The sequence below is a fragment of the Vigna umbellata genome, chromosome 2 (assembly GCF_029865625.1).
Source record: "Vigna umbellata cultivar VRB3 chromosome 2, Vumbellata_1.0, whole genome shotgun sequence".
NCBI lineage: Eukaryota > Viridiplantae > Streptophyta > Magnoliopsida > Fabales > Fabaceae > Vigna > Vigna umbellata.
The window spans coordinates 11,200,880-11,345,058 of NC_142166.1; the positions used below are offsets into that span (position 1 = coordinate 11,200,880).

Sequence of the window (144,179 nt, forward strand, 5' to 3'; positions counted from 1 at the left end):
AGTTTATTTTAAACAATTTAGATCTTCAACTTGTTTGGTCAATATAAGGGAAATTAAGAAAAATAGAACACATTGAATTTCAAATTGGAATTTAAACTTAATAAATTTGTTACCATTACACTCATAGTTTAACTTTTACTTTTTTTTTTCATTTCTATGAGTTTATCAAAATTATAAACATGATATTGTCATTCTGATTTATCATTTGTCGCATAAGGGAAATTAAGAAAAAACAAAACGTACTAATTTCATATTGGAATTTAAACTTAATAAATTTATTACTAATCACACTCATAGTTTAACTTCTACTCCTTTGATTTCTATGATGGGTTGATGCTAACGTTTTTTTGTGAGGGGTTTCTTGTTTTTTGTTTTTGTTTTTGTTTTGAAATTATTGTAGACTTTAGTTTTTTACAAATTTAATTACAATCAAAAGGGAAAAGATATAACAAAAATAAACGAACAGAGCAAGAGCAACAAATTGAGTTTTTTTTTAGTTTTGAGAATGAAAATTATTTAAATACCCTTACCTTAAAACTTAGAATCCCTAATATATGAAAATATTTTTATCTATTAAAATCCGGTACACATTGTTAGAATGTAGCAACTAAAAAAACACCTTACGCATGTTAGCAAACCCATATATATATATATATATATATATATATATATATATATATATATATATATATATATATATATAACTTTTCTAAATTAGTTATATAAATTCAACTTATCTAATTTCACATAATTTATAATATATATAAACGAAGGAAATATAAAAGACAAAATTTGTCACATGTCTTACAACAAGAAAAATCTAAAAAAAATAATAATAATTAAAATAATTTTGCCAAAAGAAGAAAAAAAAAGATGCGACTCTTTCTTAGCACGACACAGTATGTGGTGCTTTTTACAGTTAAAGTATAAGTGAACTAGTAGATAAAGTGTCACTAAATTTTAAATACATGGCTTCTCCTATTCATTTCTTTCTCATTTTCTAGCATATATTTTGTATTCCATTTTCATAGACAAACATTCTCTCTCTCACACGCATATACTTTCACACACAAACAATATTAACTTTATTATGTTTTAGTTTATTAAATTTGGTATTTTAATTTGAAAATTAGAGTCATCATAACTAGTTTTAAACATATTATACTATTTAAAAAATATAAATATTAAAATCAACTACAATTATCAATTATTTTTCAACTTCACATTTTTATCTTTGAATGTGTTTCAGAAGATTAATAAAGAAAAATGAATTTAGATTTTCGTTAATCAACTCTTAAATTATGTAAGATTATTTTTCATATTGAAACAAATCTTTAAGAAAGAAAGATGTAAGAATAATGATATATTTGGTATTTGAAACCATTTTTTCATTCCCAATGATGATATCGATATTCAACCTCAATTTGGTTCTAATGATATTGCTAGTCACATATGAGGCATTTGTTGGGAATTCAAGTGTAAGTTTAAGTCCCACATTGGATAGCTAGAAATGAGAAAGTAGAACACTATATAAAGATGAAAAGCTCATTAACTCATTGTCTTAAACTTTTGGGTAGAGAGTGGTGTCAATCCCTTATATAGTTGGACTCATATCTTATTGGTGTTTGTGTTTCTCTTGTGAACCTCCTTCTCTAGACCCAACAATATTTTTGTTTTAGAGTTTTGTCATGATTTAAAAAGGTGTATTAGATGATTAAAAAGAAAAATGTATTTAAATTGTTCTTGACCTCAACTTGTGAGAGAGGTAAGATTATTGAGTTTATCGAAACTTGTCCTCTTTTAATATCAAAAAGTGATTCAAATGATTAACATCTACCCTCAATTGATAGTTTGTCTCTATGTGCTCAATAGTTCTACATCTTTTAGAAATAGAGACCAAAACAATTTTGTTTCTACATGATCAGTCAACACTCTTAACTCCTTAAAGGCTTGATCTTTTGGTCACTTTTGTCTCCAATTTGTCCATTCTCAAATGTATTCCAATTGCCTTGAACCGCTCGAGTGATACTTGAAAAAGACACTCTAATACTTAAGTTAGTAGGTGTCTGAGCGCAAAGATATTAAATTCAATAATCAATCCCAACTATACTTTACTTGGACCTCCTAATTATATTATCTATAATGAATTTTTACTTATCATCAACCTAATTATGATCAAATTGTGTCTTAACACGATTACTTGACTGATTTATATTAAACTGCTTTTGAATTGGTTAATCACTTAAGATGTCAATCAATCCGTCGTGCTCGATGCCAACAATCAAACTCATCAATTGATCTGTAGATTTATTTTCTTATCTTGATTGTTTGAGCCGTCAGTACATATTATACAAATTTAAGTACATATTTTCTTTTGTAAATCCTCTTTAAGATAGTCTTTTCAAGATAAAAATTAATACTATAAACTTCAAATGTGATGATTCATGATTCATCCATGATATTTAGAATGTTAAATAATGTAAAACATTTTATGTATTAAACTATTATTTATCATGAGTTATTTGTATGCCGATGTAGTTGGTTTATCCACCAACGGGAGCTTCTAAATGGAAAGCTACCTTGTCCCCGATGCATGTCATCAATGATTTTTACATTTCATGGAAACAAAAAATCCATATTATAATGACGTATCCAAGCACAAACATTAATCAAAGTTAAATAATTTAGACAAAAATCATTAAAAAAAATTAAAATAGTTAAAATTTGTTTGTAGAAAAGTGCTTCATATTTTTTATAAAAATAAGACGAGAGCATCGTTTTCATTACTTTTTCATATTTAGAATTTTCGTTCCTCCTATTACAACTGCTTTATTGACTAAGCTGTGGCTTGTTTAATTAGGTGAAAGGCTAAAATTAAACATTTCAATTATTGTATAGTAATTTAACTCACTGTTGGAACTCCTCGTGACCTAGTTTTCCTTTTTGCTCATACACAAACCAGTGTGGTAAACATGAAAAACAAATGGTAGAAATTAAGCAGATTTGCAAAGTGCTCACTCACACATGCATGCTGCAGAAACTAAACGTGGCCAATGTTTTCTTGATTCAAATCTTAAAACATGACAAAAATCTAGTAACGAAACATAGTAATTTGTCAGAAAAAAAGGAAAAACTGAAACCTATGAAAATAACCTAAAAAACCTTCAAATAAATCTATTATTCCTCACATTAAGTATACTGTTCATCTTAACTTTTTGCTACCATTCCTAAACTGCAGGAGCCTTACCTTTACTACTGATCAAAACCATCTTTTTATGATTCTTTTCGGCCCTTTTTTCAACTACTTGATGATTTCCCTTTGCTTTGTGATCTGAGGAATACTTGTTCTTCACTTCCTCCTTCTGCTGAAACTGTGTGATTCCATCACAGCCACCTCCCAATGGATTACTCACTCCATATTGACTCGGACCAGAAGAAGCATCAGAAGCCATAGAATCATCACTTTCAACATCTGCATCAGCTTCTGCTTCTTCATAATCATAATCCAAGCTAAAACCTTTCTCCTCTTTATCATCACCATGTGCATCCTCATCTCTCGGAGACCCAATATACATGGTCCATCCAGATTCATTGCTGTGACATTCCTCTTCACCTCCCATCCTCAAATGGGGTGGCTCCATCCTTACAAACCCCAGAAGAAAAGAAGGAAAGGGTAGGTTTTTCAGTTAGTTTCAGCAGGATAAACAAACCAAAGCATAGAAACTACAGAAAAATTGAAGAAAGCTTAGTATATAACCCTCACACACACATACACATATACATATATACATATATATAGTATAATATAGTCTTGAAAAGAAGTGATGGAGTTTTTACCAGACACCTGAAAACTCTTATCCCACCATGTTTCTGACCACAGATCAGTTTTCCCTAAAGACAGAAAAGATAGAGAGCCAGATTGCAGCCCCAAAAGCCCATAGAAAATATGATCATATTAATGGCATGGAAGAGCCTCAACTCAACACCACAACACCTGGAAAATCTCTGCATAACTCATTAATTGTTATCTGACTTACCTTGCAGCAGAAAAGAGAGAGAAAGAGAGCTAGAAGCTGTCAATGAAAGTGAAACAAAAAGCATAAATATACATAGCACAGTTCCTTGAATTTGAAAGGACAAGGGTTGTTGTTCACTTTGGTCATTGGTGTTTCATAAGAGGAGATGCTATCATCATCATTATTTCTCTGCATCGGTCATTAAATAAGAAGACAGCTTTAAATGCAGAGGTGCAGATTGCTACAGGCTGCAAAACCGGAGAGAATATATATATATATATATAAGATCCATTGTTTAAATAGGACGGAAGAGCACCTCTGCATTACCTCATTTAGCTTTTAACTCCTTCAAAATTTTTTGTCGCTTCATGTGAAACAAACAGGCCCTTTCTTCCTTCTTCACTTCTGAAAAACTGCTAATTTTAACTTCAGTTTTTAAGATTTTTACACTAAGTTTTCACTGTCAAAGCAAGGGAAAAAAATTCTTACTGTAAGATTTCAACCAGTCTTCTCTCCTTCCTTCTTTCTGATATGCTTTACCTACCTACATAGCCTTTCTAGTTTGCTAGCTTTTTGACTATAGATACATATACAAGCAGAAAATGATAATTTCTCCACGGTTTTGATGTTATTCACTAGAAATATAGATATGTTATTCATCATTTTACATCTATTTTATTTTTTTATTTGATTATATCATATATTTATAAATTTATAAATTTATATTTTTTTATCATAAGCATTATAATTTTTTTTTAATTATCTTGATCATTTGAACTCTTAAATTAGTATTTTGAATTTTACAAATCAGAATATCAGTAGTGTATGACCAGTAATTTCATGGTTGAACAAAGTAAATAATATCATCAAAGAGTACATCATTCCATTACAATTTGAATCAACTATAGTATATCTTGAGGTTGTACTATATGACATCGTTGTTGCATGACAATGATTATGTGCTAGAGGGTTTCCTCATTCTTCTGGAAAAGATTTTCATGCGTCTTTTGAAGCATTGAAAAATGATGAATTAATCGCAAGTTTATGTCAAAACATGTCAAAATACAACAAGGGATAATTGAATTATGCTGATTTTTTTTTTTACAATGAACCATATGAGGATACACAGTCAAACTGTAGTTAGGAAATAATGTTTCTTGTATCACTTATGTTGTGGTTGGTAATGTCCTTTTATTTCTGTGTTGTTGGATTGATTCTAGTTAGTTTTCTCTTGGTGTGATCCAGTAGTAGGACATGCAACATTCCTACTTTTTAAATAACTAGATTTATTGCTTTAAAAATAAGATTTAGAAAATCTTGTATTTTTACTAATTTTTCGTATTTTATCTAGATTATTTTGAACATTTAAAAAAATAATAAATCAAGTAATAAGAATTATTATAACTAAGTAAAATGAAAAAAAAACTAATAAAATAGATATATATATATATATATATATATATATCAATAAAAAATATTAAGTAAAGATATATATTATTTAAAATATTATTAAATATGTGTGTGTGAATTAAAAAATAAATTGAAGAATGTTCTAAAGAGACAAGAAGATAAGAAAATAAGAAAAAAAAAAAAAAGAAGATAAAGATAAGCATTATCTCTCCATTAATGGAAGTAATAATGACTTGGTCATCCATGTGGCTTATAAATACATGGATGAAAGGGATGATGAAGGAGAGTTATTGGAGAAAGAGAAGAAAGAGAGAGAGAGAGAGAGTTTGAAGCAAAAGATTGGAAAAGATGTTAGTATTGCTAGTGGGTTCTTCAATCAATAAGACACTGATGAATAACGTTAAACCCTTTCCATGCAAATCTTAATAAACTCATGTGTGTTTTATTAAAATTTTACTTATTTTGAATTATATATTGTTTTATTTACTTTCTTTTAAATTAATTCTAAATATTATACTCTTTATTTTTATTTATTCATTTCCTGTTTATTCTTTTTAAATTTTATTTTTAGTTACCCACAAGTCTTGCTTAATTATTTTTTTTAATTTAACTTTAGTTACACACTTATTTTATTTATTTATTTCATTTAATTTATCTTATGCATTAGTCCTACATATTTTTTTATTTTTTATTTATTTTTAGTTATGTATTGATCTTTTATATTAATTTATATATATTTTTGTTATGTTTGTTTATAAACATTCCAATTAATATATAATTATTTATTTAATTAAAATTCTATTTTGATTCTTATTTTATAATATTTTTATAATTTAATATATATATATATATATATATATATATATATTAAATATTACTTATTGAGTGAATTTGGATAAAAAAAAATACGTTTCATTGTTATTGTATATCTTTGTGTATTTTAGATGTTATATTATTGTAATCCTTATAATATTTTGTGAAGATTTTCAAGGATATGTTTGTTCGGAAAGAATCCTAGGTTTACCTATGGAAGCGTTTGTATTTGGAAAGTTATAGTTTGGTGCATTACGAGATAGAAGACAAGGATAATGGTAGAATTTAAGAAAGTTTGATCAAGTAGGTGAATATTTGAATACTCAAAAATAATGACTTAGCTAGATTAGGATATTTATAAACCAAACTTAAGATTGTCTAATACCTGGTTAACATTTCCAAGGTTAGGTAATGAATATACACCTCTTATGTGAGCTGATAAATGACTAATATTATTGAGAAAAAATTATTATAATTATACCATGTTTTTATGATAAATATTAAACTATTTAATTACATTTAAAAATAACTTTTTATGTTCATAGTAGATCATCAAAAGTAAAATATAGATCCTTATATCTCATATAAAATGATACTAAGACTTATGGTTGTAGGTCCAATTCTAACCCTATAATATTTGTATTATGTGTGGAGTTTATTAAGATTGATATTTAAGGCTCACTCATTTCATATTTTTCTTTCATATGTATTTATTGTATGGTAGAAAAAAACCTCCTCAATAAGAGTTGTTTTAAAAATTGTTGGGAGAGCTTCTAAAGATTAACTCGTAAATAATTTATATTAATAACCTTAGAAGATATTAAATATATAAATAATCTTCATTTTGTGTAAAACTCTTAATATTGTACAAAACATATATTTTTATAATATTTTATGAACAATTATGTGACACCCAGACACTAACGAGGGCGGAGAGTGATTGTCGATGCAAGAGGCACGAAGTGCAAGGGACACTGACAAGGAGCGGCTCCTGGCAGGCTTCCAATGAAAGGGGCACATGGACGAATTGAACATACACTGGAATGAGAGGGATCTAGAGACTGTATAGGTATGAGACTATACAGTTGAAGGATAGCTTAAAGGGATTGATTTGGCTACTCATATCACCAAAATGCATTTGCTTTTCGGTAGCCTAACCCATAAGATCTTGAAAAATTCTATCTAAATGTCTATGCTAAATATGTTTTCTAAGGAGATTGAAATCATACCCCTTATTCTACGAAGAAAGATTTTGTATCTGAAAAGACAATGAGATTATTTGTAAAATTTGTAGATTGCAAAGTTTAAAATATTATCATGACTAACGATATGAAGGAAACAACAAAGCTTGACGGAAGGCAAAACATATCATTATTACAAAAGTTCTCAAGATAAAATTGAAAGAAATGTATAGAAATAAAGATAGTCTTGTTCACCCATTCTCTTAGTTTAACTTAGCCTTACCTTCTTCAATAGATGGGAGCATGTCTCATACTCATTGCATAAGAGTCTCATTATAAGAAAAATGTGATAAGAAGTCACTAGAAGAAAAATGTCATTTATATACAGATTATTATGTACAGATTCTGATCCGTAGATAAATGTCTCATTATATACGAATTTTATATACGGATGAGTTAGATACGAATTTTTCCGTATATAATAGGAAAAAGTATATATACAAATTTTCTATATGTAAAATCGGTATATAATAGTGGCACCTTTTGGTGGGGGCTTTGCCAAAGATAAATCTGCATATAAAATTTGTATGTAAGTGGATTCTTTATGCACATGTTATATACAGATTTTACAATAAATAAAAAATAAATTAAAAAGTTAAACCTCATAGAAAACCTAAGAGACAGAATCAGTACCCCAAATTTCTCCTCGACTCTTTCTTCCCTCTCATCGAGCCATCAAGCCCCTCTTCTTCCCTCACGAGCTCTTGTTCTTCCCTCTCGAGCTCTTGTTCTTCGCTCTCATCAAGCCATTTTTATCCAACCCTTCTTCTCTAGCCACCATTGAAACCCTAACCTCTACTGCAAACGCCTCTTTCGTGTTACCCTAGCCTCCACCCTGTGCTCCATTACAATCTCGTGCTCACTGACTAAAGCTTTCTGACTCACACTCGCTCACGGTCATTGGTAGAGAAGAAGAATGTCTCACACTAACCGTTCTTCTCGCTCACGCTCACTCAAAGAGAAGAAGTTCGTCCATTCTTCTCGCGTTCACTCGCCTTGTTGGACATCAGGCTCACTTGGGAGTGTTATTCGTTCAAACCTTCTTCTTTGCTCGTCCCCTAAATCCTTAAATTCCTAAATATTTGCGCTAATTCACTACAAATTTTCGTGCTCCTTTGTACCCTTGAACCATAAGAGTTGCATCACTCACTCACATTGAAAAATCTATCTGGAACTAAAAAATGAGTCGCACCTGCTTCTTCCTTCTTCCTTCTCCATGACAAAGAAAGATTGTTGATTCATTTTCCCGAGCTCCATACGAGGCGAAAACCCTAGCGGAGGTCCACCACTCGTGCTTCAACCGCTCACGGCTCGATAGCTCATGCCTCCAAACGAGGTGAAAACCCTAGCCAAAGTTATTGAGGGTTAGAACAACTCTTGCTCTATCGTCCAATGCAGGCAATGTCGAGTGTTGGAAGGACAAAGAGGATTGGAGAGACACAACGATTTTTTGCCTCTTCGTGGCATAAATGGAAAAGTTCACCAAAACTAGGTATACATAACTTCACTTTCTATTTTCCCCTTTCAAAAAAGTTTCCAAATTTTCGATAGTGAAGCTTGAAGGGTTTATTTCTTGGTCCTTATTCTTTTCATGGTATTCTCAGAACGAGTTTTCATCTAAGAAATTTTTGGGTTCCCTGCTCGGTTTTAAGTGCGGCTACTTCAAGGGTGTTATTGACCCTTCTTATCAAATGATAGTATTCGGATATATCTTAAGACTGTTTGACAAATTTGGTTTGAATTAAAAAGTCTAAGTGAAGCAAACTTTTACTATTGAATTACCCATGGACAGTTATCACATCATAGGAAGATATCAATTGTTTCATTTGCATCGTAAATATGTAAAAGGTTGCTTAATTATTTGATCATACGAAATCATGCAGAAAGAACCGTAGGGATGCTATTTTGATCTATCTGTGCTACTCTATTCCGAGAGTTAATGGTGATTACTAGTTAATACCCTCAATAACTACCATGGTCTAACCTTTTTGTTCAAATTTTCATACTGGATTGAACTTCATTAAACTTTTCTTTGTCATTGCAGGTTGGAAAAGCTTTAACAAAAGATGATAAAGCTCAAACATAATTGTTCTGGTTGTGATTACAAGTTGTTAAATTAGTATTGAACTTTTGAGTTTTTGGTTGTGATATGGTTACCATGTGTTTCTTTGAAGGGATTATGTGTGTTTGTTGTTTTGTTGTAGGGGAAGAAAAAGGAAGGAAATGTTGCGGTTTGTTGTTTTGTTTTGTTGTTTTGATGATGAGGAAGAAACTGATTGGTTAGATGATGTGGAAGAAACTGATTGGGAAGATGATGAAGACCTGAGTTTCAAAATTCATAAGAGATGAGTATTCTTGAAGACCGGTTGACATATTTGTATTGAAGTTTCTTGGATAACATCTTTCGTTACATGTGGCTTAAATGTATTAGCTTTGATACTGATCATGTTCATAAGTATGCATTTGTAACATCCTTCATTTTAGGAAAGCATAATAATCCTGAGTTATGCAATTGGGATGTTATGCCTTAGCTATGTGATTCTTTCATCGTCAATATTAAAAGTAGTTGACCAAATACACTGGTTGTAATTCTCAAGTTTTCTTTACGGTTGAGACATTTTTTATCCATTTATATAATTGACAATTATATTCATGTAAATAATATTTATATATTAATGTAAAGTGTTTGTTTGTGGTTTAATTCATTTTGTTCAAATATGTCACTGGTATAAGCAATTAATGATTGATATACTGTCAGGTTGATTACATACGGATTTTTCTGTATGTAACTTATATACGGATTTTTTCGTATGTAACTTACAGACAGATTTTTACATACGGATTTTTTCATATGTAATTTATATACGAATTTTTTCGTATGTAACTTATATACGGATATATCCGTATATAATCTATCTACGCCTCTTTTATATACGGATTTTTGTCCATATGTAATTCGTATATAACACTAATTTATATACAGATTTTGGAGGTTATATACAGATTATGACCGTATGTAATTGCGGTTTTTCTTGTAGTGAGTTCAAACACAATTCACCCATTTTGTTAAGAAGTTCATTACTTTCATTTTTTTTTTCATTTTTGCATGTGTTATTACTTCCACTACACATATCCCCTCCAAATCTAAGGTGTACCTCAAAGGTCAAAATATGGTAGAAGTATTATCCACACTTCCAGGTTACAAACTAAAATTAAGGAATGTGAGTCAAGTATAGGTTGATATAAACATTCAGACAAAACTGAAGCACACATGAAGGTCTTGTCATCTTAATGTACCCTATATTCCTATTCATCAGTTATAGGTCTCAAAGACTTTACTTGGAAAATACTTACGACAACATTCTTATAAATGAATCCATTTCATATATGTACTTTAATTCTATCAATATTTCATACAAGGAAAGTAGCTTTATATTGAGTTTCTTTTGATAATGCATGGCATAAAATAAAGAAAGTTGAGGGGATAAAGTTATGTTTTGATCATTCAAGTTTTCTTCAAATAAGAAGAAAGCAAAGTTTGAGATTTTTTTGATTTAATCTTGTCAGTTTTCTTTCAATTAAAGTTTTAATTCTTGAATTACAAAATCAAGAAGCAAGAAACTACTACAATGATAAGATGTAAAGGAAAGCAATGTTTCTTTTTAACATAGGTCAAAACTCTCCACATGATTTCTCGATCAATTTTAAGACTCTATTAGTGAAGTTGGGAAGTCTTCAACCCCATAGTGTGCAAACCCTCACTTTAGCATGCAAATTGAAAACATCATTCACTTTAATCCTCACTTTACAAAACCCCTTTCAATGTCTAATTTCGTGGATGTTGTAGCTTGCAAGTGTCTTTCCTATTTCTACTCCTTTTTCTCTAACACTTTCATTGGCACAAGGACTAAAGTGAATAACGGTTTCCAACATTTTACAAATTTCAAGACTTAGTTTCATAAAGTTAGGAACTATACTCGATAACACTTGAGTTTGTGTCCTTTTCAACTAAATTCCATCCAAGTGAGATATAAGCTGTTAAGTTTTTCATTACTAATAATCATTGAGAAGAGAAAAAGTGATGTTTGATCAATATCTCAAACAAATAGAAATCTTATAGGAGTTTTTTTAATCTACTTCAAAATGCTCATATCTCATGCTTCTCATATGGTGCTTCACTTGAAATATTTGTAACATTTGATATTTTTTGTATTATATGGAATATATTATCAGAACGGTTTAATGTAATGATTAGTGTGAACAAATAAACTAAGAGGGGGTGAATTGATTTTCTTTCACAGATGTATATGTGTGTATGCTTTTATCATTAAATGTTAGTTTTCTTGTTGCCGATCTTATTAGTACGTTTGTGTCAACACTCAATTTTGTCCGGGTTGTAAAAAATTCTATTTTTATTGGTTATTTATTATTTTCCTTTTATTTTATTTTACCTTTTTGTTTTATTCTATTTTTATGCTTTTAATTCAATTTCTATTTTATTTCTTATTTTCAATTTGTTTTAATAGAGTTAATTAATCAAAATAATTAAAAAAAATTAAAAAAATTGAAAAATAATATTAAAAATAATTGAAAAATAAAATAAAATTGAGATAAAAAATAAAAAAAATAGAAAACGTGGAAAAGGGGATATGTGGGACGTGTCTGAAGGAGGGAGACAAGGTGGTTAAGGGAGGATTTTCTAAGATTTTTTGAAAGAAAAAAGGGGAGGAGACCAGGTGGTTAGCAAGGGATTTTTCCAAGATTTTGGGCAGAGAGGGGAGGTTGGATCAGAGAGAGAAAAAGAGGAAAAGGGGGGCACACGAGGGACGTTCATCTTGAGCGATCATCCAGTCACAGAAGGGTATCCACCATTGGCACCGGAAAAGAAAGACAAAGGCCAGAGGAGGAAGGAGAGGAAGTCACCGGATACTCGCAGCTAGCAGCAGCCTTAGAGCTCCGAGAGGTAAGCCTCTTGCTCCCCTGTGTGATCATGTATGTTTACTGTATAACTGCCTTTTATGTTTATGCCATTTTGCTTATGCTATGGTGAGTCTGCCACATTCCCCATTTTAGAATCTTATAGCATTCGTTTATCCTCTTCCTCTAAGCATCCATCTTCATCCTTTCTTGACACTGAACCTCCAACTCCTTTCATCCATATTCACCCACTGCCACAAGACATATTAACACCCACGGCCACTACTAACACCTCACGGTCACCACCTATCTTCACTGACTACACCATTAACTAAAAAAAATCAAAATCTGTCTTCATTGCTCTGGCAACAAACAACACCAAAACAGATTCAAATCACCAAATGAGAAAACCTAAACACAAAGATAAGAGAAAATGGTAGAACAATCATCTGCCACGCCGGCAACGGTGGCTGGGAGTTCCGCCGGCGTGAGTTAGGGTCGAGCAAAGGGGGGTGCCGGTGGCGGCGTTTCTATCCCAGGCGTAAAAGGGAGACCCGTGAGGATACCTGCGAGCAGCGAAGGCGTTTCCAACATTAGCGTTTGCCGCTGGTGATGTCTCTGGTCCAGCTATAGGGCGCGGCGGTGTGGCATCGGAGGCAGCGGTGGCCGCGAACGGAGTGTAGCGTCGGTGTGTAACGCGGAGGAAGACCCTCCCTGAGAATCGCTGTTTTTTTGAAAAGAGAAAGGTGGAGACGGTGGCGTCGTGGCTGGTGGTGGTTCTGGTGGCGCGAGTTGCCGCCGGCGAGGCCAAGGCGTGTTCTGGTTGAGGTGACGGTGGCCGGTTATGGCAGAGGCGACGGTGAGTTCGTGGTGCAGAGTAGAAGACCTTGGGTCTCTATAGAAGGCGCGAGCTGGAGAGTGAGGAATGGGGATGAACCTCCTGAACCCCTAGGAAATTCTAGGTTAGAAATCATTCCACTGGGCCAGGCCCAGAAATGAGCGCACGTCCGGGAACCTTAGGCCCTTTTGGAACGCTCGTTATTTAGTCTCGTATTCAAACGTCCGTTCGGACATTTCTTGGACGGACTATTTGTTAGCCATCTCCCCAACGAACGTCCGTTCGTCATTTTCGATAACGAACGTTCGTCATTAGGCTACACTGTTTAAACGTTCATTCATTAACGAACGTTCGTTCTTAAGCTTACATTTTTGAACGTCCGTTCGTCATTTCAATAACGAACGTTCGTCCTTAAGCTTACATTTCTGAACGTCCGTTCGTCGTGTCAATAACGAACGTTCGTCCTTAAGCTTACATTTTTGAACGTCCGTTCGTCGTGTCAATAACGAACGTTCGTCCTTTAGCTTACATTTTGAACGTCCGTTCGTCGTGTCAATAACGAGCGTTCGTCCGTAAGCTTACATTTTTGAACGTCCGTTCGTCGTGTCAATAACGAACGTTCGTCCTTTTAGCTTACATTTTTGAACGTCCGTTCGTCGTGTCAATAACTAACGTTCGTCCTTAAGCTTCCATTTTTGAACGTCCGTTCGTTATTTCAATAACGAACGTTCGTCATTAAGTCACTGTTCAAACGTCCGTTCAATAACGAGCGTTCGTCATTTAGCTTCCTGACTAAACGTCCGTTAATCATCTCCCCAATGAACGCTCGTCTCTCAGCCTCAATTTCTCAACGTCCGTTCAATAACGAGCGTTCGTCATTTAGCTTCCTGACTAAACGTCCGTTAATCATCTCCCCAATGAACGCTCGTCTCTCAGCCTCAATTTCTCAACGTCCGTTCAATAACGAGCGTTCGTCATTTAGCTTCGTGACTAAACGTCCGTTAATCATCTCCCCAATGAACGCTCGTCTCTCAGCCTCAATTTCTCAACGTCCGTTCAATAATGAGCGTTCGTCATTAGGCTTCCATTTATGAATGTCCATTCGTCATCTCCCCAATGAACGCTCGTCTCTCCGCCTCAATTTCTCAACGTCTGTTCGTCATGTCTTCAACGAACGTTCGTCATTTAGCTTCCTGACTAAACATCCGTTAATCATCTCCCCAACGAACGCTCGTCTCTCAGCCTCAATTTCTCAATGTCATGTCTTCAATAAGCGTTCGTCATTCAGCCTTCGTTCCCAACGTCCGTTCGTTATCTCTCGACGAACGCTCGTCATTCATCTCACATTTTTAAACGTCCGTCCGTTATATCCCCCTATGAACGTTCGTTATTCTTAACGTCCGTTCAGCCATTTTCATTTCTTTTGTTTATTTATTTTATTTTTATTTTTTATTTATTTATTTATCTTTTTCTCTTATCTTATTTTGTTCTATTTATTTATTTTAAACATCTACTTATCCTAAATATATATATTTAATAATACAATATTCATAGTTTAAATAAAAGAATTTACAAGATTATTTTTTAAAGGTTTAAGCACACGTGTGACCGCTCGCGTCGTCCTTGTGCTAAAAACCTCTTCTTCTTCTTTCTTATAAAAATTATTACAAAAATATTTAAAGGTTTAAGCACACGTGTGACCGCTCGCGTCGTCCTTGTGCTAAAAACCTCTTCTTCTTCTTTCTTATAAAAATTATTACAAAAATATTTAAAGGTTTAAGCACACGTGTGACCGCTCGCGTCGTCCTTGTGCTAAAAACCTCTTCTTCTTCTTTCTTATAAAAATTATTACAAAAATATTTAAAGGTTTAAGCGCACGTGTGACCGCTCGCGTCGTCCTTGTGCTAAAAACTTCTTCTTCTTCTTTCTTATAAAAATTATTACAAAAATATTTAAAGGTTTAAGCGCACGTGTGACCGCTCGCGTCGTCCTTGTGCTAAAAACCTTTTTCTTCTTTTCTTAAATAAAATTTCAAAAATACGTTTAAAGGTTGAACACTCGTGTGATCGTTCGCATCGTCCTAGTGTTCAATACTTTTCTTTCTTATTTACGTAATATTAAACGAGGGTATGAGTGCTCGTGCGATCGTCCGCATCAGCCTAGCACTCAATACTCTCAAGTTTTCCTAAATAAGTAAATAACGGTATGAGTGCTCGTGTGATCGTCCGCATCGTCCTAGTGCTTAATATCGTTATTTCTCTTTTTTAAAAAATAATTAAACATATTAAAATATCGTTTTAAAGGTATGAGTACTCGTGCGACCGTTTGCGTTGGCCTAGTACTCATTACCTTCTTTTTCTCGAAAATATTAAAAACATAAAATCTCCAAAAATTAAAAACATCTGCTTTTCCAAACAACAAACAATCTCTTAACTAGAACTACGTAACCCTGATTTCTCATTTTGAATGAGAATACGTAGGAGCAAGGTCAATCCTTGTCGGGCCCAAAAAACGAAAAAATATGTTTTGTTTATTTAGAATTTTATTTTAGGGGATAATTAAACATTTTGAAAACTACATCATATTCGTGCATTTAGTTAAAGGTACTGCCTTAGGGCAGGCGTTGTGGGGTGCTAACACCTTCCCCACGCGTAACCGACTCCCGAACCCAATCTTTGGTTTTCGTGGACCGTGCTTTATCGTTTTGAGGTTTTTCCGTAGTTTTCCATAATAAACTATGGTGGCGACTCTAATTCTCTTTTCGAAACCCGTTTCTTATTTGGATCGTCGTCCCGTCGCGATTCCGGTTGCGACAGTTTGCCAATGAGTTAACACTTATTGGTAAGCTGCGTGTGAGAGTTACAAACTCGATTCCTAATGTTGATATTATTAGTGGTTGTACAATTGATATGATAATATGTTTTCTTTTTACAGTTGTGTGTAAGACAACATGTTCACTACTACAAAAAAGTGCATAGATAACGTTTTTTTTATCATAGATAGCGCTTAAAAAAGCGCTATCTATTCATGCACTATCTATTAATAGATAACACTTCTCTATTGTGGCTGACAATAGATAGGGCTTCTTTAAAAAAGAACTATATGCTGTCAACCACCAATAGATAACACTTTTTTAAAGAAGCGTTATCTATTGGTTCAAATTTTTTTAAAAAATAATTAATTTTAAAATAAAATATAAATTATTGGTTCTATTATGTACAAACTCACACTATATATTTGTTCTATTATATACAAAAAAAATATGAAATATTGAGAAAAATATGATAAATGTCTCAAAAAGAATGTTCATTAATATATATAAAAATTATTCGTACAATAATATTTCAAAATTTAATCACTAAGTCGTCTAGTATGTATCATGACATGACATTACTTTATAAGATAATCTATACAACCATAACATATATATCCTATCAGTACTTATAAACATGTACATCACCATAACTTAACCTATATGCATGTACTAATTACATGTAAACACCAATTTTCTCTAACTTCAATGATTTGACCTTCATGATATTGTTGACATCTGCAACTAGAAAAATACTGCAAGAAAGAAAAATAATGTAGAATTAGTTAATTAAATTTTACTACAAATTAATTATAACAATAAAAAGATAACTTACATCAATTGGAATTGTTCCTCCTTCACAATATGTAATAATTTTCTTCATACATTGACACACATAATACCCACAATCATTGCTGTTGGGTTGTCTTGGACGCTACAATTCCAAAATTAAAAAACATTTTTATAATATGAACATAATAAAGAACCAAAACTCTAGTATACCCCAAACAGATTCAGTGCATGATAACGAATAACTATATACCATATATAAGTTTAAACTCTTAATAATAAGTCATGCTTTCATAACAACCATATACTCCTCCAACCAGTTTCACAATAATACAAGTTATTTAACTAACCAATACCATGTAACAAGGAAACAAGTCTTCAACCATTCAAGAATACAAGTTATTCACCTAACCAGTACAATACAAGCAATCATAATGTGAACTAAAGGTCACATAAGGTCATTCATCAATTTAATTATGACAATCAAGACTATACTATACAAAACATAATAGAGTAATGTACCTTGATGGTTGTCCACTTAATATTATTTGACTTAGACTTTGAAACCATGTTTCCTGTTTGAGCTCGATAGGTTTGTATAACCCTAGTAAATAAATAAAATTAAAGCATGTATAAGTAAAAATAATACAACTAAAAAGTATACATATATGTCAACTAAAAGTATACAACACATATATTCTTACATGTCAAACATTTTCTTCAAATTTTGTCTCATATTAATGTCTACCGCCACTTGATCAAGATAATGAATTATCTCCAGTTTAAGATTGATTCCCAACAAGACCCAATGTTGACTACAATTTGAAATGAATCAACAAAATTATAATTTGTACATCTAACTTTGAAAATAATACATAGTTGATAAAGTTGTAAAGTAAGGTATTACCTGGTATTAATAGGTGCAAGAACAAGCTTATCAATCACCCCATTATCAAGAAAAAGAGTAATTATTTTTTGCATTATGTCTTTCATTAGTAGCTCATGTGTTGTGATTTGGGGTGATAAAAAAAAAGAATGCCTTATCATTTGGCTGAACAAAATTTTGATATAAGTACCTTATAAAAGAAAAATATAAGAATGTATTAGCAATATCATAAGGTGTCAATCTAATAATGAAGTTAATGATAAAAAGTACTATACGTTATACCCGATATATATAGAAATTGTAGTTGCACTTAGCCATGCATAGTTAGTAATTTCTTCAATAATTTCTACATTAACGATTTCTTTATGATTATCTATTCCAAATATGTTTTTGTGCATTTCTATTGGATGAAGTAACTCTGATGGCTTTAGTTTCATGTATGAAGAGAGACAATTGCACCATTCAGAAAGATTGAGATGAAATAATTTATGATGAGTATGTTGAATGGCCATTTTCCCTTGACATTTCTTTTTAGGTGCGACACATTCATTTGTATTGTTCATATTTTTCTTTTAAGATTGAGTAGAATCCTAAAACATCATCAATTAAACAAGTTAAGTAATATATAAAATATGTTCATAAATATGAATTGTATAAACATACCTCATCACCAATCTGTATGAAATTCATTGGTCATGCCACAAATGTACCTATTGTTTGTCCTATTGTCATCATGTCATCATCAACAATTGGTATAGGCAAGGATAGATTTGGCTCCAAAGCAATATCTATACTAACTTTGACATGTCCCTTAGGTAGAGGTCTACCATGTAGTGTATCACTTTTAAAATTATGCAATTTTCCATGGGCAACCAAGCAAAGTGATGGTGATAATGAAAACAATTTACAACTTGAGACCCCCTACATTATAAAACATAACTATAAGACAATCTCCAATGTGACTAAGTATGAAGACCTATGAAAGTTTAAAGTAAGCAAATTAAAGTAATAATGAAAGTAATGTAGATAAGTTAGTTACCTTGGGAAAACTATTTGATGACAATGTGCGACTCCCTTGGCCACTATTAATATTAGCTTCTTCAGTAATATTTGGTGTGTCAATTTTTCGAAGCGAAATCATCTCATTTTCTATTCGTGTCATTCTTTCCGACATGTCTTTCACTTGAGCAGTTAATTTATCATGCTCATGGTGGGTATGGTGCTTTTTGGGCGGAAAATAATCTCTATGACCGACTCCAAATCTCATTCCCCTAACACGACCTAGATACTCTCGGAGATATAAAGCTTGACTCAGAATGTCGGAGTGATCATTACTCATCTCCACTGACACTCGAAAACCACTTCTAAAACCTCAAAAGTGTTCGTCTCACAATTTTTGTCGTTCCACCGTTCTCTCACTCGCATTATACCCTAAAACATCAAGGGAAGAAGAGAAAACAATGAATGCATCGCAAGCCCTCTACCCCCAACTCTACTTGATTTAAACAGAGACAAACACACAACAATCAACCACTAATCACAACCAGTCAAGTATAATACCCATAATCAACACACAAGAAATATCTAGCCACTGCGAGCGACTTGTTCCACCAACGCAACACCGCCTTGCTCCACCGTAGGTTTGGAATGAACGCGTCGCGTGAAACTTGGAGAAAATCTGAGGTGAAATTAGGGCGAATGGAAGTCAAACTTGGGTGAAAATGGGAAGTGAATCGGGGAAGTGAAATTGGGCGAAAATCTTAAATTTAGGGGAAAGGGGAAATTTTGTTTCAGAGTGAAAAGAAGTTCCACGAAAACGCAAGAAGCTCTCGAAGGAAAACGCAACAGAAGCTCTCAAAGGAAAACGCAACAGAAGCTGTAGAGGGAAAAAAGGACTCAGACTCAAATCTTTTTCTTTAAATTTTTTTAAACACCCAACAGAAGCTCCTTTTAAAAAACGCTAACTATTTTAATACAATAGATTGCACTTTCTTAGAAAAGGACTATCTATTGCGCTTGAATAGATAACTAGATAACACATTTATTAGTCTATTTAAAATTATAAATTAAAAAATTAATATTAATTATTTATAGATAGCACTTATTTAAAAGTGTTATTTATTTCCATGACAATAAAAAAGAAACGCTATATATTGTTCCACACGTTAATAAATAACATCTTTTTTAAAATGTTATCTATTTAGTGTTATCTCTGACCAATTTTGTAGTAATGATAACACTTGAGTTTGTGTCCTTTTCAACTAGATTCCATCCAAGTGAGATTTAAGCTGTTAAGTTTTCATTAATAATCACGGAGGAGAGAAAAGTGATGTTTGATCAATATCTTAAACAAATAGAAATCTTATAGTTTTTAATCTACTTCAAAATGCTCATATCTCATGCTTCTCATATGGTGTCTTACTTGAAATATTTGTAACATTTGATATTTTTCGTATTATATGGAATATATTATTAGAATGGTGCAGTGTAATGATTAGCGTGAACAAATAAATTAAGAGGGGGTGAATTGATTTTCTTTCACAAATGTATATGTGTGTGTGTGCCTTTATCATTAAATGTTAGTTTTCTTGTTGTCGATCTTATTGGTACACTTGCCAATGAGTTAACACTTATTGGTAAGTTGCATGTGAGAGTTACAAACCTGATTCTTAACGTTGATATCACTAGTGGTTGTACAATTGGTATGATAATATGTTTTCTTTTCACAGTTGTGTGTAAGACAACATGGTTTCCTATAGATTTGTATGATGTGTTGTTTGATTATATGATTTTTACTGAAAAGTTATACATATGTATGTATGTATTAAAATGTCTTGGATTTTAAACAATGAATTAGTTTTTTTTCAAAAATGAGATTTTTTTTTATTTTATATTAACTAACCTTTCATTTTAGTGATTGTGATTTCTACTTGTGATTATCATATTTTTATATGAAAAAGAATGATAATAAAGTGCAAAGGAAAATACATAACACTAGAGAGAGTAGTCAATATCAAAAGATGTTTGGGATAATAGTTTTATGTTTTTTCTTTTCAATATTCTAAAAGAAAAGAGTTTTTAGTAGAATACTTTTAGCTTCGAGGATGATCTATGGAATCCTTAGTTCCCATTTAGTTGCTTAGACATGATATTAGTTTTAGATATTTATATTATTTGATTAATACAAACATCATGTGTTAACTATCTCGAGATTTTTTCGGTCTTTCTTAATAATACTTCTTGATCATTCTGAATATTTTTCAGTTAACTGATAACTAGCTATAGGATTCTAGATAGTCTTAATTTCAAAGTGTTCGATTAAACCTCTCTTTTTTTAATTGTATTATTGTATGAACACCAATACCCAAAAGTCGTGATTATTGTTTATTTTGTCGGTCTGGTACCTTATTGGTTGTGGTCTCAATCCTTACACTTAATAATTATAGTCAAAAGATTGAAATTACATTACTTAATTGTTGTACAATTGGCAGAACATTTTCTTATGTCTTTTGAGAAGTGAGAGTATTTATATTTTATACGTTACACCAAACTTTGAGATTCCAAGATCGGTTTTAAAAACCCCATAAACGCGGAAAAGTAGGACTTTACATATAAATTAATAAAATTAATAATAGATAGAGAAATCATAATTTCACACACACAAATATTTTACATCATTCAATATTTTTTCTTTTCATTTTTCTTAAAAAAAACTACAAATACTTATTCTTTTATAACTATTTTACTCTATAAGTCATCGTATTATAGCTGTATATTATATATAAATTAATCGGAATGATGTAGAAATAGTCACCGGTAGGGCAATTATTCTTCTATGCATAGTCAAACAAATTAACAACACCAATGGAACTAGATCAAATTTATTTCACCCTACAAAAATACAACGACGAATAATGAAATCAACCTATACGTATATCCGACACTGAAGTGTGTGAAATCAAACACGGAAATCGAAAGCAGCAGGCATAATGAAATGGACTATAACACAAACAATGCAGAAGAAAAGCTTAGAAGAACAATGAGTTGACTACAAGGGTTGTGAAAACAAGAGAGAAAGTTGCGACTACGGAGGTGGCTGAGCCCGGTGATGGTGGTGGAGTTGAACCTGGCTCGGCGGGGGGTGATTGAGGTGTTGGTGCTTCTTCGCCGGAAGGTGGGGTTGGAGTGGTTCCAGAAGCAGGTGGTGATGAGGGTGAAGATGAAGAGGCTGTGACGTTGACGCTCAGCTTTTGGCCACTGCTGCAATGGCCTGTAATGGTGCATGCAAAATAGAACTCCCCAGTACGAGTGAGGGTGATTTTAGCTGGTGAACTGGTCAACACTTCCTTATTTTGATCCACGCTGCAGCTATCAAAGCTTGCCTTGTCGTTAAGTTCTGCCACGGTGTGGCCTGAGCTGAATCTGAACTCTGCAATAACCAAACATCATAATCAAACAAAGATTATTGTAACCCAGAACCTTAAAAACAACGAGTAGGCAGTTCTTATTACGATGATGGTTTTTCTCACCTAGGATGTCGCCCTCTCTGAATGTGATAGTGGAAGCCCAGTCGGAGTAGAAAGAAGCGCCACCGGTGGGAGCACTTATCCAACCAGTGCTGTTACCTACTGTGTATTCTGCAGCTTCTGTGCCTGTTAGAATCGTTGCAGAAACTGCAATTGCTACAAGAATCACCATGTTAAGTAACTGAGCCATGGAGCTTTTGTGTTTATCAGATCGCCCCTGATTGATTGATTGATTGATTGATGAATCTGTTGCTGTTTCTGAGAATTAAGAATGGTTTGAAAGTGGCTTGTATCTGCGTTTGAATATATAGAAGATAGAGAGGGTAGCCACGAATTATTAATGGAACAGTTTGCTGGGTTTTCATTTTTTTAATAATCTAACAACTTGTTGGGTAACATACCAGATCAAGTCAATGCAAAGACATGGTCCCGGGCTTCAAAAATATAGTATAAATTTGTCTCTATTGTTTTTTTACTCTCTCTCTCTCCACCCACGTCAACATAAACAATTCTCCCAATTTTATCAATTCTTACCGGCTTGTTTTTGAATTTTTCTGCCTAGAATTTCAGGAAAAAAAAATCAAGTTTAAAGTAAGGAAAATTTACAATGAATGTTAATTAGTTTGAGTTCAAAATATTCACCTTTGAAAGAAGTTTATAAGATGAATATGTTTTCTTCTTATATCTCCATTGAAAACTTCTTCTAATACAATTTCAACAATTTAAATATATTTTTCTTGGTTGTGAGACTCTTTTTAGGTACAAAACCAAATCCTAAACTCTAAAATAGACCCTATGTCAAATACGATCATTAGCCTATTAATAGTATCTCAAAATACTTAGTGAGAAGAATAATCCTTTTACAAAAACAAGAATATATGATAGAGTTGTTTGAATAGAGTTATCTTGACAAAAAGATACATTTTACCTCAGGTATAATAAAATAGGAATATAATAACCTACCCCTCATAATTAAAAATTATTTAAACTTTATTGTTTTTCTTTTTTTCCATTTTTCAAATTTTAAAATTTTACATCTTTAATCGAAATAACATAATGTGAACTCGTTTAAACAGATTTTTGTATATTACAAACAAATTGATTGATTACTAAGTGTGAAGTATACGACAATTTTAGATAGCTACACAAAAGGTAAATAAGCACAAACATAGAAAAACACCTTAAACCAAAGCTTTGATACCAAATAATAAGAGTTAATCTTGTTGATTTTAGAAGATAAGGTGTTTGCGTTATGTTGCTTAAAAAGTCTTAAGAAATAATCTTCATTAGATATTAAGATAACAATGTTATATAGATGTGAAGATTCACTTCATAAAGACTTCAAGAGAAAAAAGAAGATGAATTCAAGATAAGAAATAAAATGAACAAAATGACAAGACATAAGCATAAAGGGGTGAAAGCAAATGAACGTAAGAACATAAGAAAACTTGAAATAAAGAGGTAAAAATTGAAAAGAAAGGGAATGGAAGAGGACGTGGAAGGTGACACACCACTTGGAATATGGACCAAACCACAATGAGAGTGGTGGTTGCCACCACTTGAACTAAAGTTCAAGATAAGACTAAGGATAGTTCACTCTAGAAAAGATAAACATTCACAAATGCATACAAAGGTGTCTTAAATTCAACATTCAACAATCATTTACAAATGGGGAGAAAGTCCTCTTAAATAGGCAAAGAGAGTGATATTCTAACAATAATACAAAGATGAGGGATACACTAGAAAAATCACAATATCTTTCTAAGTTCTAATGATAAGATAGGGAGAATATTCTCCAATTGCAAAAATATTCAAAAAGGTGCATTATCTCACTTTCATGTGTGCATAGTAGCCCCTACTTCAAGATGCTCTCTTTTCCACTTACAAGGGTTAGCAAAACTAGGAGTGTGGTTAGTGCACACCCTTAGGCCAAACTCCTTCCCTTCATTCCTCTAGAAGGTGACAACATAGAAAATGGAATTGCCCATTTTCTTTTCCTTTTCATTTTATGTTGGTCCTTATTAATCTCCTTAGGTGATAAAGTGCTTATGTGGTTTTCTTTCCATGAAAGGGAAAGAAATAAATGTTGATATGACCATAATGAAGAATGTGTTTATCAAATTGCCATGGCTTACCATATAATAAGTATGTGGCTTCCATGGGGACAACATCATAAAACACTTCATCCTTGTAATTTCCTATGGAGAAGCTAATTAGAACTTGTTCATTTACCTCAAATTCTCCTTCCTTGCTTATCCATGTAAGCTTGTAGGGTTTGGCATGAGGAGTGATTTCTAAGCCAAGCTTATCCATCACCCTTGTGCTAGTCGCATTTGCACTACATCCTCCATCAACGATTAAAGAGTAAACTTTATTATTAATGAGGCATCTAATATAGAAAATGTTTTCTTCTTGAGATGAGTCATCACTAGAAGAAGAGTAATCTCTTAAAGGCAAAGGAGAAGAGGAATGTTCACTCTCTACCTCACCACTTGACTTTAGGGTCATGGTTCTCTTGGTAGGGCTATTTAAAACAATGTGTCCATATCCCAAACACTTAAAACTTTTTATGAAACTTGACCTTAGAGAAGTGGAATGGTAGAGAATGTGATTACTTGGCAAATTAGTAGGAGGTGGCTCTTGGTGAGACTTTAATAGGGAACTTGTCATGTTTTTTTTTTCTTTAAAGAATGATTATAGTAGTCATTATGTGAGTAAGTCCTTCTTGTCTCATCCATTGGGCTTCAAATTTAAAGGGTAAGATGCAAAACATTTTTAAAGAAGAATACTCTCATACAACTCTATGTCTTGAATTTCCTTGCTCAAGCCACTCAAAAACCCAACTACCTTGGTCTTATTTGTTTCATCATGAAATTCGACCTTTATAATCAATGACTCTAACAACTTAAAAAATATTCATTCTCATACATGCCTCCCTCATGAAGCCTTTGGAGCTTCAAAAGGATTTCCCTCCTAGTAAGAAAGAACAAACCTAGTGCGCATAAAAAATGTCCATCCAAGAATTCGTTGGTGGCTTTTGGTGATTATTCGTACAAACTGTCACCAAGTCATGACTCCCTCAAACTCAACCACAACTTAAAAACATCATAATTAAACAATAATACAAAGATGATAGATACATTAGCAAAATTACAAAATATCTTTCTAGAAGCCTTAATGATGAGATAGGGAGAATATTCACCTGCAAAAATTAAAAAAAAAGTGCATTCTCTCACTTCCATGTGTGCATAATGGTCCTACTCTAAGATGTTCTTTTATCCACTTTCAAATTCAATTCATAGATGATGCAATTCAAGTCATCCTGTGGATTAAAATCCCCAAATAAACTAGAGAATCTAATACTAATGTTTATCTAAAACAACTTTCTTCTAATGATGCTTAGAAAATAATGTTAGCATGTTTTCCTTCTCATAGCTTATTTTACGCAATTGAAACAAATCTTAGTAAAAACAACACATTTGAACAAAACAAATATCTAAGAAAGCTAAACTCAAGGGCTTAATGGATGCATAAAAATACACTCATAAATGGGTGTCAAAATGTATATACAACATTGGGATGATTTTTGTAAAATCATGTATTCTTCTTTAACTAAACTTGTTCTGATTGAAGGTTTTCTTCTTGCTTCAATAGATCTCGGTCTTATAGGGACGATGTTTCTACAAGGACACTCTCACATTCAAATAAATATTTGAGTTTAACAACTCATATGTAACCGTAAACAAGTGATTATGTTAGCGATAAATACCTAAAGTAATTGTCTATTTATATTAATCTTAATGAATATTTATCTTCACATATTATTATTATTATTATTATAAGGATGACCCACGTATCTTAATCGTGTTACATAATAATTAGTTTTAAAAGTTTATTATTATTTGATTAGTTACAAACGTCATATGTTTACCTATGCCTATGCGGAAACAAATCTAGGCATTTCTTAATACTTATTGTACTTCCTCAATATTTGTGAGCTAACTTAGTTGATATCTTTAGGATTCTAGGTAGTTTTAATTTAAGATATTGGAAAATGTTCGCTTAAGCCTTTCTCTTTCTCTCTCTCTATATATGTGAACGATAGAGGAAGCCCAACAATAATATTGACTAATACCTAAAACACGAGATTAATTTTTTTATTTTGTCCGCCTCCTACCTCTTGGTCTCAATAGTTGCACTTAATAATTCATAGTCAACAAATTGAAATCATTACTTAATTGTTGTACATTTGGCAGAACATTTTTGAGAAGTGAGAGTATTTATATTTTAGAAGTTACACCAAACGTTAAGATTCCAAAATTGGTTTTAAAAAACTCCTAAGCAGAAAAGTAGGACCTTACATATAAATTAATAATATATTATATATAAATTAACCTGAATGATGTAGAAATAGTCCACGATAGGACAATTGTTCGTCTATGCATAGCCAGACAAATTAACAACCAATGGAACTGATCAAATTTATTTCAGCCTACAAAAATACAATGACGACGAATAATGAAATCAACCTATACGTATATCCGACACTGAAGTGTGTGAAATCAAACACGGAAATTGAAAGCAGCAGGCATAATGAAAGGGACTATAACAAATAATGCAGAAGAAAAGCTTAGAAGAACAATGAGTTGACTACAAGGGTTGTGAAAAGAAGAGAGAAAGTTGCGACTATGGAGGTGGCTGAGCCCGGTGATGGTGGTGGTGGTGGAGTTGAACCTTGCTCGGTGGGGGTTGATTGAGGTGACGGTGGTGCTTCGCCGGAAGATGGGGTTGAAGTGGTTCGAGAAGCAGGTGGTGATGAAGGTGAAGATGAAGAGGCTGTGACGTGACGCTCCTGTTTTGGCCACTGATACTACTATTCAAAAGCTTCTAAAGAGTGTTCACAGGTAAAAAGAAGGGAGGAAAAAGATACCACGTGAATGAGACGTGCAGGAAAAATATTATTCACTTGTATCTAAAACAAAGTTCATAATATCTAAAACAAAGGATACCACGTCAATCTCATCCAAATTGTCTCCGACAAGGAGAACATCATCGACATACACGAGTAGAGCAAAAAAGTGTAATTCTGTTCTTTTAATAAAGAGTGAGTGATCAGCTTGAGTGTATCGTATGTGTTGTAAGTGAGAATTAAGCTTTGCAAACCATTGCCGCTTGTCTTTAGCCATATAAGGACATGGTTAGGCCATGTGGCAGACTCATGTATGTTAAAATCAACTGCACACTACAAATTATATAACTCTTCATTGCTTCAATGTGTATTTTTCATTCACTGGGCTCTATATATAGCTGCAAAAAGTAACAAAATTACATATAAAATCTTACTCGAAATAGAAAATGAAAACAATAACAACAGCTTCTTAGTCGAGCTGTTACAGTGAATAAAAGTGAAAAATAAAAACTACCTAGATGCTGTGCTAACAGACCCGACGCAGGAGAAATGAAAACTTATTAGTAAATTAGAATGCTACCTTTTTTTAATTTAAGTTTATTTAACAAAACTTTTTCATAAATTTAATTTTTTTTCTTTTCTTTATCATGATTAGCTTGTTGTACACGTAATTTTAAGAATATATCATCTATTTGTTTCTTGTTTACTACATGTTTGAGTTCCACGTTTCCTTTCTTGACTTTTTTTTTTTTGATAAAATGAATTGACTTTTTTTTTTATAAAATGAATTTGAACGTCAATATGTTTGCTATGTTCATGGTTTACTAAATTCTTTGTCAACTTGATCGTTGATCTATTATCTATCCAGATTAGCACTTTCTCTTATATCATTATTTTCAAATTCTTCAACAGGTTTCTCAATTAAATTGCATGTCGGACATTTCACGATGTTGTCACATACTCTGCTTCACATTTGGATAGTGACACAATGGGTTGTTTCTTTGAGAACCACGTAAATGTTGTATCTCCATGAAGAAAACATAGTCAATCGTGCTCTTCTGATCATTCATATCTCCACACTAATCAATGTTTGAATACCTACTAAGTCAATAGTTATCTGACTTAGTATACAATAATCTGAAAGACATAGTATACATACCTTAGTATTCGCTTCAGTGCTTATCAATGAGAATATGTTGGTTCTTCCATCAAACAGTTTGTCTCTCTCAAACTTAGCATAATGTTTGACTTTGTGTTTGTCAAGTACCTAAGACTCCCAATTAAACTTTTATATATGCTTGCATCAACACGGTCCCCTTCTCTACTTTTATATAGCTTTGTGTTAGGTTTCATTGGAGTGGAAACCAAATTGCACTTCATCATATTTGCCTTTTATAGTATATCTTCAACATACCTCTTTTGAGACACAAAAGTCCCTACTAAGCTTTGATTCACCTCCAAAGCCAAAAAAATATCTCATCATGCCTGGATCAGTCATTTCAAACTCCCTCTTCATCACTTCTTTAAATTCTTCAACTAGCTCGATTTTACTTCCCATGAAAATCAAATCATCTACATATAGATCAACTGAAAACATACATGTTTTGTGTTTCTTTAGGTATAGATCATGTTCATACGGACATTGCTCATAACCATTCTTCTTGAAATAAATATCAATTTATTCATTCCAGGCTCGAGAAGTCTGCTTCAGACCATATAACGTCTTCTTCCGCTTCAACATCTTTTTTTTCTTTATCTCTTCTCATGTAATCGAGAGGTTTCTATACATAGACCTCCTTTTCAAGAAAACCATTCAGAAATGCAGTTTTGACATTCATCTGTTGAATCTTTCATCCTTGTTGAGTTGCTAGTGAGAATAGTATCCAGATTTTCTCCATTATTGCCATTGGAGCGAATACTTCATCATAGTCAATTCCCTCCCAAAGTAGCCTTTCACCACAAGTCGAGCTTTATAAGCCTCTGTATCTCCTTTTGCATTACTTTTCTTTTTGCATACCCACTTTACACTAATTGGTTGAACACCTATGATAAATCTATCAGCTCCCACATTTTATTTTTTGTCAATTGAGTTAATCTCCTCATCCATAGTTTTTGTCCATCTTTCATCAAGCATAACTTTTCAAACTTTACATCTTTTGTACTTGTTAAAAGACATGCTACATGTACCTCATCAATGGATTTATAAATATCATTTAGATTCTGAGATCTGGGCTACACAGGTTCATCTTCTTCATCATGCTCAAATTGTGATCTTTAGGCACCTAGTAGTGTCATTATGGCTCTTGTTTAACAATGTTCGAGTCCTCTGCCCCAAAAATTATTTTCTAAAGGCTTCTCCTTCGAATCAGTCCAGTTCCACTCATTATCTTCATCTACCTAGACATCCCAACTTACTAGAGTCTTGCCTGAAACTGGGTTGTGCAACTTGTAGGCTTTTGCTTGTTTGTCATAGCCAATAAAAACATACCTTTTATTTTTATCATCAAACTTCATTATGAGTTGTCCTAGGACATGTCCATATGCTATGCTACCGAAGACCTTGAAATGCTTATCACTTTACTTTCTTCCATTCCAGGCTTCCTGTGGTGTCATTCCATCTAACTTTGAATGCAAGTGCTTGTTTTGTACATATACAGTACACTATATAGCCACGACTTAGAAATTCTTTGGCATATTCTTCCCTTTAAGCATGGTTCAGACCATGTCAAGAATTGTCCTACTCTTCCTCTTTACCACGTCATTTTGTTATGGTAAATACAAAGTATTTAGAAATCTCCTTATCCCTTATTCTTCACAATACTACATAAAATTTGTAACACAAATTCACTTCCCATATTAGATTTACTCAACTCGACATTTAGCCTGAGCAGCTCATCACCCAAAAACACATCACCATCACCCTTTTATACACCACCACATTAGCATTTTGTGCATCTAGAGTCATTTAAACTAAATAGGAAGCCCCACGCCACAATGTTCAACTTGAAACATACATGCTACAACATTGGGGAAGGGATGGAGAGTTGCTCCTGTTTAGGGTTGAAATTTCTTTTATGTAGGTTAGCCCACCCCGAACTGTCCTTGACCTACACAAATTACGATTTATGCGAATGGACCTAAATTGGTTAATAAATTCAAAAACTTAATTTGTCTCAACTTTTTCTTATAGATTTACGAATCGACTCACATAACTCGTTCTACATTATTATATTGTCATCTATGTTTGAGCTGAAAAATTTGTCATTTAAAAATAAATAGTCATTAAATTTGATGTTAATTATAGTTAAATCAATATAATAATATTAATATTTTTTTTCCTATATTTTCTTAATATGAACTAATATTGAATAATTTAATTATAATTAATATGATGAAATTTTATTTACAATGAGAAACTGAAATAATTATTTACAACTTTTAAAGCATAAATATTGGATTATAAATTAGACTAATTAAAAAATAGTTATGCTTAAAAAAATATAAAAAAAAACAATGATGTATAGTGTTAAATATATAAATACTAATTTATAACGACGAGTTTTCCTTCTTAAATATTTTACCTCTTATCCTTGGTCTTATACATGTCCTTACAATTCTGACAAATGGAACACATGATAAAGGTTCAGATGGATAAAACAATCTAGTAGATGACATTTGCATTTGATTAGGTCAAATAAATGTGAGGTTACTTTCTCAAGAATTGAGATGAGCAACTTGTATATATTTATATTAAATAATATATATAATTTGTAGTAACTGATTTTATTCAAATAGATAAATGCAGTTTATATGTTTGATAATTATTTATTAGATATAAAAAATTAATTTCATTTAATAAATATTAATAATTAATAATATGATTAATGTTAATTAAATATTACAATCGATTGATGAAACAGTTCATACTAGAATTATTTTAAGAAGATTTATTTAATATTACTTATATTTAATAAATAAAGTAATTAATATAGGATAGAAATGTTATTTATTGAAATATTGTAATTAATATATATTGATGCTATCATAAATGAATATATAAATAAATCTTAATAAATAGCACATTTAAGACTTGATTGTAGTATAAATTTAACCCATCATGTTATTAACTTTGTGCATGATTTACCTTTTGACTGCATTTCAATCATAATTTATTTAGATATTCTTTTCATTCAAAAAGAAAATATCTGAAACCTTACTTAAAAGACATGACCAATTCAACTGAAACCGACATTATAATTTACTTTTAGATGTGTTTCTATAAATTAAAAAATAAATATAAATATAAAGATGCTTATATATATTTATATATTCTTATATATATATATATATATATATATATATAGAGAGAGAGAGAGAGAGAGAGAGAAAATAAAGATAGTGACGAAAAAGAATAAATTTTCTATTAGCGTAGATATATTTATTAAATATAAAAACTATTAGCTATTTCACAAATATCAAATTTAATTATATCATAAATGTTAATTAAATAGTTTATTCAATGAATGAAACTATTAGTGTATATAATTGTATTTTGTTTTCCAATTTGTTTTCTTAAATTTTAGTGTCTGTGAAGTTTAATTATTTTTTATTTGGACCGTAGTTATTTTTCGTAGTCTTTATAAAATATATACTTACTTTTTTGTCTTTGTAATATTTTACATTTTCCTCTTGTCTTTATAAAAAAACTGTTAGGCAATACTTTAAAAAAATAATAAATTTTGGAACTAAAGGTAATATTAAAACAATATGATACGTATAAAACTAAAAAAAAATTATAAAGACCAAAAGTCGAACAAATAAATCTTTTGAGTAAGAAAATATAAAATATACTTGCTAAGGCTAAACTTTTATTTAACGAATGTTTATATGAAAATAAGCTATTAAGATGTCAAAAGCAACAGTCAATAATATCTCTTACGAGTCTAATTAAATAAATTTCTTCATATACAATTTTAGGAGAGGAAAAATAAAAATAAGTAAATAAGTATTTTAAAAATTAAAAGTTAAGTTATAATTAATTTGCACAAGGTTTTAATTATCTTTCTAAATTGTTATTTTAAAGATTAACTATATTTTTATCCTCAATTTATAATGTGATTTTTATTTTTGTATTTATTTCAAACTTTGATCCTATTAGATCCGTATATTTTAAAAAAATATCACAATGCACTCATTTTTTACTAACAATGTTATGTGTTTTTTAACGTGATAAACGACAAATTACGTTGAATTCAATTCACAAGTTCTCTTGTTAATGTTTTAGGTTAGCATGATTCACCTTACGCTTAAAATCAGTTAACACCACATAGATGATGAGGATTATGCTCATGCGTTTCTTAAATATAGAGACCTAACTAACATGATCAAAGTTTGAAATAAGAACAAAAATCAAAATTGTGTTATAGTTTAAAGATAAAAAACATAATTAATCTTTTTTTAATTAATACATATTAAGTTTGAGGAATTAAATCTAACTCAATTTTACTAAAGTGGTTTACAAAAGTGATATTTGACCCACTAATTATATATTCTCAATATGGTATGGGAGTTATTATAAGATTTTATCTTAATTGAATCTATCTTGCTACCTCTTATAGGCTTCTTTAATTTTATACTCGATATTCTTTGTGTAAAATAATAAGTGAAAAATTTTACATTAACTAAAAATAAAACAAAATTACAATAAATAAATAAATAAGATTTAATAAAGTTGAATTCCCACCACCTTAATAATAAATATATTAATTTTAACGTTATAAAAGTATTAATTTTTTTTCTTTTCTGGAAATATCTTTCAAAAAATTTCTAAAAACAAACTCAGAAAGCCTAAACTTGATACATCTATCTACCTTATAAAGCCTCCTCTCTCTCAACATTCCCTCACACTTGATTTCATTTACATTCTAATCTCTTTGATTGTAAAGATCCATTTTTTTCTCTTCACACTACATAGTATAGTCCTTCCCAAATCTTTTACTTCCTTTTCTCCATAGCTTTTGCTTTCACTCCTAGAAAATAGTCTCTTTCATTTTCATCTTTTACCATGGTCTGAATCTTACCCTTGTCATGCCAAAAGAACACACTTTATTCTGTAAATCATTTTACCCTCTGAGCAAACATTGTTTGGATTTTTTAAATTGATCAAATTATTTGTTCCATTTTCTATTCTATAATGTTTAATTCTTTGGTATAAACTTGCATTAGGTTGTTCGTTCAAGAAAAGTTAAAATGAGACCCTTTTTGGATCAAAGGAGATGGTATCATTTCAACCAAAATTGTTTAGGTAAAACCATGTTTTTGGTCACTTGGTTTAGGATAGATCATTGTGAAGTGTGTATAAATGTGTTTCAAATCCACCCATAGAAATTTCTTTTGTCACAGCAGTCATAGAGTTTAGTCTTGTGTAAAAATATTGTTGTTTTTTATAATTTTCTTTTCATTTTTTAATTTTAATATATTTTGTATACTTGAATTTCTAAAATTTTAGAAAAATTTTCACACCCTCAAAATTATTTTTTTTTTCAAAATCCGTCACTAGTTTGTGGTATGATATAATGTTTAAAATCATACTATGAAATAGTTTCTTTCATAAAATATCAAGATTTTTTTATGGTTTTAAATCTAATTAGTTGATTATGTAATTTTCTCTTTATTCAATATTTTTTTCTCTTACAACCCAAATCCCTTTTTTTTTATCTCTAATTTTTTTATGATTTAATCATTAATTACAAATTCTAAAAATATGCATTCACTGTCAATAGGTATAGATTTTAAATTGTCCAAAAAAATTTAGTTTCATATAGTGCACTAACACTTGGATGAATTTGATTTGATTTGGTATTTGACTGAGTTTTACAAGCAAGTGGAAATTTTAAATCTTATTTGACTTTTTCCAACTTTTGTTATCAGTTTCGATAATCCATAAATTAATTATTTCATTTTGTTTATATGATTTTTAGCAGGAACTTAAGAGAAATATTAAAAGGAAGTAAGTATCCATATAGAACACAATTTATTATTCCCTGATTTTGTTATATTCATTATTTTCGAAACGTGTCCATGAAAGACAATTAACAATAAAGTTCAATTGAAAAGAAAGAAAAACAAATGTCACCTACACTTTTTAATAGAGAAATTAACATGATAGTGATTTTACTTGTAATATAATATTAAATATTTATATCTAAGTTCTCATATAATGGTTACGTGAACTTTTCTAAATTCTAATATTAATATATTTCATTTGACGAAATTATGAATCTTCAAACAAATTTTATAGATGTGATTATGATTCTCCTAATGTTTTAACCCATATTATAGAACTACTTCCTAGTTATATTTTATTTGTTATAAAATAAGCAAGTGTACTCTATAATATGTTTTAGTATGCTCATAATTAAACAGGTTGAGATCTTGATGAGATTTGAAGAACATGCTTATTGTTCAACAAGTTGCTGATCAAATTGAGAAGGTAAATATATTTTTTTTTAGCTGTTTCAAACCATGGTAATATATATTTGATCCTTGTCTTTCAAATTTTAAAAGGGTTTGTCACTAAAGTATAAAATCAACAATATTTTGTATAAATAATTTAATTTTATTACAATAATATAAAGGGGCTTGCATATTAATAAAGTTATAATTCTAGTGTCTTATTATTTTTCTTATATATAATTATTATTTTTTTTGGTAATGTATTTCAATCATGGGTTTTCATTACTTTTGTTCACATCACATGTAAATTAAGTTGTTTAATTGATCTTAAACATAATCAAAATTCCTTTAAGGAAGAGAGAGATAAAAAATGATACTTAGGGCTTTCATATTCTTGGGACTAGTTGGATGTTCATAGCCATCTTTTTCTAAATAATATTATGAGCTACAAGTGGCATATTTCCATGGTAGGAAAATCAATGGAGCAATCAAAGCTAAGATCTTCAAAATTATTGGTTCAAACATATTGTCCTCTAGCAAAATCATTCAAATCATATTAGGGCAAAATGAGATTAAGCATTGTTTGATTATAGAAAGTGGGTTAAAACATTCAATATATTATATAACACAAAGGAATTTTGGAATGAAGAAAAGACATTTTCTTTTTAAGAGTTACTTAAGATTTATGAATTTTTTTACCATTTCCTACTTCTCAAACAACAACATTGATTAAGAAATCCAAAACTATTAGATTAGTTAATATAACTTGTTTTGAAAAAAAAAATGTTTGAGAAGGATGGTATGGAACAAAAATTCATATAACTCCAAGAACTCTTAAATGACTTTAAAGTGATGTCACTTTCTTTATTATATAAGCCCTTCATATAATATAATATATGTTTTTTTTTTTCATTTATCTAACCCAAACAATGCTTTATTTTGCTCCATTATAATTGGGGAAAATGCTTGTAAAGGATAAAGTAAAAAGAATATTTTTTTCTTTTTATTGCTCCCTTTTCTTATTAGAATATCCCACAAATTCTTCATAATATTATAGTTTGTTCTTGAAAAAGCTTGGCTCTGAATATCCACCTGGTCCCATGAGTATAGTGGGTCATAAGTATCATATCTCTTTCCTCTTTAATATATGGATTTTTGTTTAGTTTAATATATGGATTATTTAACCAACTTAATTTACGAATATTTAACAAAATTAGTAATTGAAATACACTACCAAACTTTTTTATATGTAAGTGGAAATGAAAAAAGTGAGACAATATATTATTAACACATCTATAAGTGTGTGTATATATATATATATATATACTCTTTTCTAGTAAAATTGAAACTACAAGTGTAAAATTGTTATTAGGTTTACAATACTATGAACAATTACATCTTGTGCCTCTTGTAGGATAATCATTTTCAAAATAGAAAATAATGATCTTGCAACTGAAGCTCTTTCAATAACAAGTGACGTTAAATCATTGAAGGCAACAAGGGATACTAAGAAAAAGTTAAATTATGTTTTCTATATTCTTTTCGCAAATATTTTAACAAGATGATGCAAAATAACCCAAGTAACAGATCTATATTGTATATTTTTCTAGTATTATTTTTAGACGATGAAATTACAATTCTAAAATTGAAATGTATATATTCAAATTGTTTGTAATTGAATTCTCTTCATTTTCTAAATATTTTATTTGAATAGATTAATTAAAATATCATATATTTTAAATTTGAATAAGTAATTGAATTTCTCTTTTCAGATTAAATTTTATTTTAAAATTATTCATTTTAAAATGTAACATTTTAAAACTAAACTTTACAAAAACATATTAATCAAATTTAAATTTTTAAATAAATGTTTAATGATTTATTTTTTAATATATACATATATATATATATATATATAATAAAAATAAAATTTATTCTTTTAGTATTCACATTTTGTTTTTCAATTTTATCCATTAATAAAACAAAATTCTAAATTAATTTTTTTCACTTTAAATTTAACTGTTTCTTTTTTATTTTACTGCTTATTTAAAATTTAACTTTTTTTAAAACTAAAATAATTATTTATAATAAAAAATGACGTACAACAAAAATAAAATAAAAATTAGTTATGTTTATTTTTATAATTATAATTTTATTATTTTTTGTTATTATAGAAAAAATAACACACATGTGTAGCACATATTCAAATTTTATCATTTTAATTTTAAATTTATTAAATAAATAAATTATTCATTTAAATTACATCGTACAAAACATACTATGAAACTATATTTTAATGATTAATTGTTGTTCTCTATAAGTGATTTGAAAGAATACATTATCTCAAATTTAAATCTATTAAATTTATTTAAATACACAAAACAAGGAAAAGAAAAAAAGAAAAAAAAATGTTTTCATGAGAATTGCAACTTATTAGATTTTTCGTCCCATAATAAACTAACTAATAATATTAAATATTTATCTCGTATTTATCTCATGTTATTATTAGCTATTTTCAATTCATACAAAAGATATTATCACACTTAATATAATTTGTATTTAATAAATAAAGTAATTATTATAGTACACTTATTTATTTATGTTATTAACACTAGAGTAAACATTTTTAAATATCCTGTTATTGCAGTTTTCTAAATTAAGTTAATTTATTCATAAACGGTAAAATGAGAGGTTAAAAATGTTTAAAAATAATGAATAATTAATAAAAATATTTTAAAAAATTGGAGTTCCAAATTATGAACACATAAAATAGAAAAGGTAGATTAAAAGTTTTGAATTAGTAAAAATAACTAAATTATAAAGGTGAAAAAATTGTGAGTTATAAAAATATTATCAAATAAAATATAAATAATTTTCAGTAAAACTCTAATCAAAATTTGAAAGTAAAAAAAAAATTACACAGTATCATCAAATAAAATATTAATAATTTTTAGGAATAAATTTAGAAGTAAAAATAAATAAAGATATTGGATTTGTGATCTTAGATCTAAAAATATCTTATAAATAAATTTGAACTCACATGTAATCAATTTCCCACCATGTAAATATTGATTTTACCGAAATAAACCTAGACATAAGAACAAAATTACTAATTAAACATTTTATTAAACTAAGATGAAATCACCTTTCAAATTACATTAAAATTAATTTGGCATAAAAAATATTACATTAATTCTATTTAACAAATATTAAAACTTAATTATATAAAAAAAATTATAAAAACCAAAACAAATCACATATCTAAATATAAAAATTAAATTACTAAAAATATTTGTGTAAATAAAAAATCTCATTATTTTCTAAACATAATGATGAAAAGAGTCGAAATTAAAGTGTTTTCCAACAATAATAATAATCCTCAAATAACTATCAAATCATATTGAATCTGATACTTAATCAATCTGAAAATCCATACTGTCTGAAAATCCGTAAATTATTATATAATTTTTCCTTTATACAAGTCAAATTGTTTAATCATGTTCGTATTTAATAACACTAACTATATCTATATTAAATGAAATCACATTCATATATGTTGCAAAAGAAAGTGTGTACATAATAAAAATTAACACGCTTATAATAAAACTTACGAAATATTTATTTTATGATAAATGTAAATAGATGCAATAATTATTTCTGTAATATACAATTCTTTCATTTTAGAAAAGGAAAGTTGAAAAATAAAAAAAAAAGTAAGACCTTTTATTGGACAATAAAGTATAAATATACAATAAAAAAAATTAAACTGTACTGAGTGGAAAAAAATAATTTCAAAATATAAACACGTGACATTAATTTTAGACAATTTTATTATTAGCAAAACTAAGGAAATGATCTACCACATTTAGTCTAAGATGGCATCCACCCACTTACCTCTTACAAGGTCCACGGTAGATTAATTCAAAGGGGAAAATATTGACTAAAAACATGTTAAAGAAAATATTTCAATAGTTGTGAATTAATATAATTGTAAATAATTGATATTTAATAAACTACAGTTGTTTGTATATGTAAACTAACTCAAACTTCACCCTAAACTTATATACATATATATTTATAAACTAACTGAAATTTCATATTTTACCCTTTTTATAACATTATGGAATTATGAACTTGCTTCTTTTAATAAAGTACTAAATAAAAAAATTAGAAATGAATAATATTACTTTCCAATATTATTATCATTATTTTAGTTTTAAATGAAAATGAATATAGTTAAATGTTTCTTTCTCTAATAAACCAATTCATTGTGACTCGTCCTAAAATTGCCTTTGCAGTGAATGCAATAAGTGAATTCTTGAACTCTCCTTGTCAAGATCATTGGGATGCAATTGTACAAATCCTAAGAAATATTTTTTGGGAAAGGCCATGTGTATAATACACAAACGGTTTAGCACATTGATGCTAACGGGGCAACCTCACCTAGTGATAGACACCCTATTTCAAGATATCGTGTTCTTGTTAGGAATACTTTAATATCTTTGAATAACAAGAAACAAAATACTGTATCAAGATCAAGTGTAGAAGTAAAATACAAGGCAATGAATGGCTTTAGTCACCAATGAGCTGATATGGGTAAACTAATTTCTCAAAGAACTTAAATTTTATGAAAATTCCCAAATGCACCATTTCAAAGGATTAATATGAAAGAAAGAAGATATTTATTCAAATTGACTAACCTGAAATAGTACAGCAGTATCTATATATGGACAACTGTAACTCTAAAGAAATAATTACAAAAAGATCTCACAAACATTCTAACAGCTTCTAGTAGAACATTGAATATCCTACTAACAACAGCACCATATATGTGACAAGCTATCAGCATTACACACTGCCTCTGATCTTGTCTTTCATGAAAGAACCAGATGTGTAACTTGTAAAATCATAAAAGAAAACTTGGAACCAAAAGATATCACCACGACATTAGTCAACTATATTGCTAACAGACATATTCACCAAGTCTTTAAAAGGATCAAGGACCAATAAAATGTGTAGAGAGCTCAACACATTCCAACTTGAGGTAGAGTTTTGTAAACAAAAAAATAAGGATCATATCTTTATAATTAGAAATATTAAGATCGTATTGCTATTACTAGTGACATTTATTCAGGTATCATACCAAATCTCCTCTATTTATTGAATTGATTTCATTTTCTCAATATAAATAAATCAGTTGTATTGACATAGGAACACAGGTTTGACACAAACCAAATCAATGTCACAAAAGAAAACACAAGTCACTAGCATATGATACCAATTCAACAACCGAATGATAGATATAAATAAAGTAATCAATGAAGTGGTATTCCAAACAGAACCTGGAGCATTAGTGTTGGGATTTGCGGTAGCTCCAAGAACACCACATCTTGTGCTGTTGAGAAATCAAGTCCAAAACCTGCTGCTAGAATACCTATTATTGCAATTTTAACCTTCAATAGAAATGCAACCCATAAGTCAGTAATCTTAAATGAAGAATGAAACCCATAAGTCGGTAACCTGGAATTCAGAACACATGTTGCATGCAAGTGCATAAGTACGGTAGTAAAGGGAGTTTGATGTTGACAAAAATGCTCAAGACAGTTGATGTTAGGAATGACATGGTTCTTACTTTTAGCATACACAACAAATTGTCTTTTCAGTGAGTGGAGCAAGAGCCTTGATATAATGACTTAATTTGCTTAAAAAAATTGCCAAGTTTCGATGCATGCCCCCAACAAGATTGAAAAAAAACATCAATTTGGAAAATAGAACAATAGAACAATGATAATAAAACTGAGTCTGATTGTCAGAAAACGCAACTTCAAAGTTGTTGATAGTGCAACATGAGAAATGGAAAGTAAAACAAGTTATAATTTCAAACACAATAACATAAACATAGAAAATATCATAAATAGGCAAACAAAATAAAGAAACCGATATTTTTTCACAATAACAAATAACTTGAGAAGAAAAGGCAATGGTTGCGATACCTCTGGTGACGACCTAAATGAGACTACTGCTGATTGCCTATCTCTGACAAGAGTATTTCCATCAATTCGAACAAAACTTATACCTTTCTCACATACAAACTCCTGAAAAGTTCAGAAAGATAAAATTCACATAAAAAAGATAGATATAAATGTTTGTTAGACATAATAGTCATCAAATCACAAGAGGCCAACGTAAAACAAAAATTATGATAGCCAATCAAATAAATGAAGACAGCAGGAGAACATCAGGCTCCAGCCACTACACAGGATTACTACTAGTCAAGGTGATTCCAAAAGTAAAATGCACCTCTTATTTACTTCATGAACGTAGTCCAGGAGCATGATTTATTAGGGCAATATTTTCCTTAAAAGTTCCTTCAAAGTTAAAGTTCAAAAAACAATCTTTAAAATACAGTAGAAGCTGTTTGACAATTGGACTTTTGTTAACACTTTTTTGGGTCTTATTGGATATTCTTGTGACCATCGGTACTATATGCCCTTTTGGCATGTAAGCAAATTTTAAATCTCCTAGGTTTTCAACTAGAATTCTGCTATTCATGTGGTAGGCAATCAAATTCACTTTTATGAAGTACTAATTTCCAAAGCTGTATTCTTTTAATGCAATTTCATCCCAATTTAGTACACCAATGAACTTAAAGTCTATCATGTGACCCAACAGATGACTCACAAATCAACATTGCACTGCAGTAGAGCTAAAGATTCCTTAACAATACCATCAGTTTCATCCAAATTTTCCATAACTATGTCTTCACTTTCCCTTTCAGTGGCATCAATACTTAATACCCCAATTGCAGTTTTAGCAGCAACAATATCCAATCTCTTTATCAACAGTCTTATAATTTGCCAACGTTTCGGAGGTAACTGTAGCATCATATGTTCCTTCAGACGCCTTATCTACAATGGACAACTTCATATAACTATGTTCTTTGCACTCAAGGAGAAAAAAAACAGACATAATTAAATAAACACCAGTATTAAGTATTTAAAATTAAAATGTGGCACTCAGTAACCAAATGAATATTTAAAATAAAAAATCACTCAATAAGCAGTAGCTAGTGAGAACTCAATAAATACTATTGTGAAGCCAAAATACAATTATTTACACAACAACAATGTTTCCTTGGTATTGTTTGATATACTTAAAGGATATAAACCTATATGTAATAACCAAATCATCGAATTAAAGCAACAATCAAACCTTATCCTACAAGATGAGATTGGATAAACAAAACGAAAACAAAATCAGATCCCATTCATCAGAATCTAATTTAGCAGTACAAATTTCACAGCCAAACTGCTCTCATAGCTTCAAAATGCCAGGCTGGTCATTTGAAGAGCAGATGTCAAAAAAGAAGAACGCTTCTAGGAATGTAATTGATGCCAGTAATCAAAGAAAAAAAACACAGAAAAAAATCGAAGTACTGATCAGATGATTAATATGGGATGAGATCCCACCATAACAGTTTGATTCAGTAACAAATTTAACTCTTCCAAGCGCACACCCTTTGAATAATCCTGCAGCATAATCCCACCATTCTGTCAATTTCTTAACAGTGAATTACAACCCAAAAAGAAATATGAAAGCAAAACATATAAATTCCATCATTTTTTCCCTAATCATACTTAACTAAAGATTAAAAAGATGACAATCTTTATGTAAAAGATCGGGTATTAACAACACCTCCAAGAGGCTAAAACAGAATCTAAGAATTCTATAACCTTTGAATTAGACCCTTTTTTCTAATAATTTTATAACATTTTCATTCGCCAACTGCAACCATATTTAAATATATTTACCAACCAAGTTAAAGGAATAACAAAAGTAATCATCCTGAAATACATCATACAAAAGGTAATGATCTTCTGTTGTAAGAGATAACATCTTAGCATCAAGAACATAATTATAATGATATCAAAATATCTAAATACAGATGTTCTCCGGTATAAGGGGATAGAAAATGATATATCCATGCTACTGGAAGATTTCAAGTAAAGATTTCACCAGTAATCCCCACAAGAACATTTTCCATCCTTGAAATGATGAAACCTTTTGTTATCTCTAACAATTAATTCCCTCCCAACAATCCTGGACATGATCTTGATGGCATTGTGGCAGTCACCACAGACACGAAGGTTCTTGATGATTCTAAGAGGTGTTCTTGGTGGAGTACTAATAAGGCCATAGGCAATTGCTAGACGTTCACTGTGGTAGAGCAAGGCTTGCTCCTTTGCTTCTTGATCAATGTCATGAAGAACATATCTTGTATCAGGCACATATCCCGCATCTTTCATCCCACTCAAGGCCTTCAACTTTTCATCATCCTTGTAAAGAGTAGGATTCTTATACTCAATAATTCTGTTCCTTCCATCAAGCATGCTAATTGCAGTATACTTCTTCGGAGGTGGCGTGGGGATCTTATTCACAACAGCCTTTGATGGGTCAAGACTAACCATCAACTCTTCAGCATAGTCTTCAAGATCCACGTCTCCATGAACCCGAGCATAATGCTTCAGTTTCTCCCATACGGTTACAGTGGGCTCAAATGGCAATTTGGTAATAAACTCCTCAGCTTCATTGAGATATGCAGATTGTCCCAGAACATCCAAAAGCCCCATGTAGTGCTCCACCCCAGGCTCTATTCCAAACTTGCTTTTCATTGACTCAAAATGTACGTAAGCATCCTCCACAGCCTCTGCACTGGCACAAGCTGACAACACAGCAAGCAAAGTCTCTGAAGTAATCTCCAAACCCAGTTCATTCATTTGCTCAAACAACTGCAAGGCTTCATCCCCATTGGTGTTATTTGCGTAACCCCGCATCATCAAGAGCCAAGAATCCATATTCCTGCTGGGCATATGATCGAACACCCTACGTGCATCCGTCATGCTTTTACAATTCCCATACATTTCAATCACCTTGTTGTTGAGCATGAGATCACTCCTAAAAGAAGACTGCAGAAAGTGGTCATGGGCCTTCTTAGCATCTTCAAGGGACTTGGATTGGCCACACAAGTCAAACAGAAGATTGAAGCAACCAGCATCAGCTTTGACCCCTTTGTCCATCAACTCTATTGCTTCTTTAACATTACCCTCCTTGCACAAAAGTGCCAAATCAGTGATTGAAGGAGGTGGCGGTGGAGGAGCAGGGGATGCTTGTCCTTGAATAGATGTTTGATTGTTGTTCAGCTGGTTACTAGGGTTTTGGAATTGGTTAGGGTTTGGGAACCCCTGAGTCCTAGGGCTCCACGGATTCGAGGTAGCAGGGTTTTGATTGTTCCATCGATTGGGGGAAGTGGATGGGCGTAAGTTAGGATTTTGAGAAGTGGGAGTTTGAAAATTAGGGCTTTGATGGGTTGGGGATTGAGGATTCCACTGATTATGGTTTTGGCCATGTTCTGGAAATGAAGGAGGCACATTATGTTGACGAGGTTGATGGTTATGGTGAAGAAATTGATTGGTCTGTGGATTGAAATGTTGAGGCTGATGCTGCCATTGTTGGGGCTGTAAGTGTGTAGGATCAGAAGGTGACTGCTGTTGGTTTTGGTGGGAAGGGAATCTTTGATAATGGTGTGGAAGAGCAGAGGTGCTTAGAAATTTAGTGGTTAGGGTTTGGGTGTAGTGGTTGCCATGGATAAGGTGTGTCCGAAGCTTGAAGGAGGAAGAAAGCATTGTTGTACGAGCACGCTGAATCAATGGAAACGTCGCCATTTCTGAGCGAAGAAGTTGCAGAAGCAGCTAGGGTTAGTTCGTTCGATATCTAGGGGATACCCGTCTACGAACTCCACGTCCTACGATATCTAGTTTTAGTTCTAAAAATTTTAGTTTTAGTCCTCCAAAACTAATCTTGAAAACTATCACATTTTTAACGTGTTAGTTTTAGAAGATTAAAACCAAAAAGGATGAAAACAAAAAACGGTCAATAATTTAGGAACTAAAAACATATTTAACCGTTAAATAAATAATAACATTTAATTTACAAAATATTACCAATGAAATTAATAAGATAATTATTTTAATTAAAATATATATTTAATAAGATAATAACGTTTAAGCTAATTTTAATTTATGAAAAACAATTATTTTTACTTTTCTATTTTATAGATATTTATATAAATATATATATATATATATATATATATATATATATATATAAAAGTATTCACATTAGTTAAAGAAAAGACCAGAACATGTTGTATAAGTAGTTTAGAAATAAGTAAAAATGAAAGAATAAACTGAAAATTATTAATGAAAAATTGATAAATATTAAATGAATTGTTTATAATTAATTAATATATTTCTGTACTTGACTAGCTGTTTATAAGATTAAAATGTAAATTTTCAATATTAATTTTTTATATCAGTAAGTTTAATTTACATAAAACCTCATTTTTTATCTTTCTAATGCGGTTATTTGACCAATTTGATTCATAATATTTAATATATATAATATAGTATATATGAGAGCAAAATTATAATAAATTATGTATATATAAATTATATTGTTTCTAAAATTTAATTAAAGTTTTGCAGTGGGGCTAAACACATTTTAACCCTGACCCTAACCCGCTTGAGAGGGGGTTTTGGGAGTTAAGGCTTTTTTCTGGCCCCTACTTGAAGGACTTCTTAAAATAGGATTTTTTCAATAATGGATTGGAGCTGGCCCTGGGGCCATGGATTAAATTGACACCTCTAATTGTGGTTTTGTTGAAAGTTCTTTAACCTAGTCTTGATAAGTCATGCTAGTTATCAATATGTTCTTTAAAGAAGAGATAAATATTTTGTATTGTATGGAAAACATTTAATGCATCTCTAAGTTCATGAATGAATAGATGAATACTTGAAAATGAATTTGAAGTGAAATTTCTCAATCAACAAAAAAGAAACATAAGGTAAATCTTCATTTTCCTTTTCTATGTTCATTATATTTTATTGCACCACTCTAATGAAAGAAGAGAAGTTTTATGAACCAAGTTTTAGAAAATACTTTTGACATATTATTTGTTAAGTAAAAATATTGTTTGATTATGCATCATCATATGATATATTGCAAAATTTGCAAAATGTTTGAAAAAATAGTTTAAATCCCCATCTTTATGTTTTTTGCTTGTTTTCTCAAAAACATATTTTTAGCATACATGTCCAATGTCCTTTTGATTGTAAGTTATGTTGTTGTGTCAAGATCTACTTCAAAAGACATGAGTCAACTCTACTAACATTAGATGATTCAACAATTTTAAGAGGAATCGTGTTTTGTATTGTTTTGCGTCTTACTTAAATATAATATCTATTCATGTGTCACATAGTGATTTCTCAAAGAACATATAATTAATCTTCTAGATAATCTAGTGACTTCAGTTTTGAAAAATGATCTTTTGTCCTTAACATACACAAGAAGACATGGTTAGTCCATCAAAACTTAATATTATTTATTATGATTAACATACTTGAGATGACTAGCTCTTTTCAGGTTAGACTATTGAGATATATTTTCCAACTCTAACATGGTGACATTGAACAATATTTATGTTTCAATTATTACTTGCTAGTTGAACTTACACTAAAACAAAGAAAACCTTTAAGATCTATTAATAAACAGTAAAAAATAAGACATAGTATTTTGTTAATATAAATCAACATTAAATCATAGAATTTTTGTTTATTTTACTTCTTTTTTACTTTATACAAATTATGAACTAATCTTGGGCAACAATTTTAGTTTTCAAACAAATTGATTGTTTATCGAAATTGTGATATGTCGAACTAAGGTCAAATCAAGTTTGTTACGAGCTGACTCGACCTGAATGGTCCGACTAAGCCAACTTGCAACGAAGATAGAGCTAAGTCAACCTAAGTCTAATCAAACCTTATCTATCTTGATCTTAGACCAACTTACATAAGTTTGTCTATAGAACTTTAAGGGTTATTTTGATCTTCTGAGTTTTTTTCTTATGTAAGCATTTTTATATGTGAACATTTTGGTCATGTGGGCCTTTTTATCTTGACCCATGTGGGCAAGACCACACTATGTAGGCTTGGCCAAATTAATAGGTCTATATATGATTTTTTAACTTCTTAATCTCACGGCCAAATTATATATTTTTCTAACATTCTTGCAAATTAAATACAAAATTAAACATTTTTCAAAGAATATTAAAAAAAAAACCGACGTCTTTACGTTTTCTTGTTTTTTATAATAAGTAATTAAATAAATATTAAAATACTGATTTAATTAGTAATTTGATTCCTATATTTAGGTCTTTTATTTATTTTAGTCTCTATATATTTTTTTTACTTAATTGAGTATCAATATTTATTAAATAAAGTTCATATGGTCATTTCTGTTAAGGTGACGCTATTATTGTTTCGAATGTGACTACGTATTAATAATAAAATACTTAATTAGTAATTTGATTTTTATATTTTTCTTTTGATTCAATTAAGTCCCGATATTTTTTATATGTAAACAATGTGGTCTCTTTTTCGTTAGTTTTGTCTTTCACTTATCATAGGAACGAACATAGAAATCACAATTGGGTTCATGTGTCAATCTCTCACAATGAAGTAAAAATAAATAAAGATCTTGGATTTGTAATATTGGATCTAAAATAGTCGATCTTCATAAGATTATGTTACCTAAGAGGAATGAGTTGTGGAGAGAAGTATGGTTTAGATTCACAGATAATACTTTCTCATAATGTTAATGATGATTTCATGAAAAAGAACACATCGTCTCTATTTAAACAATATAGAAACTTAACTGAGTAAAAAAATATAAGAATAAAAATAAATCATAAACTTAAATATATGAATCAAATTATTAATTAAATTAGACTAAAATGGAATGACCTTTCAAATTGAATTAAATTAATTTAACATAAGAGAAAGATTTATTTTTTTAACAAATATTAAAACTTAGTTACAAATATAAAAATCAGAACAAATCACATATCTAAACATAAAAATTAAAAAATTAAATTACTAAGCCTAAATATTTGTCTAAATCAAAATTTTCATTGTTTTCTAAACATAATAATGGAAAGAGTCGATATTAAAGTCTTTTCCAATAATAATAATAATAATAATTTTTAAATAACTAACAAATCATATTCCGTCTGAGTTAATCCATCTAAAAATTTATACGATTTAAAAATTCATAATTATTATATAATTTTTTCTTTATACAAGTCAATTTTTTTTTAATTACAGTATAGTCAACTTTTATATATTTTTTAAATTATAAAGTAAAAAATAATAATATCAGTAAAAGATTTATGTATCAAATATCACTGTTGCAAAAGAAAAACGTGTACATAATAAAAATTAAAACACGCTTATAATAAAAATTACCATAAGAAATATTTATTATTATAATAAATGTACATACGTGCATTAATTATTTTGTAAAATACAATCCCTTCATTTTAGAAAAGGAAATTTGAAAATAAAAAAAGTAAGACCTTTTATCTGGACAATAAAGTATAAATATATAATAAAAAGATATTGAGTGGGAAAAAATAATTTCAAAATATAAACACGTGACATTAATTTTAGACAATTTTATTATTAGGAAAAATAAGGAAATGATGTACCACATTTAGTCCAAGATGGCATCCACCCACTTACCTCTTACAAGGTCCATGGTAGATTAATTCAAAGGGGAAAAAATTGACTAAAAACATGTTAAAAGAAAATATTTCAATAGTTGTGAATTAATATAATTGTAAATAATTGATATTTAATAAACTACAAAACAAAAAATTATGACCTTCCTTCAATAGATTCAAATACGTTTTTTTGCCTTTCTTTTTTACATCAAACTCAATTTTAGTTCCTATACTTTAAAATTAGATTAATTAGTTCTCAAACATTAAAAGTATGTAAACTTAATCCTTCTACGGTAAGAAAAAAAATCATTACTAAATATTAGATTTAAGTATAATAAAGAACACATATCATTTATATAAATTTAATTCTTTTATGAACTTTATGATGATTAAAATTTTTCAGTAAATATTAAATTCAATTATAGAATATTTAATCACTTTTTTAAAACTTGAAAGATTTAATTTACCAATTTGAAAGTAGAAGGATGAATAGAAAAGAATTTAGTGTAAGAAAATTGACAACTATTTGTTGATAGCATTAATGTAATGCAATAATAATATAATATTAATTCAAACAAGCGCATTCATCAGGCAAGCAACAGTGAATTTTCAACGCGATTTTGCAGAGCTTCCGCGTTGAAACATCCAACGCTTTTAACCTTAAATTCGTTGTCTTCACTTCCTTCCTTCTTTCGTCTGATTACATTATCTTCTGCAGGTACCAAAGTCTCTTCCTTTCTCCTTCTACCTTCTGTTTTAACCATTCCTTGTATCTTTTTTTTTTTTTAATTTATTTTCCACTTTCAATTTTGTGACTCTCCTTCGGTTTTGTCTGCAATTTTGATTATTTCAGCATAAATTCTATGAATTTGGATTCATCGTAATTTCAAAATTCAATTTTGAGTAGAGGGTTCTTGCTATAGAACTTGATTTTGATCTTTGGATTTTTCCTTGTTTGTCTTCCCGGGGTGAAATTGATACACAAGATCATTGAGAGAGAGAGAGAGAGAGGATGTTTGGTTCAAAGAAAACTCCGTTGAGAGAGGCTAAACCTAGCTCTGTTGGTCCTGTCCATAGCCCCTTTGATTCTGATAAAGAGTCAAAAGATAAAAAGTATAATTCCTCTAAGAAGACTTTAACCAACACCAACCCCTTTGATGATGATGTTGAAGTCAGTGGCCACTCTTCATCATCTTCCTATGGCCTTTCTTCTGCACATAGAAATAGGTATAAGAACGATTTCCGCGACTCTGGGGGGTTGGAGAGTCAATCTGTCCAGGAATTGGAGGACTATGCTGTTTACAAGGCTGAAGAGACCACAAAATCAGTGAACAGTTGTTTGAAGATCGCTGAGGAAATGAGAGAGGATGCTACCAAGACTCTGGTGATGCTGCACCAACAGGGGGAGCAGATTACAAGGAGCCACCATGTTGCTGCCGATATTGATCATGATCTGAGCCGGGTATTGATCTTGTTATTTTCTCGGTCACAGCTTCTTCATCTTCTGAAAGAAATAGTTGCTGCTTCAATTGGTATTCTGCACTACTCTTTTGACTGTTTCGTTGATGTATTTACAGGGAGAAAAACTTTTGGGAAGTCTTGGTGGCATGTTTTCCAAAACATGGAAACCCAAAAAGACGGGCGCGATAACTGGCCCAGTTGTTTTTGGAAGTTAGTATTTTCTCTCCTTTCATCTTTTTAATATCAACTGATTTTGGTTGTGTGATAATTGTATTTGTTATGTGCTTCACGATATAGATGATCCTGTGAGAAGAAAGGGCAATCACTTGGAGCAAAGAGAGAAGTTAGGATTGACTTCTGCCACTAAAGGCCAATCGAAGTCACGGGCAGCACCTTCCGAGTCAACAAATGCACTTGAAAAAGTTGAGGTTCGTATTGATTTGATGAAGATTTAACTGTTCATGTTGAAGTCATTTGAAGTGCTGAGCATGACAAAGCTTCAGTGTCTTAGTGCTGTGAAATGTGATTAATATCTGACTGTGTTCTTGAGTATTGTTCTGCTTCTGCTTGTCCTCAATAACCACCATATCATTAGTGTGGAGCCAACCGTTTTATTTAAAAACACTGACAGTTTTGCAACTATTTCAGCACATAAACCATCTTATTCTATAGTCAATATTAGTGCACTCTGGATATTGCTCAGTGACTTTCTGCTCTACCTTGTACAATATTGTAAAAAAATTTCTCAGCATCGAATTCAGCTAATGACTAGAATATCCTGAACAGGTTGAAAAGAGAAAGCAAGACGATGCACTGTCAGATATAAGTGACCTCTTGGGAGAACTGAAAGATATGGCCATTGACATGGGATCTGAACTTGAGAAGTAAGTTTATTGGATTCTATGATCGATCTCTCTAATTTTACCAAATATAGATTCTTTGACACTGGCAACAATGTTTGCTCAGGAAGTACTCCTAGTTAATGATTATTCAGAACCGTTTCAGTTATTTCAAGATGTCATAATTTATGCTGGTTTTGGTAATGTTGCAGGCATAAGGATGCATTGGATGGTTTTGAAAATGATATGGATAAGTTGGTCATCCGTGTGAATGGTGCTAATCAACGTGGCCGTCGTTTGCTTGGGAAATAGGGTGTATGCCATGAGACTGATACTGATTTTTACTTTGCATTTTTCAATTAAAGGAGCTTCCATGTTCCAGGATACTGGTTCCAAATATAGTAATGTACAATCCGCTTGTGAAATATTTGTCTCTGAAATATATATACTATTGATTGATTTGTGAGATTATTTATGATTCTATCATCAACATCGTGATTCCAATATTACCTCTTCCGGGCATGATTCATTCTATATAACTCGTATTTTTATACCACGAAATTCGTATTTCCGTCACAAAAAGTAATAATCTGTATTGAAGAATTTTTTTTAACTATCAAGAGTTCTTGGTTCCATTTCTCCTCTTGTTTTGGCATAACAGCATGTGGTTTTGCTCTTCAGTGCTTTGGTCTGTTTAGAAATTCAAATCAATTCTCTTGGTATTCCATCTGAATGATAGATTATTTCTGTTAACTTGTTGCGATAAATTTCTGAATTTCAAATTTAAACCATACTAGACGTGCTAATCTAACATCTTAACATTGAAAATTTAACGTCTTAACATAGAAAATTTAACGTCATAGCTTCTCGGTTTATACTGAGCCCATATACAGGGCAAATAATTCTTGTACCTCCATAATTTCAATCTGCACATTGATAAACTTAAACATTCCAAATTCATCCTTTGGTTTAGGATTTTTAATTTCGTATACAAATTCTTATTTTAAATTATACATTCCAAAATATAAATTTGTATTATAGATTGTAATATAAGATATATAATCCAAAATGTAAAATAAAAAATGCATTTCGTAGTACAATTTACAATATAAAATTTATATATTAAAACGTAAAATCTGGAATACAAAATAGAAATTATAGAATCTAAAATTTGTATAACATAATGTACATTCCAAATATATAAATTTAGATCATACTTTTCAAAATTAAAATTAAAAAATATAATTATAAAGGTGACGCAACAGACAGTTTGTTATGTCATAATAGGATAAAACTTTGAAATAGAAATAAAAACTAAAATTAAATTATAGTTTATGAGTCAAAAACATAATAAATCATATTTCAAGCATTCTAAAATACAAAAATAAAAAATATATTTTTTAATTGCATACATTTCATTTCTTTAAAAGTTCTAAAACCTCTAATCCAATCACATATTCCTTATAGTTTAAACTTAATAGGACTTTTAATCCTATGTTTCTAGCAATATTTTAATATTTTTTTAATTTACCTTTTACTCAATGTAATTTTTTTATTTTTAAATTTAAAATTATTCAATATAGTCTATTCCATTAAATAATGTTAACCTCATTTACAAAATGATAACTGACATCTACTATTATAATCACACTCTTTTTAAGTGTTTGTTGTCTAATCTGTGAAACAAAATGGAAAAAATGACATTAATACTAATCTAACAAAAAAATATCATATTAAATCATTTGAAAAAAAAGAACCATAAAGTTAAAACTAAAAAAGGAAAAATATTAAACCATTATTACAAATATAAAATTCATAAATACTATCAAGCCAAAAATTTATTCATTTTCAAACTCCAAAAGTGAGTTATTTTAGAAATATACTGACTTTTAGTTCCCCGAGAGAGACTAATATGCGAATGAATGAACAAATCTTTCAAAAGAACACATAATCACGACATTTGTAAGGACCAAAAGTACATTTAGCTCTCAATCTCCCTTCATTATGTCCGTAATAGAATATTTTTTTATTCTAAGAGAATCCACACAAGAGAGTAAAAAATCAATCTAATTTTTTTATACTTAAACTTGAATACAAACTCTTAACCACACTAAAAAGACAATTATTTGTCAACCATGTTGATGTCTTCCAATGGACTTAAATGGCATTTCCTAACTAAGAGTGAAACAAAATCACTTCTTTATCATTGGACTTCAAACTAAATTTTATCAAACAGTTTACTTACAACTAAATGATACAACTTGCATGTTCCTTCAAATCTAAATTATTGCATGGTTGTAACTTTCATGTGAAGCCAATAATAGCTCAGTACATACAATTACCATGAGCTTGAAATTGCATTAGTCCAGTGCCAAGTTATTTGCTATAGAAACCTTCAACTAATGTTTTCTCTGTGTAGCACATGCTGGAGCATCAAAGTTGGGGTATACAATAAATGCAATGGATAAAGGAGTAATGTATATTGGAGACCTCACATTACTACTCACTGGATCCAATTTTGGAAGATCTCCCTGGTCTGTTAACTCCAGTGGAATACCATTAAGAACCATGGTTTGGCTTTTCAGATAACCATCTTTTGGAGTTAAGTGGTACTCTTCCCTAAATGTGACCTCTGACCCTTTTGTTCCTACCCAAGAAAATGTCTTCTTCAGTTTATCAAAGAATGAGTTTTCCTTATGGATGTTTGTGGCCACTTCATTTTCAATACTTGCACTCACAGGGTTTCTAATAGTGAGAGTAAAACGTGTCTCATTACTTAAGTTGATTAGAAGTAGTGTCACACCAACCTGTAGAATGAAATTGATAAGAACTAGAAATATGCTAAAAAAAATACTGAATCAAAATATATACTTCTAATGCCTCAGAATGTTAACTCAGAATATAAAGCTCAGGTCCTAGCAAATTTCAGTTAAAAATAATTTCTAGTATATAAGAGTGACAGAGTCACACCTCTACACAAATTTTCCCAAATTCATTACAATTTTGTATATAACTATTAGACTTGTATTTAGTTGGTCTCTTTTTCTGTTATGTAATGTACAGACTGTACTTAGTTTATTTTCTGTTTTTAGGCAGTTTCTATGGTGTTTTGTAAGTTATGGCAGTTCCTTTGTTTTGGTAACTGTCCATAACTGCTGTCTTTTCTTTTTCTGGTTCAGAGTCTATTTTATATATACTCATGTGTTTCTGTTTTAGTTGAATTGATTGTACTCAGAACTTATCAGAAATACAGATTCATATTTTACTGCACCGTTCTTTTATTTCTCATTTCCTCAACTTCTCCAATTCTAATAATAACAAACCATCAAAACAAGGAATCAAAGATTTTATTGTGTTGATGGGTTAAAATTCAATTTGTTAAACTTTTGAGCCTATAACTTCATGTGAAATATTCTTGACTCTAATGGTTAAATTTAAATATCAGGTGTAAAGTGTGCTAAGCTTGATATGATATTATATCATGTTTGATTTTATGGTAGTTGGAATGCTATTAAAAATATCATATATAGAAAAGAAAACCAGATAGTAATGTAATTCAATAGCTACCCAAGTTGAAATAAATTAGGGAACTTACCCTGTCTTTTGAACAATGGGCATAAGCACGTAAAAAGGGAGAAGAAACATCACTTGAAACTGCAAGAACCTTCTTTCCCATTAATCGATGCCACAAAAGTGCACTGTTTAGGAACAAAACCAGAAAACAGGTTTAGATATTCTCAAACATGATAGCATAAAACTTGAAGTGACCTTCGAGAAAAAAAAAAAGTATTCCTTTTTTTTTTTGCTTTTTCTATTTGCAATTTTCTATATGTACTTGCCTGTAGTAATCAGGATTAGGATTGAGGGTTGTGGTATTGAGAAGTCCATAGTTCCCTCCAATTAGGGTCTGCCTACAATAGACTTTAGTGTTGTAGCAGGATGCTATTCCAAGTTGATCTAAGTACCTAAGTCATTTCAATTTCAAAACTCACAAAGAATCACATCACTAGTAATTGTTTTTGCTAAATATAACATCATAATCTGTGCTTCAGTTATGAAGAAGAGGAACAGAAAATGATGGAAGGAACGGACAACCATATCACCTACCAAAAGGTGTTAAGAAAAGTATTAGATACATGATTGCCACCGCTGTTGTATGCCCCACCAGCTTCTCCTACCCATGCAGAAGCCCAAGGACCATATGTTTGAATGGTTTCAGAAAGATTGCCAAAAATTGATTTCACCCTGCTTAAGCGTTCAGGATCTAGAATCTTCCTTTCAAGATGCTCGTCACTACCTGAAAGAGAAATTTACTCAGAAATTGATCATCAATGACAAACAGCAGTATTTTTCCAACATGTAAAGAAAGTTTATCATCTTTTGCACCACATAAGCTGATAAGGTTAAGCCTTGAAATAAATATATCAATTGCCAGGAGATGTCTCTAGCACTTATGAGAAAAATAAATTAGAAATACTGAGTGTATTGAAGTATATAAGGAGGTAGTTCTACATACGAAACTTTCATGTTACCATTCAATATTAGCATAACAGTCTTTGGGTGGCTGTGAAGATAATCAAGCAGATGGGGGGCAGCTAAGACGTGTCTCTACGTAAATTAGCAAATCCAACCTTCACAAATTAGCTATCTTGATAATGAGTTTTGTTAAAAACGGTCGATCATACTCCGTTTTAGCAAACTCTTGCAATTATTTGGTTTTACAAACGTGCAGCATTTTCCTTTTAAAGAATGTAATATATAATAAACAAATATGATAAAGATCTCAAGCTTGCCAGAACAAGTTTCTCCATAAGCACTTCAAGGAGAGAAAAATAAGAACAAATGTAATAAGCACTTCAAGGAGAGAAAAATAAGAACAAATGTAATAAGGTTCTCCATAAGCTAAAATGAGTTTATGTATTATAATTAATGTTAGCTTGCGGACAAACTAGTTTCCTTTGTTTTATTCTCTTAAAAGTGTTTATGGTAAAGTTTGTCCAAGCATATCCATCATCTATGTTGTCATGAAAGAGAAGCAATGAACATTACTTGTTGCCTCTACGGATAGTAACTCAAGCCAGTGTTTTTGTTAGATATTATCATTATTTTCAAAGAAAATGAAAAGAAAAACTTCTTTATTTCACCACACATACATAAAAATGTTAGCATGAAGCACTGTCCTTTCCACTAGATCATTTCAATCACAAGTCTCTCAAATCTCAAGAAACTCCTCTTTTCCCTCTAAGCTTCCTATTAAAGGGCTCCTTTATGCTACCTAACTCTTAGCCTCAGAAACTACCTTACAATTGTATTTTTAGTTTTTCTTTTAAACCTCCCATAATAAACCTACAGTCCTGTCTAGTTATCAACTTGCTGTGGTTGCTCTTGCCAAACAATACCACCCTCGGAAACAAATTTTTCCTCAAGGTTAAAATCAGGAAATTTATTTGGTACAGTATTCCTACGTGGATTCCTGAGATGTTTCCCCTTCCATTGCACTGACACTTCTTGTACTGGTTCAGCATTTTAACTGATCGATGCCTTGAATGTAAGCCAGAATTAACACATATGTCCATGAAATTCTAATGGTAGTGCAGCTTTCACTGAATGATCCCCTACTTCCTTTTTGAGCTGATATGCATGGAACATAAGATGCATTTGAGCTTGATTTGGGATTTGTAATTTAAAAGACTGATTGCTTAAGAACTAAATATGATCCATAGTAACATGTTGACAGCTTGGGATGAAGCTTGTTAGACACAACTCCGTCTATGTGGCCAAATTTCTAGATGCACCAAATCACCTAGTTTGATCTAGGAAGGTTTGCGATGAACTTTAGTATGAATTGTCATTTGAGCTTGTTCTCTTTGAAAATGAAACTTCAGTTGTCTCAAAGTCTCATCTTTTGTTTGTAAGGTTCTGCTGTTTGTAAGGTTCTGTGCCACAGCTTCCACTATCGTTTCTCCAAGTATAAACCTAGCTTTGAAGGGGGACAATGGCCATAACACCTCAAATGGCGTACAGTTAGTGACACTTTGGAAATTAGTATTGTACCAATATTTTGTCCAAGGGATAAATTCCCAAACATTAGGCTGCTCACAACAAAAAGCAACATATATAGGATTCTAAGATATTTATTCAATACACCTTGGTGTGTCCATCCGATTGTGGATGATAGTGCTTACACATCCTCAGTTTCGTTCCCTATAACGTGAATAATTCCTGTTAAAAAGAAACTCATAAAAGTTGGTCACGATCACTTCCAATAGAACTCTGCACTCTGTGAAATCAACTTATTTCTAAACAAATATTACAGCAATTGATAGGTCCTGGTTAGTTTACAGAAGGAGGGAAAGAGTGTAATAACATAACTGTCTTAACAGTTATGAGGGGGGGCGGGAACAGGTTGTATAAATAGCCTTTGTGTAACAGAGGAAGGGGGGTTGAGAGTTGATGTACAAAAATAGTTCAGAGAACCTTGTTGAGGGGGGTTATGCTCCCAGCCTATTCTTTGTATAGACCCATTCTTGATCAATAATACTGTTCTTTCATTCATCTTTTGGTTGTTCTGTGTGCTCGTGAGTGAGCTTAGTTAGGTTCAATACTTAGGAACCTAACAGCAATAGATTGACCTAAATATGGGTGTTTAACTAAAATAAAATGGTCATACTTTCTAGGCCTATCTACCACCACCAAAACAGTATCAAAACCTTTAGATTTAGGTAGGTTCACAATGAAAACCGTTAGATCAAAGTTCAACAGACCCTTCTTTATTTGGTTTCGATTCCTGTTCTTAAACAATAAATCATAAGGTCTCATCAAATGCAAGTGCTATTTGCTTCGTTTGACAAATAAAGCACATTGCTTAGTACTCTTCATCTAGTAAGCTTTACGTGGAAAGATGATAAATATACTTTGTCTAATAGATGATAAGTGATACGTACCCAAGAGATAATAAAAATAGGTGGGGCAGAGTTTATAAGAGGAGAGAAAAGGGTGACGTGGCTTTGTGAGGGAATTGTGTTAGTTAGAAGAGAGAGAAAATGATTTGTTATATATTATGAGGTGTAGGCTGTGAGGGGGGACACGTTTTGTTATTCGGTGGAGTGGGAGGAGAAGAATTATTACGATTCTTCTCAGGAGCGAGGCTCTGGACAGAGGGTCTTGAACCTTCTGAGCTTTCTGTTTTATCATAACAGTGAATTTTCACCATTATACTTTGCACACTTCATATTTTCGATTGTTCCATTTATTCCTAAACTTTGATTTCTATTAATAAGCCTTAAGCATTTCATAGTAGATATAAAAGATTTATAAATGCTTATACTTTGTGTGTAGGGAATGCTTGTCTCTTCATTTCTTTCAAGAGAATCTTGCAGCCGAGTCATGCCCCCGATTGAGCAAGTTGATAATTCTAACCACAAAAAATTTAACTTTGGTGTTCGACCTCCTTTCTTTCAACAAAATCCTCTTTTCTGATACTAAGTGCTCTATCTTCCCTGCCTCATTAATATGATCTTCAGCCAAAACAACAATCCTCAATCTTTTCTGGACATTTATGATTTGGACCAAAGGCTCTGCCAGCAAAGATTTGCATCCCTCCTCTTACCAAATTCAGGATATAAAAGGTTCATGGTTTCTCTAATCCTTGACCCCATCTGACCCAAATGAGGCTTGGCACATTGACAACCCAGAGAACAATTTCCTAACCCCATGCCACGTTCATCCAAACTCGTTGGATGAGTGTGCACTAAGCATCCTTCCTTGAGTGTCCATTTGAGACAATTCATCTTCCACTTTTGATAAAGAATACCTGAATTAGGTTCCTGATACGAAGGTCACCTGATGTGTTGTGTAATATCCTTCATAGCATTCTTCAGATCTCATGCAATTTCCGTGGCTTGAATCACATCTTTTGGGTCATGCAAATGACTCTAGTATATATTCTGATTCAGTCCTGCCAATAAATATCCCATCAATTGATCTTCCCTAATATCTGTTTTGCTTGAGACATCAAAATTTCAAATTCTTAGATGAAATCTTCAACACTTCTTGACTGCTTATCGGAGCAAAGCTCTCAAAAATTGTGTTTTGTCCACTGTCTCCAAATCTCCTTGACAGTGTTGATGCAACATCCTCCTAAGAAGGGTTCCTCAATTTTTGTCAACAGTACTTGAACCAATGATCAGTGTTTTCTTCCATGCTAATGAGGCCTAGGCACAATTTTTTCGACCTTTTGACGTTTTGTACTTCAAAGAATTGTTTTGCCCTTGCTATCCATCCTTGTGGATCATTCCCTTCAAAAAGTAAAGCCTTTATTTCTCTCATGTTCAGTATGCTTTCTTTCACTAGAGTCATGCTTGTTCTGAGGTCTTCAATCCCCTTCCTCTGTTTACCAACCATCTCTCCAAAGCACTCACTACTTTTTTCGATTATTCCACTCATAGATTGAGGAGGTTGGACCAAAATAGTTAAGAATCAGCACTATTTTAAAGAATAAAAATGAAAAGAAAATAAAAACTCTTTATTTCAGAAACGTACAAACTACAAAGGAGCACTCTCCTTTCCACTGGATTATTCCAATTACAAGTCTCTCAAATCTCACAACCTCCTCCTCTTTTTCCTCTAAGCTTCCTATTAAAGGGCTCCTTTTATCTAACTAACTCTTAGCTGTAAAAGCTACCTTACAACTGTATTATTAGTTTTTCTTTTTAAACCTCCTATAAGAAAGATGCAATGCTGTCTTATTATCAACTTGTTGTGGGTGCTCCTGGATAACAATAGTATTAACCACAAGAACTGAGAAACAGAAGCAAAGGAAGGACTGTCCAGAGATTTCAGATTATTAATCATTTGGCAAAAATGCCTACAGTAGAAAGAATTAAGTGACAGTCAAACCTGGGCCCAGATTGTATAAATGATGAGTCAGAACATTGATTATGCCTGAACCAGAGACCTGAAGAAGCCTGTCATACCACTGTCTTTCATAAAATCCTCCAGGTGCCACAAGTGAAGGCTTGAAGTTGGAGTTCTCGTACAATGTTCCTAGAATTTGCTTAAGCTTTATCAAATCTTTCCCATACTGTGCAACCCCAACACTTGCACCAATGCCCTTACCACTCAACTCATTTCCTACAGCAGCAGATTCAAGAACAAGGTTAAATCAAACAAAATTAAACGTAACAAATAACCCTTCCACTTGTTATACGTAGTCCTACCAAGTTCCCATGAATCAATCTTGTATCCCTTTGAAACAGTATATTTTATAAAATCATAAGCATTTGTGGGGTCCCAGGCTCCTTCCCAAACATTATGACTAATCTGGTGCTTCCCATGGAGTGCATTCAAGCCAAATGTCACAATGGCCCTGCAAGTACCAAACTCCAGTTAAATTACGTCACAGCTAAACAATTCATCCCTCATCCCTTTCTTCTTTCCCTCTACCATTATATAATGCATATAAAGACGTAGTATACTAATCATGCATGTACTGATATTTGTATTCCATGTCTTAATTTATTTAGACAAAGTCATGTAACAGGAATGGAATCAAGCCTACAGACCATAGACTAGTATGTCAGATATTCGCCCGAACAAAAATCTACACCAATAATTGCAAAAATGGAATATAGAAGCTTCAATAATTAAAATAAAGCATCTAGAGAGTGTGGTAACCAAGTTATTACAATATGCTTTTATTTGCATGGTTTTGTGATCAAGAGTGGTAAAACAACTTAACGATGCAACTATAGAGACTGTTATATCAGCAATGACTGCATATAAACTGCGTGTTCTTGGAATAAGAAACTAAGTCAGTATTGTCGTATAAGCTTTTATATGCATGGTTTTGTGATCTAGAGTGGTAAAATAACTTAGAGACGCAATTGTACCTATTACAAGCAATGACTGGATATAAACTGCATGATACTGGAATAAACAACTAAGTCAATAGAGTCATTCCAAACAAAGTTCATGGAAATAACTAAGAATGCCAGTAGTGAGTCTCAATTACCAATGAAGGAACGTCCACTAGCATATATTTTTGTGATAAAGCATTTAAACAGAAGCAGACACTCCCTTCAGCAGCTATTATGTTAAAATATGACCCAAGCAAATTAAGGTCATTACTTTGTTAAAGTACCTAATTAAATAGCTCATCTTGTTTTTCATACTTTTGCTTTTAATTGAAGGAAGAGAGGACAATGGAAGAGATGAAGACAGTTAAGTCTCAATGTTAAAATTCTCACCCTGTCTCATTGAAAAACTGATTCAGCTCATCCCATCTTTTCATGTGTAAACATCCCTTTGAAAATCCAAACAATCCACCTTCAATCTTTTGCAGGGGATGACAGGGAGACTTCAAACTTCCTACATCATATATAACCTGGTCTTGCAAAGAACCTCCAAGTCGTATCCTCAATGGCTTGAGTTCTATCATGCAACCATTACAAAAAGAATAACATCATGCTTAACATAATTACTCCAAAGTTAAAGATATTCATAAAGACTTTATAGATCATACAGAAGTAATGCAAATATATACACACCTTGGATGGCCTGGGCAAGGAATGGACGAGACAAGTCCTGAAAAATCAATCCAGATTGAAGTGAATAATGCATACAGCACCTTAATTGGTTTCCATGGTTCTAAATAGGAGAGGTGGGAGTGGATGGAAGGGGATGATAAATGGTAGAGACTGTTTCATTTCATTTTCTATACAAATGAATTTTAAAATACGCACCAAATTCACAACAGATGAATATCCCCAGGGGCAATGGTTGTAGTCACACTTGTCATGAGGCCACCAATCAACGGTGGCACAAATAAAGTTATCACCTGTTTCAGCCTTTGTTTGAGCTCCATCTACTAGAAGTGAACCATGTTCAATATCTTGACTTAAATTGGCTTGAACAGAAGCCAACAAAAGAAACAATGCAAGGTGGAATCTCATTAGTTGATCCACTGTATAAGCTGCAGCATCCAAGTTGAACACAACTAATCAAAATCAACTGCAGTAGAGGATATAAAGAAAATTTATACAAAGATCTTCTCATGCTACATAATGCGAAAGCGTTTAAATGAACAATACCTAATGACTGCTCATGGTTAAATTGTTGAGTGGAAAACAGAAGTAATAGTGTTCATAATTATTTTCAAAAAAATAATAGTGTTTCAAATTGATACCCCAAATTGATAAAAATAAAAAATAAAATGAAGTGAATATTATGATACCCCAAATTGATAGTTTCAAAACATAAGTTAGAACTACTTAGTTGACGTTAACAACAGTGAAGAGTAACACTGGTGTCCTATCATGCTGTGTCCCAATCAAGATTAACAGTGTCCTAAACAACTTTATTGCAGCGAAAGGCAACTACAAAATTGGGAACCGCTTCTCAAAATTTTGGAGCACCACAGAAATAATTTCAAAGTCAGAATTCTTACGTAGATAAAAATCACACGTTATAAATTCATTAACAAGGTCAACAAGAGACAGAGAGACCGGAAGCGTAACAATAACAGATATATTTTATATATACAGAGATTGAGATCCGAATGAAACATCAAAGAATTGTGAGATCACGGTATTAAATACGAAGGTGCAAAGTTTTAAAAATTATCAGTGACCGGCGATTTCAGCCACGGTATCAAGATTTTAGAAAATTATTTAGTGACTGCATCTATCACATTGGTCTGTCGCAGTATTGAAGATCACGACAAAACTGCCACAGTAATTGAAAATCTTTCAAAATGTGGAGTGAAATGAAGTGGGTTTGACCTTCCTTGACTGGTTGATGCAAAATGTGGAGCTATGAACTAAACACAGATGACAAGAAGAAGAGGAACCCAGAAGAGAAAAATGAAAAAGAAGAAGAGGGGGTACAGAAAGGAGCAAACTTTGGAAATGGTGGGTGTCAACTGGAAGCTTCTTTCGCCATTGATGAGTCCCAACTGTGAGGATCAATAATGGCAGAAAAAAGGTACTTTCTTTTCTTTAGTTTTCAGTGTCGGTAGGCTGAAGTTTATGTCTGATGCTCAGATAAATAAAAAATTAAAATTCAATAGAAAATATGGGTCCTTGTATTTCAGAGTGGAAAGGATAATAATTTCCCTATTTAGGTTCCTTTCTTCCTCTGTAAGACTGTAGAACGTAACTGAAAGTTGCACATAAAATAAGATAAACTGCACAGCATTAATAATAGTTAATTATAGAGGGAGAATTATTGTTCCACTATCCTGACATGGCTGCTGTATAGATGGTTATGGAAAAAGTAAGAAATTTTAAAGCAAAATAAAATTAGAAATCACTAAATACTTTTTTGTTTTCTAAAACGAAAAACGAAAATTTAGTGATTACTAAATACCACACATTTTCCATTAAGAAGATCATATATAAGTCAATTTTAATCAGTAGAAGTTATTAATTGTTTCTCGTACTTTTAGCATATTTTATTAAATATTTCAGAAGATTAAATATTTTTAGTTAATTAACTTAATGCTTTTCAAAAGTAAATATTTTACTCTGACCTGATTTATTTAACCCAATCTAATTTTATTAAGTATGAATTATCACCAGATTTCGAGTTTAAAATTTGTGAGCTGATGGTTATTTTCGGAGTTTAAAGGAGTTAAATTGTCACATTTCAAATCAATCATATCATTAGGTTATGTTTGTTTTAAAAGATTAATTTGACATGGAAAATGTGAGTGATGATTGCTTTAAGATATAGATAAGTGTAAGTGAAAATATTTAAAAGGAAAATTTATAAAATTTATAATAATTTAATAAATATAATGGATAATCAAATTCTATTAAGATTAAAATATAACATTATAATTTTATCTTTATAATTAAAATAATTGATTAAATATTTTTTTTAGTCTCTTATAAAAATTAAAATTATTCTTATAATTTTGATTTAATTTAGTCTCCTATTTTTAAAATTACGTAAATTTAGTTTTTTTAATTAAATTTTGTTAAATTTATTTAATATTTCAAACACATTTCTCAACGAAGTCCAAATATGTTAAATGGTATAAACAACTTAAATGTTATCATGAAATTTGAAATGTCAAATAAACTTAACAAAATTTAGTTAAAATGACTAAATTCAGACATTTTTAAAGTTGAGAGACTAAATTAGATTAAAGTTTAAATAATTCCAATTTTTATTTGAAGTTAAAAGACCAAAAACATATTTAACCCTTAAATAAAATCTAATTATTGATATTATTAATATTATCGTTTATCTTATTCTCCATTTTCCTTATTGCCACCAACAACCATCCTATCTACAATGTCCCAACCATCACCACTATGACCACACCAGTAACCACCATGAATACACCAACAATCACACAAGTACATTAACAAACACCACGAGCACACCAAAAACCACAAGTCAGCAACCATAAAAAAAAAAGACATTCCCTCTTGCTCGTTCCGTACTCCATTACTTTCTACAGTTCATTGTATGTATGGAACGAAAAAAAACCTTCCATCTTTTGAGCTCTTCTCATACGCTGTAAAATGCAAATGCAAAATGTTGAAATAAAGGAAGGTTTATTTGATAATTGCACTATGCATATGTATAAATCTCCTAACTTCAATGAAGATATAATCTAAGGTTTCTCCCTCATATTCGCTCCCCATTTACCTGTAAATCCCTTGATGCAAACGCGAGTCTCACTCGCTCACCAACGATAAATTCTTTGAAATAAACACAGTCTTAAGGAGAGTTCTTGGTGTGGGATCTTGGAATCAACTTAGGCGTGGTGAGGATTTTTGTTTGTATGAGATCCTAGAAAATTACAACAGTTAGTATCATGGTGGAGTTGGTTAAGATAACCAAAAATGTGATTTTTACAAGATTATGGAAAAAAAAGAAACATTGGTGAATATTTATTCAATTAAAATGGCTACAAACTGAATCCCTTGATATTTATTGTTTTTAACTCATGAAAATGGGAGTAATTAGTTATGGAATGAGATTTGTGACATGAATCTTTTCTAGGTTGCAAGATTTAGGGAGAACAAAGCTCTATAAATAGGATAATAAATACGATAAAAGGCAAGCTGCATTTTACCCTCTAAAGGATGTGTTGCAAGCACAAGAAAGAGTGGAAGAAATGTGTAGTATGACGAAAACAAAAGGAAGAAAAATCTTAGAAGAATACAAAATGTTTAAGAGGAAAGGGAAGCTAACTAGTTTTGATCTCTATTTTGGGTATGAATTGAGTCCATATTGTGTTCATACATATGCATAAGGGAAGCTAACTAGTCTTGGTCTTTCTTTGGGGTTTGAATTGAGTCCATACTATTATTATATAGGTTTTCCTATGATAAAAGTTAGTTTTTGCTAAAAAGATACAAAGTGTGTTCACTATTGTGTGTAAGGTAAGCTAACTGACTTTTTGTTTTACATGAATAATGACATGGTTTTGGATGAATTTGATGATAGAAATCTAACTTCTTTTGATGAGATCAAGGTGTGAGGTGTAGGTTATGATTTTAGGATTGAGATATTAGAAAATATGGTAATTAGTTTTCAATAATGCTTGAAAGGTGTTGACTTTATTATCTCATTATGCTTAAAAGAGTTTCATGTGAATTAGGTTGAAATTGATGTTTTTGATGATTGAATTGGGGTATAAGGGCTAACAAAGTGTTGTTTTCAAATTTAGAAGGATGATGATTTTAAGTGAATGTAAATTTTGTAGGTATTTCAACTTGTTTTTTAAAAAATGTGATTAAAAAAATGAATCTTTTGAAAGTGTTTCATTAGTTGGGAAGATTGCTGGGAAGAGTGAAGTGTTTCATTAATTAAGAGATTGCTCAAAAGTATAATGCATTCCATTAACGGGAAAGGCTGCTCAAAAGAGCATTTTGTTTCTTCATAGCGGGAGAGATTGCTTAAAAGAGTAAACATTATGTGCAATATTTGTTCTATGTATTTGATTTACAATCTTTGGGTTTCAAATTCTAAAAGTTTGGATTTTGTTAAAAAATGTTACATTTTTTGAATGAGTTTCATTTTCTTTGTTAGAAATAATATATGTGGAAATTATATGTGGAAATTATATGTGGAAAACTACGGTTAGAAAAGACGAAGTTTTTAAGTTTGTCTGCTGTGACTCATCTTTCGCTTTTGGGGGTCTACTTGATAAACTTTCATATGTTTTACTTTTAATGAAGATAAAGATTCTTGAAAAAATTTATATCTTTGGATGTTTGAGATTTTTAACGATTTATGAATTTGATTTAAGATTGAGATTTTATGTTGTTTTATTAGTTTATCTTTGTATATGTAGTTTTCACTTACACTGATCATATTATAGGGAGTAAATGATCGTATAGGTGCTTAGATGATGCACAACAGTGAATAATAAGAGTTAGATAAGACTACTAAAAATTAAAATAATTATATTTAAAGTTTAAAGAACAAAATATACTAACATTTTATATATAATTATGAGATTTTTTAAAATATAACGAGAACATATTTATTATACAATCTGTATTTCATATTTCATAATGCATATCTGATTTTTCATTATTAACAATTTGTTCTTTTATCACCAAATTAATAACATCAAATTAACTTTTAAAGATTTATTTCAAATTATTTATCGCCATTTTATTTTAATAATTTTTTCATTATTTAAAAGAATTAATTATCATCATTTACAATATTGAAACAATAAGGAAATAATAAAAGTTTATATTCTACACTCTATAACCCAATTAATATTTATTAAATTTTAATCAGTTTACTTTATTATTCACAAATCTACAACCTAAATTATTTTAGAAGTTAAATTTTTCTCCCCTCTTTTTTTAAAAATAATTTGCAAAAAATGTTAGTCCACAATTCGGTTAATTCTAGCTAGAATTCCAACAAAAAGAAGTACATAATAAATATTTGGTAAATATACTCCAAGGATATAGAAAGTATATATATATACATACATGTATCTTATATGTATACATATATTTCAAAACTTAGATACAAAATTACACTCTTTCTTTTAATTTTATTTATGATTTTTGTTAATAAGTTTATTTTGATATTGATAACTTTACCATAATCGTATTTTAAAATTTGACTTATGAAATCAAAATTGCCTGCTATTTTATTATTTCAAATTTTAATTTTAAAATAAATTTGTCAAATCATATATATATATATATATATATATATATATATATATATATATATATATATATATATATATATATATATATATTAAAAAAATTAGTACAAATAACATGATATCAATAAAATTGATTATACCAAAAAAATGATATCATTTTGTCGAACCATACAAACCAGTATTTCATGCAGACCTCAAGCGTGGCAAATTCTTTCTACACCTCCACAGTACTCTATAAATATAAACATTTTCCTTTTACACAAAATTTGAAAGTAAAATGTTCAGAATATACATAATCCAAAATATATTTTTAACTTTTAAATTATATAATTTACGAAATCTAGAAGTTATTGTTGGCTTTTAAATTGTGAAGGTCAATGTTAACTTAAATTTAAAATAAAATTTAAAAAAACACATTTCTAAATTGTATAATTCAAAAGTTATCGGTTTGTACAACTCAGAAGTCATTTTGGATATGACTTCCGAACTTCAGAAGTTTATTTTGACTGGATTACACAATTTGGAAGTCATTTTCAACATCCAGATTTCCCAATTCACAATGGGCAAAACAGCAATTTTTGTATTTATGGGTGTGCATCACGAAAACAAAAGCGGCCCAAAAATTAGTAGGAGGGTATTGCTTCCTACACCCTGTCAAATTTGTGTCACCCCATCAAAAAGCTACCGGAAATTTCCGTATGAGAGGGAGGAGTGATTGCTTTCCTGAGAAGAATTTTCGAAAGTGTGTTCAGGAAAATAAATTCCAGAAGTGATAGGGTGTAGGTAGCAATATACAACACCTTGCCAGGCCATACATAATCAATGATGGGCAAGAGATGGATGACCCGATCAGTGTCATTACACCGCAAAAATTACCTATATCTTAGACTTAATGGCCTTTTACACGTATAAATGTTGACAGTTGCATGCTTTTCACCTATACAACACATCTGTCCAAAAGTAATTCTTCCTTCATGGCTCGACCTCGACCTCTTCCAGCAGAAGACCACATGGAACACCAACTGCACTGACGTGCCAGTTTCCATCATGAGGCTACCAAATTTTACTTTTTCCTCTTACAAATAAATGATTGACGCTGGAAATTCTCTGTAGTCCGCAATCCTTTCTATGGTGCATCTCTATTCATTAGCTGTCTGCTATAGAATAGGCACTTCCAGGAACCTCGAGAAAAAGCTCATCCTCGATTACACTACTCCCTCGTTCATCGATAGCTCTATGGTCCTGAATTTGATTCATGAAGTGATGTGAATAGAAAGCTCGGAACACTCGTCAACTTAGGATAAGATGTCTTGTCAATGGTTTTACATGTATGTAAAATGTAAATAACTTGTGTTAATAGAATTTTGGACAGTGAGGTGGAGAAAAAAAATCATATTTTACAACTAGCTCCAATTTACTTCCAAGGAATGCCAAAAGTAATCAAAGCAACCGATGGAAATACTATCAGGAAGCAGGTGCATAAGTAATCAACAACCTATATAGTAAAATACAGAACAGCTGAGTGAGTAACCTATAGTAGAACACAACAATAACTAATCAAAGCAACCTATATAGTAAAATAACCAATCCAAATTTGTTTATCTTCACAATGTTAAAAATTGAAGAATACCTGGCCAACAGATACAATTATTTAAGGCAGGCAGATCAGTCTTACCCAAATGGCAATTCCAACCGACATGCACCTAAATGAAAAGCAGCGAATAACTTAAACCCTAGGATGGAAATTTCCCACTGAACCTTACTAGCCAGTCAAGGGTGTCTTTGGTTTATGGAATTATTTTCTAATTTTGTCTATATCTGTTTTCAGAATAATTTAATTTAACATGATTTACTTTGATAATTTCATCATTTTATATATATTTATCATTAACAAATAACTTGTGACCTTGTGTGGAATAAGCAACTAAAAGAGTGGAAATTTTCTGAAATTAAACAGATGACGTTGTATTTTGATAACAAGGCAACCCTTCTTATTGCCTCAAATGAGCAGACAAAACTCGGATTGAATACCATTTTGAATAGTTCAAATTTTGTGAAGTCAAGCAACCAAATATTTTCTTCAATCCAGTATTTCATGAACAAATGGAACACAAATTGATTATCAATTCATTAGGAAGTTGTTATTGAAGCAACTTAGTACTAGATTTATCAACTTAAAAGAACTTGCTGACATTCTAACCAAGTCTTTTAAGAGGGCGTAGAATTCGGTCTATATATTCCAGACTTAGTACATACAATATATGTTCCACCTCGAGGAGTGTTAATAATTATTCATTAATTGTTGTATAGATTTTATAAAGCTTCCCCTTTTTGGACGTATCTATTGTTAGGATTAGGAATCAGGGTTTTCCAAGTATTGTACTTGTTCTCATCTTTTCATATATATATATATATATATATAACCCACACACATAAAAGACCACTTGAATATAGAGGATGGTAAAAAATCAGTGATTCAGCCTCAGCCCTTAGCTGATGTATATATATATATATATATATAGAGGCTGAATCACTGATTTTTTACCATCCTCTATATTCAAGTGGTCTTTTATGTGTGTGGGTGGGTGGGCGACATGAGACACGATAGGAGAAAAGGAACTAGAGAGATCTTAATTAGGTCTCTCTTTAGAGATGCGATTCTCATAACAAAGTACAGAGAGATTAGAGAGAGTTCACCCTAGAACCTAGATTATATACAGCTACAACAAAAAACTTCTTTTATAAAGTTGCTCAGAAAATATTATAAACTATTCTAACACTCCCCCAGTTAAAGTTGGAACAGTACCAAGCTTGAAATATATAAATTGAATTTAAAGTCCCTTCAAAGATTTTGTAAAAATATTTGCAAGTTGATAATTGGAACTATCATACTTAGTGCAAATTTCTTTAGAACAAAAACGACAATCATTTTTTATGTGTTTAGTCTTTTCGTGAAACATGGGCTTAGAAGCAATGTGGAAAGTTGTTTGGTTATCACAATATATCCTCATTTGTTGGAATTCACAAAATTTCAGCTTTTTAAAGAATTGCTTTATAAACATAAGTTCACAAGTGAGTGACATCATCGCTTGATACTCAACTTGAAGACTTGATTGAGTAATAACATTTGTTTATTTGGCTTTCTAAGAAACAATATCCCTACAATGAAACACTATCCAGTAGTGGAACATCTATCTATGGGAGATCATGCCCAGTCGACATCACAATACTTAAGAGATTTGGATATTTCTTTTACTTTCATATAGTTGACCATGTAATGGAAGTCTTGAGGTATTTGAGGATGCAAATAACAATATTCCAATAATGAGTACGAGGAGTCTGCATAAATTGCCTAACACATAGTAGTTAGCTAAATAATTCTTTTGACGTCTTCTATATCTCTAGGTCCGAGAAAGGTTCACTTTGTCATTAATTTAATTTATGGATCCATAAGAATATCCATGGATATACAATCAATCATGCTTGTTTCTTTAAAGATAATTAACACATTTCCTTTGAGAAATCACAATAACTTCCTTGGATTGAGTCCCTTAAATACCAAGGAAGTATTTGAGACAAGATTTTAGGGGTTCCACATATTGCCATAGGAGAGCACAAAGTTGAAAGTCTAGTTTCTTTCGTTGTTCAGCACTTTCTAATGATATTTCACCACTAACATGTGCCAAGTGCTCATAGAACCTTGACCAAGGAACCAAATCTCAACAAGTGAAGATCAATTTGGGTATTAATGTGTTGAACATGAACTACAATCAATAGTACGATAAATATGAAAAAAAAGAGGTTACACAGGGATAGTGAGGCTAGTCATGTTAGCAAAATGATGAAGATGAAGTTTTGATGATGCCCAAATCAAGTCAAGCGAAATCAAGATTCAAGAAGATCTTTTGAAGACTTGTATTGAGATAAAAAGCTTTTGTAATAATTGTAATTTATTGTCTAGGACTTAGAATTATAAAATTTATGTTCAAAGTCAAAAACACATTGAATTAATCGATTAGACCTAGAATTAATCGATTAATCATAGTAAAAATTGAAAACTCGAATTGTCTCTGGAATAATAGATTAAACTATCATTTAATCGATTAATCAATTAAAAGGTAGATTAATCGATTAAATTTGACCGTTGGAGTTTTCTAGCCGTTGAACTAGCAGTTACACTCAATTTAATCGATTAGTTAATCGATTAAAGGCGTCAGAGAGGCAGAAAACGAAAAATGGAAAAGTCTTTGCTTGAGTCTATAAATAGACTCTCATTTTCCTTCAACAATAACTCTTCCCTTGTGCTCTAGAACTCAGAAACTCTTGAGAATTGTGTGCTCTTGTTCGGCTAAAGAAACTCTCGTCTGTGGAGCTGTTAAAGTGCTGCTACGGTGACAGAGAAATAGCTGGTTCATCCTTGGTGTGTCTGAGGAAGTATTCGAAAGAGAAAGTCATCCTTCGTGAAGTATTTAAATGAAGTGTTTCATCCTTTGTGAAGACTCAAAGGAGGTGTAGGTTCATCTCTTGTGGCTTCAAGAGAGGTGTTTTCTAAACTATTACAGATTGTATCTGTGTAATTGTAGTTTGTAATTGTTTTGTGATTAGTGAACTGTTTATCTTGTTTTGAGATAGGCGACTGGACGTAGGATTGGTAAGATCTAAACCAGGATAAAATCATCTGTGCAAATTTCTCCCAACCTTACTCTCTTTATTTGTTATTGTTATTTGCTTAGTAAGTTTAATTGAGTAGAAATTTTAAAAGGCACACGTTTTTATTAAAGACCAATTCAACCCCCCCCCCCCTTTGAAGTCAAACCAACATGATATCGCTCTAGTGGTGGGAAGGTGGAATGTGGACATCATTTGCTAAGGTGAGCCATGAAAAGAAGTTGTGTGGTTGTGTGTGAGGAGGAAACAAACTTTGCATCATGTCAGGTTCGGTGTCCTTCAGCGAGGTGCTTCAAATCCAGTACTAGCGAGACAAAATGACATTTCACTTTTCTTGATATGCTCAATCAGCTTTGACTCCAAATTACGAAATATCACCTTAGATCTCTTTAAATTAATATTAATATTCATATTTATTGAGATGTGTATCTTGCAACAAAAGGACAAAGGGAGAGAAAGAAAATAAATAAAACAGAGTTCACCCCTAGAACAAAGAATAGAGTGAGTATAACACAAACCAACTTTTATAAAGTTCCTTAGAAAATAATATAAATTGTTCCTAAGTTTATGATCCATGATTTTTATTTTCCTTTGCTAGTATTTAAAGCATGCAAGATATTATCTTTCTTGGCTTGTACCATGTTAGACCTCTACTTGTGTATAGTAGGAGAAAGACAGTTACATAACTTAACTGTCTAGGCAGTTAAGGGGTTAGGGGGTTGGTTGAGGATACCTTGTATATAAGGGAGATTAGTTGTAAGTGGAGGGGAGTTTTATGGAGTATTATTGTTTTGCGGGAACTCTTGTAGTTCTTTGGAGAGAGGTTAAGCTCTCGGGTTACGTTGTAACACCATTCTTGTTGATTCTTTTCAATAAAAGAAGGCTGTATAATTCAGAGTACCTGTTCGGTGTTGTGTTTCTAGTGCTATTCATAGGTTCTTGATTAAAAAACCTATCATTTGGTCCGACCTGCCGGATCGGAGTGGGGTGAAGGAAATTGCGGTTGATAGAATGAAGGCGCAGATAGGGGAGCTACGACCAGATTATGCTGCAATACGCCAAGATTTGCAAGAAATAATGAGGATGATGGGGGCGCGGGCTCACAACAATGACGAACAATCAGGTGGAAGTCATGCTTACGTCAAAGGGAACCAGCGACGGTGCGAGGAGGATATTGGAGGGAGAGTGGGTGGCGATTACGGTGGGACCCAAACCCACAATCACTGTGGCGATCACCAGGAGGTGCAAAATCAATGGCGGAAAAGGGTTGAATTAACCGCTTTCGAAGGGTTGGACCCGTTAAACTGGATCAATAGGGCGGAGAGGGTTTTCGAGCTTCAAGGAGTAGCGGAGGAGGAGAAAGTGCAGTTCGCGGACATAAGCATGGAGGGCAGCGCGGGCTACTGGTTCAGAGCCTGGAAGGAGAAAGCCAAGAACCGTTCCTGGGATGGCTTGAAGGAGGCCCTGGTGATAAGGTTTGGAACCATTGTTGAGCGTTTGGCGGCATCGAAACAGGTGGCGACAGGGGAAGAGTATGTTCAGGGAGGCGAAAAGGTAAGGAAAGGGAGCGGGATAGAAGACGAGTCATCTGAGAGACGAACGAGCGGTCAGTGGACACAGTCCGAGGCCGATCGCTATAACTCAAGCCGATCGAGATTTGCCAAGCGGTCCGAGGACATAGAAGACCAGTCGTATTGGGGACGAACGAGCGGTCAGTGGACACAGTGCGAGGCCGATCGCTATAACACAGGCCGATCGAGGGTTGTCGAGTGGTCTGAGGTCAAGCGCAATATCCCAGGTGAGGTTGCCGAGCAGTCCGAGATAGAAATAGACCTGAAGCAGACGGAGTTGTCCACTCTCTCGGCTGGTGGCCCTATTCAGCCAAAAGCGATGAAGCTGCATGGTTCGATAGATAAAGAGCCGAACGGTATAAATATAGTGGGAAGAGAGCCAAACGGTATAAAGATAGTGGGAATTGAGCCGAACAGTAGAAGAGGACTGTTGGATCCGAACGTGAGAAGACCGGAACCGAACGTGAGGGGACTGCCAGAACAGAATGGAAGAGGACGGGAAGAACTGAACGGTCTTATAGCTACAGTAAAAGGCCGAACGGTTTTACACTCAAAACGGTCTCCTAGTCATTAGTCGAACGGCCTTACCATTAGAAGGAAGGATGAGGAGGGAAAGATGGATGTTACCACATCGGGAGGCGATAACAGGGAAAGAATGGTCAGAAACTTACCTTATCCAGAGTTTCTGAAGAGGCGGGAAGAAGGAAGGTGTTTCCGATGCGGTGGACCATTCGCTCCGGGTCATCGATGTGCGGAGAAGAACTTAAGGGTCCTGTTACTAGTGGAGGACGAGGAGGAGGAATGAGAGGAAAACGTTAACCTGGAAGCAAAAACCCTGGAGCTATCGGCATGTTCGGCGGAGGGGCTGACGCCTTCCAAGACCCTGAAGTTTACTGGATTGATAGGGGAGAGAAGAGTGGTAGTCTTGATCGACAGTGGGGCCAGCCACAATTTCATTAGCCAGAACGTGGTGGAGGAATTGAAGCTGCCGGTGACCGAGACGTCTTCATACACCGTGAGCCTAGGTGATGGCCATCGCCGAACGACGAGTGGGCGTTGCGAGAGAGTGAGGATACGTTTGGGGAACACCACTGTCGAGGAGGATTTTTACGTGTTTGAGCTTGGAGGAGTAGATGTCATCTTGGGTATTGCTTGGTTGGCCAAATTGGGAGAGGTCGTGTTGAACTGGAGAGAGATGTCCATGAGATATGTAGTGAGGGGTGATAAAGTGGAGATAAAAGGGGAACCAGCTTTATGCCGCCAGCTGGTGGAACCTAAGGCCTTGATGAAGATGCTGGATGCTGACTCATGGATATTAATATGGGAGCTGGAGGTAGTGGAGCAAGGGTCTAGCAGTGAGGTGACAGATGATTTGACCACGCAGCAGAAAATGAAATTCAGAGCAGTGTGGCAGTTCCATTCACGTGTGTTCCTGGAGAGAAAAGGGCTGCCTTCCCGACGTAGTTTGGAGAACAAAATTCTGCTGAAAGGAGAAAGCTCAATAAATGTTAGGCCATACAGATACCCATATCTCTTGAAGGAGGAAATAGAAAAACAAGGTGTTGGATAGGAGGCAGAGGCAGAGTGGGGAAGAGGCAATACCACAGGTGTTGATCGAGGGCAAGAAGGGGGTCGAGAGGGAGCTACTTGGGAAGATGTAGCAACTATTCAGGAACAATACCCTGACTTCAACCTTGGGGACAAGGTTGTTTCGGAGGAGGGTGGTATTGTTAGACCTCTACTTGTGTATAGTAGGAGAAAGACAGTTACATAACTTAACTATCTAGGCAGTTAAGGGGTAAGGGGGTTGGTTGAGGATACCTTGTATATAAGGGAGATTAGTTGTAAGTGGAGGGGAGTTTTTTGGAGTATTATTGTTTTGCGGGAACTCTTGTAGTTCTTTGGAGAGAGGTTAAGCTCTCGGGTTACGTTGTAACACCATTCTTGTTGATTCTTTTCAATAAAAGAAGGCTGTATAATTCAGAGTACCTGTTCGGTGTTGTGTTTCTAGTGCTATTCATAGGTTCTTGATTAAAAGAACCTATCATACCACCTTTTCTAATGTGAATTTGCTAGAGGATTCTTTTGTGGAGCTCTCATTTGTTCATTGCTGAAAAGAGATGGTTCAAGGTTTACCTTTCCAGATTACAGGCTGCTGCATTGCCTTTGTACTCTTGTTTGGGAACCATTTTTTATCTGGAGGTTTCCCATGAATGTCCCAACAAGTGTCCGTGGTTTGACTAATTTTCGTGCAATGATTGCACTGAGGACAATACTTATTGTGTGTTGGAAGAGCTTGGTTTCCCCTTACTTCCATTGCTGAGCTCTTAGAGGATGGGGCTGGAATAGATTTCGCCAACAAGATTTTCCTCCTACTTCGTTCTATCCTCACTTCCCTTCTGTGAATACTTCTAAAAACTGTAGTTTCTATCTTTTTCCACCATCCTTTGTACTTCTTTTTAAGTGCCTATAGTTCCACTAAGACCTCTTCATATATATCCACCTGCTACCAATGTCGACCAAGCATGTTGGAATACTCGATAACTCAAGCTTCATCCTGTCACAACTTATGCGGCATGCATTTACTTTCAAAGATGTTATCCACATTGGAACATGTTTCCTTCACTACATCCCACATCTATTCGTTTTTGTAATTCTACATTAAGTTTCCCCTAATTTCATTTGTCATGGTGTTGATAAGCCATGCCATGACTAAATTGTTCTCCAGTTTCCATTTTTAAAGGTTGGGTGTCCTATCTATGGATTTTAGTGTTTCAAGAGATGTGGCTTTCAGGAAGGCTGGTAAGCAAGGGTACTAAATATGATTCAGATCAAGCTCTGATACCATGCAGAAAAGTAAATTTTTTCACTGATTTTAAAATTGATACAATTGGGAATAAGAAATACAAAGACAAGATTAATTTTGTACACTAATTTAGGCCTGAATATCAGGTAAGATTCATTCCCATAAACCTAATTCTAAAACACAAACAATAGCAACAGATTCTATTTACAAAAAATTGTAGTATTAAAATTTAAATGGATTAATTAAAATCGTCTAATTACTATAAACAATACCTTAATATTAGTGACAGCAGAACACTTCATACCAATTTTGATACTGCCCATTAACTCTTTCAGTTTTTTCTTCGCATTCGCTCTTGCTTTAGATCGTTCAGAACATTGTGCGGCAGTCACATCAGAATGGCAGGCCACACAAAGAGTACGCATATTCTCTAGCTTGCATTCACCTATAGAAATAATTAAATAAGGTATGAAATTAAAATCAAAGGTAAAATCAAATTTTTCCTCCAAAATAGAGGGAATTGTGATGAATGACAAAAAATTAACTAAGATATCAAATTCAAACACTCAGCTAAAGTATAACCTGAATCAAGAGTGTTGTATGAAAGATGGCCTCTATTTGCCTATTCATAGTCATGGCTACCCTTTATTGTTGGGTTCCTTTTTTATTAGATGTCAAAAATGCTTTTCTTAATAGGGATTGGTAGAAAGAAATTTATATGGAACAACCTCTAGGTTTTGATGCTCAGATGAATATTCTGGATTGGTATGTCATTTTCGCAAATCTTTATATGGCCTCATGCAATCTCCTAGGACTTGGTTTGACAAATTTAACATTGTTGTTCAACAATTTGGTTTGATTCACAATGAGATAGATCATTCAGTATTTTACCGTCACGTGAACGCTTAATGTATCTATCTAGTACTATATGTTGATGATATTGTGCTTACAAGCAAAGTGGTCATCATGACATCTCAAAGGACAAACTCAGATATTTGTTAGTGATTGAGAAAGCACAATCAATAAATGGAATTGTTATTTTTCAAAGGATGCATGCATTGGATATTTTGGAGGAAATTGGGTTAATGAGTTGAAAGCCAGGTGATACACCCATGGGTCCCAATGCCAAACTCCTAAATGACACTTATATCTAACAATCAAGTTGTTCATCATATGAGCTCAAATCTCATTTCAAGAAAGGACCAAACAAATTGATATTGATTCTCATTTGATCAGACAAAAATATTTTATCTAGAAATATCAAGCATGAGTTTGTTAATTCTAATAATCAACTAACAAATATTTTTACGAAATCATTACAAGATCCTAGAGTTGAGTATATTTGTAGCAAGCTTAATACATAGAATTTATATACACTAGCTTGCGGGGGTCTTAAATGTAACTTGCTTAGGCACATCTCTTTGTATTTTCTTATTTATAAATGTATAACCCTATGTGTTCTATGCATATTGGGGATTTAGCCTATGCCCTCTCTCTTTTATTTTAACACTCTCCAAATAAGAAAAGGACCAACCCTCCAAGGGGAACCAAAAGATCAAGAATCACCAAGACAACCCCAAAGAAGAAGGCAACCAAGTTATCTACCCAATGAATTCCTTCTCGAAAAATATGTAACACCTCAAGATCAATACCACTATGTTGGAAGTCCCACAATGACTAGTGATAAGGCTAGTTTATAGTATATAAGTGGATGTCAACCTCACCTTCCAAGTCAATTTTGTTGGGTCGAGTTAGACTTAAAGTTCACTTCTTAACATGGTATCAAAACCATGAGTTAGAGTTTCCTAGAGAGAAAATTTGTTGTTTGTTGGGTATATTATTCCACCCGCTATCGAACCACTCATTAATGTCTAATCTCGCGCATGAGATGTATATGTCTCGACATGAGGGGAGTGTGTTGGAAGTCCTACATTGACTAGTGATAAGACCACTTTATAGTATATAAGTGACTGCAAACCTTACCTTATAAGTTGGTTTCATGGGATTGAGTTAGATTTAAAATCCACTTAACACTATAAAACGTTACAAATTTCCTCTAACGACTTCTAATAGACCATTGTACAACCTCTTGATGACAGAAAGTCGGACAAACCAAAGTTTCTCAACATGCTCCAAAGAAATCCAAAGCTTCTTCCTCCAAGCCTATCTTTAGGATTGGAGTTATGTCTATAATGAGAAGATAGGATTATATTGAATCCCAAATAAAGACAAAGCTGCTTATGGTTGGAGAGAAAACTTGTGGAGACATGCTCATGAGACTTCATCTTCTTGTGTTTTCAAGAAGGATGTTCTCCACATTGGAATAGGGAGATGTTTTTCTGATTGTTTAAGCTTTGTGAGGCCTTTGAACATGTTCTCAAAAGACGATTACACAACTCTATTCTTACAAGAACTAGGTTTTACCTTGTGGAAGTTGGTTCAAGCCTTCAAAGGCCATTACCATGGACTCCTTTTCTATCATCCACCCTTTGCTGGAAGAGTCTAGGAAGGAAAGCAGAAGAGAAAGCTCACAAGAAAGCAAATAAAGCTAAGAAGAAAGAAGAGGAAGCTAAGCAGAAAGTCGAAGAGGATGCCTTTAGGAAGGAAGCTGAAGCATTAATCTCTATACAGGTTGAAGCTTCACTAAATGCTTCTTGACTTATGCAAGTTCCACATGATCAACCGTTGAGAACAAACACTCTTAAAGTTCAAATTATGATCCAAGTTGATTTACACGAGGAACACTAAGCAACAGTTGAGCAACAAAGAGCGACCAAAGAAAGGCAAGCTCAAAGGATTAGGTAATGATGGGTTTTCTAAAATCACACCCAACCCAACCCAAGAACAATCCTAGACATATTGTAGATGAATGGGTAACACCCAAAAGAATCGCTACTCCTTGCAAGATTTTGCAATCAAGGAACTCGTGTTTAAATCTGTAAAAGGAAAGTCTAAGTCCAAGAGTATTTGAGACTTAAATCTAAAAAACTCAACCATCAATGTCAATCTTCTTCACTGCAATGTGTTTCAAACAACTTTATTTCTCAATCTTTGGAAGGTCAAGGTTCATGGATACTTGACTCAGTACCTATTATCTTATTTTTGGAAATAGCTCTTCATTGTCATCTACCTCATCTCCAAAAATTCTCCACCTTAGTATTATAGCCAATGAACGCAAAGTTACATCTCAAAGAATTGGTCAAGTTCCTTTATCTTCATTTTTAAATCATAATGTTCTCTTGCGCATTCCACAGTTTCCTTATAATTTAGTCTAAGGAAATTAGCTTGATCTTTAAATTGTCGTGCTAAATTGTTTGTCATACTTGAACATGGTAAAGGTTATTTAATTGGCAAAGGGCATGAATCACAATAACTTTATTATTCGAAAATGAGACGACTTGTGTCATGTTTTGCAATCTCAACTCTAAAACTAACGTAGAGAAAAAAAAAATAGACATCTCATTTAAATCAAACGCTCTTTATGTTGAATATAAGTTTTATTGTACAATGTATTGGTCATTCCTAGGGATTGATATTATATATCTTCCTAAAAAGCAAGTAGGATTAATTTAAGTTGAATATAAGTGTTATTGTACAATGTATTGGTCATTCCTATGGATTGATATTATATATCTTCCTAAAAAGCAAGTAGGATTACACTTTCAGATAAATTCTACCTCCTCCTTGATATACTGGAACAATGTGATCAGCATGCCATGCATTCCCTTCAGTTGGTTCATTGACAAGCTTCTCAAACCTGCAAATAGTGAACTCGTACTTTAGAATACTGTCAAGGTTAACAAGCAAGTATAGTAACAATCTTCTGTATAGCAAATCCTTTAACAAGCCTGTAATACTGTTTATTACCATAAGTATTTCTTTTTATACTTTATACTTACATGTTTTTCCGCTTAGCAATATTTGGTGCTATTTTCTGTATAAATTCTCGTCGCCTTTCCAATGACAAAGGTCTTGTATCCTTAACAAGCTTATGACAGTCTAATTGGCAGTTTGTGCACACACCATGTTCAATTTTGAAAAGTTCCTGAAGATCTCAACTCAAGTATATTTAATGCTAGCTCAGGGACAGGACAAAATTACACAATACTGTTTGAGTGAAACACTCAACTTAAAAAGCAAAATTAGTAAACGAAATCTTCATTTGAAATGAATATGATCCATGCTCTGACCTCACGGAGGAAACGGTTGCTAGTTCTCAATCGATACTCCTCATAGCAGACAAGGTTACAAAAAAGATCTTCTAGAAATTCAGGTCTCTTGGCATTCTTACCCCTGAAAGTAGAGTTGCTAAATATTGAACACGGATATAAAAAATAAAAGCAATATATGATTGGTATGGAACTTACATGCACTGCTTTTGACAACGTTTACAGAGTGGCTCATCTGTCACACTCCAGCCTTGAGTATATTCTCTTTCCCTCTTACCGAGGCCACTTCGCAGAGAAACCTTCTTCCAAACTGCATCAGGAGGTAATGGATAGCTAACCTCTATTATGGGTGTCTTGCGCCTTTTACTTCCACCATTTAATAATCCCTGTCAATCATAGACTTTTGTTCTGTGACATTATATAAAACTTAATACCAGTGGGTAGAAATTTTAATAATTAGAAAAATGTACAAATATGGTGAATAATTTAAAGAATTTATTTTATTTAAAGAATTTATTTGTTATAAAAGAATTTAAAGATTTATTTTATTTTAAAGAACTGGTGAATAATTTAAAGAATTTATTTTATTTTAAAAGATTTTCTATAAAATAAGATTTGGTGAATAATTATTTAATTAGAAAAATATATTATTAGATATTGTTATATTGTTAGAAATTAAAAGATATCTTAAGAAATATTGTTAGATATAATGAGATACTCTTATATATTGTTATATATTATAGTTATATAATAATAACTGACAATAAAACATTGGTATTTCCCTAAAAAATATTAAGCTTATAAATATGTGGGAGAACAAGGTATAGCGAGAAAGCTTTTAAGGTTGAGTTTAGATGGGGTTAAAGGAAGAAGTGAAGAGTAAGAGGTATGGGGAGCTTTCATTCTCTTTTTTTCTTGTTTTCTTTCTTTTCTTGTTTGTATATGATGTATTATTTTATAAGTCTAAATTGTTGAGTAAATGATATTTATAATGATTGTGATGATATGTCAATATGTGTTTGTTGGAAACATAAATGTATGCTTGTATTTAGTGACTTGGCAAAAGGTGGTGAAGGGTAATTCTGTATAGTTGTATCGAAGGTGTACTCCGCTGACTCTCGAGGAGAGTAATGGAAAGTGACACATATATACTTTATGGAGACTCTCAAGGAGAGTAATGTGAAGTGACTATGTATGTTTCGTCGAAGCTTCCGAGGAGAGTAATGGGAGGTGACAACTATATTGGTAAGCTGCATGTGAGAGTTATAAATCAAATCTTGCCATTGAGTTTACTAGTGGTTGTATTATTTGTAGTTATAACATGTTTGGTGTGGTTGTGTGAAACAATTAGTGTAATTGTATAGCATTATGAGACATGTGGCTATGTAAGGTTCGGGTGAGTTGTAGTATTATGGTTGATGTGTATGTTGGTTTTGATGTTTATATGTTAGTTCAGCCTTCAATTTTGATGATTATGATTTACACCCAAAATGATCATATTTTATGCTGGAGAAATGATTGTACATATGTTGAAGAAGAAGCACAACACTAGAGAGAGTGGTAAATATTTGGGATAATCTTGTAGTCTTATGTTTTTCCTTTTCAATAAAGGTTGTTTGTAAAAAAATGTTTATGTTTATTTTTTATTGAGATTTCAAATAAGTGAGAAATAAAGTTTTATTTTAATTATGTAATTTTTGTTAATTATAGATTTTAGTGAGTGAAAAATTGGAGTGTTACAGCAAGCATGGATTAACTTCATGAAAAATAATCATATCCACTAAAAATAGTCAAATTCGCTATACTTACATTGTTGTTGTAGTCGTTGCTTTCACTCAAATAGCATAATTCAACAGCCAAAGGGAGTTGCAACGGTTTTCCAATTAATTTCCGGCGTTCAATTGACCTTAAGTTCTTCCATTCTTCCGCAAAAGCTAGAAGAGCATGCCTATAAAAGGGGTTGTCCTTAACAGACTCTATTTTTTGTTTTTCATCATGAACCTGTTTCTGATCAGGAGCAACAGGACTCAACAACTCAAGTTCTTCTGGTCGAAAATTTTCATAAAGTGGTTGTGGTCGTTTATCGGTACCCAAAATGCAAGTATACAAGTGGATCCTTCCGGTGTATGGGCTCACCTAAAAGCAAGAAAATGTTATTGGTATTCATAAATAATAATCAACGGCTCAATTCAGCCTCTATGCACAACACCAAGGGTGGCAAATAACCTAAAGTTGAAAATGTCTGTATTCTCTAACAAAAAGTACACCAAGGAAATCACAATAAACCTACCCTACAACCAGAATTTAAGCTCCTATATTATTTCCAATACATGTTTAAAAGAGATAGCAATAGGTGCAGGAGAATCTGAGAAATGTGTGCACGAACTACATGCAAGAGTCCATTTCATATATAGACTGATTATAATAAACACAAATTATAGTAGATTAAATTCCTGTACAGATGGTATGACAGCCTATTATTAAATATATGATACTATGTAAATAGAGAAATATGCATAGCTAACACTTAGATTATATTCCTTATTTCTCCTTTATTTTGTTTAAATATTTTGTATTCTTGATCTTTTTAGATACAGAATTCTGTGTTCTGATAAACATTCAGAATGCCTTCTCAAGAAATGATAAAACAAGATAAAGAAAACATAGAAAAATATCCCTTTTCTGTATTATTCAACAATTTTTCCTTTCATACAGGGCATTCCCTGTCACAACTAAAACCCTCATTTCCTAGCATCCCACAAGAAAATTATACAGACTTTCTCATGAAGTCTCACCCCCCCCCCCCCCCCCCCCCCTAACGACTAGCTACTTAAATAATTTTATTTTTAAATTTCTTCCTATAATACACTTTCCAACCCCTCTCATTACTTCCCTGCCAAACAGTTTTAGAGAAAAAGGTAATGCGAGAGAAATCAGGGCCATGGGAGAAAAAGGAGTTAACCTGCATAGGAAGTTTGAGTGACAGTTGATTTTCTTAGGGCTCTTGAAAGTTTGAAAGCATAACGTGATATGATCATGACACTGCTTTCTAGGAGGCGGGAAAGACATCACATGTCTCCTTTCAAAGATATGGGTTGGCCTCTACCCGTTTTTTTGTCAGCGCTTAGACTCACCCTTTAACAAAAGCATTCTAAAAGTTAGCACATGCAATGCATGTGATGTTGAGCAGACGCACGTGCAATACATGAGATCATAGCAAATCTACTCATGCATTGCACTGCATGTGGCATTTCATGTTGGTCTTCACAATAGGTGTTAATTGACATGTCATTCAGTATGCTAACAAACTTTGTTACTTAACGCCATGCATACAAGGAAGGGACTATAGCGAAATAAAGATCTTACAGGAGGATATTAAGTTTTATTTCGACAATTTTAGGAACTAACTGGGTGACATACTTTCAAGAACCTGAAAGGCTATTCAAACATTTTTATTTTGCACCTTTATTGATGATTATTTTGCCTTCCTAGCTTCACTCGGACCTGCCTTACATCGCATTCTAAGAGAAACATTTTGTGTCCACACACCACAAGAAAATGTTGTATGAAAAATAGTCACCTAGCTCTAACAACCTACCCTCCTCCATCACTATAATGTACCTCTCCGTTGGTGATGCACTTCTACTAAGTGCTATTTAATCAATAGCATGACCTTTTCATTCTTGACAATTGTTTGAACTGTGACACTTATTCAAAATAAGTTAACTTATTCATAGTTTCCTATCTAATCCAGTGTTATCAATATTGGATAACAAGAAATATCAAAGACCCCAACAATCCTTTATAATGTTATAACGGGAACCATAATATGATATTGCAGAAACATTACAATCAAAAGAAATAAGGTTAAATATGTTTTATATTCCTCAAGTATAACTCGTTTTTGAGTTTCGTCCCTCTTCCAAACTTTGCTTCACTTTGATCCTTTTTCCTAAAGGAAACTATAATTTTTAGTTCTCCAAAAACAACGACGTTAAATTTTGTTTGAGGTTAAATTTTGTTTAAAGTGGCTAACGGTGTGCCATGTTTGATGCCAGCTTTCTGGTAACTATGTGCCTTCATTCTTCTCCATGCCATTGCCCCGACTTTTTCGGCATATCCGTTCCATGCCCACCAACAGGTACGCAAAAGGGCCACCATGAGAAACCTCTTTGCCATCGCCATGTTGTGGCAGCAGACTGCAAAACCACCAACAATTTCTACCATGGTGCCACCATAACCAAGTTTTGATAACATTGATTTGGCCCACAAGATTTATCATTACTTATATGTATCTTTAATGCATGGATCTCCTATAAATGTCCAGTGAATTTGTTATCATCCATCATCACATTTCTCTTTTGAGCATTAGGTCATGTTCTTCTCACAAGTGATGCAAAACTTAGTTGTCATCATTATCTACGGTTGAATATAAAACTAAATATAGGATTAATCTCCCTTGAGTAGAAAATACACATGGGATAAATGTATTTATAATAAAGAGAACGTGGGCTAAGTCCAAATACAAATGAATATGTAAAAATAACATAATTAACATAAGGACATGTTTTCCTTAATTAACATAAAATGCAATTTATCTAACATCTACCATCGCCTATATGACCAAATTATAGAACATACGTAGGTATAAATTTATCTACCATCTTACAAATAAATATTGTAATGTTGAGTTAAGTTGAAAGTTCACATTCTAATATGTATCAGAACCTATCCCAACCCCAACAAGATTTGTTGGGCCTATTATGTCACCCACTATTGAATGACCCAAAAACATTTAATTTCACACTTAAGATGTTCAGTTTTTGGCATGACAGAGTATTAGAGATCTTACATCAATTACAAATATGACAAAAGTATAGTAAATAAGTGGGTGCAAATCTTATCTTTCAAGCCGATTTTATAAAATTCAACTAAACTTAATAAATTTATATAATCATGCATCAATGGTATATTCCAGCACACAAATTTATAATAACAAATAAATCACTAAAAGAAATATCAATTTTCTTGTACAATGGACTTAACCAACAAGTTTTAAAATAAAATTCACCTCAAATCGCAGAAAATCAACTTGATTAGAACAATGACTATCGGCTTCAACCAGCTGAGCAGACTGGTTATCATCTGCTTCTGTTGTTGAAACAGTTTTTATATCCTGCAACTGTAAAATAAGACAATTAAACACTCAAGTAGTCATTCTGTACATTAGAAAGTTGAAAATGAAACTGCATCTCAATTACTGGATGTGCGTCTTCTAAACTCTTTCCAGGATATCTCTCCACATCTTCAAAAACACCAGCATCACAATTTCCATCCAGAACTAAACCTGTGCCTAAATCTTGGCAGGAGACGCCATCAGCCTATTCTAGCAACATGTTAGAATAATTTAAAAAGCAAGTAAAATAAAGAATAAACAAAGACAATGAAATGATGTGCTTAAGTGAGGCAAAACAATTTGAAGTTCAAGTACCAGTGTATTACCAAAACATTAAAACTCTGAATTGACTTGTTAAGAAAAGAAGTTCCCTCCCCAGATTTATCATCTTCATTTGCTTCTGAATCATTTGAATTTACCGCAGAAGGCTGCAAATCCAATTGTGTTTCCCCTTCTGCATCTTTGCATGTGGATTGCTCTTCACAATTATCTCTTTTAAAAGATGAGCCTAAATAAGAAATACCTTCAACCTGCCACCACCCAAAAGGAAGCAGATGTCATATAAGGGAGGAAAAAAATTATGACACAGCAAAATATCAAGCACTTTAGTTTCACAATAATGGAAATAGAAGTGTATATTGTAAGGTTATCAGAATAATAAAATTAGTACGCAAACTTTCACACCAAAGAAATATACAGTATTGAAAGCAAAAAAAGATCCCAATAGGTTGGAGAACTTTAGTGACAACCGGTTAAAAAATAAGTCATTCAATTGGACGATGTAGGAAACTTATGAAATGTTATTAATTGTAAAGAGGATCATCTCAAGTAGGAAAGGGAATTCATTTATCCATCCCACAGGCATCCTCCAATCCATTTATTTATTGCATGTATTGTCTCAGTATTCAATTTCATATATTTGAGCAAAAATAGTACACCAGGACCAAGTGTGAGGATTAAGACGTGTTAGAAATTTGGACATATTAAATGCAAAACAATTGATATCTATATACACGAAATATTTTAATGATAAGTCATTTAAAATTTGAAATAGATGGTAGACCCACAAATCATAATGAGCTAATTTCAGATTTAAAAATAGCCCACTAATGTAAAGATAATCTGCAAATACAATTGCTTTTCAATACGAAATTAACAGAGACTAGAAATATGGTACCTCTATCTCTTTCTTCGCATCATATTTGCCATCAGTTGTACATGAAACACGTTGCAAACTTTTGTTTAAATTTTTCCAATGTGATTCATCCAAGGTATCCTGCAGAAGGAGTACACCAACAAATGCAGCTTGTAAGAGACATTAGGCATATCACAACAAACCCTAATCCCAAACTGTCAAAATAAATGAGAACCTAGTCACCTTTGCACAGAATATGTAAACATTAACCGCATTTGTTTGTCCTCGACGATGAGCTCTATCCTCAGCCTTCAAAACATATTAACATTATTTACTTAAGATAAACTGCAACTGTTGCATGGTAGAAAAGACTTAAGAGTGTAACACTTTGCACAATTAGTTGTAAGAAAGCCAAACTATTAGTTCTATAGAGTTATCATCTTACAGTAAGTTAGTTCCAATTTTTCAATAAAATATTACCAACTATCGCCTACAAACACACCTAAGTAACATTATCCCAACAATACTGCCATTCAACCATGCAGTACAAGATTGGGAGACATTCCCTACATATTATTGACCTAATTCAGAAAATTCCATTATTGTATACCATTCACCAATATGGCTATTTCATTCCCTTTGCTAAACTAACAAGTTCTACTTTAGGGTTTCCCAGTGACACTCCACTAACGCAAACTATTCCAAACTGTTACAATTACAGAAATGAGGATCTCTTCATAATTAAAAATATCGAGATCATATTTGTATTATTCGTGATATTTATTCTAGTATCATATTTGTATCATTAAAGGATATCAAATTTTCTCCCTTTATCCTCACTCGATATTTTTTCCACATTCTCCTATATACAATTTGCTCAATGCATTTGGTTCCATTTTATTTTGCACGTAACCTCATTGAGTTCAGACAAACTTTCTCCTAGATCTTTCTAAATGTGTCTTCCTGGGATATCACTGTTCTAAAAAAAGGTTGTTTCTCTCCTGATCTTAACTGATACTTTTTATTCTACTAATGTTTCCTTCCGAGTCTATTCCATAACTTCCATTTGTTTCTTCAAATGAAGACATGTAATCATCCAATAAGGTGTATCGCCAACACATGTTCCTTTATGACCTTAAGCACGAACCTCATTCATGGTTCAGAATTTTTCAAAATGTCATCCAACAGTTTGGAATATTACAAAGTGAAATTGATCATTCAAGATTTCACCATCATTCCTTGCAAGGATGCATCTTCCTTATTGTAAATGGGAATGACATTGTAATCAAAGGTAGTGTACAACGAGCATATTTTCCATCTAAAACAATAGTTTGCTTAATAGTTCCAGAAGAAAGACAAACTATGGTACTTACTTAGTAGTAAGGTTGCTCAATCCAAGGTTGGTTTGGTTTGGTCATATCACAAAGGAAATATGCTCTAGATATTTGAGAAGAAACAGGAATGTTAAAGCTAAGTCAATTGACACCAGTGTTATCGATATTGGACAACGGAAAATATCAGATACCCAAAATTCCTCTATAAAGTTACGGCAGAAATATAATTATAATGCAAAATAAGTGTGTTCTGTGGGATGTTCTTGAGCTTTCCTGGTTATTGGCTGTGTGTGACAGTAACATAAAGGGTTAAGAGATGCTGAAGAAGAATGAGAGAGTGGTTGTGTGTCTATTAGGTTAAATTGAATTTTATTGAACCTGGTCTACTTTTTTACCATGTGTTTTAAATCTTTTTTACCATGTGGTTAAACTTGTTTTACCTTGTTGTCCGTGTGTACCTATTAGGTTAAATTAAATGTTATTGGGCCTGACCCAATCCATGCGTTTTAAACCCTAAAAAAATAAATAAATCCTTGCAGTTTAGGTTTCTCTTCTCCAAGAATGTTGCTCCGCCGCGGCTAGTTTCTTCTCCCTCTGATCCCGCTGGTCTCTCTTCATCTTCTTCTTTCTCCAGTCCAATTTTTTTCACCATTGCCGTTCCGCATTCGCCAGCCGATATGCACAAAGCGGCCGCTATGGGCCGTCATGAAAAATCCGATTCGCCACAGCCTTATTGTGGCGGCAGCTTGGAAACCCGTTACCAGTTTCCGCCATGGTGCCGCCATGGCCGAAATTTGATTACACTGGTTGACACACCAATGAACCAAGTATCAAACTTGTACCTGACCAAGGAATGTTGTTTTCAGTCCCATAGATATGTCAACCATCAGTTGGTAAACAAAATCAACTCATTGTGACTCGTCCTAACATTGCCTTTGCAGTGAATGCAATAAGTGAATTCTTGAACTCTCCTTCTCAAAATCATTGGGATGCAATTGTACAAATCCTAAGAAATATTCTTGGGAAAGGCCATATGTACGAAGATGAGGGTAATACATAAATGGTTTCGCACATTTATGCGAACGGGGCAACCTCACCTAGTGATAGACACTCTATTTCAAGATATTGTGTTCTTGTTAGGAATACTTTAATATCTTTGAATAACAAGAAACAAAATACTGTACCAAGATCAAGTGTAGAAGTAAAATACAAGGCAATGAATGGCTTTAGTCACCTATGAGCTGATATGGCTAAACTAATTTCTCAAAGAACTTAAATTTTATGAAAATTCCCAAATGCACCACTTCAAAGGATTAATATGAAAGAAAGAAGATATTTATTCAAATTGATTAACCTAAAATAGTACAGCAGTATCTATATATGGAGAACTCTAACTCTAAAAAAATAATTACAAAATGATCTTTCACATTCTAACAGCTTCTAGTAGAACATTGAATATCCTACTAACAACAGCACCATATATGCGACAAGCTATCAGCATTACACACTGCCTCTGATCTTGTCATTCATGAAAGAACCAGATGTGTACCTTGAAAAATCATAAAAGAAAACTTGGAACCTAAAGATATCACCACCACATTTGTCAACTATAGTGCTAACAAACATATTCACCAACTCCTTAAAAGGATCAAGGAACAATAAAATGTTTAGCAAGCTGAACACATTATATGCTCCAACTTTTGGTAGAGTTTTGTAAATAAAAAAATAAGGATCATATCTTTATAATTAGAAATATTAAGATCATATTGGTATTACTAGTGACATTTATTCAGGTATCATACCAAATCTCCTCTATTTATTGAATTGATTTCATTTTCTCAATATAAATAAATCAGTTGTATTGACATAGGAACACAGGTTTGACACAAACCAAATCAATGTCACAGCAGAAAACACAAGTCAGTAGCATATGATACAAATTCAACAACCCAACGATAGTTATAAATACAAATTAATCAATGAATTGGTATTCCAAACAGAACCTGGAGCATTAGAGTTGGGCTTTGTGGTAGCTCCAAGAACACCACATCTTGTGCTGTTGAGAAATCAAGTCCAAAACCTGCTGCTAGAATACCTATTATTGCAATTTTAACCTTCAATAAAAATGCAACCCATAAGTCAGTAATCTTAAATGAAGAATGAAACCCATAAGTCGGTAACCTGGAATTCAGAACACATGTTGCATGCAAGTGCATAAGTACGGTAGTAAAGGGAGTTTGATGTTGACAAAAATGCTCAAGACAGTTGATGTTAGGAATGACATGGTTCTTTTAGCATACACAACAAATTGTCTTTTCAATGAGTGGAGCAAGAGACTTGATATAATGACTTAATTTGCTTAAAAAAATTGCCAAGTATCAATGCATGCCCCCAACAAGATTAAAAAAAAATTAATTTAAAAAATAGAACAGTAGAACAATGATAATAAAACTGAGTCTGATTGTCAGAAAACGCAACTTCAAAGTTGTTAATAGTGCAACATGAGAAATGGAAAGTAAAACAAGTTATAATTTCAAACAAAATAACATAAACATAGAAAATATCTTAAATAGGCAAACAAAATAAATAAACCGATATTTTTCACAATAACTTGAGAAGAAAAGGCAATGGTTGCAATACCTCTGGTGACGACCTAAATGAGACTACTGCTGATTGCCTATCTCTGGCAAGAGTATTTCCATCAATTCGCACAAAACTTATACCTTTCTCACATACAAACTCCTGAATAGTTTAGAAAGATAAAATTCACATAAAAAAGATAGATATAAATGTTTGTTTTTCATGATAGTCATCAAATCACAAGAGGCCAATTTAAAACAAAAATTATGATAGCCAATCAAATAAATGAAGACAGCAGGAGAACATCATGCTCCAGCCACTACACAGGATTACTACTAGTCAAGGTGATTCCAAAAGTAAAATGTACCTCTTATTTACTTCATGAACGTAGTCCAGGAGCATGATTTATTAGAGCAATATTTGCTTTAAAAGTTCCTTCAAAGTTAAAGTTCAAAAAACTATCTTTAAAATAAAGTACAAGTTGTTTGACAATTATCATTTCATTTGACTCCTACAAGCTGCCTCTCCCATTTTTTTCAAACAGACTACTTTAATTTTTCTTTTATAAAAGTAAGTTGCTTAATTTTCAAGAACCTTTTAGAAATGTGTTTGGCCAAACTATTCTTTTTATGAAGAAAAGCCTAAAATAAGTTGGACCAAATCCAACAAAAGCTAAACTATGATAGTCAGCAAAAAGCAAAAGAGAAATGCAGAAAGGAAAAACATTGAGTCACTGACATCACTCTACAATTTTATATAACTGCTAAAGGGATTACAAGAAGCAGTAGTTTCCAAACCTGTACTCCATCAAGAACTTTGTGGTGATGAGCAAAAATTATCATTTTTGAAGCATTCTCTGATCCTGCAACTATTGGATGGAGGGCAAGCCATTCACGAAAACCAGAAAGCTTTGCAATTCCAAGTTCCTGATAAGAAAGCTTGCCTGGCAACAGGTACGAGAGATGAAAGAAGAAACTTATATAACAATCTTCTGCATTACAGACACACACACGTACAGAAATAGAATTATAATTTTTATACATTAGAAATTAGCATGGCCATTTTCTTTGAAAACACAAAAAAATAACAACCAAACAACAGTTTTGACACGGTGTATTGACAAAACGTAGTTTGACAAGAACATGAAATTTTAATTAATTTTCAATTTTTTGCATAGTTCAAATGTAGGTTGGTATCGATAAATAACAGGTAACAATTGGACTTTTTTTAACACTTTTTTGGGTCTTATTGAATATTCTTGTGACCATCGGTATTATATGCCTTTTTCGCACCATAAGCAAATTTTAAATCGTCTAGGTTTTCAACTAGAATTCGGCTATTAATGTGGTAGGCAATCAAATTCACTTTTATGAAGTACTAATTTCCAAAGCTGTATTCTTTTAATGCAATTTCCTCCCAATCTAGTAAACCAATGAACTTAAAGTCTATCATGTGACACAATAGATGACTCACAAATCAACATTGCACTGCAGTAGAGTTAAAGATTCCTTAACAATACCATCAGTTTCATCCAAATTTTCCAAAGCTATTTCTTCACTTTCCCTTTCAGTTGCATCAATACTTAATACCCCAATTGCAGTTTTAGCAGCAACAATATCCGATCTCTGTATCAACAGTCTTATAATTTGTCGACGTTTCGGAGGTAACTGTAGCATCACATGTTCTTTCAGACGCCTTATCTACAATGGACAACTTCATATAACCATGTTCTTTGCAATCAAGGAGAAAACAAAACAGACATGATTAAATAAAAACCAATATTAAGTATTCAAAATTAAAATGTGGCACTCAGTAACCAAATGAAGATTTAAAATAAAAAATCACTCAATAAGCAGTAGCTAGTGAGAACTCAATAAATACTATTGTGAAGCCAAAATACAATTATTTACAAAACAACAATGTTTCCTTGGTATTGTTTGATATACTTAAAGGATATAAACCTATATGTAATAACCAAATCATCAAATTAAAGCAACAATCAAACCTTATCCTCCAAGGTGAGATTGGATAAACAAAACGAAAACAAAATTAGATCCCATTCATCAGAGTCTAATTTAGCATTACAAATTTCACAGCCAAACTGCTCTCATAGCTTCAAAATGCTAGGCTGGTCATTTGAAGAGCAGATGTCAAAAAAGAAGAACGCTTCTAGGAATGTAATTAATGTCAGTAATTAAAGAAAAACACAAAAAAAAAAAATATTGAAGTTGTTAGATATATTATATCTTTTAGTTAGTTAGTTATTATTTTCTCATTTGTATTTTGGGCTTAGCCCATATTTCTTTTATTATAAATAGATAACCCTATGTGTGTATTTAACACAAGGGGATATTCTCTCCCAATCTTCTCTATTTCTAATATGGTATCTAGAGCACAGGAATAGTTCCAGTCAACTCCACGGTCTCCGGCACCCATCACTGCCGCTGTCGCTGCCATCGCCGCTGCCGCTGCCGCCGCCGCCGTCGCCGTCGCCGCCGCTGCCGCCGTCGCCGGAGTTCCAGAATCGACCGGCGACCACACCATCGGAATCGCCTCGGCCGGGCGACCACCGTCGTACGAAGATCGCGGCGAACGGACCTCCCACGCGCCTCCACGCGCCGCCGCAAGAGTCGCCGCTGCCGCCGCTGCCGCCGCGCGTGCCGGCGCGTCGCCGGAGCTTTCCGCCGCCGATCAGCACCGCCGTGATCGCCTCCTCGCCCTCTTTCTGGATCTGTGGTCGTTGCGTCAATCGGAGCACTTTGGATTTTTAGGGTTTCTCCTTCTATATGGCGTCTTCAAACACCTCTGTTGGTGGCTCATCTTCTGATCCTTCAATATATACCAATTATGTGAATGTACACTTGTCCATTGACAAGTTAGATGGCACAAATTATGCAACATGGGCGTCCGACATCAAACTTTGGTTGAAGAGTCAAGGGTACTTAGATCATCTTACTCAAAATGTGACTACTGCTCCCATAGACACTTCCCGCTGGATGAAAATTGATGCTCAGTTATGCATTGTTATAAAGTCCACCATTCACTCCTCACTGAAACAAATGTTTCGATCCTATGAAACATGTTCAGAAGTATGGGCACAAGCGAAGTTGTTATACACAAATGACACTCAGCGTCTTTATGGTGTTTGTCAGGACCTATTAACTGTTATTGGTCCGCGCAATCCTGGTCCTATGGCAGAATATTTGGGTAAAATTCATGCCCTTCTTCATGACTTTAATGATATATTACCCCCTGCTTCCACTCCTGCTGAAGAATTGGAACAACGATCAAAGTTCTTCATGTTGCTGGCATTATACGGACTCTCTGATGATGTTTCTCATGTCCGTGATCAGATTTTGGGTTCTCCTGTTATACCCAACTTTACTTCTACTTGTTCTGCTCTTTTGCGTATACCGAGCAAACCCGTCATTGAGACATCCCCTCATACTGATGATTCCTCTGTTATGGCTACTCAACGTGATGATCGAAGTCGGTCTCGCAAGCCAAGTAAAGGACGTCTAAAATGTGACCATTGTGGCAAGTTAGGCCACAAAATAGATAGATGTTATGCTCTCCATGGACGTCCTCCTCGACCTGTAGCAATGGCAAATTCTGATCCACCTCCCCGATCACCGTCTGCAGACCATCCTACTTCATCTAATATCGTAGACAAACCTGCAATCTTCAACGAATTTCTCAAATGGTATGAGGATCATCAGCACTCTGGTTCCACTACCTCTGCATCTGTTGCACGTACAGGTACACCTTTTGTTGGTCTAACTCACTCCCTCGGACCTTGGGTCCTTGACTCAGGCGCCACCGATCATATCACTGGTAACAAGTCCTTGTTTTCTTCCTTGTCATGTCCGAATAATTTACCCTCAGTAACAATGGCTGATGGGTCTAGAGTCTCATCTCATGGTATTGGTACTGTTAATATTTTTCCATCCATATCCATTGATCATGTACTTTATGTCCCTGGGTCTCCCTTCAACTTATTGTCCATTAGTCGTTTAACTCGTACTCTTAATTGTGTTATTTCATTTACTAAAGATTCTGTTTGGTTGCAGGACCGGAGTTCGAAACACATGATTGGCACAGGATGTGAGTCTCATGGCCTTTATCATCTCCGCCCTTCTCCACATGTTGGCGTTGTCATGGAGTCACCATCCCTTCTTCATGCTCAGTTCGGTCATCCCAGTCTTGCCAAACTACAACAACTTGTCCCGAGGTTGTCCACATTATCAAGTTTGTCGTGTGAGTCTTGTCAGTTAGGGAAGCATACTCGTAGTTCCTTTCCTCGTAGTGTCTCACAACGGGCGTCGTCTCCTTTTTCATTGGTTCATTCTGACATTTGGGGACCTAGTCGTGTTAAGTCCATTTTAGGTTTTCAGTATTTTGTTACCTTTATTGATGACTATTCCAGATGTACTTGGTTGTTTTTAATGAAGAATCGTTCTGAGTTGTTTTCTATTTTTCAATCTTTTTTCAATGAAATAAAAACACAGTTTGGGGTTTCTATTCGAAATTTACGTAGTGATAATGGCCGTGAATACCTTTCTCAACCGTTTAAACAGTTTATGGCTTCTCATGGCATTCTTCACCAAACCTCATGTGCTTATACCCCTCAACAAAATGGGGTGGCTGAGCGCAAGAATAGACACCTTATTGAAACAACTCGTACACTTCTTATTCATGGTCAAGTACCCTCACGTTTTTGGGGTGATGCAGTTCTCACAGCATGTTATCTTATCAACCGCATGCCATCTTCCGTCCTAGATAACAAAATCCCTCATTCTATCTTATTTCCTCAAGATCCTCTGCATCCATTACCTCTTCGAGTTTTTGGGTCTACATGTTTTGTTCATGATTTTAGTCCTGGTCTTGATAAGTTATCTCCTAGGTCTCACAAATGTGTCTTCTTAGGATTTCCACGGTCACAAAAGGGCTATAAGTGTTTTTCCCCTTCCCTCAATCGTCATTTTATCTCTGCTGATGTCACTTTTGATGAGTCTTCTTTTTACTTTTCACATCTATCTTCTAGTTCTGTACCTCTCCCTGCTACTGTTGATATCCCTCTTATATGTGATCCTCCTGGTGATGCTCCACCCATTTTGTCTTCTCCTTCTTTAGACTCTCATTCACCACAGGATCATCCTTCACCTCCACCCCTTCAGGTTTATAGTCGCCGTAATCGTCTCCCTCATGACTCACTTCCGGTGCCGCCTCATGTGTCTCTTCCGGCTCCAGCAACTGAGTCTGACTTGCCTATTGCCCTCCGTAAAGGTATACGCTCTACCCGTAACCCTTCCCCCCATTATACTGTTCTTAATTACCACAGATTATCTCCATCTTTTTATACTTGTCTCTCATCCATTTCTTCTGTGTCAATTCCCAAATCTGTGAGTGATGCCTTAACTCATCCTGGTTGGCGTCAAGCTATGCTGGATGAATTAAGTGCTTTACAGGAAAATGGAACTTGGGAGCTGGTCCAATTACCATCTGGAAAGTCTGTTGTTGGTTGCAGGTGGGTGTATGCTATCAAGGTTGGTCCTGATGGCACGATTGATCGTCTGAAAGCTCGACTGGTTGCCAAAGGCTACACACAGATTTTTGGTTTGGATTATGGTGACACTTTTTCTCCAGTGGCAAAAATGACCTCTGTTCGCCTCTTCATTGCCATGGCCGCTCTTCGACAATGGCCTCTTTACCAACTTGATGTCAAAAATGCTTTCCTCAATGGTGATTTGCAAGAAGAAATTTATATGGAGCAACCGCCTGGCTTTGTTGCTCAGGGGGAGTCATCTGGATTGGTATGTCGTCTTCGCAAATCCTTATATGGCCTAAAACAGTCTCCTCGGGCCTGGTTTGGTAAATTCAGTGGTGTTGTTCAACAATTTGGTATGTCTCGCAGTGAAGCGGATCATTCAGTGTTCTATCGCCACTCGAGTGCTGGATGTATCTACTTAATAGTGTATGTCGATGATATTGTTCTCACAGGAAGCGACTATCTTGGCATCTCTCAGATGAAACAACACCTTTGTCATCATTTTCAAACCAAAGATCTTGGCAAACTCAGGTACTTTTTGGGTATTGAAGTAGCACAATCCAATGATGGTATTGTCATATCTCAGAGGAAGTATGCGTTAGACATCTTGGAGGAAACAGGGTTAATGAATTGTAAATCTGTTGAGACACCTATGGACCCTAACATCAAACTCCTACCAAATCAGGGGGAGCCTTTCTCAGATCCTGAACGGTACAGAAGACTAGTTGGTAAATTAAACTATCTTACTGTTACGCGTCCTGACATTTCCTTCGCAGTTAGTGTGGTGAGTCAATTTCTAAACTCCCCATGTGAAGACCATTGGGATGCAGTTGTTCGCATACTGAAGTATATTAAAAGATCACCTGGAAAAGGTTTGCTATATGGCCCTAACAAAGATACAAAAATTGTTTGTTATTCAGATGCTGATTGGGCTGGTTCCCCTTCTGATAGGAGGTCTACTTCTGGGTATTGTGTCTCTATTGGTAGCAACCTGATATCTTGGAAAAGTAAGAAGCAAAGTGTTGTGGCAAGGTCCAGTGCAGAAGCAGAATATAGAGCTATGGCATCAGCTACTTGCGAGCTTGTGTGGCTTAAACAATTGCTTAGTGAATTGAAATTTGGAGATGTCACTCACATGACACTTATATGTGATAATCAAGCTGCTCTCCATATTAGCTCTAACCCTGTCTTCCATGAGAGAACCAAACACATTGAAGTTGATTGTCATTTCATTCGAGAAAAAATCATATCCGGAGATATCAAGACTGAGTTTGTTAACTCAAGCAACCAGTTGGCAGACATATTCACTAAGTCCTTACGAGGACCTAGAATTGATTATCTTTGTAACAAGCTCGGAACATATGATTTATATGCTCCAGCTTGAGGGGGAGTGTTAGATATATTATATCTTTTAGTTAGTTAGTTATTATTTTCTCATTTGTATTTTGGGCTTAGCCCATATTTCTTTTATTATAAATAGATAACCCTATGTGTGTATTTAACACAAGGGGATATTCTCTCCCAATCTTCTCTATTTCTAATAGAAGTGATTAGATGATTAATATGGGAGGAGATCCTACCATAACAGTTTGCTTCAGTAACACATTTAACTCTTCCAAGCGCACACCCTTTGAATAATCCTGCAGCATAATCCCACCATTCTGTCAATTTCATAACAGTGAATTACAACCCAAAAAGAAATATGAAAGCGAAATATAAATTCCATCATTTTTTTCCCTAATCATACGTAACTAAAGATTAAAAAGATGAAAATCTTTATGTAAAAGATCAGGTATTAAACAAAACCTCCAAGAGGCTAAAACAGAATCTAAGAATTCTATAACCTTTGAATTAGCCCTTTTTTTCTAATAATTTTATAACATTTTCATTCGCCAACTGCAACCATATTTAAATATATTTTACCGACCAAGTTAAAGGAATAACAAAAGTAATCATCCTGAAATACATCATACAAAAGGTAATGATCTTCTGCTGTAAGAGATAACATCTTAGCAGCAAGAAGATAATTATAATGATATCAAAATATCTAAATACAGATGTTCTCAAAGAACACATTCATAGAGAGGATATGAAATGATTTTATAACAGGATTACCGCAAAATATTTTCCTTGATTTCCTTTGATATATTTTAAATCGCAATAAGTTTTTGCAAATTCGTATTTAGTCTTCCCCAGCAAACCAGGCCTGTAAATAGAAGCATTTGCAGAAAATTGCATTCAGAGTCTTTGCAGATAGAAAATTTTAAATACAAAAACATTCAATATGAATATACTTGCCATAGCATATTTATCTGGTTATATATGTCGTACGGTCTATGAGCACCTAGGAAGAGAGGCACCATAATATGTAAGAAGTTTTAATTGTTAAAATAATAAAAACAAGAACAGTGGACACAGAACATAAACTTAAATATAGAGTAAAAAGCAAAATATTAAATAAGATTTTTCATTTTCACTCCAACTTGAAAATAAATGCAACTGGCTTGCTGTGATTATGCCACAACCTTGACAGAGAAGGTGTCCCTGATAGCAGAATTATACGATGGACTTTTGAAGCCACATCAAGAACAGCCTGTATCTGTTCAAACAAAAGATAGATGGCAAAATATAACTTTCAGACTTTAGCTAAATAGGAGATACAGAGAGAAAAGATAACACACTAAATTACAATTACAAGGCAGATATTAAGAATATGAAAATCTGCCTTCTGAAAGCAGTTCTTCAAAAGGAAAATGAAGTTCACATGTTTGATTTCGTACTCTCAGATGTTAAAATATGGTTATTTGATTACCAAACCCCAATCAGATCTTCTTATCCCACTAATATAAATCTCCTCCCTCAAACCAAATTCATACAGCACTGCTACAAACTACAATACATTGTAAGTGCAAATTCATAATCCAGGGCAAAAGAGAGATAACAGTGCTAGTAATTGTAGCTACAACAATTATAATGTGATCATCATTTACGGGAACCAAGAAGCCTCTATCTTAGGAGTACCACAGTAGTAGTTTCCACCCAAACACTCATGCACACAAAGGCAACGGAAAATAGATGTTTTGAACAAAAAAATACAGAGGGATTAAATCTTTTTTCCTCATTTAAATTTCTTTTATTGTGGATTAAACATCCTGACTGAGGGAAGATTATTGAAGAAGCCTGGAACAATCCCTCTACAGTCTCAAGCAATCTTCAGGTTTTGGTTAGAAAAGTTTAGTTATATTGTTCAAATCTTTGGACTGAAACAATCTTCTGGCGTTTGGTTAGAAAAGTTTAGCTATACTGTTCAAATCTTTGGACTGAAACACAATGAAGTAGATCATTTAGTCTTTTACTGTCATACATCTCTTACAAAATGTGTTAACCTAACTGAGTAGTTGATGATAGGAACTCGGAAATAGTTAGGCCCAAACCCAAAATATCTAAGGTGTGTATTAAACAGAGAATGAATGACAATGTAGGGGATCAAAATGGCATGATAGAGAATGAGAAGAGTCCTTCCATGTAACAAGCTGCTGAGCTGGCACGGTAGGAAAGCAGTGATTTTGTTGTATGGGTATAAAGCATGGAAAGATAGTGGGGGAGAATAGGCTGGAATTGGCTGGGATTTGGGAGAGACTAGGCACTCTCTAATTGTCTAGAGATACTTTCTACTTTGCTTACTGTTATGTATTTTCTTTCCTGATTCAGGCACTGATATCATTCTGATACAGTCCTGATTTCATTACTAATACAGTGATTATTCAGTTGTATTGTGCTTTCTTTTTTCTAGTACCTATTAGTTGATGATATAATTATTACAGGAAATGATGTCACCAAAAACTAGTAGTCTAAAGCAACATTTGAGCAAACACTTTTTTCAAACCAAAGATGTTGGGTGTCTCAAATACTTAGGCATTGAAGTGACTCAATCAAAAGAGGGTCTTTTAATTGCTCAACAGAAATACACGTTTAAAATATGCATTGAATATCTAGAAAGAAACGGGAATGATTGATTATAAATCGATGGATAGTCATGTGGATCCAAAATAGAAATTAATGGCAGAACAAAGTGAGCCCTTCTCAGATCCAAAGATATGAAGAAGACTTTCGAAAAAAACTTATTTATCTTACTATTACTAGGCCTGACCTACCTTTTGCATTTGGTGTGGTGAGTTAGTTTTTGTAAATTCCTTGCATTGATTATTTGAATGTTGTTTTTCACATTTTCAAATACCTCACATTCTAGGACAAGGTCTACTATATGAAGATAAAGGGAAGTACCCAGATATTTGGATATTGTGATGTTGATAAAGGTAGGTCTCCAATAGATTGGCGTTCCACTACTAGATATTGTGTTTTCATTGGAGAAAATATTATTCTTGGAAAAGCAAGAAACAAAATGTAATTGCTTGATCAAGAGTTGAACTTGTGAATGGCATCACTCACTTGTGAGGATAAAACAATTTCTCCAACAGAAGTTTAGTGAAATTCAACCAATGAGAATGTAATATGATAAACAAGCAACTCTTCACATTGCTTCCAACCTTGTGTTTCATAAGATGACAAAACATAGAAAGTGAGTGTGATTTTGGTAGAGAAAAGTTGTCCAAGGAAATTTGTACTGAGTTTGTTGTCTCCAATGATCAACTTGAAAACATTCTAACAAAATCAATGGGAGCTCAGATTCAATTTATATTGGACCATATAATCTCTATGCTCCAACTTGAAAGGAGTGTTAGAATAGTTTATATTATTTTCTGAACAAAAAGTTGTTTCTTGTTCTATCTACTCGCAAGCTAGCATCCTAGGGGTTTAATTTTTTCTCCTTTCTTAAGCTTATTTTGTAAGCAATCCTTATAAATATATGAACATGAAAAAACAGTGAGATCCAAAAGATATCTTACACTTTTTCTCTTTAAGTAGTTTCTTTTTGGTGTTTTAAATTTTACAAACAAGAAACACAATGGAAACATTGCATACCTCGCCTGGTTCTGTTTTCTTCGTACATCGCACATGATGTGATTCATCAACAATCAAAAGAGCCCATTGAAGTTCAAGCATGTTCTTTCTTAGACGATGAAGCATGGTATAAGAAATAACCACAACTCTAGGTTTTCTTGTTAAATATATAGGGTTGTCTTGATGGCCAAAAACTGAATTTGAAGAAACATCTAAATGTCAACAAGCTAGCACAAGAAATTATCAATTTTGTAACAGAATCATGAACAAAAATGGCCATGCAATGAAAAAGGAAATTAATAGGCAATATTTCAAATTATTAGAAGTCAAATCTATATTAGTGCTCACCAACAGCTTTACTGTAGTATTGAAAATAAATTACCCAGACACCCTTTAACTGAATATACAGCAGACTAAAGTGAATTGCTGGACAGACTCGTCATTCTGATAACTACCAGTTTGTCATGGCTGTCATGTAAGTTATTAATGGAAAGGGTATAATGAGGCCCTGCGAGAAAAACTATATTTTCCAGATCATATTGTCATTTTATTTTTAATTTAAGCTTATCTTTCCTAATGTTTCACATCATGTTGGCTTTGAAATCTGTACCAAATTGGATTACTGTTAAACAGTCACAATACAACAAATCAACTTGATGTGTACACAAATGCAAAATTGAATATGTGAATATTCATGTGGATTTCACTGACTTTTTGTTGTCTCATTTATAAGAAAATTGTTTAAGGTTTCAACAAGCTTTACATTGGTTGTCAAGGGCTTAATACAACTCTCCTCCTTTATTGGCACTTGGGACTGGCCGTAGAGAAATCCACAAGGAGAAGAGTACAGAGGTGGACAACAAGTCCTTTTATCACAGCCAGAGCTCAGCAAATAGTAACAGATCTTATTTGTTGGCCTAGTAGTAGTAGAAGGTTGTACTACTGAGAGAACTATCATGGTGAAAAGATAGAAAATAGGGACCAGGTCTCTACTGAAAATGGTACATATAGTGTACAATACACTTCTGCTACAAATATCAGTGCAATGTTAGTATCAGGAAAACATAACTGCAGAGAAAATAGCAGCAGAATTGTAAAATAAATACAGATTATCCAAAGGCATTGAGAGCCATGGCCTATTCCTGCAATTCCATTTACTCAGATCTTTCCTGCTTCTTCTCTCTCTTTCTTTCCCCTCCTCCCGGTTTCTCCCCTCTTCAAACCAACTGAATAGTCCTATGTGCATTTCCATTACCATGCTCCATGCCATGTATACAGTTAGTTGTACTTTTACTCATTGCTTTCAGTGATCACAGTAAATGCACTGATCACATGAGGAACTAATCCCCCTTCCCTCTCCCTTTCTTTCTGCAATAAGCTTGGTTAATTGGTGACTTACTAATGCAAACCCATGCTTCATTTAAGTTTCAGAAAATCGTAGCCTTAAATGCACCAAGCAATCACACCAAGTTGTAAAGCGCTGAACAGTTGGACTTACTTCCATGACCACATAACACCAAACGTTCTTCTAAAACCTATGTTCATTATTCCTGAATCTAATCATGAAATCAGCTTAGCTCCAAATCTTCTAAGTAGTTAATGTGGCACGTGCCAACACCAAAAAACACCCTACTAGATTATCAACTCATCATCGTCTGCGCATAACTACAAACCACTCTTAACTAACCACGTAATCAACAAAACACCCATCCACACAAAGTTATCTCCACAGTAGAGTTCTCAAACCATATATTTATAAAGCATGGCTGATTCATTTAACCAATCTTTCCATCTAGTCCAGGCACCATATCCAAAACCATCTTTTTCTTTTACTGTTCAAATATCCCAATACCAAACCATCTTCAGTAGAATCATCTATGCATCCAAAGAATTCCATTAACATAATCTCAAACACGTGAACTGTACTGTCATCGCAAGCACTCTACATTTTTTTCAAGAACAACACGCTCACGGTTTCAAGTGTCAATTGAGACCAACCCCAATATTGGTCATTAACAAATACCACAACCTTTCTTAAAAAGCAAAACATTACCGAGATGTATATCAGCCGGCAAACAGAAAGGAAGCCAGCGCTCCAATTCCTCCGCCCACGTGAACCGCAACACAGCAGGACAAACCACGAGTATGGAACCTTCATCCAGAAAACACCCCGCAATAGCAATAGCCTAATACAAAACAAAAAAAAAAAAAAAAAAAAACCATCATCCAAACAATCACGTCAGAAATTTATAATCACATTTACACAATCCAGCCAAATACAAATCATCACAACAATGAACGTTACCTGGAGTGTTTTCCCGAGGCCCATATCATCGGCAATGAGACACCGAGCGCCTCTTCTCAACGCGAACCGCAGTCCGTCATGCTGGAAAGGGAGCAATACGTCCAGGAGAGACCTTGGGAGTTTCGCGATCAGGCGCTCTACCTCCTCGTCGGCCAAGTGCTCCGGCCGCACCGGCGTCCACCGCCCAGCAGCTACCGAAAGCGAGAGACGCTCCACCACGTTGAACGTCGCCCAGGGGATCTCCTCCACCTGAAGCGCCTCCACCTCCACCTTCAACTGTCTGACCACAGCGTGGTACTCCGTGAGCTTGAACACGCATACCTCCACCCCTCCGGTGGTCTGCGTGAAGTGCGAAAGCATCACCTGAGAAACGAAAAACGAAATTAGGGTAAATAAAAATAGAAGAGTGTGTGTGATGGCTAAAAATGAGAGTGAGAGAAGTGAAGTACATGTGAGAGAATGGAGTTTAGAGTGGAGAGGCAATGCTGGTGACCGGGGAAGGGGAACGGAGGAAGCTGAATGGGTGTGATGGAGAAGGAATCGGCGGAGCATATTTCGAGTCTGGCGAGGAACTTCGGGGGTTGAGGTTTAGGGAACTTTTGGCACTTGAAAAGGTGCCATGGGTTGGGGTTCGTAGTCTTTTCTCCTTCACCATGAGATTGTTCTTCTCGTTGCGCTCTGGATTCTAAGAACGCTTTGCGTTTTGCGATCGCCGCTGCACGGTTCGCTTCAACTTGCCGTTGTTGTTCTTCGGTGAGCTCCATTGCAGCAGAATGAATGAAGTTTGATGTGATTTCATTTCATTTCATTTGAATTGAACCGAGGAGTGCAGTTTTCAGTTTTGAACTAAGCCCGTGCCACTCTGGCGCGTACATTCACGCCCTGCTGGAATTGGGAGAAATGTTTCCTTCTGGTATTTAAATTTTGAATTGAAGTATGTTACCAACGGAACTGTAATCTTCATACTCACATCATTTCATATATTATTTAATTAAACGTATTATTGTCTTATTCTAAATTGTATTCTAAAATTCTATTTATGTTTACATATATTTATTATATAATTAAATGCATTATTAATGTATTCTAAATTTTTATTTACATTTATTATTATTATTATTTGAATATAATATTTTATCACTAAAAAGAGTTGTTGAAAGAAATTGGTTTAATGTCTCAATAGGTTCCTATTTTCGTCCATAATTTTAAATAATTTCTTTTATTTTTTGGCGTCTCAATTGGGTCCTTAATTTTGTTAATTTAATGCAAATAAATCATTTCTGTCAATTTTATCAAACGGTGTTAATGAGTGTGTGACATGGCCTGGTAACACTGTATTTTTAATACACGAGTCAACAAAAATATCTGTGAATGCGATTTTTTAAAATTTATAATTAAAGAATTAAGTAAATATATTATCATTTTTGCTGAAATTAATTAAAGAAAGGGCAAAGATGAAAAATGGTATTGGTCTTTTAGCTGAAACATCGATTGTTTCTACAAGTGGGAAATCAAAATCAAATTGGGAGAATTTTGTATTTTAGGACTCCTTGGGGAAAAATTGGGGGGAAAATTGTTGAGAGAGACATGTAGATGTGATGTTTAATGTGTGATACCTATTACAGTCTTGAAGAGCTGGAAGGAAGACTTTGGTTGTCTCGACAACGTGGAAGGCGTCGGGAACGTTGCTGCCACAAATCATGACCTCGCCCTTGGGGTTTGGGTCATCGAGGTTAATGGGGAGGAGGGCGGACATGCCAAAGGCGGGGTAGTTGCGGCTGCCACCGAGTAAGACGGGGAAGGTGCGAACGATTTTGTGGGAGATGAGGTTGAGAAGAACGGAACGGTTGTTGGAGAAGATGAAGAGGTTACCGTCGGTGGAAAGATGGACGAAAGGGTAGAGATTGTTTTCGTCAATGTCCAAGGTTTCTGTTAAGAAGGGGAAATAGAAGGATTTCTCACTCCTTTGGCCTTCTGCTGGAACGAACTCATAGCTAAATGATCTGCACCCAATTTGATTTTGATTTCCCAGTTGCACAGAAAATGGATGTTTCACATGCCATGTCCATCTTTGCCCTTTCTTTAACTAATTTCAGCAAAATTTATAATATATTTATTTAATTCTTTAATTCTAAATTTAAAAAAATCGAATTCACACACGTTTTTATTGACACGTGTACTAAAATTGCACTGTTCCTAGATCACGTCACACACTCATTAACAGTCGTTTGATGAATTTGACGAAAAAACTTTATTTGAATCAAATTAACAAAAATAAGGATCCAGTTAAGATGCCAAAAAAGTCAGAGATCTATTTTAAATTCTGAACGAAAATAGAACCTATTGAGAAATTAAACCAAAGAAAATTATTCTCAAGAACTTAATTTCCTTCCAATAATATATATTTTGGGTATACAAAATATAATATTGTTGTATTTATTTGTGAAGTCGACACATTTGTTGCTAATAAGATTTCTTTGTATATTTATTCCGTTATAAGTGTCTAGTCAGTGTTTCTTTAATTTCTTTTTCTTACTATCTTTGAATTTTTCAACTTCTCTTATTTTTTGTGAAAAATTTCTTTTTATTATTGCAACTTGTGTTTATGTAGCTTAAGTCATTGTTCTTATCGCAGTTTATATAATTGTTAATAGAAAAATAGGAATTAAGAATTACATTGGTAATTCGAAAATATCCTAGAAAAGTTGTAGAAATTTGCATGGAACTAACTCAAATTGTTAAATGTAGAACCAAGATCCAAGATTTAAGGAAAGTTTTTATATTACAATTTATAAAAGAATATTAGATAAAGATTATAGTTATAATTATCCAACAAAATTTATTTATATTATTTTCACTTTGAATCCACTTGTGACGTTTAATCTTGAATTTATCGTCTTTGGTTTCACTTATAACATTTTTAAATTGTAATAACATTATTCTTTCAATAAAATATTATTATTAAATTATTTCAATAATTTCTATTTATACTTTAAAAAGAAGACATTATAATATAGAATCTTATCTTAAATGTTCTCTCACTCACGTATCTTAATGAAGATTTTCTCTGACAAATCCAAATGTTTAGACAAATGAAGATTTGTCTAATGTCATATATCTAACAAATTTTATAAAATAATGATTAAATATATTTTTAATTTTTTAATTTTAGAAAAATTATAACCAGTGACTTTGAATCAATTTAATCTTATAAAGATTTAAATTTTTTAAATAAATTTTATTAAATTTATTTTATGTTTTTTTTTCGATAACATTTTCACTTGTTAATTAAATACATGTTTTGAAATATTAAATAAATATAATAAAATGTAATAAATTTAGTTAAAATGATTGATATTTTTAAAATTGAGAAATTAAATTGAATTAAAATTGTAAAAAATAATTATTTTCAATTTTCACTGAAAACATATTTAATTTATAAAATAAACTAAATTCAAATTTTTAGTATGAGAATGTTCTAGGAGAACTTTAGGATTTGAAGAAATAACACTTTTATGAGAGAAACTTGTATGAAATACGTAAAAGTGATTATCTCATAAGTGGAAATATCCAAACATCGAAATATATAAAAAAAAAAAGACTTATTTTGACTCATCAAATGAAATTATAAATTACACTTTAACCCATTTTTAGTTAAACCAAATTACTATAGACTTTCATTAGACTACACAGAATCTTGCATCCAATAAAGATAAATTATATATAATTATATTAATTGTATTTTATAAGATAGATTTAATACCACTGTGATGAATGTATGGATAAAGAATTAAGAAGAACGTTTCATACTAGAATCAGAATTTTACATCTTTTTATTGAGTCTTTGTTATGTTTTTGTATTTATTTTCAATACTTTGTTAATTACATACTTTGTTAAGAAGGAGGTTTAATGCTATAATATGAATTTTATCAGGTCTTTATCGGTGTCAATGAATATTTTTTAGTTGGCAACTTTTTTATGAATATTAGTTTTGTTAGTTAGCTAGCTAATTAGGTGGCCTAGTATGATTCTTGGTTCATATATAAATAGGTTTAGTGTAGTTTAATAAAACAGAGGAATGATTTAGATTTTCATCTTCTCTTCTTGTGATAGAATTAAAAATTCAAGAGAAAGTTTTATGAAAGAGTGTGTTTTATAAAAAAAAAACTAAGAGAATTCTCTCTTAAACGAAAACTAATGTCATATATGACCAATCAAGATGTTTACATATGTCTTTGAGAAATGTATAAATAGACTTAAACACCTAAGAACTCTAAAGAAGGCCAAACACATCACCTCGTAAAATACTCAAAAATAAGAAAACAAACTCAAACTCATTACCCAATGAATGGGCTCTCCCAATGAATTTCTCAAACTGTAATAATCATAACTAAATGTTCGCCCAACAAAATATGCTTGCCCATTGAGGAAAAATAAATGTAGTTTTCTGCATCTAAAGAGTCTAGAGACTGATAGGTTTGTTTCTTAATTTTTATATAGTCACACAAGGCATTCATTTGTGTTTTACAATTATAAATTTTAGGTGGTGTGACGAGAAAAAATGATAGCATCCCAACAAAGAAAAAAGATTAATGACGTACCACACATACTCTCAAATGTTGTTATGCATTATTGGAGAGACGAATGAGACGTATTATGCAGAGGCTTTAGGACTTGAGTTCCTCATAAGTGTGAAAAAGAGTTATTTTTACACTTATAAATGATCTCAATCTTATAATTATTCATGTTATTACATAATAATCTACTTCCTATTACAACTTTTCACTGAGTAATAACATGAATAATTATAAGATTAAGATAATTTATAAGTGTAAAAACAACTCTTTTTCACACTTATCAACTCCCCCAAACTTGAACTATTTCATGCCCTCAGGAAATCATAGAAGAAAAATTAACAACACAACAAACATTTGACATTTTGATAAAATGACTTTGCACATCAGAATAAAAAAATCACATGCATTCCCAAAGATTTCAAACAAATATGACATGGTGCATTACTCACAAAATCACCTGTGCATAAAATATGAACAACCAGATCAATATTTATCATTACTCACCACTCAAGTGTTTGTCCTCACATGACAGTAGAATTGTCATAGAACTTCATCAATTTTTGTATTTCATTTGATTCACATACTTCACACACTATTGGTTAAGTCCAAAGGTCTTTTCAGATTAAGGCTTGCTTGGCTAGAAAAAGAATCATGGTTTTTCTTGGATTCAAAGACACCTATTAAGAAGAGAACAACTTCAATTTCCAATCCAGTACTCAAATCCCACAATATATCATTCATCACATACCATTTTATTTCACAGCTCAACCTTCTTTTTCAATTTAAGCACCCTTTTGATCAACTTTTTTTTTATATTGAACAATTTTTCTTTCCCCAAACTTGAATTCAACCTTACCCTCGTTTAAAGCATAATACTTGTTGTCTTCTAAGGTGTAAGGTAGGATATCATCTAATAGGCTCAAGGTGGAAAGAAAAAATTTCAAGGTTCAAAAGGGTTGACAAATGTATCTGATATGTGTTCAGGATGGTTGTTTGGCCAAGTAGCTGTATAATCAATATCAAACAATGCCTCTTTCATCCTTAACCACACAAGTGTGTATGTATGTAGAATCAAAATCATGCAAAAGTCAATTTCACATCTAGACAACTCAATATCTCTCAATCAACATAGCTTTCAACACTCAACAGATTTGGTCATAGTTCATACTTACTCACAGATAAAAATATGAAGCACATTGCAACCACAGTCATATATGCAATCATCCTCAAGAATCACATGACTTAATCAAATACTACATAAGCATTAAATCAAAACACAACTGTCTTTACAACCACAAACATATATCAACTAAACAAAGTTCCACATAATAACGACTGCACTCAAATAACACATGACACTAAACAAAAACAATAGGAGTCTCTATCCATCTGCTCTACCAAGACCTATCAGGTCTTGATCTCCACTGGCTTTCCTATGTATGGTAACTCTGCTGTGTCCATATTGGATCTGGCTCCTCTTCCTCTTCGTCACCGTCATCGGCCATCATGTCCTCCTACTGCTCTAGCTCTGGCTCTGGTTCTGCTGGGTAAGCACTCCCCCACTTGGACTTCGGCCTGCCATCAGGCCATGGAATCTGCGCTGCAAACTAGGCTCTAGTCATCAGTGAATCTGGAGGAAAATCAGGGATGCCCAGGGATAGGTGATACATGCTCTCCTGTAAAGACACCTGACCCTGCCGCATATTGTTGCACCAGTCTCGGATGTCGTCCTGTCGAGCTAGACTCTGCTGCATGTAGCGAGTTAACAGGTCTGGTGAAGGAACAGAAGGCGCTAAGGGCGGTTTGGCAACTCTAACATTCTTGCGTGGAGGAAGAACATGAGGAGGGGCATTCATAGCAGACAACTCCCCCTGTTGGTGCAATTCGTGTCAAAAAATTTCTTGTTGAGAGGAGGTTGTAGTTTCAAAGTTATATCAGATACCCCAGCTACTCCACTTGCCTTACACAAGGCTGTCACCAGAGCAGGAAACCCAAGCTTACAGGAAACGTTATCAGCAATCAGCGCAATCTCCAAGGAGATATAAGCTCCCACATCCATATGAATCCCTGTCATAATACCATATACCATATACGACCGTTCCAGGTTGATGTCAGAAATATGAGAGTTGGGACTAATGTTTGTGAAGGCGAAGATACTCCAGATGGTTGCCAGTGAATTCAGATGTTTCCTTAATATTCTCACTGGCGTCCCACTAGTCCCTAGTTGATAACCATATCCTGGGAGGCACAAAGTGGATGCAATAAGGTCATGGTCAGGATGGCTGGACATGAAAGTTCCTAGAGGGCACGACTGAAACATGAGTGTATGCAACATCCTGTTCAATGATATTATGTCATAGCGTACTAGCTTGGCTCGCACTTTGGAGACTCTAGAGTGAGGCTGAGAGTGGTCAGGTTCCTAGGAATTTACATAAAATTCTTTGAGCAATACTTCATCAATCTCATCTAGGAGGTTGGCTAATACAAAATCACATTTCCTCCTCTTCAGTTCTTCTTGGATATGGTCATATTCTCCAGGTTTCAATTCAATCCTCCTCTTAGGTAATAGTCCTCTGTCCATAATGTTTTGATGGAACCTATCGGAGACTGCCTCTGAAATAAAACAATCCTGATCATAGTTCAGCACAAGGTTCTCCTCTTGGGCTTCTGAAGGTTGGGATCTAGAAGAAGACCCTCAGGTGGTCTTCCTCTTCTTCTCTTGTGTGCTATTGGGAGGTGCCATCTGCAAGAAACAATATACAGTGCAACAAGTGTGGAAGAAGGGGTCAGAGCAAGTGAATGACAGAAATCAAAGATGCTGCCAGATGAGATTCCCTATGCGCCAGTGTGCGCTATGCGAATAAACCGAAATCAAAGTAATGCAGTACTACTGAGTCACTATTCGAAATGGGTCGTTGTGCGTATCATCAACAATTCGCTATGCGACAAGGGTTGTTGTGTGAAAATTCAGTCCCATGACCTAGTACTTGCACCTGCTAGGTGATGTGAAATGTTTCTCAGACTAAGTCTAATGGGCACATGACATCACAATCAACTCAATTGATATATGAAAAAATTATAAGTACAAACTTTAAACCCAAAACCATAGTTCATATGAAGTGTTTTATTAACAAACTTGATTATGTGGTGCATGATGAGTTAATTGAGCAACAAACTCAAGATTCCTTTGTTGGCCAAGGTAGGAACGATATACTTACAATGATCATTGGAAAGCTAGAGCACTCAAGTCATGTGCGTGGCATTGGAGGTGCAATTGGTCTTCGAGACTACTTTGGCCTTCCACAAAGAAGTAGCGAATCCTTGAGTCAAGAGGCGTTGAGAAAGATAGAGCTCCAAATGGAGGAAAGCCTCAACCAACGCATGAATGTTATGGAGGAACGCTTCATGGAACAACTCCAAAAACAACAAGAAATACAAAGAGCACTTGAAGAAAAGCTTCAATCCATGACCCAACATAACATGGAGTACCCACTAAAGCTCTAATAGGACATTGTGTGAGCACAAAAGGTTCATGCTCTGTTGTAGATCATACTGACTACATTTATTAGTATGAACTATCTGTTGATGGAGATCCCCCACGTGTAGTGGTCGTAGGCGACAACTTGAAGGAGGGTAAATTATTCATGGTGCTTCTCTATTGTCCCGCTACGCATATGTGACGATTGATGATGTTTGAGATTCCCATGCTTGACTCTACTTGTGCTAACTTTAGAAATCCAATTCGTGGGAAGGCCTTAGGCACATTTTGAGCTTGGCCTAAAGCACTAATCATGTCATACTTTGACCCACCACAAGTACTACGTTGTTATTCTTAGTATTTTTATGTAAATTTTATAATAAATGATTTATAACTTTAAAAATATTTATTCCAGTTCTCCCCTCCTGAGAAGCAGGTTATGCATCAACATGTTAACCATGAAGATGATGAGAGGTAGAAGTAGAGGATAATCATCTAGCAAAGCTCATGACGAAATTACACAAGTTGAATAGAGGACCAGTAGAGTTAGAGTGAGAATTAATAGTATTTGGCCTCTAGTATCATGTGCTAGTGCACATTACTATAAATGATGCACTAGAGGTCATTGGGGAAGATATGATGTTAAATATTTCAATAATACAACTATGGTACATGTAATATTTTTCATTATCTTCCATATTTAGTTCTTTGAAGTGTTACTTTTTAATATATACTTAACTTTCTTGTTATAGGTATATGGACACAGTCATTATAGACCAAGGTCGGACTTCCATGTATGGATTTATAACATCAGACTATTCAACCTTTTGGAAACACACTTGATCATAAGCAAACATATTTGTAAACATGAATGTCTGAGTCAAAAAGAGAGATATAACTTATGTCAAATCTTACATGAGTATGTGTTATTGAATGTAATATTTTATGAATTTACTTATTTAATCAACTAACTATTTGTGATTTATGATAAAGCTCATTGACAACTAATGGTCATCATACCAAGACAATGCACATATGTACGATTTTGTTCCCGGATGAAACTTGACTTGAAATCCATGTTACAAACGTAAGTGTTATTTTTTTTTCATATAATCTACTTAGTTATATTTACATTAACTTATGTTTTAAAATTTTCAAATTTAATTAGAGTTGTGGATAAGCCTAGAGCAAAAAAAAATTCAAGTACTATAACCAAAGGTTCAAACTCATTGATCTTTAAGTTATTAATTTTCGCATGTCAATTTATGACCTTGATATTGTTAGCAACAAGGTTGAATTGAGTCAAATTGAAGTCAAAAGAGTTTTAATAGTGAAGCTAACATTGAGTTTGAAGATTAGAGAAATTGTTATTCAATTAAAGCTTTTATAATAAGTTATTTGTAATTGTATTTTAGACATAGCTTTGCCAAGATGCACAACAAGTGCAAAAGATCTCAAGAATAAAGCATTATTTCAAAAATGCATTTGAATAATCGATTATCCTAGTTAAAATAAGAAATAACATGGTTCTCTAGAATAATCAATTATCGCTTGGGATAATCTATTATCATAGAAAAATAACTCTTGAAAAGGCTAGCAGATAATCGATTATCAATTGGGATAATTGATTATCTCAAGAAGAAATAATAACAAATAAGAAATAATAAAAAATAAGAAATAATAACAAACAAACTAAATATAAAAGATAAAGATAATAGAAAGATAATATATCTAACACTCCCCTTCAAGCTAGTGTATACAAATCGTATATACCAAGCTTGTTACTAATATAATCTAATGAAAATATCTATTTCTGCATTCGAGTGACACCAAATTGTTAATGATTTGCAAAGACGACATAGAAGATGAAATACCAACCTAGAAGGCTCTCGTGAGCAACAAATATGTGAGGTTGCTCCATGTAAATCGTTTCTTGCAAATCGACATTGATGAATGCATTGTTGGCATCCAATGGATAAAGAGGTCACTATTGAAGAGCCACCACGACTATAAATAAACTAGCAAAACTCATCTTTGCCACGAGAGAAAAGTCATATATGGATGAGTCAAACGCAATGGTGACAAAAGGGAGGTCATAAAAGACAACAAAAGAAGCCATGGATGAACAATAGAGAGAAACCTTAAGAAAGTCCAAGATTCTCCAATCAAGACACCTTAAAAAGGAAAAAGAGCAAGCTCAATGATTTGAATAGTTGTCTGAGAGGAGATGGGACATGCGACCACGCACGACGAATCAAAAAGAGGAAAACGAGCGACCTCAACACTTTGAATCATTGTTTGAGAGGAGATGAGACGTGCCACCACGCACGACGTAAAAGGGAGCATATCCACAACTTCAAAAGGCGTTGAAAGTGCGTAATAGCTCCGATGAAGGCATCATTAACGACATGATGGTCACCTGCCCGAGATGATCAAAACAGTGTGATCGTCGGTCAAAACTGAAAGTCTTGTATTGGCAGGGATAGACGACGACGGTAGACAGCGCCGCTGCTGGCAATAGCGGGTGTAGTGGCAGAGACAAAAAGAAACTATTTTGCTCGAAAGAACTATTAAAATATGGCCCAATGCATATATGAGGGTTGGACGACCCAATTGGATTGGAGGCCCATAAGAGAGATGAAATATCACTTAAGCAAGATAGCTTACGAAGAAGTAGTCTTCGTCCTAGACAGCAGAGAGAGAAAGAGCCTAGGGCTCTGCCAGGCGCTAGAGAGAGAAGTGGAATAGCACCTTCCAGAACGATGCAGCCATGGACGTTTGGCGAAAGGAAAATACGCTCAGCACAGAGGCTTCGTTGGAGGTAACAAAAACACACACTTGCTATATTCTCTGTAATAGTATATGTTCTTTATGTCTTTGTTACAACTAAAATGAAATGGGGAGAACTCTATTTATAGAGTTCTTGGGGAAAAACGGGAACCACTAATTACCACTAATTAAACGAACCAATTACTGTCTTCAGACAGTAATTTGTCCGTTTGAGGTAAGCTTAATAAGAACTTTAAACTCTAGATACAATGTTGAATACAGTGAAAACTATGTATGAGATTAATCTCCTTGGATCAAATATACACATACGTTCCTCTATTTATAATAGAAAAATATAAACTAAACCTAAAATACAAATAAGAAATAGTAACAAATTAAATATAAAAATAAAAACAAGATAAAGATAATATATCTAAACGACACATAAAAAAAATGTGATAATTACAAACAAATTGGACTATCCCTTCTTCCTCTTCTTTGAATTTTTGTTATTATTATTTTTTATTCTTTTTGTGTTAAAATTAAAGTTTAAAAATAGAAAAAAAAATATTTATATTTTTTGCCTTTTGTTATTTATCATCAATTGAAAACATTTTTTTTTATTTTTTAAAAACGAATTTATTTATTTGAAATTGGGTATTTACAATAAGCATAAATTTACATGTGAAGGTTTGAAAATCATATCCAACGAGAAGTTTTGTTAAAACATCTTCAACTTGGAGAACGACTGACACGTGAATAAGACTAAGATGTTGTTGTTGGACGTGATCATGAACAAAATGTAAATCAAGATTTGATATGCATAACTGGATTTGTTGTTAGTAAAAATAGTCCAACATTATTAAAGAAAACTCTGACTGTGCTAACAACTTAACAACTTTCCACAACTTAACAACTTTCCTATTGAAACATGTATTTACATAGACCTTATAATAAACATAAGTTTCATTTTAGAATCAAGATCAACTTATTTCTTGGATATATATATATATATATATATATCAAAAATACCCTTATAAGTTTTAACGTTAAGAGTATTTTAATAATTTTTATTATAAAAAAAAAGAAACCTCAAACCCTTGTTCATCTCCCTCATTCCTCTCAGTCCTTTCTCTTTTATCTCTCTCACTCCAACCTACCTTTTCTCTGTCATCCCCAATTGAACAAATCATAAACACTTGCCGTTAAACAATTTGCCTTTGTAAAGAGTTGAGTCATTGACATATCCTTCAGCAAAGGTTCATTCAAGATCTCTTCAATTTCACCATCTTCACTAACCTCTCTAATTTCATCATCTGCATATGTTGAATCATCATCTCTAACAAAAACCCTCCCGACCAATTACCAATTCCTTCGGATGTCATTATGCTTGTGAAAATTAGATAAGATTATATAAGACAAAAATTATAAAATGAAAACTCATTATAAAATCATTTTTTGTAAGAAATTGTTTAACAACGAGTGTTTATGATTTTTCTAGGCGAATTAGTAATTCCTTTGATGTCATTATGCTTATGAAAATTAGATAAGACAAAAATTATAAAATAAAAACTCGTTATAAAATCATTTTTTGTAAGAAATTGTTTAACAACGAGTATTTTTTATTTTTTCCAGGTTAATTACCAATTCCTTTATGCTTGTGAAAATTGGATAAATAAGACAAAAATTATAAAATGAAAACTCATTATAAAATAATTTTTTGTCTGTTTCTGATTTTTTTCAGTTGGGCTACAGAAAATGTTGGAGTGAGAGAGATGAAAGAGAAATGGTTGAGAGGAATAATGAGGGAGGTGAGTAAGGCTTTGGGGGTTTCTTTTTTTTAGTTTTGATAATGAAAATTATTAAAATACCCTTTACCTTAAAACTTAAAATCATGATATATAAGGATATTTTTATCTACTAAAACCCGAAACGCATTACTAAAAGTACCAACTGAAAACAGACGTACTAGCAAACAAACCCCTGAATATATATAATAAACGAGTTAAACGCACGTCCTTTTAATTATATTCCTTAAATTCATAATTCTAATTTCTAACGTATAACAACATTTAATATTGAAGAACAAATCTTTATCATTTCAAATTTTCAATTATAAAATCTTAAATAGCATGCGTACTTAGGATTTGCTAATTGTATACAACTGCTTTTTCTTCTCTAATTGTTCAAGAAATTCTCCACTTAGCCAACTCTGTTATGTAGAGTTCCCCAGAACCTAATCACAAAACAAATAAATTGCAACAAAAATACAAACAAAAATCATTCTTGTTCTCTGTATCAAACCCAATATTCTTCTCATTCAATCTCCTTTGTCTTTTCCAATGGTTCAAAAACAGAAAAATACACAAACAAATTATTTAGGGCTAATCATGCAAAATTTTCTTTGATTGATGTTTTTTTATATTTAATTTTTGGCTTTACAGTGGAGAATCTTGCAGACCAAGTTGAGTGAAGTGAGGACTTTGAAGGGCCTGTTGGAGTAGGTCATGATCATCCCACAAATCTCTGTAAGTCTCCAAGTTCACATCAGCATTAATTATAGCTGATAAGCATAGTTCTTTCCTCCATCCTTCTGTATGTGGGAACCCCACATTGTCCCCATATTTATCACAGTACTGCAATGCAACAAAAACTTACTCAAATCCATGCTCACCAACTATTTAGTTTGACTTACTATTTAGTATAACTTATTTGCAAATGTACATCAAATTTTGTTTAATGTAAAAGAAAGTTGAGCAATGGTAATAATTTCAAGGATTAGAATGAGGTTTACATGTTTGTAGTATGTATAGCAAAATAAACTTCAAGCTAAAGTGAATAATTTTTACTATCTTTACCTCAAAGTTTGCAATTTCATGAGTACAGTGCTTGGGAATGCCTGCTGCTTCTCTTGAATGGTAAAACTCCTTGATGGATTTCATCATTTCCTCCCATGATGGCAACACTTTTTTTCCGGAAAGCAGTTGAGCTATCCATATTGCTTGAGACTCAAAGAAAGGGAATCCTATGATCTGTAACCACACAAACACATGCATTGTCCTCAAACAACTCTTATAATGTTACATGGGAAGATACAAATTTTCCTTGCAACCCAAAGGAATTTGTGTGTGTGAAAAACATGACACCTTAAAACCATATTCAAATCACTGATTTTTGGATAGTAGTTTACCTTTCTAGGGATGCCTATAAAAGAAAGGGATGGAGCAAGTGATGGGGGAAAAGTGTGCTCATACAATGGCCCCACTCTGTCATCATCCACAACCACCATTCCTTTGGTGTCAAGAAAGGGAAATGCATAGGAGTACCTACACATAACCAACTTAATTTGAAAACCATCATCAATGATTACAAAACACAACTAATTAAATCTAAAGGGATACATGGAGACATGTTTGGACATAGGCCCACGGTGAAATCTCCTAACCTAAAATCATAATTGTTCAATCATGCTACCTTTTGGAACTTAACTTGCTGAAATGAAACTCATATTAAGATTAGTTTTGCCCTTTGATTAGGTGTACTATTCATTATATACAGTAGATGCTGTCACATATAGATGCTTAAAACTGATTGATTATCTGGTTGTAGGAAGTTACCCTGTGCAGTACAAAATAGAGTCTGCAAGAATGGAAGAACCATCCACAAAGGTCACCCGTCCATCTTCCTGAAGGCTCTCTATCTGATAAAAGGTAAGTCAAACAAGTTATTAATTTAAGGTTTTGGATTGTAAGAAAACTTAACAAGAGGTTGAAGTAAGAGTACCTGTGGATGAAGATGGAAGTTTGCATGTTTGCATATGACTTTAGATAAACCTTCAGAGATGTTCAGAGATCTGGAACTCATGTGGACTTCCTTTGCTACTTCCACAAGCTCTATTGATATGTCTTGTCCACTCAAGGAATTTCCAACCACCACCACAATCTGTTACATGAGAAATTGCCTCTGTTAAGTTTAAGACTGATAGAATATGACAGCTCAAGAATATTCATCAGTTTTAAGCTAATGCACATGTGCCTGTTTCAGTTCATGCTCTTCAAATTATTAATAAAGAGATTGCATAAGGCAGATACCTCATTATTGAATGGTTCTGGGGTCCTGTATGTGTGACTATGCATCTGTTTCCTTTTCCATGTATCCATTCCTGAGCATCAGAAAGACAGAAACAAAGAAAAATTATGATTGAGCTTAGCATGTATGCAAAGTATATGTACATAATCTGATATTTTCTTTGGCATGAAACAAATGAAGGTGTTAGAGATAGTGATAGAAGAGATAGATAGATTACTCTGACTTTCACTTACCTTGAATTGAGGGCAATCTTGGTTGAGAGTAATGACCAGTGGCCACAACAACTGCATCAAACACCTCTTCCACCACCTTCTCACTCTTCTTATCTATGCTTCTGACAATCCATTTCAAATCACTACTACAGACACCGTAATCCAGCATTCCCACATGATCCACCCTTGTGTTGAACCTGATGACCTCTCTCAAGGCAAAGTATTCACAGAAGTCCTTCAAGTAGAGAAGAAGCTCAGTGTGGCTAGGGAACCTTCTCATGTCTCTACCCTTCTTGACCAAAAATGGAAAATCAGAGAACCCCATGATCTCACGTGGAGATGTAAGCCTCAAGGATTCATAGATACTGCTATGCACCTTTAGAAAAGGCTTTCTCCCTAAAGGGTCCTCTTCTTCCACATTTGCCTCATAAAGCCACTGCCCTCCAACATCATGATTCTGCTCCAACACAACCACCCTGTGAGCCTCTTTTCTCAACTCCCTGGCAGCCACCAGCCCTGATGGTCCAGCTCCAATCACACACACGTTCTTCGATTGGCTCTGGACTGTCTCAGAAACCATGGTGGCAGGACCAAGATGGTGGCAAGGCACAATGAAGTGTTGCAGAAAGGTGAAGGGTTGAAGGAATGGAATAGAATAGGTGAGAATTCAAAAGCAAGGTGGTTTCATGGACTGTGGGGAAAAGTGTTGGTGCTAATGGGGGCCTTTTATAGTTGAATATGTTTCACGTAGCCAAAGGGATACCATAATTTGAGGGATAGCGATGGTTTGCTGGCTGGGAGACACACGTGATGATGCAAAATCAGTGCTTTGAAATCTGTCCACTTTTCAACTTTGGACTTCAATAGTACCACATCGACTCTTCTACCTTTACGTTCAATACTTCGTTACCACATTCTCTCCCACAATCACCACAAAAGCATACCCAACAACTACTCATTAATAAACAATTTATTTTAAATCTTGAATATATTCATAAAATACTTTTATTATATATACATATGTAAATGTAAGCAAAATAAATATTTAACAATTTTAATGTATTTATTTTATTAACTCAAATATAAATGGACTCAAACCACTCAATGCAAAAAGTTGTACCCTCTCCCCTGTCTTCTTTCAAGACTAAGGGGCTTAGGAAAAAGAATTTTGTTAGAATTTCTTAATTTTCAAGTATCAAAGCAATTGACAAAAAGTTGAAGTTATAGTGTTTTGCCTTGACTTCTTCTTTTCTTTTCTTTTCTCTTTTTCCTTTGGTGTGGACAAGGTTCTCTGGTCTCCACACTGCATGCATGCAATTGGTACACCTTATCATTATTTCTCTAAAATTTTAAAATATCGTGTCAAATTCAAATAATAAAAAAATATCTTAATTCTACTATGTTGCAAATGTTTCTTGTGAACATTATAATTGGTATAGGCAGAAGAAATTTTATCATTGATAAGATAAAAAAAAAATCGAATCTAAATCTCATGTTGGAAATGAAAATCTAAATACATATCTATAAATTTATTACTTTAAAGTATTATGTTTTCTTAACTGTACCGTATGTCCACCACGACTAATTACAAATCATGCGGACTAATATTAACATGTCACTACGACTGGTTAATCATGTCTCAAAGACGATTACAAACTCTAAATAGTCTTAAGTACAACGACTTTCTATGTAAAGTGTACTTACTATGTATTAAGCTGGTGCTCACCTGCCGGGTTTGAAGTTGGAACATCAAAGACTTAGAAGTATTTCGCAACGAAGATCGACTTTAAAGAATTTGAAGAAAAAATATGAAAGATTATTTTGATTGTGATCCTTGATCCCATGTCGGAAATATTAATAAGTCTTTTTTAAAGACTTGTTAGTTGGAACCATTTTTTTTAATTAGATATTTTTATTTTTTTAAAATATATATAATGCAAAATAAAAAAAAATTAAGACATTTAGGGGGACAGGAGCCTGTGGGCAAGACCTAAACACACAAAGGGTTTGAACTTTTAAGCCTATGGGCTATGAATTGGAGCCCCACAATCACACTAGGCATGCCTCACCTTGAAGCGAAGGGAACATGAATAATATATAATCATTAAACAGTTACCTCTTCATTTCTTAATTTATGAACATACCACTCCTTGTTTTATTTGCTTTTAAATTATATTTAAGTTTCATATACATATAATACAAGGAATAATGAAGGGAAAGTTTCAAATTTTTATCATTTCTTTTTCCTATACCATACATGCAATGCTTTGAGTAGGTTGTAAGTTATACTTGTTTTTCATCCCTCTTGTCTTTGGGTGAAGTTAAAGTATAGCCGTCCATTTTCATTTTTTCTTTTATTTTATTTTTTAATTAAAGAAAATGATAGGGTTTCTAATAATCCATACAATTTTTAGTGAGTAATTAATTAGCCCACACGTTTCATGCATGGGAAACTTTCAAGACAAATATCATGATTCAAAAGTCAAGATAATCATTTCTAGCAAATCACAAAATATCTAATTAATATTTTCATGTGCTCCACACTATTTATCTTTCTGGGTTTTGATTTTGTATGGCTTACGATGAATAAGAGTTAGGTGTGTGTATATATATATATATATATATATGCATGCTATAATTGTGTGATTACGTAATGGGCCAACATGGCCTTAACAACAAATTAATTGTAGTTAATGATTATTGTTATGTTATGAATTTTTTAAGTATGATTTATATAACTTTCATAAATTTCTCCTAAATTTTATATTTTATGTAAAATTAAATCAATGTTTAATCATTCTTGGTTAAACAATTTGATTTAATGAGCAAAATAGTTTAATCTGACAGCCTATATTTGTTATTTAGTATGGAAAAGATACAAGTTTGGCATTCCTTTGCTTTGTTTTCACTATTATATTGTATAACTTGTAAGATTTGTGACCACTTGTAGGTAGTTGAATATTGAAAAGAACAGCAAGAAATCAATGAGAAAAAGGTGTGTAAAAAGTTAATGGGTTTGTGTTTTGTATGAAGAAATCATCATCATAATAATGTTATTATAGTTGTGTGAGCAATGTTTTTTCTTTATGTGCTTTGAATTGGTTTCTTTTTGACTCCATTTATTACTCTCCCAAACGAGAGAGAGAGAAAAAGGAGGCTACTAAAATGAACCAACATAAGTATAATGGTTTCTCTTCTCTAACAAAATTGTGTTAGAAGCAGGTAATGATTTTATGCCTTTGTCTCAGATCTTGAAATAATCATCATAGGTTTCTGCAATCTTCTAGAGCTTTCAATCAATTACTTTGATGTGTTTAACCTTATAATATCAATCAACTTTTAGTCTCTTTCTTTCAAACAATCTAATATACCAACAACATAAAAAAGATACATAAAAAGAGTGATTCATTTTATTGCATAAAGATTTTGTTGTTGAAAGACTTGAATTTTGAATTACTCTTCCCATTTCAAAGTAACTGTTGTTGATTTCCAACTATTAAACCATATATTGTTATTAAAGAAGTACTAACATAAAACATAATTAAAGATGATAATAAGTAATAACTAACAAAATTTATTTATTATTTGTTTTGTTATTGGTTGAATATGATTTAAAAAATATTTATGAGTATTTTAAAATATGCCATTTATAAATATACGTGAATATTTTAAAAAAATTATAATATTTTCAAATAAAATTTTAAAAAATATATATAATATAATATAAATTAAATTTAAATTAATAAAATATAAATTAATTTTAATTTTAATAAATTTATCTTAATAAAATACAAATTAAAAATTTTAATTTAATACAAAAATAAATATCCACAAATACGATATCTACTCAATCCTATTTATAAACATATATTAAAAAAATATTACATACCAATAATAAATACTTACAAATATTAATTATTCATTATTCATGCTAAATTTCATTCGTAACCATTCACATATTTTTATTATCATTAATATTTAAAAATTGATTAGTTAAATTTGTGAATGAGGATGAAAAGCTTCCTTAGAGTGAAATTTGTGATTTGAAAAGGCGAGAAGAAGGGTGATAGACTATTGAGGAAAGTTTAGGGTTTTGGTCAAGAGATTAGGCACCAAATAACATCAAACACAGAATGTGGGTCTTTCCCATGCCATTATGTGAGTAACCTTTTTGGAAACAGTTAAAACTGGAAAATACATAATCAAACATTCTGTAATTGCTGTAAATACACTGCTTTTCAGAATGCTTCCAAGCAACATAAAATACACATTTTTCCTTTACGCTTTGCATAATCTTACTCAAGGATATATACACTTTTTATCTTTCACTTAAGACTATACCACGGCTATCAAAATAAACCTATATACCAGTATTGTATAATAGTAGATTAAGATGATTTTGAAAGTGTTTCGGTTGGATTCAGATTCATAATTCAAAGCATTTAAAGTTGTTCGTTCTGTTATCCAGTTGTGTTATTTTTTTTCTTTCCTCTGTTTTAGCCGCGAGATAGGGTGTTTGGAGAAGACACTTCAATGTTTAAGTCAATGACATCCAGTCCTTTGGCTGATCAGATAGTCCTACAAAGACTTTTTTTAAATACTTTTAATTTGTTTAATATAATTTTAATTTAAAAAATATTAAGAGGTAAATTTTTATTAACATTCATTTTTCTAATATTTTAAAAGACTTGGACATCTAAAAAGTTTTGGTTAGCACTAGTTAACTTACGTATTAAGCTTTTTTAATAGTGATATAAAATGTCCTAATTAGTAATAATTTGCTTACATATATCATAAGTTGTTAATGGTGATAGCCACCACTATATTGTGATTTGGAAACAAATCATTAAAGCTTGTTTATCTATTATGTTCTTAACTTAATGGAGACTTATTAAAGCTAAAGTGATTAAAAGCCGGTTAATCATCCACTCGTGCGTGATAAAATCGGTACAGAATCATCATTCCTCTGTTATATTTTCTTTTTCTCATTTTTAAAACACCTGACTTGTTTATAAACACATTTTGTGGTGAATCTCAATAAAAAATCATTATTTTATTTCAAACATTTTGTGCTACTCTATTTTTTTAAAGTTATTACTACGTATACTTTTAACTTATTTATTTTGAAATTCATAAGATATATTAATCCGAAAATATTCTTTTGAGTGTAACTTTCCTCTTCTAAAGCATTATAAATGTCTTTCTTAACCTAAAAAGTTTAAGAATTAATCTGCAAAATAACAAAAGCGGAGTAATTTGAAATTAAAAAGTTTGCAAAGATAAAACTAAAATCAAAGCAATTTTAGATGATGAATTTAAAATACTTTGATTTATTCAACACTCAACAAGACTTTATAGAGATAAAGAAAAAATTTACTAATATGTATATTAATTAATACCTTTCCTTTATTATTTTTACTTTCATATAAATTACAAGCAAAATTTAAACTTCATAAACATTTAAAGTATTAAAAAATAATATTATTATTTTATGTAGAATCATTTTTTTACCGGTTTGTAAATATTTTTGATAGAAATGATGGAAGTATTGCTATAAGAAAATCGAAGCGACATATTCTATTAATTGAAAATTTCAAGCTGAAATATTTTCTCGGCAGATAAATTATGTTAACAACAAAATTTGTTGATAAATTTAGATACAAAAAAATTTAACAACAAATAGAAAAATATGTCAATAATTATCAATGACAAAAAATTAACAATAAATACGCATTGGTGATTACTCATGACCTAAATCCATCCGTAAATATATGTTGAAATGGTAAATACAACAATTAACTTTTTCTTTCTCCCATTCTTCTTCTTTTTCTTTTCTTTACTTCTTCTTTCTCCCCTCCTCCTCCTTTTTCTCTACGCCTCACCGTCCACCTCCACCTTTGTCACCATCGTGTTTGTTTAATTTACTTTCGATTCTTTCTCTTTCTTTTTCTCCTCTTTCAACTTCTTTCCTAGTCGTCATTGTTGTTTTGGGCACCATCCTTGCTTTACCTCCAACCGTCGTTGCGTTGATGTCGCGCCACCATCACTACCATCGACTTTGGTTTCTCCTCATCATTTTTCTCCTTCTCCTCCTTGTTCTCTTTCTCTTCTCTTGACTTTTAGGAGAATTTAAATCTGTAAGTTCCTGTGGCATTTTCACTAAGTGAGCTATCTAGTGATTGAGCGAGTGTGTTGCCATACACTATTTGTTGAGTGAGTATATCTTGTGGCTGAGTGAAAATATCATACTTTTAAACTAAATTTGCATATATCTCTTATGATGGGTTTAATGTGTGTGATTATGTGAATATTAAAAACAATGGTTGGTTTATAACATGATATGTGAATGGTTGATACGAATCCAAGGAGGATTGGTGGTGGTTAAATTAGTGTATCTATTGATATATGAATTTTGTATTGGGGGTTATGCTAACGCTCTAAGAACCATCCAATCTCAAGTAGAGAAGAGTGGAGTATGTGGTGAAAGGAGCAAAGGTCCTAGTCTAGGGGTTTAACCTTGGTCAAAGATGATTGACGAACTAACTTTATGTAGCTTGGGTGAGCAAGTTGTTCCACCACCACAAATGCATAACTCCCCAGAGTCTAATATCAATATACGTATCCAAATGTTCAAGTCTATAATGAATGATTGTATGCCTTAGGATTGGTTGATATAACTTTGTATATGTGTCAATGTTTATATTTTGTTGTATGAATGCTCTTTTGGTCAATTAGCTTACCCTTCTATCTTTTTTGTTTGTTTGCTTTCTTGTTTGTTATAATCACTTTAATGGTGTGAGCATATGAGAATGTTTATGTGATCAGGTACAAGTTGGAGATGATAGAAGTATTGAGTAAGAATTTAATTTTTGTGTATTAATATGTTTTTGTAAAACTTCAGTATACTTGTAGACCAGTGTAATATAACTCTTAATAATATAGGATCTTGTATATATTTTTGGTGTTATAATTATATTTGGATAACTGTAGTAGCATTTTATATTTTATTTTGAGTTAATTGTTCTCTACATATATTGAATGTGTGATCCTCCTTTAATAGTTAAACACTATTAAAATAGAATGTTACCTTATCAACAAAATTAGCAACCAAATTGAATGATATTTTGATTTAATTTTTAATTATTTCTAGTTAAATGATGTTTTGTTTGATTAAATTAATGAATTAGATAATTGTAATTTAATATTTAATGAACTATTGTATAAATCTTAAATCTACAAATCGACCGTTGTATTTCATTTTTTTTCTCAATCCTAAAGCCTCAAATTAAATTTGTAAAAAAGAATATTAAATATTAAATATAATATACATGAATCCTTTAAAAATCAGCTTGTTTTATATTACAATTTTTTTAAGAAAACGTATAACATCCCAAAAATACAGTAATAAACCATATCATAGAATTATTTACATTTAATAATATATCAGTTCAGTTTTAAACTAACAACGTACGCTTACGGCCGAACGGCCCTTACATAAAATTTCCTACTAAACTGTTCAAGATAAGAGAAATCATGACCGAACGGTTTACAAAAGACAATTACCGAACGGTCAGATAACAACAAAAGAGAGGAGGTGATCGAACGATCACCTCATAATAACCTACTATCTACTAACCGAACATACTACGGTTCGGCCTTTACTTCCACTTCGGTCAAATTTTCTTCTTCTAGCGTCTCTTCCAGCAGCGCATCACCATCTGCTCACATCCACACAGATGATCATTGCAATGACAAGATGAACGCACAAGACGAGACAACACAAGGAAAAACACAGGGTAAGCTTATGTAATTTAATTCATGCATCAACATATAATTTAAACAATCCAACACACCCAAGAGCATTTCAACACAGGTATCACTATGAAGCCTATCACTAGACTGACCGTCCGGACTGTATGAAATCTGTGTAGCTACAGGCGTTCGTGCACCCGGGTGATGTAGTAACTGGGATACACTCAACAGCTGCCACCCGAGGTTAGCCCTATCTGTCCAAAGTACCCCTAAGGACTAGGACCTCCTACCGTTCCCACACATGACCTACCCTCCTCTACGTGAAGACGAGTACTCACGAAACATCAGAATGAACGGCCAGCTTAGCATGCCCACAGTCATACTTTACCAATTCCAATTTTCATACATGAGTCGTTCCTCCCCGGAACACTCGTTCATAATCCACAACATTTCTAAATCACATTTTCTTCATCTTTCATTAATAAATATCTCAGTGAACTATCTCGGACAAAGATTCCAATAAACTCTAAAATGACGAACGTTCAACTCGAACTGAGAATAAGATCGAACACGTGGAATGAAAATGAGAGATAACGAGTACAATAATATATTCCAAGGATGAATGGGACGAACGTCAATTTTAACGTTTAGTCAATTAGATGAACTGACTCTTGAGAACTCACTCAGAACATTAAAAGAAAACCAAACCAAGGACGTGGACTCTAGTGTGAAAGCAATGAATAAGGATATTTCTAGGTATTCAAAAACTGGTACTTAGAGTGATTCATATAAAGAAAATCGAACGTTGGTGTTTAATTGAGTTTAGTATCAAGGAATCGAAATGTCAGTCAAAGACTGAACGCTATAGAGAGCGAACCCTAGAGGGCTTAAACGAACGCTCGTATTTAACATTAGCTTAAGGAGATAGAACGAGTACCTGGTGTAAGACCGAGCACTAATGCTTTAACATAAAAAGCCTTGATAAACATAGTACACTAATATTGAAATAGTGTTTACGATCAATAAAATATACAATTACATATATACTTAGATTTATACCCGAACGTTAATACCCAACTGTGTTTGGCCGAACACTCATACATAGTATTCCGAATTGAAGACGCTCGTCCTCAAATAGGATTCTCTCCAAATGAAAGAATCCCTTTTCAACTATGTTTACCAGAAGAACCGAACGGTCAATGACCGTTCAGTAACGAACGTACACTTTCTTAAGGGAAATTTCTTATCAGAATCAATATTATTCAAATTCAGTTCTTAACATATAGTTCACATCTTTCTACATTCATACCATAAACAATTTTTACATATCTCATACCATCGAATCATAGAATTTTCATACATTTCATGCATCATAGCACAATCATTTTTTATATCAAATCAAGTCAACGAACGTTCATGCAACACATAGTCATATAAATTAAATTAATAAGCTTCCCTTACCTCTTAAGATATCTGAACGTTCACAGATACAGACTAGGGTTCTCCTTTTACCAGAAGCCTTAACGTTCTACAGCACGTTCTAAGAGCTATAACCAACATAAAAACCAACGAGATACTCAGAATGATAGGATCAACTCATGCAACCAGGAATCTGGTTTTGCATGTTACAGAAAACACACGAATGGAGGAAAGATGAACTTACCAGTTCAGAATCCTAAGCTGATCGGTTCAAACGATCGTCCTCTACGCCGGAAGAGTAGAATGGGTGCCTGAGGGTTGATCGGAGAAGAGGAGGGTGAGAATTTGTAGAGAGAAGGGAAACGTTTTAGAGAGAAGGAAGAGAAAGTGAAAATTTCAGAGTTTGGGGAAGAGGGTGCATGCAGAAGAGAGTGACGCGGATTTTAGAAAAATCAATTTTTGTTTCAAACGAACGTCCGCTCTTCCGCTGACACCTGCATTCCATTATCTAATTTTAGGATCCTCGTTTCTTGACACCTGACGTCCGTTCAGAGAGCTTTGGGTGCGTTTTAAATGATCCTGACAGGAGGGATTTTGGGTGCGTATTTACGAGGTGTGACAAAACGTAATTACTTTGATTTCAAAGTAATACTAAAAATCAACTAGCACCAATTCTCTATCCTTATGTTATTATAATTATTGTTTTTACTTTTATTTTCAAACTCTAAAATTCTCTAAATTATGTAATCTCTTATTAAACAGTGTTATATAACAAGGGCTTCATTTCCTATTTACAGCAATTCCTTACATTTCAAATAAATGTAAAAATTCATGTAACTTTAGAATAACTCGGTGATAATTACGTAACACGAGAACATGTGCGAGTAAAATGATATATACATATCATGCTTAAAATGAAAATTATTTAAATTATTAGTTGACCTCTTTATATATTATGAAACTACATATGTTATCAAATATGAAATATACCGTGTCACTAGGAGTGAAGCAAGCAAATAAGATTAAAAAGATATTTATAACGTTATAATTCTTTAAATATTATATATATATTTATTTATTATCGGATTTTGGGGTCAATACTGTTAACACTACTTCTGATATTGTCTTGTTTTTTCACAATGAAAATTCTTTTCATTTTATCCTATTCAACTATTGGAACATAATTGAATTTGATTAAAATTCTAATTAAAAAAACAATTTTCTAGCTCTTCTAAAAAAATTAAAAAAGGCCGGCACCATGGCTTCTCTGGAGTTTTCTTTGCCCTTTTGTTTTAGTTAGTAAGTACATGAAGCCATTAATCAAAGAAGCACTTCTTCAGCTCAACGCTGGACAGCTTGCACTCATTTAACAAGAAGATACCTTTAATTAACTTATCTTCTAACAAAGTTCTTCTCCCAATTTTTGTATCTATTTCCTCAACTTTCTCTCTTGGAACTAGTCAATGTGTTACACTGGAATATATATGCATCATGCTAATTTGTCACTACCACTAAAATATTCATTAAACTAATCATATCATATGGTATTAGCAAAATTATTTATCAGTTTAAAATATCATATTAATCGTATGATTTATAATGTCTTTTATCAACGTATTAAACAAAATCTATTCCAATCAAGAGAAGACTAATTCTCAACAATGGTGATTTTTTATAGACAAATGTCTTTTAAGTATCTTCAAAGGGTACACGAGCAAGTTATAAATTAGTGATCATAAATTAATTATTAGTATGTTCTTAATATCAAGTTATTGTAGAAATAATAGCTTATCATAATAAGAGTGTAGTATGTGATTCAACCATATTTTACATTGTCATCAGATAATGTTTTTTTTTCCCTCATCAAAGAACCTTAATTAAAACAATGATCAGAATTAACTTACCACAGTAAAACTTGAAATTTAATTTCAGTGGGTGTGACTTTTACATTGAAGATAACCTAAGGGTAAATTCTATTTATTAGGAAGAATCTAAGGGTGAAAGAAAACAAGAGAAGAACCAGATGAACATCATTGGATTTAACAAAATTCGGCTCAGAATTAGTAAATTACTTTGCTTTCTGCACTGATTTAAGCTCGAAGGAAACATATCTGCTTTATAAGTTTCATCATTGTAATAAACTACAACACCTTTACAATGCACCAGAAGACAAAAACATCACAGCAATGTTGTTTGCAAGCAGTTAAAAAGCTTTTGAAACAGCAAAATAGGTACAAGTTTAAAGTTGCTTAGGACTATATATATATATATATATATATATATATATACTTGAGGGTGACCAAAAGGGATCAAAGTGCCCAACTGGCTTAACTAGGAGCCATTAACACTCCTCTAATGGATAACATCTCCATATTCTTGTCAGCATCCAATATCCAATTTTGGAAAATTTAGCTTTATAAATTGACCCTTAGGCATTTACAATGTTTTTACATAGACAATTCCAAAAGGGCATTGAAAGATAAAAAGAAAAAGATGAAAGACACAACACTCTTGGACTCAAATAAATGTGCCAGATTTCAGCTGCATTACTTAACCAGCTCACCTTGTACCTGGCTTATGTTTTGGTGGCATGGCTCAGTTCAGCTATAGGTGCAACCATAAAATGAACGTTATATTTATGAACAAGAAGTCATAAAATAAAATATCAGACAACCCCACTTGATTATGACCCACCAATCCAAATTTTGCTTTACCAAATTGGCCTTGAAATATGCCTTACTCAATCCCAGTGGAGAATCAAGAAAACAGTGGCATTTGACAGACTTGTGTCAGAAGAGGAAGGTTTACCCTACACTTTCTAACACTTGGTTTATTAATGTATTATGCATGTTGAATGGAATTAGATGGAGGACCCACATGAAAAATCTGTTGTAAATCCGACAAATAAGAAAACATCAGAGTAATAGAAAGTCCAGAAGAATAACGGTCAGAGAGAAGAACCTTTCACTTCTTTCACTTGAAGTGTTTTTAGCATTAGTACATATATAGAGAAGAAAGAAAAGAAGCATTTCCTTAATGGCAAGACAAAGGAAGGAATAGTTGGAAATGCAGTTAGTTTGAGCAGGTTCCTGAGCCAATTGGTTGCTGACGTGGAGGAATCTGAGGCCGTTGGATGAAGGGGTGGCGTAAGATCCTCAGTTGAGTACACGTGCTGTCCCTCTCCCTTTACCACCCTTTCTCTCTCTCTCTCTCTCTCTCTCTCTTTTTTTCCTTTTTTTTTTGTTTTTTAATCTTTGCTTCCATGCATGGATTTCTCCTCCTAATATAGTGAAGTTTAGAGAGAGAATTGGAGAAACAAACGCTCACTCACTCACTCACTCTTGTTTGTTCTTTTCTCCCTTGGCTTCCTCATCCATCATCGCTATCATTAGCAACAAAGGTAACACGCACAACTCCTCTCCATCTCTTCAAAGTTTGATTTTTTCTTCAAAATTCAACTTCCCAAAGGACACGAGCTACTACTGCTGGTGCTAGTATTCTCAAGAAGCTTTCTAGTTTATATAGTTTACCATACTACACCACGTTCTCTTGTCCCTTTTGTTTTCCTCTTTTTCTGAGTTAGATCTTGCACTCACCTTTCAATTTTTTCGTGAAACCAGACATGGGGTTTCTCTTGTTCTTCTCTCCCACCGCTTCCAAGATACTATGCTGATCTGGGGTCTTGCTATTTCTCGCTGTGATCCTCTCCTCTTGTGTTGATGATCAAGAAGTGAGTTGGTTTGCCTTTGTTTGCTGATCCCTGCGTGTGTGTGTGTTCGGTTTCTTGAAAATCCAATGGAAGAAGATCAAGAAGTGAAGCACTCGTGCAAGTTCTGCAGCAAGAGCTTCCCTTGTGGGAGATCCTTAGGAGGTCACATGAGGTCACACGTCACCAATGTTTCATCCGAGACAGAGAAAGTTTCGTCTTTCAACAACAACAATGGTGGAGATAGAGATAGAGATAGAGAGACGGGAATAATGGGTTCTGAAGGGGGAACTAGCAATGGAGGGTATGGTCTCAGAGAGAACCCGAAGAAGACTTGGAGGTTCACGAATTCCGTTGATGACACTTTGTTGGTGTTGGACAAGTTGTGCAAGGAGTGTGGCAAAGGCTTTCACTCTTGGAAAGCTCTGTTTGGTCACATGAAGTGCCACTCCGAGAGAGTATCCCAGAACAACAGCAGCTTGATGGAGGATCAAGATTCGTGGACAGAAAATACCAATGCTAGCCAGAAGATGGTGTCGGATGATAGCCACTCCGACAATGAAGCCACTGCTCCAAACCGTAGGAGAAGATCCAGGAGGAGAAGGACAAGGTACGTGGCTCCATCAACTTCTTCTGTGTCCTTTGTTTCTGAGGCAGAGCAGGAGCAGGAAGAGGTTGCCATGAGTTTGATGATGCTTAGCAGGGATGTTAGTCCTTGGTGTGGTCTCAGTTCTGTGAACTCATTTCATTTTGAATCTCCTTTGGTTCCAACCAATTTAGATTCCAAGGCTGAAGGCAAGAGGGTTGTCTCCAATGATTCTGAAAATAAGGTTACCAAACCAAAGGATATGAAGTGGGATTTTGGCAATTTGGATGCTTCATATCTCAACTCCAAAGGAAAAATAAGCTCAGAACTTGATAAGAAGGCCGAGCTTGATACTGATTCTGCATTTGAGGACAATGGAATAGATGATAATAGAAATAATAAGTACACTTCAATCAAGGCAAAGTATTTGGATTCTGAATTGAAGGCTAGTTCTTCAAAGAGTTGGGTGAAGAACAAGTCCCCAGAAGTTGAATTGAGCAAAATCTCAAACAAGAGAGGAAAATTTGAGTGTGCTACTTGCAAGAAAATCTTCCACTCATACCAAGCACTCGGAGGTCACAGAGCTAGTCACAAGAAGATCAAGGGATGCTTTGCTTCAAGAAATGAGAGCAGTGAAAACAGCACTGACTTGGAAGCAGACCTCTCCCCTGATCCAACAACAGAAAGTAAGCTCCTGAAGAAGGAATATGTGGAAGAACATGAAATGGTTACTGTTACTACTACTACTACTACTACTGGTTTTGACAATGAGGAAGAGAGAGAGAGAGATTTGAAAAAGGGGAAAGTTCATGAGTGCCCAATTTGCCTCAAGGTTTTTCCATCTGGACAAGCCTTGGGTGGTCACAAGAGATCTCATCACTTGCCTAATGGGTCTGATATTGCTAGAAACTGTCAAAGTCAAAGAGTTGTACTTGGGAGAGAAGACCCAGAAATTAGGGACTTTTTTGATCTTAATCTTCCTGCTTCTACAGAGGAAGAAGGTAACAGCCATGGCCATGCTGAGCCTTACAAACCTTGGTGGGTAGTAGGAGGCAGCAGCCACAAGCAAGAGGCACTGATAGGCCTCATTTCTAACTAAACTAAACCTATCAAAGTTCATTCCAGCACAGGTTTCAAATCTCAGTTCAACTTCAGAGTGAAGATTCCAAACTGTATAGAAAAAAGCTTATGCACTTATTTCATTAATTCTTTTCGGGATTCATATCTTCTTTGAGGTATTTCTGTTATTCTTCAAGTACTTCATAAGGAACTTTTCATCCTTTTCTCTTTTTATTTTCTATATTTTTTTGGTGGGGTGATATTTGTTGGTTACTTTGTTCATACTTCAAGGAATAAGTTCCTTGCTGCAAATTTTAGGTTCATGATTTTGGCCATCCTTCAAACTTGAGGAATTTGTAACAGACTCTCACTCCTTGTGTTGTTTTCACACAGCTTCCACCCTGGCCTTGTATGAATAATATAAATTGTTGTGTGAAATTCCAAAAGTGACATTTTGGTGGTAATTATCTATCTTTGCATCAAAGAGAAATGAATGAGGTGTTGAAAATTTGGGATAGATACTGAACATCATAACACATGACATGAAGAGATAAAAAGGCAAAGTTTTTATTATAAACATAAAGAAGGCATGTGAGCTGAAGGTGGTTGTTTAGTCACCTACCATAAAACCTGACCACCCATCTATCTCTAGTTTCCTTCTCCCACTGGCCACACAAGTTGTGTGTTATTAAATCCTTCTCACTCTTTAATCTTTATATACTCAGTATCAAATATCATAATAGTAGTAGCAATAATAATAATAATAATTCAAAAGGGTGATGGGGTTGGACCAAACTATGCAATTTACTGATCATAACGGCAGATATAACTTGTGAAAAGGTGCTGCTAGCTTGGTAACTATAATGCTGCTAAGTGAAAAAAAGACAACTTTTTCAGTTTTACAAGTTGTTTTTCTTGGTAACTTAGAGTTCAATTTTGTTATATTGATGATAGTAGGATAGAGTAGAGATGATGGAGTTCACTGTAGATGGAAAAAGAAAAGAAAACAAAAACTGAGATCCTATTTTAATGATTGAAGAAAGGGTGAGATGCAAGAATTGGGACCATTGGGCTTGGATGTGTGTAGTGATACATGGCTCAGCTTACAAAGCGGCACTTGTTGGCACAGTTAGAAGGGTTCATCACTGACACAGTATGGGGTGGCTTAGCTGTAGTATCTGCCAATGCTTTGTCAACCAGCACAAGTAATTAACATCTCACCAAGGCTATTTTAACATGGATACAATTATTTTTACACTCAATAAATTTTTACACATACTTTATATTTACTATTTCATTTTTCTATCACTCTTTTTCTTTATATATATAAAACTTATATTTTTTTTAATAATTCAAATATCTCTAAAAGTGGGTTGTATGTAAAACAAAACATTTTTTTTCTAATATTTGAGAAATTGTACTAAAGGGTATTCTAATCATTGACAATATTTTTCTTTTCTTAGATAAACTTATCTTCAAATGTCTATCTTTCTATAGTGACTTATGTTTAACATATAACTTGGTAAGTGTTTTGGCTACTATAATAAGATCATCCAAGTTTTAATACTTAGAAAAAAGTTTAGGCACATGTATTTGAATAGAGTTTTGGGCAGTTCTCAAAGTTTTGTTGTCAAGTCACTTATATAATGTATTTATATTTGTGTTAAAGATTATACATTGTTTTTCGGCCCAAATTATTATAAAACAAAAATTATGTTTTAGTTTTTAAATTAAATTATAAAATATTTTATTTTTGTATTTTATAAAAATTATATAAAATACCCTTTTCAATAAATGACATATGAAAGTTATATTTTAATTTATTATGTACATGTGAAAAACATTTGTTGTATAGTTTGTTAGTCATGATAATTTTTTATAATAGTTTTGTAGAAAAACATATTTAATCTATTGGAAAAGTATTTGAGGGAGTGGAAAACCAAAAATTAAACTGATGTCTTAGTAATTGAAATTTGGGACAAGTTTTCCAGTCAAACTTATCTTTCAAGTTGGGACTTGTGTCTTTTATCTCGCAACAAAAATGAAACCGTTAGATCAAATTGAAGAATTATCTATTTCAATGTCAAAATCAGAGTAGATATAGCAATTAATATATATTTTACTTTCTTATTCTAAATTTGTATTTATAATTTTTTGGGTGAACTTTTCCATCAAATTGTTGGTAATTTTATTTTGCTCTAAGCTAATAATCATTAGTTAATCTTTGATTGAAGTGACAGTTTAATTGACCATTAGAAAATAATGTGGTTCATTAGGTAGATATGACCATATAATTATACGTATAAAATTTATTTGATAAAAATAATTTAAATGATATTTATATCTCAAATAGGTAATAGTAAATATTTATTATATGAGATATAAATATCGAAATATTTTATTTTTAGTATAATTATAGTTTTAATATATAAGCTTTAATTAAATCAGTTTTATCTTATGTTTTAATTATAAAGATAATTGAATACATGTTTGATTTATAATTATAATGATATATATTTATTAAAGAAAAATTAACATTAAAAAATTTCGTTATATTTTTTATTTGTAAATTACATATATTACTGTATTAACATTGTAATATTTTATCATACTAAAAATGTCACTATTTATTGTATTAGATCAATTATTTATCCAATTATCCTGGGTTAACTCAAAAGTATTTGACCAAGGCATATGTTAAAAAGAATAAAATAAAGAAGAAAAATAAAAGAATTGTAGTCCGCTTGTATAATTACGCTAGGTCAATGAGATTCCTGAGTTCACTTCCTAAAAAATGTTACACTGGGATTATTTAAAAATAAAGAGTATACTTCCATGTTTAGACTGATGCACAAGTTGTTTTTTAAAATATCTTCGTATATGATAAAATAATATTTTAATTAACTTTTTGAGGGGCTTATAACATTCATTAATTTCTTACGATTTTAAACTCCCATAAAGGTAAAAATAACTTCAATATTTTGAATTCTAATTAACTTATTTTTTATATGTTGTTATTTGTATGTCTTTATCTTTATGATATCTTTTTTCAATAAAGATAGAATTTCTTTTCGAACTAATCAAATCATTAAAAATGTTAAATACATATTCACGAATAAAAACAAAAAATTCATAATTTTATATTTATAATCAAACATAACATTCTTAAAAAAAAAGTCTGTCACTTCAAATCAAGATGTAACACTATAATATCGTTCTTAATTAAAAAATTACACAACAAAAGTTAAAAAAAATAAACAATTTTCATTTATGTTTATTCATTTATTTATCATATATATATATATATATATATATATATATATATATATATATATATATATATATATATATATATATACACATATATATATACACTTTTTTTGGGTTAGGAGAAGAGTTAACAACATCAAGACATTAATTTTATAGGCAAAATTTGATCAATATTTAATTATGTCAAAATTGATTTAGAAGCTAAAAAAAACTTATTTATTATTTTGTGTCTCTGTATAACAATTCAACAACATTTATTTGGTCACATTGATTTAAGCATCCCATGTTTAAAGTTTTTGGCTACATTGATTTAAACATCTCATGTTTAAAGTTTCTAGTACCATATTGATTTCGAGCAAAACCCTTTATATATAAAACCCCTTGCTCTATGTTTAAATTACTTTGAGTTGAATGATATTTGAATTGTTTATTAGCATCTGTTTGAAAGTTACTAAAGGTGTATTTTTTTTTTCAAGTTATAAATTGAATAATATTTGAAATATAACTACTTTTGCATGAGTATTATTTAAACACTCATTACTCTTTGTTTAAAGCTAAATATCTTTTGGATCTTAATCACTTCTGATTAATCCATTGAGTATTGTTTGAAATGTAATTGTTTGGATAGTTGTCACTTCTAGTTAGCACACTTTTTCTTTTAGAGAATAGTCACTCCTAGCTAAACAAATAAAAGTTTGCTATAAGAACATAATAGTATTATTTTACAAAGCTTATAAGGTTACATAAAGATTTTGAAAGTGTTTTGGCATTTTGAAATTGACCACTTCTTTGTCTTCTTTCCTAGTCATAATCATCTATTAAAATGTTAACATAATTTAGACTCAATTTCAGGAATACTAAATACTAAATCAACATGCTGCTCGTTGTTAAGATATTGAAGTATTAACAAAAGTAGAGTTATTCACTAAAGTTAAGTTGAGAGGTACAAACGAATGAAAACTAACGACTATGTTGAATTGATACATATGAAAAAAATATACACTGAATGGATCATAGTTAAAATAAATTATGTAAAAGAAAAATATCATTACGGTTTATTCACAAACTTCATTGTATGATTACATAATATTTGTTTCATTCTTATAAATTTCATTTTGACTGTTGTATTCTGTTATTTGGCTTTAGGATATATTGTAATGTAACTTTTATGTTATTTCCTTTCTCATTTGTATATATCTTTTATTCTTTGATTAGTAAAAGTAGAGTAGTCAAAATAGTCTGGTTTGACTTTACCAACTATAAGTTAGTTATTTAGTAAATCAATCCAACTCAGCACACTTAGGGTTAAATATGTTTTTAGTCCCTAAACTATTGGTCGTTTCTGGTTTTCGTCCCTGTTTCAAAGTAAGGTACAATTTGGTCCTCATTCTTTTTGAAAACGTTCGTTTTAGTCCTCGAAAACTAAACACTGTTCAAAAATTTGGTCCTCATTTAGCAACAAATGAGGACTAAAACCAAAATTCCGAGGACTAAAACGAACGTTTCGAAAAGAATGAGGACCAAATTGTACCTTACTTTGAAAGAGGGACGAAAACCAGAAACGGCCAATAGTTTAGGGACTAAAAACATATTTAACCCGCACACTTATTAGGAAGCTCAAGAAATTTGAGCTCATTCCTACCCCGCCACAGGTTAACTCACTTAATTAAAAAAGATTACAACTTTTTTTCTTCTTCAATCTAGCAGGTTTTTTTAACATGTAACCAAAATATAAAAAAAGTCCAAATCTATTTTAAAAATCAGTTTTTTTCTCATTTTAAAGAATAAATAAGTTTATTTATCCTAAAAACCAAATCATAATTCCAAATAAAATCTAAATAATCTCAAAAGTATATCCAACATATTCATCTTAATGCTTAAACTTCAATATGAGGTTTTTAACATAATTTAATCATAGGTAAGATGAAAATTTGCAAACTTTTTTTTAACTCAATTTGCCACGAACCCATGGTGGACAGGTTAGCTCATGGATTTTAATTCATTCTAAATACTCTAAGTAAAAGCATGCTTGAATCTTTTCAATTCCTCTGTATTTAAGGATTCCCTTTTCTCAGACTTTATGTTTCCTTTTATTTTTTAATTATTTTCATTTTCATTGATGGATTTTCAATTGATATATTCTTCATTTTATTCTTAAAATTGAACCCCTCACAAACAATAAATTCTAATTTACTTCATGTGTAGATCAAATATAATAATTTATTCCCATGTGAAGTTGGGCTTCTTGGTTCTTTGCATATTGAAAAATGGAAACTTTGAAAAGACTTTGGATCTTCAAGATCAACTCAAAAACACAAATAACCTCCATGATTAATGCCTTGTTAATTGATAAGGTTTTTGATGATAACAAAACATTCACTCTACCAGACGAGAGAGTCTTTGGTTAGAAGTGAAACAACCTTAGATGACTAAGAAAGAATGTCTGATAGATATAATGAGTTTTAGTGATTGATCAACATGTGTTGAAGATTAAAATATATGATCTATACTTATGCTTTTATGTGCTAAATGGTTGATATTCAAATATTATATATGATAAGTAGAGTTTGGTAAATGCAAAGACCAAGCCATAACATTAGAAGAGTCTAAGTAGTAGACAAGTTAATGTGTTAGACATTTTACAACAAAGGAAATCACTATATTAAAGCATTAAAAGACTCAAGTCACTAGATGACCTAAACCACTAAGTGACATAAGGTGTTAGATGACCTAAGTAATATAAGGGTTAGACGACCAAAGACAACTAAGCCATTAAACGACTAAGAGTGTTAGACGACCTGAATAATAAAACTTAGTTTTAAATATAACAAGTCAAAACTCACCTTGATATGTGGATTAATTACACTTTTTTAATCTCTTATTAACTACATGAATTGATATAAATATGACTATTTGAAGAAGAGAATTAATTAAGAGCTATAATGATCAAAGAATTATGTGTGATAATTTACCTCCTATAAGAAGAAAGTCTTTGAAATCAAATGGTCAAGTAATATGAGCATTAAGGAGATGTTCCATACAATTGATAAGTGATTTGTTTGATTGATTAAGATATTATTATTGCTCTAATAATTCAAATGGATAATCCAATTGCACAAAGTTTTCTTAACTGAACAATCGTGAACATTGAGGAAAGAACATAATTTAAATAAAGTCTTGAAGAACATTTAAATTAAACAATCCCGAAGAACATTAACAGATTCATAATTGAAGTCTTGAAGAATGATGTTGAAAATTCATGCGAAAAATCAAATTAAAGAATTGATCAAATCATTCCATATCAAGAAGATTATGATGAAGACACTGCAATTTGAATTCTTTGCAACTAAAAAATTCAACAGTTATATAAAGGACGCATACGTGAAGTTTAACGAAGCTATTTCAAAATATCAAAGTGCTAAGAAAATTTCATATCATTAGTGATTAGTGAATTAGGTTGAGATCTTACATATTATAAATCCTTCATTGTGTAAAATTGTAACATGTGAGTTGAATTGTGCACTCCTACTGTGAGGGTGCTTTCTTATTAATCATTGTAAATGAGAGTTCTTAATCTTAAGAGGAGAATAATAAGGATACCTAAAGAGGTTGATATTTGATGTAGTCTGGACAGGTTTGTACTTGCATACCTAAAGAGGTTGAAACTCGTGTAAACCGAAGAGGATGAATGTGTTGATTAATGGAATATCTTAAGTATATTGCTTAAGAGATTGGACGTAACCTCAGGTGGAGGTGAACATATATAAATTCTTTGTATACATTATCTCTATCTCTACTCTTTACGTTGAATATTTTGTTTGCACAAGTATTGTATGAATTTGTTTACATGCTCTGTTCATCCCCCTTCTACCAACACCAACCACTAATGATTTTGAATAGAAAAAAATTTTAGGCCATCTTCTCCCATCTATTACCTTAAAGGGGGACAAGTGTATTGTTCTCTTCAAATAATTTTCTCAAAATTGTGTCGAAATATTTAAGAATATTTTTTACAATGTAAAAAATATAAACCTTGAGGATTATAATTTGTTACAACATCCTTCTAAAATAAGATAACTCATGACAATGGATATATTAACTCAAATGATCACTAACTAATTTTTATTGATAAAAATGACTTCATACAAGCATTGTAGAATGATGAATGAATTTAAAAGTGGTGGTTCTATGTAGGGCCTTGGAAGTTCAGGCATTCAATATGAAAAATGCTTTTACCTTTTTCTTATGAAAAATATAACATGTCATCGCTATGTTAAGAAAAGTTTGTTTCCAAAAACTAATTAGATAAAAAACAATGATTTGATTTTGACATTCATACCATCTAGATTTTCTTCACAAATTTTGACTCTTGAAATATAGTACTTTTAGCTTGATCATGTTGACGCAAGATTACCCCAATGACAATTGTCAAACACTTGTAGTTATGCTATTCTTAAATTTTTTATAAGATTGAAAATATGACATTGTATTTTTTCCTCCAGTCTTTTGACAATTTTATTTATGCTAAATGTCAAAAAAATCATCACTTATCTACATAATAATCATGTTAAACAAGAGAGCTGTAGTTATAATTAGGTTAATAAGTGTATAATGTATATACTACAATAAAATATGATCATAATGTAGAAACTAACGAAAGATTTCATAATAGTCAAACATTGTTTTACATGACATCAATAACAACTAAAAATCAAGTTTGTATTGATGAAAGACATAGTGAAAATTGCTAGTATAATGCCCATTGAGAATACTAAAGAATTTTTCCATATCCAAGAACTTCTCTATGGATAAATCTACTTCATACTTGTTAAAACCAAATTGCAACAACATTTTTTCAGTAAAATCTAAGACACTTTCTTGTATAATTCTTCACCCATTTTCAAATTCTACATGTTTGTCCTTTAGACATGACATGTACTTTACAACATTCTAGAATGTATTTTCTTATAAAAAAAATAAAATAAAATAAAAGAGAACAAGAATTAAATTTATAATAAAAAGATAACTAAGAGAGATGTCAATTGATTTATATATATATATATATATATATATATATATATATATATATATATATATATATATATCCTTTCTTTAATTTATTTAATAAAAAAAATTATTTCAATTTAGTGACCCATTCAAAAAATCATGCCGAAATTTGGTGATCTTAGACTCTAGGTGTCAAAAATGGACCTAGAGCTACATTCAAAGAGAACTCCTAAAATATTATTAATTGGGACAAATTGGTGTAGTCGAACTTGAATCATTATCTGGGAGTCAATTGTTTTCAATTCAAAACTGTTTTGCAACACACCTTTGCTATCAAAACTACTTTGTTTCATAAATCAATCCTGCTTTATACTCTATGCAATTTCTTTACTGCTTTATTTAGAGTCAAATTAGTTAGAAGATTATATTTTCTGTCAAATATATGTGGATGCGACACTTGTTATGTTACTAACTACTCAATATACTTGTTGGTATATTTGATACACATTAACAATTTTCTCTTTTCATTTGCAATTTATTTATTTATTTTTCATCTTGAAATGAAAAAGTGTCTCAACCTATAAATGTTTCCACAAGCTAATCTTCATTTTAATGGGTTCTTAACTTCTCCAAGGCAACTTTAAAATTTTTAAAATTGATAAAGATTCCCCATCCTTCTAAAGATTATTAATTTTTTTTTGTTTGTTTTTTTTTCTTTTAGACTAACAATGTTAATGATTTTCAAAGATTATTACTTTTTTTGTTTGTTTTTTTTCTTTTAGACTAACAATGTTAATAATGATTTTCAATTTGAATATGATAAATATTTATGCTTACGTTAAAATTACATCAATAAAATATAATATTTTATTTTCAACCACAATTTAAGAAACCATGTTCGATCTTTTACGATTATTATTACATGAATACCATTCCTAACTTCTTATAAAACGTTTCAAACGGTATTAATGTTCTAGGTTTTAATTAAATAATATTTTTCAATATATTTATTTAATAAAAAAAGAAAACTAAACTGAAATAACATAAAATGAAGCTTGTATGATTTAGAAGAAAACCAGAACAAAATTAATACTAACGTTTTTGAAAAAAAAAACTTCAAAAGTAATTAAACAAAACCAAAAAGGTAAATGTAAAAGACAAACAAGTAATTATCAAAGTTTCAAGATGACAATGAAAAAGTAATTTGCATTAACATTGAGCACGTAAATAAATGAGAAGAAATTAAATAAAAGAAATTACCAAACAAAAATAAAATGATTGCACGGAAAAAAGAATCAAGAATATGATTCCCGTCATTTTCTTAGTTCTTTTCTCAGAAAGAAAATAAAAATCGATCACTTTCAACTTTTATTACGAAAGACTATATATAAACAATTTATTCAACCCTTATAATTTGTATTTAAAACTTACACAATGTACAATTATTATCTTACTTATCACTTTTAAGTAAATGACAATACAACTTCATAACTCATGATTCCATACATGTCATTAAAGAGAGATTAGTGTAATGAATAAAATACGAAGAAGAGTTAGAGTAATTTGATAAAAATGCTAATAAAAAAAAGTACCCGAATAAATTTGTATTTTATTATAAAAACGTTACTACATAACTTATTATAACGGTTGGATTATATCATTATTGTTTCATTTTTTATTAATAAAAATGAAAAAATATCATGGATACAATTTTATTTACAATTTTATTAATAAAAATGAAAAAATATCAATATTTATTAAATATTACAAAAGAAAAAAAAAACACTACACCGACAAGGTCTTCTGGCAAAATCTCTTTACAAAAACAACTCATCTCTACCACTACACAATGTCCTTCAAAAATTCAACCCCTCATTTATTGTTGCTCCCATATCTCCATTGCTACATCAACCTATCACATACTCTTTTTTCTTCTTTTTTTTTTTTCAAATCAAGAAATTAGTGCATTTTTAAATTAATTTTATACTTTGTTTATTTATATTAGTGCGATTTTAAAAGAATTTTATACTTCTTTTTTGTGAAGCAAAAGTGGATGATGGGATCCCACAACAGCATGTTATACGTAATTGTGATTGCTTATTGGTCTAAGGTCTACTCACTTAATTAATAACAATTGAAATCTTGCTATATATTCATCACAAACCAAACTTCAACTATTTTCAAACGTCATCTACAAATAACCCTTCCATCCTACCATTAATTAATACTAACTTTAGGTTAACCTCGGGATTATAGTCCTCACCCTATAAACAACCCTAATTAATCTTTCTGCTGATCTTCCATGTAACAATTAAAAATTATAACATTAATTATTACAAATAATAAAAATTTTAGAATGAAAATTTTTTGATAGGTAAAACCTTGGTAATTAATATTAAAAACTAATTTAGATTATAATTCTTAAATCAATAATATTTTTTTTATTTATAGTAGAGATATAAAAAAATTTAATTTATAAATTAATATATAAATTAGTAATTCATTATTTTTTATCTTTAAATTTGGTTGTTATTTTATTATTATTTTTAAATCTTTCTTATAAATGTTTAATATAATAACTACATATGTAGGGTTTACAAAAATATTTTTTAAATTAAAATAATGTTATATTAGTTTGATTATGCTTTAGATGATGAATATTTTATATGAAAACTAAATATGTAAATATTTAATTCAAATACGGCATCTAATATTTTAATAAAATTTAAATGATTAGATGGAAATTAAAATTTGTCAAAATATGTTTGTTGAAATCGATTTTCATTAGAAATAGTTGTTTATGAAATTGCATTCTTACTCATTCTCTAATATTCAAACTTTTGGTATATGGGTGAACTAATAATATTCAAACTTTTGTTAGGAGCCATGTCATGATTTAGCATTTGCTTATGCATATCAAAAAATGCATTCCCATAGAATAAATTATCTTCAAGTTTAATTCGGGAAATGCGTCACATCCTCAAAACAAAACCATTCACACTAATCATTCATTATAGTATAGTAGCTGACCAGACCTAACCTAACATTTTAAAATGAATGGATTGGGTTTCGATAACTATACTACGAATGTGTATATGTAAAACCTTTCTCTAAAAACAAGATTAAGAATGTGAAATATTCTTTAGTATAGTTTTGCATATTACCCTCTAGTATCTATTTTAAAAATTATCATTATGAATCTTTTAACTGATTGATCATATAAGAATAATATTTACAATTTAAAATTAATTAATGTTGTAAAAGAAGTTTTTCTTTTGCCATAAATTTAACTAAGAAGTTTTGTTTGCAATATA

At 32.4% G+C, this 144,179-nt stretch overlaps 10 protein-coding genes and 1 pseudogene across 17 annotated transcripts; 3 read left to right on the forward strand and 8 right to left on the reverse strand.

Annotated features, from left to right (window-relative positions):
• Positions 1–3,063: 3,063 nt before the first annotated feature.
• Positions 3,064–4,118, reverse strand: LOC148203415 (uncharacterized). Its single transcript, XM_088105697.1, has 2 exons — positions 3,838–4,118; positions 3,064–3,642 (listed from the first exon to the last, which is right to left on the reverse strand). Exon 2 carries the CDS (start codon positions 3,639–3,641, stop codon positions 3,228–3,230), a length of 414 nt encoding a protein of 137 aa, XP_087961823.1. The 5' UTR covers position 3,642; positions 3,838–4,118; the 3' UTR covers positions 3,064–3,227.
• A 12,588-nt stretch (positions 4,119–16,706) lies between these two features.
• LOC148203416 (uncharacterized) lies at positions 16,707–17,829 on the reverse strand. Its single transcript, XM_088107551.1, has 5 exons — positions 17,744–17,829; positions 17,541–17,651; positions 17,359–17,440; positions 16,883–16,981; positions 16,707–16,802 (listed from the first exon to the last, which is right to left on the reverse strand). Exons 1-5 carry the CDS (start codon positions 17,827–17,829, stop codon positions 16,707–16,709), a joined length of 474 nt encoding a protein of 157 aa, XP_087963677.1.
• Positions 17,830–21,525: 3,696 nt separating this feature from the next.
• Positions 21,526–22,537, reverse strand: LOC124839785 (cucumber peeling cupredoxin-like). Its single transcript, XM_047315710.2, has 2 exons — positions 22,252–22,537; positions 21,526–22,151 (listed from the first exon to the last, which is right to left on the reverse strand). Exons 1-2 carry the CDS (start codon positions 22,436–22,438, stop codon positions 21,751–21,753), a joined length of 588 nt encoding a protein of 195 aa, XP_047171666.2. The 5' UTR covers positions 22,439–22,537; the 3' UTR covers positions 21,526–21,750.
• Positions 22,538–39,277: 16,740 nt separating this feature from the next.
• Positions 39,278–42,251, reverse strand: LOC148203417 (uncharacterized). Of its 2 annotated transcripts, none has more exons than XM_088106139.1 (3): positions 42,082–42,251; positions 40,606–40,707; positions 39,278–40,065 (listed from the first exon to the last, which is right to left on the reverse strand). In XM_088106139.1, exons 1-3 carry the CDS (start codon positions 42,148–42,150, stop codon positions 39,928–39,930), a joined length of 309 nt encoding a protein of 102 aa, XP_087962265.1. In that variant the 5' UTR covers positions 42,151–42,251; the 3' UTR covers positions 39,278–39,927. The 2 variants fall into 2 exon arrangements, with proteins under 2 accessions (XP_087962265.1, XP_087962266.1); XM_088106140.1 differs by having other exon boundaries at positions 41,340–42,251.
• A 189-nt stretch (positions 42,252–42,440) lies between these two features.
• Positions 42,441–44,416, reverse strand: LOC148203418 (pentatricopeptide repeat-containing protein At2g15690, mitochondrial pseudogene; annotated as a pseudogene).
• A 4,387-nt stretch (positions 44,417–48,803) lies between these two features.
• LOC124843919 (SNAP25 homologous protein SNAP33-like) lies at positions 48,804–51,001 on the forward strand. Of its 2 annotated transcripts, none has more exons than XM_047320758.2 (6): positions 48,804–48,948; positions 49,084–49,692; positions 49,808–49,901; positions 49,989–50,119; positions 50,478–50,575; positions 50,743–51,001. In XM_047320758.2, exons 2-6 carry the CDS (start codon positions 49,243–49,245, stop codon positions 50,840–50,842), a joined length of 873 nt encoding a protein of 290 aa, XP_047176714.2. In that variant the 5' UTR covers positions 48,804–48,948; positions 49,084–49,242; the 3' UTR covers positions 50,843–51,001. The 2 variants fall into 2 exon arrangements, with proteins under 2 accessions (XP_047176714.2, XP_047176715.2); XM_047320759.2 differs by having other exon boundaries at positions 49,217–49,692.
• A 1,583-nt stretch (positions 51,002–52,584) lies between these two features.
• On the reverse strand, positions 52,585–62,592 carry LOC124843915 (heparanase-like protein 1). 4 transcript variants are annotated; one of them, XM_047320750.2, is made up of 10 exons: positions 62,430–62,592; positions 61,273–61,540; positions 61,078–61,114; positions 60,778–60,961; positions 59,749–59,897; positions 59,429–59,662; positions 54,638–54,827; positions 54,370–54,495; positions 54,126–54,228; positions 52,585–53,337 (listed from the first exon to the last, which is right to left on the reverse strand). In XM_047320750.2, the coding sequence occupies exons 2-10, from the start codon at positions 61,480–61,482 to the stop codon at positions 52,930–52,932; spliced, it is 1,641 nt and encodes a 546-aa protein (XP_047176706.1). In that variant the 5' UTR covers positions 61,483–61,540; positions 62,430–62,592; the 3' UTR covers positions 52,585–52,929. The 4 variants fall into 4 exon arrangements, with proteins under 4 accessions (XP_047176706.1, XP_087962267.1, XP_047176710.1 ...); XM_088106141.1 differs by having other exon boundaries at positions 61,273–61,502; positions 62,416–62,592; XM_047320754.2 differs by having other exon boundaries at positions 61,273–61,502; positions 62,430–62,591.
• Positions 62,593–67,246: 4,654 nt separating this feature from the next.
• LOC124843916 (SNF2 domain-containing protein / helicase domain-containing protein / HNH endonuclease domain-containing protein) lies at positions 67,247–105,003 on the reverse strand. 3 transcript variants are annotated; one of them, XM_088106144.1, is made up of 25 exons: positions 104,557–105,002; positions 103,390–103,850; positions 102,941–103,303; positions 102,689–102,821; positions 100,657–100,829; positions 98,199–98,272; positions 97,972–98,007; positions 97,789–97,879; positions 97,254–97,313; positions 91,645–91,792; positions 90,923–91,068; positions 90,186–90,287; positions 89,549–89,659; positions 86,455–86,520; positions 86,254–86,352; positions 85,403–85,606; positions 85,162–85,281; positions 84,972–85,082; positions 81,710–82,036; positions 80,099–80,286; positions 79,922–80,024; positions 79,631–79,776; positions 79,409–79,488; positions 76,004–76,176; positions 67,247–67,928 (listed from the first exon to the last, which is right to left on the reverse strand). In XM_088106144.1, the coding sequence occupies exons 2-25, from the start codon at positions 103,702–103,704 to the stop codon at positions 67,833–67,835; spliced, it is 3,465 nt and encodes a 1,154-aa protein (XP_087962270.1). In that variant the 5' UTR covers positions 103,705–103,850; positions 104,557–105,002; the 3' UTR covers positions 67,247–67,832. The 3 variants fall into 3 exon arrangements, with proteins under 3 accessions (XP_087962270.1, XP_087962268.1, XP_087962269.1); XM_088106142.1 differs by having other exon boundaries at positions 91,645–91,825; XM_088106143.1 differs by lacking the exon at positions 67,247–67,928 and adding an exon at positions 67,935–68,181 and having other exon boundaries at positions 91,645–91,825; positions 104,557–105,003.
• LOC148203419 (uncharacterized) lies at positions 69,259–74,964 on the forward strand. Its single transcript, XM_088106145.1, has one exon. It carries the CDS (start codon positions 72,366–72,368, stop codon positions 73,497–73,499), a length of 1,134 nt encoding a protein of 377 aa, XP_087962271.1. The 5' UTR covers positions 69,259–72,365; the 3' UTR covers positions 73,500–74,964.
• Positions 105,004–115,843: 10,840 nt separating the features above from the next.
• LOC124822898 (flavin-containing monooxygenase FMO GS-OX-like 9) lies at positions 115,844–118,779 on the reverse strand. The gene is made up of 7 exons (XM_047294988.2): positions 118,088–118,779; positions 117,857–117,927; positions 117,549–117,707; positions 117,383–117,465; positions 116,956–117,091; positions 116,624–116,797; positions 115,844–116,401 (listed from the first exon to the last, which is right to left on the reverse strand). The coding sequence occupies exons 1-7, from the start codon at positions 118,644–118,646 to the stop codon at positions 116,204–116,206; spliced, it is 1,380 nt and encodes a 459-aa protein (XP_047150944.1). The 5' UTR covers positions 118,647–118,779; the 3' UTR covers positions 115,844–116,203.
• An 11,513-nt stretch (positions 118,780–130,292) lies between these two features.
• On the forward strand, positions 130,293–132,751 carry LOC124822070 (uncharacterized). Its single transcript, XM_047294034.2, has 2 exons — positions 130,293–130,637; positions 130,858–132,751. The coding sequence occupies exon 2, from the start codon at positions 131,033–131,035 to the stop codon at positions 132,626–132,628; it is 1,596 nt and encodes a 531-aa protein (XP_047149990.1). The 5' UTR covers positions 130,293–130,637; positions 130,858–131,032; the 3' UTR covers positions 132,629–132,751.
• The last annotated feature ends 11,428 nt before the right edge of the window (positions 132,752–144,179 follow it).

Bases quoted from the DNA above. Each gene is read 5' to 3' on its own strand.
- LOC124839785 (XM_047315710.2), bottom strand. From the start codon at position 22,438: ATGGCTCAGTTACTTAACATGGTGATTCTTGTAGCAATTGCAGTTTCT. The intron at 22,152-22,251 runs GTGAGAAAAACC...TGGTTATTGCAG, and splicing joins CAGAGAGGGCGACATCCTAG to AGTTCAGATTCAGCTCAGGC.
- LOC124843919 (XM_047320758.2), top strand. From the start codon at position 49,243: ATGTTTGGTTCAAAGAAAACTCCGTTGAGAGAGGCTAAACCTAGCTCT. The intron at 49,902-49,988 runs GTTAGTATTTTC...TTCACGATATAG, and splicing joins TGGCCCAGTTGTTTTTGGAA to ATGATCCTGTGAGAAGAAAG. The intron at 50,576-50,742 runs GTAAGTTTATTG...GTAATGTTGCAG, and splicing joins ATGGGATCTGAACTTGAGAA to GCATAAGGATGCATTGGATG.
- LOC124822070 (XM_047294034.2), top strand. From the start codon at position 131,033: ATGGAAGAAGATCAAGAAGTGAAGCACTCGTGCAAGTTCTGCAGCAAG.
- LOC124822898 (XM_047294988.2), bottom strand. From the start codon at position 118,646: ATGGTTTCTGAGACAGTCCAGAGCCAATCGAAGAACGTGTGTGTGATT. The intron at 117,466-117,548 runs GTACTCTTACTT...ACCTTTTATCAG, and splicing joins ACTTCCATCTTCATCCACAG to ATAGAGAGCCTTCAGGAAGA. The intron at 116,402-116,623 runs GTAAAGATAGTA...GTTGCATTGCAG, and splicing joins ATGAAATTGCAAACTTTGAG to TACTGTGATAAATATGGGGA.
- LOC148203419 (XM_088106145.1), top strand. From the start codon at position 72,366: ATGAAGGCGCAGATAGGGGAGCTACGACCAGATTATGCTGCAATACGC.
- LOC148203415 (XM_088105697.1), bottom strand. From the start codon at position 3,641: ATGGAGCCACCCCATTTGAGGATGGGAGGTGAAGAGGAATGTCACAGC.
- LOC124843916 (XM_088106142.1), bottom strand. From the start codon at position 103,704: ATGGAGCTCACCGAAGAACAACAACGGCAAGTTGAAGCGAACCGTGCA. The intron at 79,489-79,630 runs GTAAGTATAAAG...CACTATTTGCAG, and splicing joins ATTGCTAAGCGGAAAAACAT to GTTTGAGAAGCTTGTCAATG. The intron at 76,177-79,408 runs GTAGAATTTATC...TTATTTCTATAG, and splicing joins TCCAGTATATCAAGGAGGAG to GTGAATGCAAGCTAGAGAAT.
- LOC148203417 (XM_088106139.1), bottom strand. From the start codon at position 42,150: ATGCTGCAGGATTATTCAAAGGGTGTGCGCTTGGAAGAGTTAAATTTG. The intron at 40,708-42,081 runs GTGGGATCTCAT...TGAACTTTTCAG, and splicing joins TACTGAATCAAACTGTTATG to GAGTTTGTATGTGAGAAAGG. The intron at 40,066-40,605 runs GTATCGCAACCA...TTTCTATTGAAG, and splicing joins CATTTAGGTCGTCACCAGAG to GTTAAAATTGCAATAATAGG.
- LOC148203416 (XM_088107551.1), bottom strand. From the start codon at position 17,829: ATGAAAGACATAATGCAAAAAATAATTACTCTTTTTCTTGATAATGGG. The intron at 17,652-17,743 runs GTAATACCTTAC...TTCAAATTGTAG, and splicing joins CTTGCACCTATTAATACCAG to TCAACATTGGGTCTTGTTGG. The intron at 16,982-17,358 runs GTACATTACTCT...TTGGAATTGTAG, and splicing joins TTAAGTGGACAACCATCAAG to CGTCCAAGACAACCCAACAG.
- LOC124843915 (XM_047320750.2), bottom strand. From the start codon at position 61,482: ATGAGATTCCACCTTGCATTGTTTCTTTTGTTGGCTTCTGTTCAAGCC. The intron at 59,898-60,777 runs GTGAGAATTTTA...TGGTACTTGCAG, and splicing joins CAGTTTTTCAATGAGACAGG to GGCCATTGTGACATTTGGCT. The intron at 54,229-54,369 runs GCAAGTACATAT...GTTCCTAAACAG, and splicing joins CCTAATCCTGATTACTACAG to TGCACTTTTGTGGCATCGAT.